General features: G+C 41.3%; 3 protein-coding genes across 9 annotated transcripts; all 3 read left to right on the top strand.

Moving 5' to 3' along the window:
- The first annotated feature begins 12,105 nt into the window (after positions 1-12,105).
- On the top strand, positions 12,106-60,982 carry LOC111855436 (signal peptide peptidase-like 3). 3 transcript variants are annotated; one of them, XM_023834437.2, is made up of 11 exons: positions 12,106-12,579; positions 44,581-44,658; positions 49,454-49,554; positions 51,149-51,268; positions 51,939-52,017; positions 52,120-52,232; positions 52,317-52,423; positions 53,370-53,527; positions 56,471-56,661; positions 56,872-56,981; positions 58,009-60,982. In XM_023834437.2, the coding sequence occupies exons 1-11, from the start codon at positions 12,557-12,559 to the stop codon at positions 58,078-58,080; spliced, it is 1,152 nt and encodes a 383-aa protein (XP_023690205.1). In that variant the 5' UTR covers positions 12,106-12,556; the 3' UTR covers positions 58,081-60,982. The 3 variants fall into 3 exon arrangements, with proteins under 3 accessions (XP_023690205.1, XP_072559050.1, XP_072559054.1); XM_072702949.1 differs by lacking the exon at positions 12,106-12,579 and adding an exon at positions 40,498-40,606; XM_072702953.1 differs by lacking the exon at positions 12,106-12,579 and adding an exon at positions 40,502-40,606 and having other exon boundaries at positions 49,454-49,545.
- Positions 60,983-61,123: 141 nt separating this feature from the next.
- Positions 61,124-80,586, top strand: LOC111855437 (bifunctional methylenetetrahydrofolate dehydrogenase/cyclohydrolase 2, mitochondrial-like). Of its 4 annotated transcripts, none has more exons than XM_072702961.1 (8): positions 61,124-61,778; positions 62,393-62,577; positions 62,828-62,950; positions 64,915-65,067; positions 67,759-67,866; positions 73,159-73,251; positions 76,586-76,711; positions 80,498-80,586. In XM_072702961.1, the coding sequence occupies exons 1-8, from the start codon at positions 61,642-61,644 to the stop codon at positions 80,560-80,562; spliced, it is 990 nt and encodes a 329-aa protein (XP_072559062.1). In that variant the 5' UTR covers positions 61,124-61,641; the 3' UTR covers positions 80,563-80,586. The 4 variants fall into 4 exon arrangements, with proteins under 4 accessions (XP_072559062.1, XP_023690208.1, XP_072559065.1 ...); XM_023834440.2 differs by lacking the exon at positions 80,498-80,586 and adding an exon at positions 78,205-80,191; XM_072702964.1 differs by lacking the exon at positions 80,498-80,586 and adding an exon at positions 77,139-80,191.
- Positions 80,587-81,869: 1,283 nt separating this feature from the next.
- Positions 81,870-86,698, top strand: LOC111855438 (epigen). Of its 2 annotated transcripts, none has more exons than XM_023834443.2 (5): positions 81,870-82,001; positions 83,132-83,245; positions 84,394-84,511; positions 84,935-85,087; positions 85,986-86,698. In XM_023834443.2, exons 1-5 carry the CDS (start codon positions 81,968-81,970, stop codon positions 86,038-86,040), a joined length of 474 nt encoding a protein of 157 aa, XP_023690211.1. In that variant the 5' UTR covers positions 81,870-81,967; the 3' UTR covers positions 86,041-86,698. The 2 variants fall into 2 exon arrangements, with proteins under 2 accessions (XP_023690211.1, XP_023690210.1); XM_023834442.2 differs by having other exon boundaries at positions 81,883-82,001; positions 83,129-83,245.
- Positions 86,699-119,084: the final 32,386 nt, after the last annotated feature.

Raw genomic sequence — 119,084 nt, 5'->3', positions numbered from 1 at the left:
GGATGCTGTTCAGCCAAATGTCTATTTCAATTAGTTTGAATACTAGAACTTGTGGTCATAAGTGGAAATTAACAGGAGAACATTTTAAAATGAATTTGAGAAAGCATTTCTTTACACAGCATGTAGTTAGAGTATGGAATAGGCTTCCTGCTAGTGTAGCGGAAGCTAAAACCCTGGGTTCCTTTAAATCAGAGCTAGATAGGATTTTAACAACTCTGAGCTATTAGTTAAGTTCTCCCCAAATGAGCTTGATGGGCCGAATGGCCTCTCATTTGTAAATTTCTTATGTTCTTATGATCTGTCATTGGTAGGAGGGCCAGTAGTAATAAAGACTTGTGTAGTTTAGGTCATGGTGAGGCAAAGCTGTTCCTGGGAAGCATAAGACAATCATCAGCAGGTTGTCATGGAGAAAGCATTCAAAGAGCCATAACATTAAAATAATATGCACTGGAACCCTTTGTATTAAACTGCAAACAATCAGAACTATACGGATCTGAAAGAACATAGAAGAAACAGTAGGGGAATCATGGTTGTAATGGGACAGTATCTTTAGTGCTACATATCAATCAGTGTAGACCTGCATGAAAATTGCTTTATTAGTTGCTATAAGACAATTGTCTATTTATTGTGTTAAAAGCACTTATTCTCTTAATGTGATAAGATGTGTCGATACAGTGATAGTGTCTTACACCTACATAGAGAGCTGCGGGTGTCGCGTGAGCGGCGTTTTTCTGTCCGCGTTTAAACTCCGTAACAAACACCCGTGGGGCGATAATAACTAATAATATCTAACGTCGGAATCGCTACCCAGCGCCGGAAAAGGACAGTTGCTCCTGAGCTTTGCTCGGTCGCCAGTCGGGGCCGGGAGGACATTTTCCACTTTTTTCCCGCTCCGGCAGTAGCCTGCTGTGAGGGGGTTTTTGTGGTTTTTCGACCTCCCAAGAGCAACTTCGATTTCGCCTTGTTTTTAGTTCATACTTGGTTCAGGCAGAAGTTCTTCTGGTAAGTAGTAGTAAATTTATCAGGTTTAAAATTTTAAATAAAATAATAATTAAGTTCCGTTTTAACACAAGTAATAACTTATTTTAGTGTACTCCGCACGTTACTGCATTTATTGTTACGCAAATTAATCTTTATAGTTAAATACACTATATAAATTTACTGGGCTGGGAGTACGGGGTCATAGTGAGTTAGTTAATTATGGGGCCGGCTCAGTGTTGCGTTTGCAAGATGTTTGCCCTTCTGGACGTTAGTGTCCAGTCGGACTTCATCTGCGAGCGATGTAAGCTAGTGGACTCACTCATGGTCAAGGTTCGCGACCTTGAGGAGCAACTGGCTCTCATCCAATGCAACAGTGAGTTAGATGAGCTAGTTGATACGCCGTTTAGGGAGATGGTGTGTACGCCACTAGCGGGGGGGAGGGAGAATGAAGAGCAGAGGTCGAGAGAGCTGGTTGACCGTAGGTCGTAGACGCAGGAAAAGGCGTACACACATTACAGAGGCGGCATCACCTGAGGTGTCTGTGTCTAACAGGTTTCAGGTGCTTCCAGCTTTAGAGCCGGAAGGGACTGGGGAAGCAGGTGGGCCCTTGGGCACTGAGGAGCCCCCTCCCCCCAGAAAGAGGGAGGTTGTGGTAGTGGGGGATTCAATTATTAGGGGAGTAGACAGTTATATGTGCTCGCGTGATAGAGGGTCCCGTACGGTGTCTTGCGTGCCTGGTGCCCAGGTAGGAGACCTTCCAGATCGTGTGGACAAGCTTTTGGCCCCAGCTGGGGTTGATCCAGTTGTCGTGGTGCATGTTGGCACCAACGACATAGGCAAGGGTAGAAGGGCTGTTCTGCAGGATAAATTTATAGAAGTCGCCATTAAGCTTAGAAGCAGAACGTCCATGGTGGTATTTCCTGAAATACTCCCCGTGCCACACGCAAGTCAGGCTAAGTTAGCTGAGATAAGGAGATTAAATGCGTGGCTAAAAGGATGGTGTAGGAAAGAGGGGTTTAGGTTTATGGGGCACTGGAGGACCTTCTGGAACAGGTGGGACCTGTTCAAGCCGGATGGGTTGCATCTGAACCGGAGGGGAACCAGTGTACTGGGAAGGCGTATTTGTAGAGTAGTTGAGGAATGTTTAAACTAGGGACTGGGGGGGCAGGGAGGTTAGTTAAGTATGTAACTGGGGGGAAACGGAAAGCCCCAAAAAATCATATTATAAGTAGGCACTGTAATAGGCCTACCCTTTGTTGTCTGTATTTAAATGCCAGGAGTATTAGGAATAAAATTCATGATTTAGAGGCTCTTATCTCATCGGACTCTTATGATATTATAGCAATAACTGAAACGTGGTTGAGTGATAAGGATGGACAAGAATATAATATGGATGGTTACACATTGTTCCGTAAAGACCGTATAGGTAAGAAGGGAGGTGGTGTTGCAGTATATTGGTATATTGGTGGTGTTGCAGTAAAAGAAAACTTGCAGGCAAGGGAGCTTACTGATATAAGTGAAAGTACAGAAGCTATATGGGTAAAATTAGATGCTACAAACTCAAATAGCCTAATTGTCGGTGTTTGTTACAGAGCACCCAATGTAGCTGCTGAGGAAAGCAGATTGTTATACAGTGATATTAGGATTATGAGCAATAAAAATGATGTGGTAGTTATGGGTGATTTTAATCTACCGGGGATGCAGTGGGACATTGTTGCTGGCTCTTCTGAAAATGAACTTGAGATGGTGGAATTAGTACAGGATTGTTTTTTTACTCAGTTTGTTAACACCCCTACCAGGGGAGATGCCATTCTTGATCTTGTTTTGTCTAATAACCAGGACAGGATTGGTAAATTAGACGTTTTAGAACCACTTGACAGTAGCGATCATAACATGGTTAAATTTGAAGTTTAGTGCCGGAAGAGCAAAGTCCAAATCAAAAATATATAATGTTAGGAAGGCTAACTTCAATTGTATGAGATTAAAACTAGAAACTGTGAACTGGATGGAGTTAAATAACAAAACTGTTGAAGGGGCATGGGAATTTTTTAAAAGCACATTATTGCAAGTGCAAGAGGACTTCAAACCTGTTTCCAGCAAGAATAAATCTAGGAAATTGCAACCTAGGTGGTTTAATAGGGAAATAAAGTATAAAGTAAGGAGGAAAAGGGCTTTGTTCCAGAGATGGAAAATAACTGATGATGACATAATAAAGCAAGAGTATCTAAATCTACAGGCTGAATTAAAAAATGACATTAGACGAGCTAAAAGGAATGTCGAAAGGAACATCGCATTGAAGGCTAAGGATGACGTTAAAAGTTTCTTCCAGTATTTTAACTCTAAAAGAGCTCTAAAAGCTGAAATTACTAATCTGCAGGATAGTAAGGGTTTTATAATTGAAAACGACATTGACATAGTAAATGAGTTCAATGATAGTTTTGCACGGGTATTCACTGTTGAGGACACTAGTAACTTACCAGTTCTTATTACCAATCCAACATCGTCTATAACTAATATATATATAACTGAAGCTGATGTTTTGCAAAGCCTAGCTAAGCTCAAAATAAATAAATCACAGGGCCCTGATGGCATCTTACCTATAGTGTTAAAAGAGATGAGGGATATTATTTGCCGACCCTTAACATTACTGTTTCAAAAATCCTTATCTGAAGGTGTGGTACCTTCTGATTGGAAGCATGCCAACATAACGCCCATTTTCAAAAAAGGGGATAGAAGTAATTTGTCAAACTATAGGCCAATCAGTCTAACTTGTATAACTGGTAAAGTTATGGAGGCTATAATCAAAGAGAAAATGGTAGATTACCTGGACTCAAATAACATTTTGAGGGATAGCCAGCATGGATTTAGGAGAGGTAGATCCTGTTTAACAAATCTGTTGGAGTTTTTTGAGGAAGCTACTCAGGAAGTTGATGATAAGAAGGCCTATGATGTCATCTACTTAGATTTCCAAAAGGCTTTTGATGTTGTTCCCCACAAGAGGCTCTCACTTAAACTCAAAGCTACAGGTATTTTAGGAACTGTAGCGACCTGGATTGATAACTGGTTAACGGATAGGAAGCAGCGAGTAGTTATAAGAGGCTCAATGTCACAGTGGGCCTGCGTTCATAGTGGGGTACCGCAGGGTTCAATTTTAGGACCACTTTTGTTCCTAATTTACATAAATGATATAGACACCAATATATACAGTAAACTGGTGAAATTTGCAGATGACACCAAGGTGGGTGGTGTAGCAGATACTGAACTAGCGGCTCAGCAGCTACAGCGGGATCTTAATTTAATTAGTGACTGGGCTGACACCTGGCAGATGAAATTTAACATAGACAAATGTAAGGTACTCCATGTAGGGAGCAGAAATATAAAGTACAGGTATTTTATGGGACCTACTGAAATAAAGGTAGCTTAAGGTAGAAAGGTAGAAAGACCTTGGTGTGTATGTTGATGCTTCCATGTCTCATTCTCGCCAGTGTGGGGAAGCAATAAAAAAGGCCAATAGGATTTTGGGGTATATCTCCAGGTGTGTGGAGTTTAAGTCAAGGGAGGTAATGCTAAGATTATACAATTCCTTGGTGAGACCTCACCTAGAATATTGTGTACAGGTTTGGTCACCATATCTTAAAAAGGACATAGCGGCCTTAGAAAAGGTGCAGCGTAGGGCCACAAGAATGATTCCTGGTCTTAGAGGAATGTCATACGAGGAAAGGTTATTTGAGCTAAATCTGTTCAGCCTCAAGCAAAGGAGACTGAGGGGGGACATGATCCAGGTCTATAAGATTCTAACAGGTTTGGATGCTGTTCAACCGAATAGTTACTTCAGCATTAGTTCAAATACAAGAACTCGTGGCCATAGGTGGAAATTAGCGGGAGAACATTTCAAACTGGATTTAAGGAAGCACTTCTTTACACAGCGTGTAGTCAGAGTATGGAATAGTCTTCCTGATAACGTAGTGCAAGCTGAATCCTTGGGTTCCTTTAAATCAGAGCTACAGTAGATAAGATTTTAACAACTCTGAGCTATTAGTTAAGTTCTCCCCAAGCGAGCTCGATGGGCCGAATGGCCTCCTCTCGTTTGTATAGTTCTTATGTTCTTATGTTCTTTACTCTGTTAGCATTTTTCTCTAGGTTTTTATTGGCTCCTGTTGTCTAATTGGCTGTTGTCTTTCTTCTTATCACCCATTTCTTCCCCATGATGCTGTGTGGGAATGTGCAGATTAACATTTTGTCTTCACCAAGCCATGATTGCCCTGTTTCACAAGGAAAGCTGAAATTGAACCCAACTATGTTATTGCACTACTGAAGTCCATATCTCTTATCTCTGGTCCTAGATGGCTGCACTGTGCTGGTTCAGTCTGTCTGAACACTTCCGTTCAAGTTATTGCACTCAAAAATTGAACTGGAAATATAATTATTGAATCAAATTCAAATCAACTCCATTGTTCTAGTTTTGTTCAAATTAGGCTTGTGCCTTAGCAGCTTTCATACCCCAGGTCAAATAAGGGTTTAATTATATATAGTCAACATGGTTACATAATAAGTTCATCTGGATTCATCCCACAGTTTTTTAACTGGCAACAAGTCAAGTTCTCTTTATGAAATATGATGCTAGCAATATAGTATATTATGGAACTTCACCTCAAATTCTCAAAGCCATTTTCACTTCACTTTGTCTAGTATAGTGAAATACAGTTTAGCTCTGCTTTAAAGGGAACAGCAGTGAGCAAAAAGTGAATATTAAAAGAAGGTAATATCTTTTACAGTTTGCTCATTTTATAATATACCAAAGGATCTGCTAATTCCCTTTCAAAGCCCTGTCTGTAAAAAAGATACAGCCCTGTACAATTTTGTTCCCCAAGGTACAAAAAACATTAATGTACCCCCAATGATACAAAAACATTCCATTTCTGTACCTTAATATACACTAAAAGGTATATTTACTTGCATCTAGGGTACAATTGGCAGACCCTTGAGGGTACAGTCCCAGTGACAAGAAATCGTACTGTCAATGGTACAAATGGGTCATTTTTTTCTGACAGAATGCAGATGAAAATCAAACTCAAATGGGCTGTGGTTATTTGAGAGCAGAATACACCTAGCTGGCTGACAGTAAAATCAAGTGAAGAAACTGTTTTTCATATAACGATGATAGATGATAGATTTTGAGGACAAAAAAGCCCTGATTAGTTCCAGCTAAAATCTGGTTATGGACTTTTGATTTGGTATGGTTTTTTGGTTTTTATGGTTGTTTGTTTATAGAGTAGGGTCCAAAATCTGAGTCCACTTTGAAAAACTGTGATTTCTTCCATTTAATCCTGGAAATACAGAATGCTTTTTTCAGGAGCTAAGACATACCAGCATTTCACAGTGGATCATGGTAAAAAAAAGTCCTATTTACTGACGAGACCAAGTTTGAGATTTAAGGCATTAATGACCTCAACCTGATTGATTGATTGATTGATTTTTATTGATTAGCATTCACATTCAAATATCTGAATGAATACAAAATAAAAATTACCACAAAGCAAAAACACAGGACAAAGCTAATCAAAAGGTATTGGCTGAAGCATATGCTTATTTCGCCAACCTTTTTAACAAAAACAAAATAATTACAAAACAAGTAATTACATCAAAGCAAAACAACCAAGGGTTTCAGTATTGTTCTCACTCTTTTCATTCTTGATTTATATATGTTTCTAATACTCCATTTTTAAACCTTTTTTTAAACAAGGTAAATGAACTACACCTTTTTAAATTACTATCATAACTATTCCACAAGTTAACTCCTCTAACAGACACACATCTCTGCTTTATGTTTGACCTTATCTTATTTTTTTCAAACACATCTGTTCCTCTTAGGTCATATTGACTCTCTCTGACTTTAAACAGCCTCTGAATACTGCGGGAAAGCAAGTTATTTTGTGCTTTATACATTATCTGTGCCATTTTATATTCAACTAAATCATAAAATTTCAGGGTATTCAAATTAATAAACAAAATATTAGTTGGTTCTATATAATTTGATTGATTTATTATTCTTATAGCCCTTTTTTGTAACTTAAAAATAGGAAGAGTATTTGTTTTATATGCATTACCCCATATCTCTAGACAATAAGTCATATAAGGAAGCAGCAGAGTACAATAAAGTGTATATAATGATTTTTTATTCAGAACATACTTTGTTTTATAGAGAATAGCAATGATCTTTGACATTTTTTTTAACATGATTTATATGAAATTTCCAGCTTAACTTATCATCAATTATCACTCCAAGAAATTTATTTTCATACACTCTTTTGATTTCAATTCCATCAACCCTGATTTCAGGTACGTTTTTCATTTGTCTAGTGCCAAAAATAATACATTGTGTTTTGTTTAAATTTAGCGTTAACTTATTTATATCAAACCAGTTTTTTAATATATTTAACTCCTTTTCCACCGTAGTCAGAAGCTGTTTTAGGTTTTTACCTGAACAATACAGAGTAGTATCATCAGCAAACAATACACATTTTAACAAATTGGAAACACTACATATATCATTTATATATAATATGAATAACTTAGGGCCCAACACAGAGCCCTGAGGAACACCACAATTTCCCTTCATCTTATTAGATTTTACATTATTAATTTCGACATATTGATATCTATCATCCAGGTAACTTTGCATCCACTTGTAAACTATCCCTCTTATACCATATCTCTGTAGTTTATTCATTAATATAGAATGATCAATTGTATCAAACGCCTTTTTTAAGTCTATAAAAACACCAACAGTATATTCCTTATTATCTATTGCATTCGATATCCCTTCTACAAGTTCCATAACTGCCATTGAAGACAGTTATTCCTCATCAAACATTTATGGGGATACTTACACACTGAGAAAATTAAGCATTTAGTAACATCACAAGATGCTCTTTGGAACAGTCTCAAATCATACTGGGGTAACAGGAATCATCAGGATACTCCAGGCTTGGGGTTTAGTTACAAAAACACTCTAGAATCAACTATCTACATTTTCTTTACCCAGAATGAACTAGTGAATTTTCAGTCTTTGATCAGACCTCAACACCAAACAGTACACAACACCAAATCTGTCTTGCAGTTTCCAAGGCTCTCCACACCGCTAAAGTATGTGGGGGGTGTTCCACAAAGCTGGATTTCTAAATCAGCTGGGTTATGCTAGAAGTGATGATTGCCCAATCAGAGTTTATGTAAGGAGCATTCTTATTGGACAATCATGACATCTAGCTTAAGTTAACCCAGGTAACTGAGAAATCCTTCTTTGTGGGACACCCCTATGCATTCTACTACATTTTCATCCTACTGAATATACCTGCAATGTTTTGTGCCACTGATCATCAGGGTGGTATTCCATTAAAGTAGCTTAAAAAAAAGGCAGACTTTCCCGAAAAAGTCAGACTCAACCTACCTCCATCTCTAAACTTAGCCTCACGTCGTTCCACGAACGCAGTTCAGTTTTAATTAATCAAGGTTCATTCAAGACAGACTTGCACACCTGCGATATTTAAGAAGCCCAAATAAATGGATGAACGATAGATCGACCAAATGATTCGGAAAGCCTGTAAAACGAGAGCGGTTTTTCTTTCCGCCGCAGAATAAATGCTGCTGATGGAGCTGTATGAAAAATACAAAGATGTAATCCTTAAAAAAAAGGCAAAACGGTGGCCATAAACACAGCCAGGGAGTTGGCTTGGCAATGAATTGCAGACAAACTAAATGCATAAGTTACGTAAATGTTAGAAGAGCTTAGTACAGTGGCATGGTGGTAAAGTGGTTTATGCTGTCGCCTTATAATGCGAAAGTTGCTAGTTCGATCCCCATAGCCAATGAGGGACCTTCTGGGTTAATTTCGCCTATCATTCTTACTTTGTAATATTATTTGATCTCCGCAAAATACTTTAAATCACATCCATGTGAAATGTTCTGCACAAATAACCGTATGTTGTCTTTGCTATTTTAGTAGTAAACTTTCAAAGTAGACAGTGACTAAAAATATAAAGATATCTTCCTGTTCGTATTATTTTAACGGATTTTTTTTCCCAATTACAGTCATTGCATTTCATGTTTCACCTTTGTAATATGCGTAAGGTTTTTATTTTACAGTAAAATACCGTTATAACGGACTTCAAGGGGCCTGGCAAAACAGTACTTTACATCCAGAGTTGCTGTATGCCCAGAACACAACTACAGGACACCATTTAGTAATGCCACACCTCAGCATACACACTTGTGGTATAGATTATTATATTGTACATGTAGTAATCCAACTTTACCTGACCAGATGCGTGACTATTAATAATCCCGACTACGTACGTATCTGCACTGGGTATCACCGGCACGCCACACGCCTTGTAGGCAGAACTGCATGTCCGTTATAGCCGAACAGAACTACAGCTAAAAGCGGCCCTGGGGACCAAATTGTTTGTCCATTATAAGCGAAATTCCGTTATATACGAGTCCGCTATATCCGATGCTTTTTCTGCATGTTCTTAAAAGGCTCACGGCCGGGACCAGTGGACCTCGTCCGTTATAGACGATATTCCGTTATAATTAGCGAGTCCACTATAACGGGATTTTACTGTAATTATTTTGGAATTAATTGGAATGCTAAGACGTGATTTTATAGGCTTTATTATATTGATCATGTAGCAATCTCAGCTCTGTTCTCCATATTATGGAAGTATCACGCAGAGCAATTACTTCAGAAAAGATGGTTTTTATTCTCTGCTTATTCTCTACAGGGTTCCATTTTTTTTATATACGTATATACAAGACTCATTCTCCCGCTAACTCAAACAAAATCATGTCATTCTGGTATACCTTGCAGATTAACAAAAAAATTCAATCGGATAATGTAAAATATAATGTCAGATGAGGACATATATATAATTCAACAGATTACATGACATGAATAGTAAGATCGCGGAATTTCGTCCGACGGAACGATCTTTTGGGAATCTGTTCCCACACGTCGGACGGTCTTTGAGACAACGCTAAACTAAGCGAGAGTTAGCCTGGTCCATAACAGGCTTGTTCGCAGGCCTAAATTACCGTGGTAATTCAATGGGGATTTATTTAAGACACGTTGATGGAACGGAACTCTCACTTAAGTAAGACTGACTGTCGAAATAAGTCAGACTTTCCCTTAAGCCTGCTTCATGGAATACCCCCCAGATCTTTCTATGAAACCTATCTAAAATGGAAAGGCACTGTAATAATCCCAGTTGGATGTATACCTTCTGCTCCTATAGCAGGTTATTTGACATGGCTCTCTATCCACATTTTCAGCTATTATATTATCCCACTGTTAACTTATGATCCACCCAACTATTCTCACCTAGCATACTGCTCCATTTGCTATATGAGATCTTTTTTCCATTCACAAATGCTTGCACTACATTCCTCCAAGTCTACAGCCATTGTCTACCAGCTGGAGCCCATAGGTCTGACAGTTAGCAACCTGACATACAGGGATGCCAAAGAAACATCATCATCATCATCTCACCTTTAAGGCTTCATCAAACCCCACAGCCAATCAACATCATGGGCCTCATGTAAGAATGTCGAATTGTTCCATGTCAAAAAAGCTGGGTATCAGTATCTTTTTTATGTGTACTGGTATGAGTTTCTGCTTCTTCATCTGAGAAGTATAGAATCCTTTCCAATGTTAAAGAGAGGACTGAGACTCCAGCTCAAGAAGAATTTAAGTCATAATACATAAAATGTATGATTATTCTGTAAAATGATTATTCTTACAATTTGAATTAAAATTTTTCATATGTGATACATTTTCCGTAGTTATTTTTGACTGCTCATTAAACATTTACTAATAACTGCCTTTCCTAAAGCACTCAGTTTTTATAAAATAAATGGCACTCCCATGTTGAAATTATTGCCGCATTAAGAAAGAAATCCCAAACAAAATTTGCCCCAATTACTGATTACTGTATGTGCTTATGTTAATGGTCATTGTTTATTTTTAAAGTCATTTTTGCATATGTGATATGTCTTGCGGTTGCATTCTGTAAAACTGCAAATAAAAAGAGCTATTTACTTAATTATCAAATGCCTTTGTCTGAAGTCCCTGGAATGATTGGGGTGAAGGTTCTTGCTCAAGGGCCCAACAGCTAACATGGCAGCATGGGTTAGCCTGGGTGGTCCTGGGGCCCCCCAAGGTGGAACTCAGGCCCAGCCATTCAGCACTCAAAGCTAGCGATACAGTATGCTAAAACAGCTGTGTCAGACAGGTATGTGCGAAATCAGAGGAAATCAGAGGCAGACAGATTATTCGTTCTCTTTGTTCATTTGGTCCTACAAAAGTAAAGCTTCACAAAAAACTATGTCAGTATGTCTAAAACTAGGACTACAAATAAAAATACAGAAAATTTACAGAAGACAATTATACAGAAAATTACCAGAGTGCAAGAACCATAAATTAGAGCAGGAAGAGCTTTTTCATTGTAGTGCAAGTTGAGATGATATTGTACACTATAATTATGGCATCCATTTCCACCTCATCTTCCACTGTGACATACAATGCATACATGGTACATCCATTCTCTGATCTATTTAATAGTTTGAATAGGTCTGAATTTGTCTCTGCCGTGGTTAATGTATTTGTGATTTTGTAGAATTGGAAAAAGGCTTTAAAAATGCTGAAATGTCCAACATTAGGAAAAAGGACACAGCACGTGTGTTACAGCACATATATATGGAATACATTTTCACTTCAATAAAAACCTGGACTGATGGGTATACAAACTGTGATCGTGGAAATAGATGGCTTCATTTTTTTTTTTACTTAATAATTGTTTATACACCACATTAACACAAATAAAATAGAGTTTAATTAAAACTATTTAAATAAACGTTTCCCAGCACATTCGCTGATGCTTATAAATTTATTAATTTGATAATTTCATGAAATTATAAATAAGTGGATTATAATAAGAGCAATAAATGAATCTGCTATCGAATCCCTCCAAACTAATCCATATGCACTTCCCATTCCTCACAGCATCCTCATCTGCAGGCAGCAAAATGGCAACGCGAACGTGCGCGTAAGCGGCCGTCGCAGCGTTACGGGCGCGTTCCTTTACACCGTTACAAGCAAGGGCACTAGCCCGCGCGCACCCGCGCCTGCGACTCGGAGGCTGGAAACAAAGCAATCGGCGCGGTTCGCGTTCGAGAGCTGGATCCGGGGACCGTGTTCCGACGCGCCGAGAGACAGCGATGGGAACTGATCTGCACGGTGACTAGGAGGCGAAAAAGAGAGAATAGCGTTCCGGCTTCGCAGGGCAGACACCCCACGGGGCTCGCCTAGGCGAAGGCTGGGTGTATTTTCGGAAGGGCGCTTTATTTGTTGTTATCGCCGCCTTTTCTGAAAACGAAAGAAACACCGTCATGTTTTTGTCAAGCGGAGAGTGCTAAGAAAGCGCCTCTGAAATTAAAAACAATACATTCGCCCGGTCCTGTGTCCGGGAGAAAGGGACCCTGATTATTTGCTGCAGCAGCGAAACCCTCTGTTTTCGGCGACATGGCGGAACAGAGCTACTCCTGGTGAGTGCTGTCAGCTCGCTATTTCCATTAGCACGGCCGTCTGCTCTAGTTAGCTGGTTAGCTAGCAACCTGTTAAAATGATTCTACCAAAAGACTGGTTAAAGTCGGCCGTGAATCCGTACGGTAAGCGGTGCGCTGTTCTAAATTAGCCACAGGCTGGCTAGCTGCTGCGTTAGCTAGTGTCATTACTGCCATATTAACCGTGGCGTTTACTTCAGTGAGTTTACTAGCGTTACCTGTTTACAACATTTGCGATGCTCGACAAAAACTGCAACGTTTGACCGACCGCGCTGTTGTTATCGTCGTGTTCTGGTCTGGTTACGTTAACCGTGAAAGATTCGCTTTTGGTGTGCTAATAACCTCGTATGCTTGCGACGTAACCAGCCATCTCTAGCTGGCTGTCAGTAATGTGTAGGTGACTGTTTACGACACCGACGTGGAAAATTATATCTTATGTTTACGATGTGTATCCCATTTGTTACGATTAATTGGACTCATCTAACAGTAACGTTAGTGGGTTGCTTCCGGCTATTAGGTTATTTATTCGATTTTCTGAAATTGTGAAAGTCGAGCTGTTTTTATCCATTTCACTCAGTGTTTAGGTTGCATGTTTTGGTTTATGGTAGCCCGCTTGCTACGCCGTGTCGGCGTGCTTGTGTCATACACTATGTATGAATACGTAACGCATTATCGTGTGTGTGTTGGTGTATTTAGTGTGCAAGTCTGTTTTTCTCCGTGTGTCTGTGTGCTAATGTGTCTCTGTGTCAGTGTATTCTGTTTGTGTGTTTAGTGTGTGTTGTAAGGGTAACCATACTTTCCAGAAATGTTGGTGTGTTACCACAGATATCTGTGGAGGTAGCAGGTGCCGTCGAGGTGCATATCGCAGAGCATTTTCTGTTATTGTATTAGGGGAAAATGGGAGTTCTTGGATACCACCTGGAAAAGTGGGAATGAGGCCAGAAGAGCGTTGTAGAAATTCACATGGCTCATTTTCAAATATCGCTGTCAGTCATAACCCCTAAGTACGAAGCTGTAGTTGATTTTGTAGTTAATTGTTATAGAGCTTTGGAAATTTTAATTTAATGTTTAGAGAGGCGCTGATGTGGCTGCAGCACTCACCTTGGTTCAGGTACATGTTTATGGTTTAGGATGATTATGCTTTTTGTTTGTATGTTTGTTTGACCATCACAGGGACTTGGGCATTTAGGAAATGGACAGTGTCATGTACTATGCATTGGGAGAGACAAGAACACCATTCAGGCTGGAGAATATATCAGAATATTTCTAATTTTCTGTGTATATAGGAGTTAATATCTTTAATGTTAGAATATTTTTGTGGCAAAATTCTTGTTTTATTCTTCATTGTGGGGTTAAATGGCTTTAGATAATGTTTAATGTGTAAGGCATTTGTTTTACTTTGGTGGCGGTTAATTTTTGATAAATTAAAATGATGCATTCCGAAAGTTCATGATTGCAGACTGCTGAAATTCTGTGAAATTGCACATTAATGGCAGGGATGCACCGAGAGAGCCATATTACTGAATAGTGTATCTAGGACACGTTTAAAATCTAAAACCAATCCAAATAACCCATCTGTTTCAGATAATTTTGCTTTTTGTCAACTTTCTGATGATTTGTATGTATTTTTAAATCATCAAATGCCATTTAGTTTTCTCACCAAATTCGTGGTACTGGTGACTAACATTGATAGCATTGAACATTTTTTTAACTATCCTTAGAAATTATGCTGTAGTTTCCAAATAGTGTCCCTTTTTGTGATGTGACCTTGCTTATGTCATGAATGAGTATTGTATCTTAAGAGCTGTTAAAACAGATGTCTAAATTGTTTTGAAGATCAGTTGTGTATTTGCTGTGTCATCACCTAACACCAATTTATCCTTGAGCAATGGTTCTCACATATTTCTCTAAAACCCTGCCTTTTATATGAGGAAATTTTCTCTAGACTGTAAAAGTCTCCTTTTCTCAATTCTCAAGATAGCCTTTTCAATTTTATGTCTGAAGAATCAATCTAAAGTAACATTAATTACTGCCTCATTATACCATTGGAATGCTGAGTCTGAAATTTATAACAAACTACCTGTTAAATGTATCCAGATTTTAGCATTGGCTGGTTACTGATTTTATCAGTGGCAGTCTATTGATTTTATCATCCCCCTTAATTCTGTATAAGTTGGTAATTAAGCTGAATTGATGGAACTAACTATTAATAGAATAAATGAATGGAAATAACCCATTTCACTGTTTGAGATAGAAGAATGCTTCTTTCAGAATAGTCCTTTTTGAATACAAAGTTTGTCATTCTCATCATCATTCAGATTTGCTATATGTAAGGGAAATGTGTCACTGCTAATAACTGCTTGAAAGTGTTTCAATAAAAGCAAGTAAGAATACTTGCAACTTCTGCCTGGGTTGAGACAGCTTCTTATGATGAAAAATATAGCATCAAGGGCTGCCACTAACTATTTTTTTGTGTGGATTAATCTATCTACTATTTCACAGATTGGTCAGTTAATCTAAACGATTAATTTTCCCCCAGAAAATGAAAGAGACCGTTTAAGTTAATTTTATTTTGACAGCAACAAACTTTGTTATTGCAGGGCTTTAGATAAGGGACGCTGGCTTTTTGGCACTATATGGACATTATTTTCGCCCACAATTCGATAAGCAAATTAGTAGTATGCCTAAAATGTTAATGAGATATGTATTGTGACAGCCAAAAGTGAGTAATCTGTATACATTCGGCATATCCTTATGCTTATTAAATTTGGTTAGCGGAGCACTTCACATATGATTGTTTTGGTAAATCATGGAAGCAATAAGCACTGCAGTCAAGAATGGGAGAGCTCAGCAGTCAAACATCTTTAAAAGAGGAGATATTGTGGATAAACAAGGTATAAATGTTGGTTGTGTGGTGCTGCTTTTTGCTGATTATAGTTTGACACATTTTTTTTTGTAAATATAGTTTTCATTTTTATTTCAGTTCACAAATTTTCTTTTTAGTGTCCGTTTTTGTTTCAGCTTCAGTTTACGATAATGACATTGGCCCCGACTAGGCCTGATTGCGATTATTTGAACTGACCGTGATTGTGTTTGCAAAATCATTAGAATAGTCTTCATTCATCTTTATAAAAGTAGCTGGATGAGACAGAACCATCATTTCTATTTCCACATTGTTTTGTGCCGTGTAATGATTGACTGGCGCTTGTTTAATGACATCATCTCGTTGTGCTTCTGATCAGATGCATACCACCAGCCCTATTTGAACCTCACACGTCTGCGCATGCTCAGCATTGCACTTCATGGCAAATTTCACAGCATTTTCATGACCCAGCCTGATCCCGTTAGTATTTCTTTTGTATATTTCTTTTTTCTTTAGTATTGATATGACAAAGAACTAGTGAAATGTGTGTTATTTTATCCATTTATTTCTGATCCCACTTTGGAGTGATATAAACCGGATGCACATAACTGGTACGCGAGTATGGATTCAGTGTAAAGCGATACATCTGGCAATTTCTTGTTGTAGCAGTGTAAATGCGTATGTATTTTATATGCATTTGTGCTGTTATGAGAAGATATTACCATGCCTTTTAACCTTTATATGGCTAGTTTGTACTTCTTTCATTTTATAAAGACTAAAACGTAGTAATTTCTTGTCATATGCACATAGAATAAATATGCTTTTTCATATAGGACGAAAGCATAATTGCATACCAGTTATGCACATCTCTATACAAATATGACTGTATACAAAAAAGCAATTTTTATTTAAATGTTTCAATATTCAACATTAAGTTCTTAAGCTGTATATGTAATATAAAACTGATTAGGCTAACTCTAGGCTGACAGTGTCATAAAATGAACAGAAAAAGACAAATTGTTAATTGCAATTATTTGACAATTAATAATCAACTAAAATTGTGGCAGCTCTAGTCCCAAGTCCAATGCGCACAAACGCACACTAAACACTAAAAGACAGCACTTATGGTGGTTTTGATTATTCTGGGGGTCCAGAATAGCACCTGTGTGTTTTCTCTTCAGGTGCTCGTGCATAGTGCTGGTGCTCATGCAGTATGCCATCGAACTTTGCACAGTGTAAAACCAACTTTTTGTTGTTATAATTTGAACTACTCCCATAATTACATAGTAATAGTAAAGAAAAATGTGTTATAATGAATTGAAGCCTCTTAGAAATGATAATGGTCTCAATCTCTAAGCGTAGTTATATCCATGCGTCAATTTAAAATATTGACGTCGACACATTTTCAGCATCGACATTGACTACATTTACTAGTCGCTGCAGCCTTAATAGCATCAATTCACAATTGACACTCATTGTGATCCTGTAGACCTGTTAACAATGCTGAGAGTTTGTATGTTTAGACTGGACCTGTGGCAGAAAAATCGTAGTTTCAAATCAACAGATGTGTTCATAAGACTAATGCCTTTTTCTGATCTAAGGATTCAGCTATACATGTGCGATTTAAATGTTGTTATACTGTGAAAATTAGCCATTCTGAAACAAATGTATGTTTATTTTATCTGGTTTAAAGGTCTATTGTTTGACACTTTTAAAAAATTCGAATTTGATTCCAAAAATTGGTGTGATTCTCAGCAGGTTAGGATTCTATACCTGTGTTCAGAAGGTTGGCACTTCAAATCCCAGGGTTTGCAAAGCGATTGCGATTTCACCCTAACCCTAAGCAAGACTCTTAATTTGTTGGATGATTTCACTATACCTCCAATGGGCTCACCACCTATAGGAGGGGCCATAGGGGTTGGGTGTGATGTGAGCTGGGCAATGGCCAAAGGCAGGGACCTTGGCGGTCCGATCCTCGGCTGCAGAATCTAGCTCTAGGGACATGGAATGTCACCTCTCTGACTGGGAAGGAGCCTGAGCTGGTACGCGAGGTTGTGAAGTTCTGACTAGATATAGTCGGGCTCACCTCGACACACGGCTTGGGCTCTGGAACCAGTCTCCTTGAGGGGGGTTGGACCCTCTTCCACTCTGGAGTTGCCCACAGGGAGAGGCGCCGAGCGGGCATACTTATTGCCCCCTGGCTGGGCGCCTGTACATTGGGGTTTACCGCAGTGCACGAGAGGGTAGCCTCCCTTCGCCTTCGAGTGGGGGGACGGGTTCTGACTGTTGTTTGCGCTTATGCGCCAAGCAGCAGTTCAGAGTACCCACCCTTTTTGGAGTCCTTGGAAGGGGTGTTGGAGAGCACTCCTCCTGGGGACTCTCTTGTTCTGCTGGGGGACTTCAATGCTCACGTGGGCAATGACAGTGAGACCCGGAGTGGCGTGATTGGGAGGATCTGAACCTGAGCAGTGCGTTGTTGTTGGACTTCTGTGCTCATCACGGATTGTCCATAATGAACACCATGTTCAGGCATAAGGGTGTCCATATGTGCACTTGGCACCAGGACACCCTAGGCCGCAGTTCGATGATCGACTTTGTAGTCATGTCATCGGACTTGCGGCCGCATGTCTTAGACACTCGAGTGAAGGGAGGGGCGGAGCTGTCAACTGATCACTACCTGGTGGTGGGTTGGCTCTGCTGGTGGGGGAGGAAGCCGGCCAGGCCTGGCAGGCCCAAGCGTATAGTGAGGGTCTGCTGGGAACATCTGGCGGAATCCCCTGTCAGGAGGAGTTTCAACTCCTACCTCCGGCAGAACTTTGCCCATGTCCCGGGGGAGGCGGGGGACATTGAGTCCGAATGGGCCATGTTCCACGCCTCCAGTGTGGAGGCGGCTGACCGGAGCTGTGGATGTAAGGTGGTCGGTGCTTGTCGCGGCGGCAATCCCCGAACCCGCTGGCAGACACCAGTGGTGAGGTATGCCGTCAAGCTGAAGGAGTCCTATCAGGCCTTTTTAGCCTGTGGGACTCCAGAGGCAGCTGACAGCTACCGGCAGGCCAAGTGGAATGCAGTTTCAGCGGTCGCTGAGGCAAAAACTCAGGTGTGGGCGGAGTTTGGCGAGGCCATTGAAAACGACTTCCGGACGGCTTCGAGGCGCTTCTGGTCCACCATCCGGCGGCTCCGGGCAGGAAAGTGGTGCAACATGAACACTGTTTATGGTGGGGACGGGGCGCTGCTGACCGCAACTCAGGACATTTTGGGTCGGTGGAGGGAGTACTTCGAAGACCTCCTCAATCCCACCAACAAGCCTTCCAATGTGGAGGCAGGGTATATGGGGACTTGGGTGTGGACTCCCCTATCTCTAGGGCGGAGGTCGCTGAGGTGGTTATAAAGCTCCTCAGTGGCCAGGCCCTGGGGGTGGATGAGATCCACCTGGAGTTCCTTAAGGCTCTGGATGCTGTGGGGCTGTCCTGGTTGACACGTATCTGCAGCATCGCGTGGACATCGGGGGCAGTGCCTCTGGACTGGCAGACCGGGGTGGTGGTCCCCCTGTTTAAGAAGGGGGACTGGAGGGTGTGCTCCAACTATAGGGGGATCACACTCCTCAGCCTCCCTGGTAAGGTCTATTGGGGCGTTCTGGAGAGGAGGGTCCGCTGGATTGTCGAACCTCGGATTCAGGTTTTTGCCCTGGCCGTGAAACAGTGGACCAGCTCTATACTCTCCGCAGGGTTTTTGAGGGTTCATGGGAGTTTGCCCAACCTGTCTACATGTGTTTTGTGGACTTGGAGAAGGCATTTGACCGTGTCCCTCGGGGACTCCTGTGGGGGGTGGATTAGGTCTCTGCTTTTTGCAGATGATGTGGTTCTGTTGGCCTCATCAGACCGTGACCTTCAGCTCTCACTTGGACAGTTCGCAGCCGAGTGTGAAGCGGCTGGGATGAGAATCAGCACCTCCAAATCCGAGACCATGGTTCTCAGCCGGAAAAGGGTAGAATGCTCTCTCCGGGTCGGGGATTGGGTCCTCCCCCAAGTGGAGGAGTTTTAGTATCTCGGGGTCTTGTTCACGAGTGAGGGGACGATGGAGCGGGAGATCGACAGGCGGTCTGTCACGGTGAAGAAAGAGCTGAGCCAAAAGGCAACGCTCTCGATTTACCAGTCGATCTACGTTCCTACCCTCACCTATGGTCACAAGCTGTGGGTAGTAACCAAAAGAACGAGATCGTGAGTGCAAGTGGCCGAAATAAGTTTCCTCTGCAGGGTGGCTGGGCTCTCCCTTAGAGATAGGATGAGGAGCTTGGTCATTCGAGAGGGACTCATAGTAGAGCCGCTGCTCCTCCGCATTGAGAGCAGCCAGATGAGGTGGCTCGGACATCTGATTAGGATGCCTCCCTGGTGAGGTGTTCCAGGCATGTCCCACTGGGAGGAGGCCCCGGGGAAGACCCAGGACACGCTGGAGGTACTATGTCTCTCGGCTGGCCTGGGAATGCCTCGGGATTCGCCCAGAGGAGCTGGATGAAGTGGCCGGGGAGAGGGAAGTCTGGGTTTCCCTGCTGAGACAGCTGCCCCTGCGACCCGACCTCGGATTAAGTGGGAGATGATGGATGGATGGATTTCACTATAACAGAATCACTGCTATCTGTTGGTTCACTGGAATCTTTGTTTTTGTGCGACTTTAACAAGGAACCTACCCAGTAACAGCCACTTTTGTCTCCTTTTCCATTTCACGGAAATGTGGACATTGCATTGTCGTTAAAGAGATTCATCGCTCGCACTGCTATGCCCTTATTCGGGGGGGCTTTTCTACTAAATTTTGACTATACGGGTGAGGCCCGCCGACAGATTGGGAAACGATTACCCACAATCTCACAGCGAGAGAGAAGAACCATCGGCTCAGTTGTGATCACGTGACGCTCGGCAGACAGTGTATACGTAATAATTGTACTGCAAGACCTCGCTCGTTTATCAAGTTAAAATTTATTTAAAATTTTTGCTTGTCTTGCAAAACACTCGCAAACCAAGTTACTCGCAATCCGAGGTTTGACTGTATACTAATTTTTTTTTTGTGGAACATATGAGTATAGTTCCTTAAAAACAAAACCAATCTGTCATTTTTAGCTTAAAGGTACGTGTCAAAACATAAATTACAATATTTTTATTTGAGGAACACGTGTATTGTTTAGGGCTGAGAATAGGCCCTGACTTCACAATTCGAATCACAAATTGGATTTCATTTAGACTCAATCTATGCTTAAGATACATTCACTAATGTGTGATCAAATATTGTAAAAAAAAAAACAAAAAAAAAAAAAAAACAGACACAGCACTATAGCGTTAACATTGGAAAGCAACACAGTTTACTGTTACATTATGAAAAAAAGATTAAAAAAACAGTATCATAATAAGCATGAAATTTGTCTTATACCCATGAATTCACCAAAACATGTCATCCACACTGTTCCCTCTGCAGTTCTTGTGTCCAGCCAGAAATAACTAAATTATACCTCCAGACTTGTTTTTGCTCCCATTTGCTTCAGTGCTACCCACGGCATTTGAAAACCAGATAATGACGGACAGGAGGTCACATCCAATAATATCAGTTTTCTCTTTATATTGTTTTATTGTTCTCTTTATATATTTTGTTTTATTAATTTTGCTTTTATATAATGTTATTTTTCGTAGCAGTGTACTGAAAGACTGGGATGGCAATAAAACCTTACTTGATTTGACTTGCTTGCATTCACATACTCGGAGTACTCCATTACCATTTACTGACAAAGTTTCCACCATTGAATGAATGAATTATTTATTTGATAAACCTGCGTTTTCACTGGTTAGTTCAAGCCAATTTCCTGAAGAAGAGCATGTTCAGAAGCACGAAGAGAATTTCTTGGAAATGAGGAACTTTTGGAAGGAGTTAGCATGAGTTGATACAGATGCTTTATAACCCTGGGAATATCTTTCCCTGCTTTTTTGGTAAGCAGGGTGTAGGCTTTACTTCACATTGTACTTTTCACAGCCACTTCCCCCAAACCCTTTCCTTGTCATTTTTCCCTTGGTGGAAATACCGATTATGATTTGTGAGTTACTGCTGTGCTGAGAAGGGAAACAAGAAATGTATTATGCTCTGTTTGGCCACTAGACTGGCTAGAAAAGGTCCAGTGTGTGTCTGTTGGGGAATGGATGGTTAAAATGGCCAGTCTATCACAATTTTTTTCTTCTCTCACCCTACTAACTATTTAGTTTCTCAAAATGTGAAAGGGTTACTGACTGAGCTTTTATTACCAGTAAAATCTGTTAGTATCTTTTTGAGAAATGTCAGTGTTTTTGGAAAATGTGTCACAGCAGTTAAGGGTGTTTCATAAAAAAGAATGCATAGCATCAGTGCGAGAAATAGGGCTCAAGCTAAAGTAGGACTTTCTGACTTGATGGTTAATCGGCTCTTACTAGAAATTACGGGTGGAAATCGGCAGTGACCGGCCAAATTAAGACATATCTAATCGATATATGTTTGCTGATTTGATATGTATCGCAATTTTTAAGCAAATTTTCAGGTCTACATTTAAAGTAGAGACAAATGCTGTAACAGTACAATACTACTCGTGTTTATTGTGTGCCTTTCGATTACAGCATTTCCATTTTGGAATGCGCAATGAAACAATACATTTCTTGACACGGGTGAAACCTAAATTCGCAAGTAGATTTTCAGCATAGGAAACCTTATGCTAATTGTGGCTTTGACTTGGTTACAGCTGGTGCTGGAGACCTCTGAGACCCTCCCACATCACTAAAATCAGTAGTTTAGGAACATTTTGGCTTCCCAATAAATTATGCCAACATCCGAGAGAGAGTGGTTGATCAGACTAAATGTCTGACTGTGTTATACTGAACTTTTCTCAACATATCCAGCATGCTAACCCATATCTGATGACATCATCCTAGTGTGTGCTTTTGCCAGGAAATTCAGACTGTGCTAAAAAATTAAGTAATGCTATGCATGATTTTTATTTTTTTAATTTTTTTTATTTATTATTTTTTTTTGCTTTCCGGAAGTTTTTCACAATCGGCAACAAAAAACCCAGACTGGAGGCAAATAGCTGTTTGCTTCGCGCTGGCAAATTGGCGCTCAAACACTTTGTTCAAAGATGTGACCAGATAGAGTCATTAATGCGTTGCAGACACCCGTCAGATATCTTGTGGGATAAACATCTGGACCTGTTGGTAACCCCAAATCCCATAGTTTGAAAAGTGTTGTGACTGGCAATGAGTCGGGCAAGGAGCAACAGCAAATGACAGCGCAAAACACTGGGTGAGGCGCAACTTGAAGGAGCAGTTTAAAAACGGTGTAAATAGTCTGTAAATAGTAATATTTTTCTGCACACTTAATTCAATCACTTTAAATATTAACACTTATTTCAAGTAACCAGGATGTATAGATACTTCATCCCAAACGATTTATCTGATACTAATCAATTGCAAAACTAACTGACAACTCATCAGGATATGATTGATTGTAACAAAACAAGATATAATTGTTCTGATCTTCAGTATGTACTTACTGTACAAGTCACTGTGTTCACTCTGATCGAAATGAATGCCCTTTATTGTCACTATGCACATGTATAATGAGATTAAGAGCAGCACCTTCAGTGCAAACAGGTACACACGACAAACAAACAAATAGTGCAAAAGTTCTGCAGGGTTATATACATTTGCAATAAATTACTAAATAGGGTTTTAAATATATGAATATACAATGTAATATGCAGAGTATTACACGGTAATAATAATCATGTGATATTGCACAGTATACGGTATTGCAGGGAGTTATATCAATACCATTTAGGTAATGCATATTGCACAGTCCAGGGGTTGGGGGTTAGACTGTGTAGTCTACTGTCCAGTCAGTGCATGTGTACGTTTAGGGTGGTTATGGCTTTTGGGAAAGTTCTTGAGTTTGTCCTAGCTGTGATGCACCTGTAGCGCCTCTCTGAGGGCAGCAGGTCAAACAGATCAGAGCCAGGGTGGGAGCTGTCCTTGACGATGTTTTTTGCTCTGCTGAGGCAGCTGGAGGTGTAAATATCCATCAGAGAGGGGAGAGGGCAGCCGATGATCTTCTGTGCTGCCTTTACTACTCTCTGAAGCCTCTCCCTGTCTGCTGTGGTGCAGCTGCCGTACCATACTGTGATACAGTACGTCAGCAGGCTCTCGATGGACGAGCAGTAGAAGGTCAGTAGCAGGTTGGAGTCCAGGTTGTGCTTCCTGAGGATCCTCAGGAAGTGTAGCCGCTGCTGAGCCTACTTGGTAATTGCTGTGATGTTGTCTGTCCAGGAGATGTCAGCGGAGATAAGGATGCCGAGAAACCGGAAGGTGTGAACCCTCTCCACACACTCGCCGTTGATGTAGAGGGGGGCTAAGTCGGTGCTGTGCCTCCTGAAGTCGACTATGATCTCCTTGGTTTTCCTGGTGTTCAGAGCCAGATTGTTTTTGAACACCAGGCAGCCAACTTCAGGACCTCCTCTCTGTAAGCTGCCACGTCTCCCTTTGAGATGAGTCCGATCACTGTGGTGTCGTCAGCAAACTTGACTATGAGGTTGTTGCTGTGGGCCGGACTACAGTCATGGGTATAGAGACAGTATAGGAGGGGGCTCAGCACACAGCCTTGTGGAGATCCAGTGTTCAGTGTGCGAATGGAGGAGAGGTGGGGGCCGAGTCTCACAGTCTGGAGTTGGTTGGTAAGAATGTCCTTTATCCAGACACATGTGAGAGGGGGGAGGCCTAGAGTGACCAGTTTGGTGATGAGGATTTCAGGGATGATTGTATTAAACGCCGAGCTATAATCCACAAAGAGCATCCGGACATAACTCTGCTGCCGCTCCAGATGGCTCAGCACAGAGTGAAGAGCTATGGTGATGGCATCTTCTGTGGATCTGTTAGCATGATATGCGAACTGGTAGGGATCGAAGTCTTGTGGGAGATAGTCCTTGATGTGCTGGAGAACCAGTCTCTCGTAGCACTTCATGGTTACCAGAGTGAGGGCCACCGGGCGATAGTCATTTAGGCTAGTGATGGGAGTCTTCTTCGGCACCGGTATGATAGTGGCTGATTTTAGGCAGGACGGAATGACTGCCTGGGCTAGGGAGAGGTTGAAGATTTTGGTGAAGATGAGGGTGAGCTGGTAGGCACACACTCTGAGCACCCTACCAGGGATTCCATCTGGGCCAGCAGCCTTCTTGGAGTTCACTGCCAGGAGCACCCGTCTGACATCGTGCTCCTTTACAGTGAGTGGAGTGGTGCAGGAACCCGGTGGGAGCAGGGCTGGAGCAGGTGAGTGCTGCTGTTGTGATGATTCAAAGCGAGCAAACAAGCAGTTTAGCTCCTCTGCTAGTGGCGCACTCAGATCTCCTGTTGTTGCATCACAGCCTCTCTAATTTGTGATGTTTTGTATTCCCTGCCACACCTCCCGTGTATTATGGCTGGACAGGTGGGACTCTATGATCCTCTTATCCCAAAAGTCTTGGCTTTTTTAATTCCACTTTTCAGAGCGGCTCGGGCAGCCCTGTACAGAGCTCTGTCACCTGACCTGAAAGCTGCGTCGCGGGCTCTGAGGAGTGTACAGACCTGGCTGGTCATCCAGGATTTTTGGTTTGGGAAGACCTGTATGTTTTTGTCTACAGTCACATTTCCGATGCAGAACTTGATATAGCCCAGTACCGTTCCTGTGAATGTTTCCAGCTCTTGATGTTCAAATATTTCCCAGTCTGTCTGTTCGAAGCAGTCCTGTAGTGTGGAGAGTGCATTTTCAGGCCAGGTTGTAACAGTCTTTGTGGTGGGCCTGGCCCTGCATCTGAGGGGGGTGTAGGCTGGGGAGAGCACGAGAGAAAGGTGGTCGGACTGACCAAGTTCGGGGAGGGGTTTGGCTCTGTACGCATGCTTGATGTTGGAGTAAGGCCCAATCCCAATTCTATTTTCTACCCCTTTGCCTACCCCTCACCCCTTCCCCTTGCCCCTTGAAATGAAGTGGAAAGGGGTAGGGTTAAAAAATTTCCCCTAAGAAATGGGACACCACTACTACACTGTTATACGTCATCATCCATTGTCACTACCTCCTAACGTTACGTCAGAGGACATGCTCCGATGTTTATCACAAATTCCAAGATGTCGCCGTCAGCATCGTAGCATGTAAAGATTACTCACTCCCAAAGTTTTTTTGCGCCGTATTTGGACTTTAAAAACAGATGTTCGTTTTCACCTTGAAAACGTATGAGCCTTCGGGTTTCCTCAGCTGTCCCTATACAGAATATAATTTACAAAAATGTTGTCATGTTGCAATAAGTACGAATAGTGTAAGCACCGTTCATTTACATGTACACATATGGCCGTAAGCAAAACAAAACAACGCGTTACAACATGTAGTCAGTCACCGGGTAACGTTATATGACATAACAATATATTTCCTAATATTGTGCAATCAGTGCTATCCGCAAGCAAACTTTAGCGATTTTTTTTTCAAACGTTTCTTTACGTAAACACAAACACAAGATTGATGGTAATATACATGTAATGAAAAAATGTCATAAAAATCCTTATTAATGGCAAAAATTACTTAACATTTATTGGTCTGCTTGCTCGAGTGGGCAGCCATGTTGTAAATTTCTCTTAGCCCTTCGTTTGAAGTGAGGTCCCGAAAAATCTTCGTTTCGAGGGCTATCTAGCCCTTCCCCTTACCCCTACCCCTCCAATCAAAAGAGAATTGAGACACCCCTACCCCTACACGTGAACGCGCCAAATGGAGGGGTAGGGGTAAGTGTAGGGGTAAGGGGTAGAATTGGGATTGGGCCTAAATGTGGTCCAGAGTGTTCTCCCTTCTAGTAGAACACTTAACATGTTGATAGAATTTCGGGAGTACAGTCTTCAAGTTGGCCTTATTAAAGTCTCCTGCAATTATGTGAACACCGTCAGGGTGGGCCCGCTGCTGTTCGTTAATGGCGTTCAGCAGGAGAGGGAGCGCCGTGTTTGCATTAGTGTCGGGTGGAATGTACACAGCCGTGACAATCACTACTGTTAGCTCTCTTGGTAGAAAAAAAGGCCGGCATATTACAGACATGTACTAGAGATCAGGGGAACAGTATTTATCTAGAATTGTTCCGTTGTAGCACCAGTTCTCATGTACGTAAATACAGAGCCCCCCTCCTCTGCTCTTACCGGATTCCTTTGTCCTGTCCCAGCAGAGCAGAGTGCGACCTGCTAGCTGCATGCTAGCATCGGGAATCCCCGCCTGAAGCCAGGTTTCAGTGATAATCAAAACACAGCAGTCCCGAACATAGCGATTTCCAGCGAGTTGTAATTCCAAGTCATCCGTTTTATGTACGAGGGATCTGGCATTGATGAGATACAGGCTCGGTAGAGGTGGCTTGTGTGGTTGTTTCTTTAGCCTTAGCATAACGCCGGATCTGCGTCCCCGCTTCTGCTTCCTTTCCCTCCTCCGTCTGCGCCTTCTCCTGGATCCGACAACAATCCACGAAGAGCCCACTGGTCTCACTATGTTGTCTGGGATGTTGTGTGTCCGATGAAAAACACTCGAAACAGATGTCTGGTACTGAACACTGATGTCTATAAGATTCTGACGGCTGTAGCAGATGTTCGCGGAACCGATAGTGCCCAAACAAACAAGAAAAAAGTACAAAAGCAACAAAAAAGATCACTGAAAAGGAGAGCCGTGTGCCGCTGCAGCCATGCGTGCCGCCATCTTGATTTACAAACCTCTAAGCCCTTGTGTGAAATCTCTCTGAGACACTTCCTTCGATATTTGAAAGTATGGGAGGTTAAATCAGTGGCCATCCAGTTACGCACATCATATGAGCCACAGCCTTCCACTGAGTACTAATAATGTGGCAGGGGCTTGGTGTGCATTTGTATATTTTGAGCAGGTCACCCTCATCCTAATGATAGATGATGCATCTCATTTAAGGACGGCACAGTAATTCCGAGGGTGGTTAAAGATACCTTAGGTGTTTCTTCCACATGCTGCTTTGAGGAAATAAGGTGTGATCGTGAGGGTCTGTTCCTGCATCTGAAAAATGGCTGGTCAACATCATGCTTTAATTATTGCTTCTGACTGCTTGCAATGTAGGAAATCCTGTACTTATTTTATATGAAATGACTCTGATGCTGTTTTTTGGAGTATATGATTTTGTCTCATTTAAAAGCAAACTTTCTTGGATTGTTAATTTCCTTTAATTTTCACGTGAATATTTAAATGAGTCTTGGTGAACAGGTCAGGGTTGCTAGTAGGGCTGCACGGTTATGATATTCTTTTGCTTAGAATTGAGATCGCGATTCTCTGTAAGAATTTTTTTCTTAAATGGTTTTTTGCACTCATTAAACTACAAAAGGAAACACAACAAAACATGACTGTTCCAAACATATGGTTAATCCTGGACTGGCAACAGAAAAGAAACTCTCAACTGACCGTCCAATTAGGGTAACCAAAACAGCCATACCAAATATTCCAATGCCAAAAGTGCCAGTAGGGTACTTTTTGGTATTTGGGGTGGGACTATGTTGAGCGGTTATGCAAATAACCTGCCTGTGAAACGCAATACAACTGATGTCTTAAGAACAGTTGCAAACTCGGAAAACAACGATAAACGAGGTAAAAAAAATAAAAATAAAAATGGCTGCGTGGATAAATTTAGTAAACCCAAGCTTGAGTTGCAATCTGGTAGGATGAACCAGAGATCAGGATACCATGAAAAGAAATAAAGCATTTTGTATAATATACTACAACAGCGTGGTATTGTAAGATTTCTAAATATTGCGATGTGATTTTGTTGTAATAAATATTGGGGTATTTATAAAACAAAAAAGGACTACAACATAAATTTCTCCAAAACCCATCTAAGAGTGATTTAAACAGCAAGGATGAAAATGATTATGACTTTCTGAGAACGCATGCAGCGCTCATGCAAAAGCAGTGGAGGTAAACTTTTAAACTGATTTTTAAACAAATACTAGATAATCTTGAAAAGGAATAATCATTAAAATTGCAAAATTTGATAATTTTTGATATTTTTCCTATGACAGAGTAAAAATGTTTATGTAACTCCTTGTGCTATAATGTCCATTTACAGAACTGAAAGTAAGAAAAAGCCTGATCTGAATCTAGCTGACTGGTGAAGTGAGAATTGCATGTGCACAACATGCAATATTGGTTTTAATATCGCACATCGACCAGCCCTATAATATACTACAGCCATTTTTCAAATTCAGTACAAAATACCCCACCTCACACTGTAATGTCATTCAGTGCCGGTACCAGTTTTTATGCCAGTGGAAAACAAACACCTTGAAATACCATACTTCGGTACCTTCTTGGACTACCAAAAGTAAGAGATACCTGGTGTGGTGGAAAAGCACCCTGTAAAGAGAATGCATAATCAAGGGGAAAAGTTTTTGTTTGATCCAGCTGATGTAATACAACACAGAAGAACCGTTGTAATTTAGGAAAGAGATCTCATAGAGGTATGAAGCAAGATCTCGTTTTTTTTTTAACGATTCATTGTCCAGCCATAGTTGCTAGTAGGAATGTTCCACACCACGTTTTTGGTGATCCAATCTATTCAGTAATTATATCTTCTGGTTCCAAATCCCAGTCTAATCTTTTAATAAATAATTAAATACAGTAGGCGTTGCTGCATTCTTCATTTGTGTTAGCCTCACGATTTTGCTGTAGTCTTATGATATTTGTACAATTGCCTAATTAGATTCTTTGTATTGCACGATACTCTGCTACCACCTCTTGAAAGGATGGCATTGCAAAAATTACAGGTAGCTGTTGGGCAACTTTGTTTCCAGTTTAAAAAAAATCCACATGGCTCGATAGTTTGTAGTTTCAAGCCAGGTGGCTCACGCTAAATAGAATCTTGATAGAATCTTATCTGAGCAATAGACGTAAATTAGACGGATGTGGGAAATCAAATAAATTGGGCCATGGTAGCTGACTCCTATCAATTAATGCTCAGATCGCTTCTGATTCTAATATCAGCTCGGGACATCACTGGTTGCTAGTTCATCACAGGGTACACACACAGTATTGCTATTTTGTCAAACATAATGTCTATGAACTACAGGAGGAAACTGGAGTATGGCGTTAAATTAGTGCCAAAACTCGCGCGCGTATGCTCTCGCGAGCAGAAGATCCATGCCCTCTACACGCTCGCGTTTGCACAGCACTAGCTCTCTCGGCGTTAAATTAGTGGCAAAAGTCGAACCACGCTCGCGAGCTGAAAACCCCTTCACTCTACGCACTCGCTGGACCCTATCTACATGCACAGCACTCGCTCACTCGACAAGATGAATTTTGACACTTTGGAGGTGGGAACAGTGGTTAATATCTCTGCACCTTTGATTGGTTTTTTAAAATATTGACTAAGATTGGCTGTTTGCTTTGTCACTGTTAGCCTCATATTCCATATTCAGTTTTATGGCTTTAATAACTTTTAACAGAAGTAAGGTGGGGCGTTTTTTATGACAGAATCATCACGTGATGTCCAGTACATAGACAACGATGCACACCGATTATTTTTGCATTTCAAACCATTTCGTGATTTGTGCAAAATCTTGGTAATAGCTAATATTATATGTTCTTTCAGCTGTAATGACATGGTGGTTTAGCATTTTGGGCTCATGGCGACTGTTGCACACCCCTTTGTTCCCCGTATTACTTTACGTATGAATTTTAATTAATTTCTTTATTCGAATGTATCCGTACAATGTGCAATGGGACAATACACGAATGGGTTAGTAACTTTAAAAGTAGACAAGACAGGCACATCTAGTGTAGTGTGCTTTGATCAGTGGACTACAGGGAACAGTGCACCCTTGGATTTTCAGAATAACTTTCTCTCTAACAGTTAACACATTGTATGCAGATTACATGCCATTGCTCCATTTCATAAATATTAACAGTTAGTTGATAACACAAATTATTCCATAAATAAGTTTGGAGGGACTATGTCTCTCGGCTGGCCTGGGAACGCCTCAGGATTCCCCCAGAGGAGCTGGATGAAGTGGCCGGGGAGAGGGAAGTCTGGGTTTCCCTGCTGAGACTGCTGCCCCCACGACCCGACCTCGGATAAGCGGGAGATAACGGCTGGATGGATAAATTGTAAAGTGTGATTTAGGCAGTGCACCATGGGACAAAGCAAATGTACCGCAGTTGAATTGTTTGATTATGTGTTTTGTCACATTTAAAGTGATCTTGAAAATCCAAGGGGTGTGCGCATGTCCACTGATGAAAGCACACTCCATAGGACATGGCTGTCCCAACTAACCCCTTAGTTGTTGCCCCATTGCATTTTAAGTGGATGCAATATAATAATTTATAACTATTACAGACAAAAATAATCTGAATATCGAATATGAGTCTAACTTAACCGCGGTCATCTTCTACCAAAGCAAATAGCCAATCATAGTCAATATTTTAAAAAACCAATGAAAGGAGCGGAGATATTAGCCACTGTTCCCGCCTCCAAAGTGTCAAAATTCATCCTGCCAAGTGAGCGAGTGCTGTGCAGATTCAAGCGCGTAGATAGGGTCCAGCGAACGTGAGCACGTAGAGAGGATGGGTTTTCAGCTCGCGAGCGCACACGCGCGCGGTTCGACTTTTAGCACTAATTTAACGCCGAGCGAGCAAGTGCTGTGCAAACGCTAGCACGTAGAGAGCATGGATTTTCTGCTTGCGAGCGCATACCATGCGCGTGAGTTTTGGCACTTATTTATCGCCATACTGGAGGACGAACACAAATTCCTCACACACAGAAGTTCAGCCAAGATTCAAACCCTGGTCCTGAAGTGCTGCCCTTCGAGTTGCCATGCTACCCTGCAATCTGGTTTAATCTTTGCGTATTGTATTTACTTTGAACACACAAAGAGTGTATGAATCAAAGCATCAGTGAAAAATGAAGACAATTACGCTGTTACACTTGACTCATAGAATAGATAGAATGCTTTTATTGTCATTGCACTGGTAAAAAGTTAAATTAAATTCAATCCTTGTATATTCCATCTTTGTCCCCTATTGAGGCAAACAGAGGTGAGCAAATGGTGTAACACTTTTGAAACAGAGACCAAAACCGGGATTGAAGTATTCACGATCTTGTGCCGCAGTTCCAGAAGAGAGAGCTGTGACATCCCTCTCCCAAAATTGCTGCCAGCACAGCAGGAATAGCCTTGTGAGCTCTCGTTATATTACTGTTACAAAACTTTTTTTCATTTCACAATTAAAACTGTAGCACATGTAAACCACTAAATTATTGTTCTGTTTAAAGTTAGGGTAAGCTGTATATTTTGTAAATATTACACATTACATCTTTGTCTTCCAACTGCGTGAGTCACGTGGCTATTTTGGTGTAATCCATGATCAAGTGATCACACCTGTGTTAAAAGCTAAGATAGTTTCATTAGCTCGACATGGATAATAATCCTGAGATCGCAGACCCCCTGACACATTAAAGTCAGCGGTGGGAACATTTTGATTATCTAGTTTATTTCTGACTGGTCTTGAAGTTTTTTAAATTCATTTTTGTTTACGTAGTTATTGCATGTGAAGTTAATCTACCATGTTCTTTAGTGTTCTTCTCTGTAGGGTTCCAAATTTTCCACCATTCTCTCTTATTCCTCCACCCTCCGAAAAAAAGAAAGAAAGAATAAGGTATGAACTGAACTGTGGCTAAAAAATTGAGGTCTGAATCGATAAATCTCTGGACTTGGAGAATCAGTACACCCCTAGTGTAAACAGAGTGCTGGGTTAAAAAACACATTATCCTAACATAGCTTATAATATTTGGAGTCTAGGCTCTTCAGCCATGACCTCTTCCGGGCTTTTCTTAAAGAAACGTGACTGTAGCTCCAGCCTGCTCTCTCTGGGTCTTCCTCTGTCAGCACCTCTTGGCAAGCTGCCCTAATGGTCTACTGCTCCATTTAATAGTGCATTGGGTGTGCAGATGGTCACATTCGTTTTCTTCATCCAGGAGAACGAATCGCATCCACGGGTGGTGGAGACTTAATTGCTTTACAAGTACAGTTAAAACCAGTTATAACAGACTTCAAGGGACCTGGCAAAACGGTCTGTTATATCCAAAGTCTTATATCCAGAGTTGCTGTATGCCCAGAACATAACTACAGGACACCATTTACTCATGCCACACCCCAGCAGACACACTTGTGATATAGATTACACAGGTCTGCAACCAAAAAACTGCATAGGATTTTTTGACTCTTATAGATTTTTACTCACTGAAACCAGGAAAAATATTTTTTTTAAATTCCATCTCGTCAGGTTTTCTTGCAAAACATGTTTTTCGTTTAATTAAGCGTAAAATTTCCCTTTTTAAACTGAAACCTGGTATCCTATTCTTGAGTCAAAAAACCATATCCAATAATGATTTCTTACATTAATTTAATATTTCTAAGAGCGAGACTCAAGAGAAATACAAATAGAAAATGCAAGGAATTGAGGGGGGTCAGTAGGAGGGGAGGGTACAGTGGGACTTTTTTTAAGGATGTAGTGCACAGGTTTTTGGGGAATACTAAAGACCCTCTCTACGAAACCATTGTACAACACATGTTGGCTGCGTATGAAGCTCAAGGATGCAAGATGAGCTTAAAAGTTAATTTCCTACCCTCCCATATTGACTGTTTTCCCGAAAACTTAGGAGCCTATAGTGAAGAGCAAGGTGAAAGATTTCATCAGGATGTCCATGAAATCGAGAGACGATACCAAGGAAGATGGGACGTCAACACTACTGTTTCCCGCCTGAGCATCCAACAGAAGATGGAAAGCGAAAGTGTGTTCAGAGGAGCATCAAAGAGAAGAAGAAAGGGATTCACAGACAAAAAAGAGTAAACGTAGTGTTAAATATGTCATGAAGGAATAGTTTTTTGTTTTTTTCAATTATAAGAAAAATTATGCGTAGTTAATTGTAATAATATAGATTTTTTTCATCGCCGTTGTGCTTTTTTAATGTAAACTCCTCATGTTTTGCAAAAAAAACTGTACGTGATGGAGGGAAATGGGAGTCATTTTTGGATTCAGCACCCTAAAAAAACCAAAAATTTACCAAAAATATCCCATGCAGCTGGAAAAAAATATTTTTTGCAGACCTGTATTATTATATTGTACATGTAGTAATCCAACTTTACCTGACCAGATGCGTGACTATTAATAATCCCGACTACTTGTCTGAGATGGATATCACCAGCACGCCACGCGCCTTGTAGGCGGAACTGCATGTCCATTATAACCAAACAAAACTACAGCTAAAAGCGGCCTGGGGACCAAATTGTTTGTTCGTTATAAGCAAAATACCGTTATATGCAAGTCTGCTATATCCGATGCTTTTTCTGCATGTTCTTAAAGGTGTATGTCCAGGACCAACAAACCTCGTCCGTTATAGAGGATATTCCATTATAAGCGAGTCCATTATAACGTGATTTTAAGTGTTCTTTTTTTCTCACTTCTTGTTTGCCCTTGCTGCAGTTACCCTTCAGTTGACGCTCCTTTAGTCCAAAATGCTCAAATTACAATTTAACTGTAACTTCAGAAAATTGAGGAATGTGTTCAGCGAAGCATAACGGTGTTGGAGGATCTGTGATTATTTAAGTGTGAAGCTGCTGGACAGCTGACATTTATTCCTTTCACGCAGAAAATGCAGCTCATATACTCATTGAATAACAAATTGAACAATGGACTTGAGATCAAATGCTGTTTCTCAAGTAAACTGTCATTTGCCAGATAAGTAATCTACAATGTCTGCATGGTACCAGTGAGTTAGCTATAAGTACCAAACTAGCTGTTTAGTGTAATTTATTAGTTAGTCAAAAAAACATGCGTTTAAGGCTGGGTGGTATATCGACTTTTTACGGTATATCGATATATTTCCAAATGAGATTAGGGCTGTCACTATCGATTATCAATAATCAAGTAATCTACCAATTTAATCTAACAATTCATCAAGTAATCGTTTATAATATACATTATAATTGGTGCACACTCAGTCACAAATGCAGTCCATTTAGGCACTCTGGTTCACTTGGACAGTGGAAAGAGACCAGAGAATCCACCAAAAAGCCATGCACACACAGGATGAACATACAAACTCCACACACAAAACGGCAGTGTGCTGCCAGCGCTACCCACTGCGCCACTGTGCTGCCCTAATAGACGTGATGTGCAATGTTTATATTGACATGGGACTTCTTGCACATACAATTGTCACATTGCAAGGACTGCGATAGTCTGCTAGGTTCAAACCATCAATAAGTTGCACTAAAACATTTTTACTCTGATTTATAAAATTGATAATTTTTTCACAAACCCTGCTAGGAGTACTTTAAAATGGCAAGGATGAAAATGATTTTGATTCTCAGAGAATGCACTCATGCAAAAGCAGTGGAGATAAACTTTTTAAACTGATTTTTAAACATTTATCGGATAATCTATAAAAGGAATAATAATTAAAATGGCAAAGCTAGCTAAGGTTTTTTTTCTTTCTTTCTATGACTCCCTGCGCTATAATGTCCGCATACACAATTGAAAGTAAGAAAATGCCTGATCTTAATCTGACTAGCAAGAATTGTATGTGCATAACATATACAGTAATATACTACAGCAATTTTTGTAATTCAGTACAAAATACCCCGCCTCACGTTGCGATATCATTTAACAGTACCAGTTTTTACGGCAGCCTACACCTTTCTTGAAGTACCAAAAGTATGGAAACTGATGCTTTGGAAAAGTGCCCTAAATGGCATACAGTGGGTACGGAAAGTGTATTCAGACCCCCTTCAATTTTTCACTCTTTGTTATATTGCAGCCATTTGCTAAAATCATTTTAAATATTTTTTTTTCCTCATTAATGTACACACAGCACCCCATATTTACAGACAAAAAAAAGAATTTTTGAAATTGTTGCAGATTTATTAAAAAAGAAAAACTGAAATATCATATGGTCCTAAGTATTCAGACCCTTTGCGGTGACACTCATATATTTAACTCAGGTGCTTTCCATTTCTTCTGATCATCCTTCATTCATTCGAGTCCAGCTGTGTTTGATTATACAGATTGGACTTGATTAGGAAAGCCACACACCCATCTACACTCACCTAAAGGATTATTAGGAACACCATACTAATACGGTGTTTGACCCCCTTTCGCCTTCAGAACTGCCTTAATTCTACGTGGCATTGATTCAACAAGGTGCTGAAAGCATTCTTTAGAAATGTTGGCCCATATTGATAGGATAGCATCTTGCAGTTGCAGGGGTAGAATTACTTTGTTCGGGGGGCACAGCAATGTTTGCCTTTTGTCCCCTCAAATATAGGAGGGCACTAAGGCATTTTCCCGTAGGTTCGGAGGGCACCAAGGCAATCAAGAATTACTGGCCAGGGCACTGAGGCAAAAAGGTATATAGCCGGACGCATGAAATATTTAGCATTCTGACATTTTCAAGGGCAATAAATGCATTAGCACCCTGTGAAATAGTGTTAGACTAGCTATTGAAAAAAGATGCTGTTGCCTTCATTCACCTACTCAGTAATGACGAAATGTTTTATGAAAAAAAACAGAACCAGCTATTGTCAGTAATAAAAACTTTAATTTAATGAACATTTTTTTTACTGAGACATTGAACACTAACATGACTAACAGAACTTCAAAATAATGCATGAGTGACCATATTCAAGCCAACTAACTTTTTAAAACTAACTTGACCGACTGTCCCGAGCCACTCGAACACTGTCCCGAGCCACTTGCTAACTGTCCCGCCCAGTGCCGCGAGCCACTACGAACTGTCCCGCAACACTTCCGTGAGCCACTATGAACTGTCCCGCAACACTTCCGTGAGCCACTACGAACTGTCCCGCAACACTTCCGTGAGCCACTGCAGACTGTCCCGCAACACTTCCGTGAGACACTACGAACTGTCCCGCAACACTTCCGCGAGCCACTACGAACTGTCCCGCAACACTTCCGCAAGCCACTACGAACTGTCTCGCAACACTTCCGCAAGCCACTACGAACTGTCTCGCCCAGTGCCGCGAGCCACTACGAACTATCCCGTGACAGCAGCTGCAGGACAGTACAGTTTATGCTCTAACTTCTTCTCCGTTTTCACTTCAATTCAATGCACATCTGGTATCAATTATTTCAATCTTCTATGAATTATTACAGTCTATTATAAATTATTACAACGTCAAGTAATGACAGATCATTTCCATAACAATAGATGCGGTATGATTGGGAAAGGGTCTTTCAGGGTCTTAGAAGCAGCGGCCGTCATTTCAGCCTGCTTTCTTTTTTCACCCGATCTTTGGTAGGCATTTTAATTGAAACTTTGTGGCCTTATAACAGGTCCTTAACATGTATTTGTCGATGTAAATCGATGATTGTTCACGTGCCAAAAATACCACCAATACAGCCTCAATTTCAAAAGAACTTCTAAACCTTCTCACCCTCCCTATTCTATGAACATGTTGCTATTAGTTTCGGAGGGAGGTAAGCATCTTCTAGAATAGCCGCTCTGAATAATTTAACCATGGAGGCGTGGCTAACGTAAAATTATGGGATGCGCTTATCAACCCAGATATCATGGACATGGCGACAGAGAAGTAAAAAACAGAAGAACTTGTTCTTGATTTCATAAGTTTATTGACTTTATTATGATCTAAACATCCAGGGCATGAAGCTCCCGTTCCACCACATCCCAAAGATGCTCTATTGGGTTGAGATCTGGTGACTGTGGGGGCCATTTTAGTACAGTGAACTCATTGTCATGTTCAAGAAACCAATTTGAAATGATTCGAGCTTTGTGACATGGTGCATTATCCTGTTGGAAGTAGCCATCAGAGGATGGACATGGTCAGAAACAGTGCTCAGGTAGGCCGTGGCATTTAAACGATGCCCACTTGGCACTAAGGGGCCTAAAGTGTGCCAAGAAAACATCCCCCACACCATTACACCACCACCACCAGCCTGCACAGTGGTAACAAGGCATGGTGGATCCATGTTCTCCTTCTGTTTACGCCAAATTCTGACTCTACCATTTGAATGTCTCAACAGAAATCGAGACTCATCAGACTAGGCAACATTTTTCCAGTCTTCAACTGTCCAATTTTGGTGAGCTCGTGCAAATTGTAGCCTCTTTTTCCTATTTGTATTGGAGATGAGTGGTACCCGGTGGGGTCTTCTGCTGTTGTAGCCCATCCGCCTCAAGGTTGTGCGTGTTGTGGCTTCACAAATGCTTTGCTGCATACCTCGGTTGTAACGAGTGGTTATTTCAGTCAAAGTTGCTCTTCTATCAGCTTGAATCAGTCGGCCCATTCTCCTCTGACCTCTAGCATCAACAAGGCATTTTCGCCCACAGGACTGCCGCATACTGGATGTTTTTCCCTTTGCACACCATTCTTTGTAAGCCCTAGAAATGGTTGTGCGTGAAAATCCCAGTAACTGAGCAGATTGTGAAATACTCAGACCGGCCCGTCTGGCACCAATAACCATGCCACGCTCAAAATTGCTTAAATCACCTTTCTTTCCCATTCTGACATTCAGTTTGGAGTTCAGGAGATTGTCTTGACCAGGACCACACCCCTAAATGCATTGAAGCAACTGCCATGTGATTGGTTGATTAGATAATTGCATTAATGAGAAATTGAACAGGTGTTCCTAATAATCCTTTAGGTGAGTGTAGTTTTGTCTAATATCGCCAGTGCCCGCAGTGCCACACTATTTTGTAAGGCATGCACTGGCCAATCATGTAGCACTTCTCTCTTAAATATTGAGACATCACCTTACCACCCTGCAAAAAGTTAATTTGCCACCCCACGAGGCTACATGGCTGCATTTATCAGCAGAGCTCCTGGAGAAATACGGGGCAAGAAAGGTTCGCACGCCGTTTTCCAAAGTTTGGGAATACTTCAGTCATGACACCTTACTATAGCTGACGTTAATGACACTGTTTCAGCCATTTTATATTTTTTGTTGCGTATTCTGTCATGCAAGAGTGAGACAAATTATCGTTTACGACAACTCTTACACACTGTAGCCTAAATCATTCCTTACTCACTGAAGTAAACTTAACTATAAGCTACCTTTGCTAGTGTTTGTTAAAAACATGTTTCTCTAGTTATGAAATCATTCCATGTTTAAGCATTTATTTCTACATTAAAGTCAAATTTGTGTACTGAAATAAAGTAAAAACTATTGCAGTGACTTAACTTCAGTCTAACAGAAATCCTATTGATTCTCTTAAAATTTGCCTTTTTTGTTCATAATGCTCTAATGTTTAAGAAATGTTTTAATAAATTGAAATGTTAATGAGAATTTCAGATTTGTGTGTGGGGGAGGGGGTGAATTGTATTAAATGACTAACTTGAAAATAGTTGCTTATTAATAAATTTATCAGATCAATTGTTAGATTGGTCAAATAATCGAAAAAAATAATCGCTAGATTAATCGATCATAAAACAATCATTTGGGACAGCACTAATGTGAAGTGCCTCCACACAAATGATGCTTTTGCTCTTTATTTGGACCCTTATCCTACATGTGCCGTCTTCCTTCCACGATGTTACCAAAGGAAAGGAAAGTATAAGGAAATTTTTTTAATAGTTTAATCGAGTAATCGTGACAGCTCTAAAATGGGATAGGATGAGAGTACATCTTGCATTAATATCTGTGTTAAAAATAGGATTATAAAAGTTTAACGCATTATTTTTTCTTTGTGTTACCACATGTATTAATTGTGCTTCCCCAATGGTGGAATATCATGAGCAAAGACATTTCATAGAGACCTATATTAGATTAATCCTTGAGGAGATCGCTTGTGTAGTGAGCAGTCTGTAATTAGTCATACACAAAAAGACCAAAATAGACAATAAGTTTAACATAATAAACGGGTGATTATGAAAAGTACAGTACTGTGGTGAAAAATATATTTTGCTGGTAAAATATTGCATGAAAAAAAGATAGATATTGATATAGGTAGGTAGTATTGTACATGAGTCATTTACCGATTGTACAGTCTGATGGCTATCAGAAGGAATGATTTCCTAAGGTGCTTAGAGGACCATTTCATTCTGAGGAATCTGTGACCAACTGTGGCGTTCACTCCAACCACAAGTCTGTGGCGTGGTGAGTGGCATTGTCCATAACTGATTGAAGTCTGGACAGCATCCTCTTCTCCCTCCCCCCCAGTGTAAATAGTGTCCAGTTCCTCCCCAAGAACCAATTTAGCCCTCCAGATTAACTGGTTGAGTCTGTTGGGACCTGCCACCTTCACACTGCTGCCCCAGCATAGGACAATGTATAAGAAGCCACTTGCTACCACAAATTCATGGAATATCTGCAACATGGTGTTGCAGACTCTGAAGGAACTGAGGCTCCACAGGAAATGCAACTTGCTCTGGCTTGTTTTGTGGAGGCGAGTACAGTTCTTTGACCAGTCCAGCTTACTTTCTGGGTTGACACCCAGATATTTGTAATCCTGGACAATCCCATAGTCCTCATCTTCAAAATGTTAATCAATAGTGTTAAGAAATAGTATTCTTCCTGGTTGTATACAGAGTGTGAACTCTGATGTTACGCAGGATCTCAGAATTCAAAACTAAAATCAAAACGTTCAGCGTGTGTGTAAAGTCAAGAAAACATTGTTACTTGTTGCATTCCATTTAACATAAATTGACAGATGGCTGAAAGAATAAAAATAAAATTTTAGATAGTTTTTTTTTTTTTTTTGCATTTCATTTGACTGCACTCTATTTTAAGTGTTTGTGACATCTCACATGTCGTTTTGACTTGCATTTAGCCCATAGACATATCATGTATCACTTTTCTGCCTAAAAATACCATTTTGGTCCATATCACCTGGCCCTGATTCCATTTATAAACAAGTTGTGTCCTTCAGAAAGACTTTCATCTGCTGTATTTGTGGAGCTGGATTGCTCCGTGATACAGTTTCTTTGAGGTGGTCTGTTCTGAAAGCAAGCTTGGAGGAGTGGGGCGTGAATTTGGAAGGTAACCCAAGATGACGACATGGGTAATATTGCATATGGGAAACATACAGGATTTTCCCTGGCATCAGAGAAGTCTTTGCTGGCAAGTACTTGCCTGTGTGGTGTGAATGGTTTGGACAATATATCAATTATATTAGATTCAGTAATGATTAGAGGAATCTTTTAATTTCTTTGTCCTCCTTTTTCTTTGTTTTCGTATTATTCTGTCTTAATTATGTTGTAATGGACCACCCATGTAAAGTGCCTTGGGGTGACTCTGTTGTGAAAGGCACTATATAAAAATAAATTGAATTGAATCATTTATTGCACTTCACGATACATATTTGTGTGTTTTGGGTCATATCCTTATATAGCTTAAATAAACAAAGCATGTGGCTCATAATCAAGTATTTAGAGTCATAAACAAAAGGTAGTATGTAGAAAAACCAGGAGTGTTTGGGAAAGCAGAATCTGTTTTACATTGTAATGTTGCATGTTCTTCCAGCTGCCCTTAATTACACATTCTCTCTTTAGACTAATGCCACTCATTAAGTTATCACTGTTCCTCTCATGTGCTTCGTCAAGCCATCTCTTGTCAAGTATTTCACATTATCTGTACTATGATTTTGTTGTCGCAATACAAGGAAACCTCATTACAGAATTTCAGAATCTAAATGTATAGGTTACCCAAGTGTTAAAATAATGTGAAAACTGAAGGTATCTTGCTTTTGTCTTACCTCTAACCACTTGAACAAGTTCATGTAGGTTTATACATCTTCCAACCACTTCTCTGATAGAGGGCTGCGAGTTTCAACTGAGTGTCTCTTGGTCATTAGGGCTGCACAATATCACATCGTGATATAATCACGATTATATGGCACATCCACAATAATCACCTTGGCTTTAGAGGACACCGTCTTTTTGGTACTATACAAATGTTTACGCCCACAATTTGGTAAGCAGATTAGTAGTACTCCTAAAATATTGCTTGTGGAGGTGGGATTAACCAATCAGATGTCTCCCCCCCCCCTCCCCCTTGTCTAGTTGCTTAGACGCACCTTCTCTGCAATCTGCTTGGTTCTCTCTCTGAACCACTTATTTTTCATTCTACCCTCAGAACATTTTTGTGTAAGTAAAACTCCTTAAAATACTAATGAGATGCATATTGTGACACCTAAAAGTTAGTATTTGGCATATCCATATGCTTATTAAATTTGGGTAGCAGAGCACGCCACATGCTACTGTTCTGCAATATCATGGAAGCAATAAACACTGAAGTAGCGGTGAAGAAAAGGACAGCTCAACAGCCACAGCATCTGTTAAACAAAGGTTAAAAGATGACGTGGTTTGGCGGTATTTTTTGCAGTGTAAAGTCCAGTATGTTTATTACACATAGTTTATACAAATCACTAACTTTTGGGTGTCACAAAATGCCTCTCGTTGATATTTTAGATGTATTGCAAATTTTCTTGCTGAATTGTGGGAATAAGTAAATATCCATATAGTATTGAAAAGCCATCATCCTGAAAAATGCTTATACCCATCGCCTGGTGATTATTGCACATGCACCATATAATCATGACATGATGTTGTGCAGCCCTGTTTGTCACCATGGAGCACAAGGCAGGGAGCACCCTGGACAAGAGGCCGTTCCATCACTGGGCACACTCACACACCCCTTATCCCTGGAGGAGGTGTGCTATCCACTGAGCCGCCATGCCGCTCACTTTTAATTGCTGAATTTATTTATTTATTACGAGGTCAGAACGATCACCATGAAATTCATGCAAAGTGCTCTTACTTATCCAGCCGTATAATTACCTGCATTATATTGCTGACCACATGGTGTTCAGTTTCTGAATGCATCTTCCAGTGAGAGAGAGTGCGATTGGCTACAGGTCTGTCGCTAGTGAATTCCACACGAAGGTCACTGTGGCGTCATACAGGTAGCAGCCTATGCCTCTTTGTCATTCTGTAGGAATCCTTTAGTGGGACAGGTGGCACCTGTGTCCTACTGCCGCCACATTCCTTCATTGTATTCTGCCAGCCACTGTGCCAGAGGGCTTGAGTTACCAGCGGAAACAGCAGGCCACTTGTAGGCGGCTGCTTTTCTGACTTTGATTCGTGCTTTTATTAAGCCGTCTTGCGCCCAGACCTTCAGAGCGGTATGTCTCTGTCAGCATGCTGGAACGCTGCTGTAGTGCATTCCCAATGGCCCAAGGTGTGGCAAGCAGCCAGGGAAGTGATTTCCCCACCCGCTGCTTCCTCTGAACTCACACCTATAAATAGGCACTCTCTCAGGGCTTGTCTGCATACTCAGGTGTGTCCGGGGGGGCGTCAGCTCTCGACTTTGCATTTGAAGGGCTCTGTGCAGACCAGTCCTTGGTGTTTCCTGATCTCTCATGCATCACACTCAGGAATTGAGCTGTTTTTAAGTGGTGTGCTACTGTACATGGAAGTCACCAAATAAGCAGTTGCTTAGTCAACAGAGCCTGCACCCTGTGACGGATGTCAGAGATACGTTGAGGGTGGTGAGAGCTGGTTCTCTCTTAGGGTGCTACGCTAATGTTCGGCTCTTCTCATAACTGCTGCTGTGAACCACAGGTGAGCTGCATGTCACTATATAGGGCTTAAGAAAAAAATGAGAAGGAAAACCATGCAAATGAGCAGCGGCCTTTACACACTCACTTGCTTGGTGATTGTTTAGTGAAGTGGCCGTAGATTGACTCCAGATGTGATTATTTTAGAATAGAAGAGATGTCCTACAAGATCTCAAAGTTGGGTGTGTGTCCTTCACTTTCTTACAGAGTTATTTTAGCAAGGCCTACAGTGTTTCCTCCCTTACAGTAGACTGGTTCAGCCGCTTGGGTTTAAATGTCAGTCTTGTGCAAAGCTGTGAAAACCCTTGTGGAACAAGTTTCTGACCCTTCCTCCACTTGCTCCCTTTGTTATGTTTCTGAATTATATTAATGTTATTTTTTCATGAAAAATGTAATATGAAAATTGACTGATTTACAAATATCAGACTTGTTGATTACTGAAAACATTGTTTTGGGAATATTGATGAATATTTTGAATATTTCAGCTGTTCCTTATGGGAAAATAGAATATTAGTCACATTGAATTTAATAGGTTTTTTTTTTCTTCCAAGCTTAGTAATTTGAGTGTCACGACTTTAACATGTCATCCATGTATGTCATAAATATGTAATTTTGGGAAAGCATATGTGAAATTTTTTATATAGTTAATGGATAGTTTTGTTTTTACTTTAGTAATGTCAACAGCCCATTTTCTTCACACATGAGCTCAAAAATGTATGCTTTTTATTGCACTTGTAGTTCCTCAACATCCAACGATGGCTTATGGAGTTCATTGTTTTGACAGTAATCTGTCAGTGTGCTCAATTCAGATGCTTCTCTTCTGGGACTTTTCATTAGTCTTTAGGTGCTTTCACACCGAACCTGGTCTCGGTTTACAGGTCTCTGATATGTCTCGACCAGGGACTTTTGTAGCTCCTGGCCACTTTTATCTGTCACTTTCACACCGCACAACAGAACTGAAACCTTTATGCTAAATAAGCTTGGGAGACGCAAAAAGCTTGTAGGTTAAACTTCAAACATAATTCAAAACTACACCACCGCATAACTTCCAAGTTAGCAGTGCTGCTTGTGGTCAACCAGTCAGTAAAACATCATTGTAAGTGCCTCCCTAGTTGTTTGTATTTGAATGAGAAGTACCTAGTCTGGAGTAGGTACTAAAGTGTCCCAGAACTGCCTCCATGGAACTACAATCAGACCTACTTCCTGTGAACACACCTGTTCTTAATTCAGGGTTGATGGCTACGTGAGTTAGAAAATGTCAGTCTTGTCCCGTTTTGACATCTAAGAACTAAATGCTGACTTAAATCTGGTAAACTTTACACCCACAGAAACAAGCACTGTATGTCCCAGTGTCATATTTTTTTTTTACCTTGTAAATTCCTCACTGAAAGATTATTCTGTAAAAATGAGCAGTTGGAGTTGCTTTGAAAAACACTGTTGAAGTGTGAAACTAATTGTCTTGTCTCCCCTCCCACAGGGCATATTCCCTTGTTGACTCTAGCCAGGTGTCGACTTTCCTCATCTCCATACTTCTTATAGTCTACGGCAGCTTCAGGTCAGTATGCTGAACCCACATTAAGGATATTACTGTATAAGGACTAAATGGCAGGACATTTTAGACAGAATGTAAGAAAAACTGCACACAGAAAATCAACTCAAAACAAACTAGTGGCTAGTGGTGCTTTTCCACTGGCATACAGGAACCAGGCCATACCCAACCCGTACTGTGAAGAGACACTAGTTACAGCGTGGTTACAGCTTGCTTCGATTTTCCACTACAGAAGGGTCAGCTCGGTAAAGGCGCTGCCGAGTTTGGAGAGCGGCTGTGACATAAAACCCAAAAGACCCTTGTTTACTGTTCACATGATTTGCTATGTACTAATTTCCACTATCAGAATTGCCGTGTTCTGTTAGCATCAAATGCTAGCAGATTAATATTAGCTTACACAAATTTGCATTCTGAATCCATTCTTTTAAGCTGTTCTGCAGTACTTTTTCAAATCTGAGTTTGGAAGTTCCGAGTTACCAGGAATGCACTAATATATCTTGATGTGCATTGCTTCTAATAATGAATAATGTATAGAATATGTCCTTTTTTCCTTCAGATAATCATTGCATATCGATGCAGATCAGATCTTTCTTGTCTCCGTGCATTTCGACTAATCAGTTGGTGGTGACATAACCAGCTCAGTCGAGTCGCGCTTTCAGCCCTGCTAGTATGCAGGACCATGTCAGCGCAGGTAGGTGTCAGATACAGCTCTCACAATTTCCAATGGAAACCATGTCTTCGCAGTTCAGCTTGGGTATGGCTCGATTCTTTGTGACAGTAGAAAAACACCATAGGTTAATCTGCTGCTGAGTCTATTTTAATGTGGAGTTCCTCACAACCATTTGTGAAGTTTTTACCTTTTTGGTTCTTCACTCTGTTTTAATACCCATTTACTCTCTCCCTGAATATGAGCTCAAGTTGCTGGCATGGCATTAGGAATCAGCATTATCAATAAATCTGTCCACACTGCTCTGGATCGATCCACCATTCAATCGGGTGATAATGTAGCAGGAAAGGCAGATGCAGGTTAAGAGTGCACATAATTAAAAGTTGCCACTTTTCTTGCCTTATTTATTTTTCTTGGACTGTGGAGAGGCAGTCACCATTGCCGATGAATGAAAAAACTAAATTAAAAGTCTAGTCACATTGACGACCATTTTAGTCACCATCTCAAGCACTGTTTTGTAGTTTAAATTACACTGGTATACAGTGATTTTGGTGCCAATGATGTCTGAATGGTTTTATATTAAGTTTATGGTGCTGATTAAGAATATGACTTTGGTTTTGCCAGATTGGCTCTAGTTTCTGAGATATTTAATAGTTAATTAACGCAACACGTTTGAAAAGCATTCAGAATTGCAAGAATATTTTTATTTTAGTTACAACTAGTAAGTAGACAGTCTAACATCATACAAAAAAGAAATTTTAAATATCTAACAGTGACAGGAAAAAGTTATGTATGATTTGATTGATTAATACAATATTAGTTATTAATTGTTATTAATGTCAATGCTTCAAAAAACGCTGTTTATGCAATTTCCTTTTATGTGTGTCATCAGGACAATCACATTGGAGACTCCAACAATAGTCTGCCATCATGTGTATGTCCCATCTGCCTTGATATCTCTCCTCCATCACCTTTATATCCTGGTGGAACCTCTTGCCTTGTTCCTCGCTGAAGTCTCCAAGGTTTTCTGGAAATCTGTTTAAATGGATATGGAGATATGGTGCATTTTTATGCTCATATTAACTCCCAAATTTCTCAAGTTAGCAAGCATATTTTGCACCAATTCTTCATAATTGTCTGCTCTGATTACCCAAGAAGTTCTTCACAACTGAGACAAAACTCTTCCAGGCTGAAGCCTCAGTGTCATTCATGCATTTGGTAAATGCAGGCTCTTCTTGATGAAGTCATAATTTTTACATGTATTTATATATTTATTAAGACCGAACTTTTTGGGTATAAACCAAGACTGGGTTGACAAACTTATACTGTAGCTGACTTCTTTCCCCTGTAAATTGACAGTTGAATTCTAGCTTCAAAAAGTCGCTTTTATAGTATTGTAGGCCTATAAATTGAAATACAAAATAATTATAAGGGATATTTCATTACCTAAGACACTGTTAAAGAGTCAAAAGACAGACCAAAAGCTATTGCATTTTGTTAAGTCGCATTGGGGGAATGCATTATTTTCATGGATGTCCATTATCTCAAAAACTAGAACCAATTCAGCAAAAATAATGGGATTTTTTAAATTCAGCACCCTCAAAATATCCTAAATCCATTCGAAAAACCTTTGCACCTGAAATTTTTCTTTTTTTTTTACCAGAGTACCAAAAGTACAGTACTAGGTGCAATGGAAAGTGTCCTTACTGTTCTCGCCAAATATTTTAATCTGAACACCAGCTTTAATCATCTAACACTCACCATTACTTGCGTCTGTCTCGGGAACCTCTCTTTGGCTCTCCCTCTCCACCAACCTCCTCCTCTTTTTTTGATTTTTTTTTCTTATTAATAACCAGCTATAAACAGCTTCCTTTTTTAACACCACAGCTTCGCTTTTATACCATGGTTTTGCACGTTTTATCATCAATGCGCATATATGTACGTACTCCTGAATGTAGGCAAGTAGAGATCAATTTAGCAAAAAAAAAAGACACTGAACCAGGGAAGAAGGAAAAAAAATCAGTCGCAATTTCTTAACACAGTTCCCATACAGGAGCAAAATATCCTAATGATTATGATGCACTGGCACAGAATCGACCAAATGAAATTAAAATTGCACACACTCAATAAAAGGTTGCATACATAACCATTTTGGTCGCAGTCTGGAGCCCTGGCATGATCTTGTGACCTAAAATTAGAATGATGTGCTTTTTTATATTTGTAATAAAAACTGTGTTCCATGTTGACTCCTGGTTCATGCACTGTGCTTCCTGGTGAGCCACAAATGGATGGATGATTAGATAGATGGAATTCTGTTTTTAAGGTTACATTGGGACTTTAAGGCATCATGAAATACCTTGGTGTGTTATAGGCTTAAAACTGAGTAGAAGGCTAGGCTACTAGAGTATTGACTTAGGCTCGTCATTTGTGTTATTGCTTTGGTTAGACTTTTAATTCCTCCTACTAAGCATGTCAAGATTTCAGTGGCTGTATGTTAGTCATGTTTCATGGCACTCAGTTTGTGCCTGGGGCATATATGTTTGGTGCCAGTAGATGACTTTTATTCAAAAGATACAGAATTCTCATTTCATTCATTGACTTGTGTAATATAACCTTATCTTGTGATGGTTGAAATAATTTGTTTCTGACTGGACATAGAAAATTTAAATCTAAGGTCCTTTTTTCCATCTTATGCATGCATCTGAGCTTCATGCTGTCATGCATGTGATTTAGGAACTAATTTGAGAAGATTTTGGTAGATTACATTAATCTTGTCTAATATCCATTTTCTTAATCGGGGGTTAAATACCACTTTAGTAACTATGGCACCAAGTTACATTTTGAGACGCATCTGCATTGACAGTTGCTAACGTCCTGTACTGAATCACAAGTTTTCCTTGCAAAATCCTGCTATTAATGAGCATTAACAGTTCAGAATAATCCATCCAAGTGCCTGTTGCCACAAATTGGTGAAAGTACTGGCAGGCACAAGAAGCTCAGCCTGGCCTCAGGCCCAGGTCTCCTGGCAGTAGCCAGTAGCCTGTCCGTGTTCCCTCTTCCTGCCTGTCAATTAAGATTAAAACAGACCTCTGCTGGCGTCATTGACCTGCCTTCATAATGCACATTGGTGGAAGAGGGTGTAACCGACCTACTTCCTGAACTGGGAATCTCATAGTCGCAGTGACGTGATGCAACATGCCGTGGAGTCATTTATAAGAGATGGAAGTCGTTAGTCTGCATCCAGCCTGGGCGTCACTTGGCTGCCACCCAGGTTTCTTTGTTGTATGTATATGTTATCTGGGTAAACTGGGAGCAAGCAATGATATCTGCAGTCTTCAGGTGCTAATAATCGTTGTTAGGATCCCCATTATTTTATTTTGCACTTAATGAGTATGAGGAATATAATTGTTTTAATCCCTGCCTCGAACAAAGGGAAACTGTCCATATACCATAAAGGTTAAGCACTGTCCTGACGTGTCTCAGTGCCCAAAGCCAGAAATAGCACCTTTTATACTAATGTACATGGGCTGCAAACAGCGTGTATCAGATATCTGTTTTAGCAGCAGTAATACCCAGGCTAATGGTCAGAACATCAGTGCTGAGTTTCATGACTACACAAGGGACTGGCACAGTATGTCACTCAATGCTTAGAACTGCATGCTAAATCCTGGCATAGGAACATGAGTGTGGTTATACCAGCTAGCCCCAGGGGAAGTGCTATTCAAATTCAGGAGGAATTGAGGGCACAGGATGGCCTGCATGCTAAATCCTGGCATAGGAACATGAGTGTGGTTATACCAGCTAGCCCCAGGGGAAGTGCTATTCAAATTCAGGAGGAATTGAGGGCACAGGATGGCCTGCATGCTAAATCCTGGCATAGGCACATGAGTGTGGTTATACCAGCTAGCCCCAGGGGAAGTGCTATTCAAATTCAGGAGGAATTGAGGGCACAGGATGGCCTGCATGAAATTTAAACACCATTGAAAGTTAATTAGTTTTATTTATAATAATGTTCTGTTTTCAAAAATCACAAATAGTTTTTTAAATAGTTTATATACCTTCCTTTTGCTTATTTAATACAACTGTTAAGCATAAAAGTGTTCAGCTCAGTCTTATCCTCCCTCATTCGTGCAGGTCACTAAACATGGACTTTGAGAATCAAGAGAAAGACAAAGATGGAAATCCTGCGACACCCAGCAGCTTCAACAACAACAATCCCAGCAACAGTGAGTCCGGTGGGAAGCTCTTACAGATGGGATGGGGAGCTTAGCATGAGCAAAGTGGAGAGGATTATGCAGACCAAAGCTAACTACCTCAGTCTGTTAAATAGGGGTGTAACGAGATCTTGTGTCACGAGATTTCATGATATTACAACATGACGAGATTACAACGTCGGAGTGAAAATGCGCTGCAAATCAGCTGCTGTAAGCCTGTCGGCATCTGACTAAGTTACCATAGTAGATGCCCCAGACACTTTTAAATGTTTTGTGTGGCAGCATTTTGGGTACCCGGCGGAAAATATAAACGGCAAAAGGGTGGCAGACACAATACGAACCATCTGTAAGCATTGTAGGAAAATAATGCCATACACAGCGGCTAATGCGACTACTATGCAAAGCCATTCATCTATTATGCAAAACGTCACCACGCGTCACCATGTCACATGGCTCTTTGAAGTTTTCCTTAAAATATTGTTAAAATATCTTCTCGTTCTCTTGAACCCAATATTGTGTCTCATCTCGTGGCCTGAGTATATCGTTACACCCCTACTGTTAAATTGTTGCGTGTACAGAAGTAACAAATGCCTCTTAATCATAGCTGTTGAGAAATATAAATTAGTCTGTTCCACTTTTCTAATAATTTTTATTGTAAATTTTTGTGCAAGAAGTAGAGCTGGGCGATAAAACTATAGCTACTGTATAATTACTGCAATATAATTTTCACAATATCGATGTGCCAAATGCTCCATATGAGTTTGATATGATTTAACACAAAACCTGTTGCTGGCGACAGGCTTTGCATCACAGGATGAGGTCATTTTCTCTGTGACTACTTGACTGGACCAGAAGTGGAGCACAAGCACAAACACAGCTATGAAAATGGGGGATTTATTGAACAAATAACAATGCAATAGGGCAGGTAGGCAGACAATAAAACCGTCAAAACTACAGAGCAACTTACCGAGAGAGCAGGGAAGTCCAAAACAACCTGTTCAATAAGAGTACTTCAGAAAAATCCAAAAGGAAAGTCCACAGTAAAATTCAGTCCATGAGAAATCCTGAGAGCAATACTCCACAGAGAATTAAAAAACGATAGGATGAATGCCAGCGGCGGTGTTTTTCAGTCACTAAAATAATCTGTTCGTCACGGATTTGTGAAATGCGAAATGTTGTTTGGCACATTTGGCGCTTTTGGTTTCCTTTCCAGCACGCTTTTAGCCTTTTTTTTTCAAACTGAGTGCCACATCTTCTGGGGTCAGAAAATAGAACAAATTGTTCCAAAAGCATCATTTTGGCCATCAGTACTGTTTGGCAAGTGTTTGTTTTGTTCTGATGATAAAGTTTATAACTACGATTAATCATCTGGTTTCTTTGATTATAACTCAGGAGTTAAAATCAGCCTTTAAACTGGAGAGAAATAATAAGTTTACATTTATCGCAGTAATCATCATTATTGACTGATATGAATTTTTTATTGTGATATTTTTGGCTATATCGCCCAGCTCTAGGAAGATGTAGGTTTGACACCACAGATTAGACTAGACTATTAGGGCATGGGTAAAGTGGGTAGAGCGTTTCGTTAGACAGCTGTCCATCTTTCCATCCACAGGTATTCAGACCATCGACTCCACACAAGCTCTCTTTCTACCCATCGGGGCCTCTGTGTCTCTCCTTGTCATGTTTTTCTTCTTCGACTCGGTCCAGGTCGTCTTCACCGTATGCACAGCAGGTAATTGGGCTTACTGCCATTTAGAGGATCCATAACTTTCTCTTACTTTCTGACAAAACCCATTTTGGAGGATTCCAAGGACAAACCAGTCCATTGGATGCCCCAAATACTGGGTTCCGTGGCTTAATTTGACAGCTCACTTCACTTTGGTCCCTCAGATGGCTCAGCTTTTAGAGTGCAGTTCTGGCACTGGAGCTGCAGGCAGACTAGGACGGCAGAAGCACAGGTTCTCACATGTCCCTGTGTTCTTGACAATCAGATGTACTCATAGGTGCTCTATGTGCCTCTTGGGGACCTGGGAAGCTATTTTACCAGGGATGCTTAGAGCCAACAACAGTCTGGTATGAATGCATTCAGTGACCATTCCCTCACCTTGTGACATGTCATAAACATTTGACCTCATCCTGGCAACTGCCTGGCTGTTGAATTTCTACTGACGGCGATAATCTCTATAGTAAAATGTAAGAACACCACTACTATGGAGTTTCTGTTAGAAATAAGTGACATATTTCATGCAGTACTCACCAGGACTCTGACACTGACTGATGTCTCTTAAAATGGCGCTAGAGCTATTTGACAGCACTTGCTTGATCTTTTCACTATTTATTAGCTTTTTCCATAAAGGCTGCATTGTGGCCCATTCACTTCATCTGTCCTCTTGCTTCTCCAGTTCTTGCAACCATAGCGTTTGCTTTTCTTCTGCTGCCCATGTGCCAGTACCTGACCAGGCCCTGCTCCCCACAGAACAAGTAAGTGTCACCATGGTGCCTGTGGCATTTGCTGTGCTGGAGTCATGGAATGGATGAAACGCCCGTGTAAACGGAAGGGTATGCACTGCTGTCTTCTGGCAGGATCTCATTTGGCTGCTGTGGGCGATTCACCCTGGCTGAGTTGCTGTCCTTCTCCCTCTCGGTCATGCTGGTGCTGATCTGGGTACTGACAGGACACTGGCTGCTCATGGACGGTATGGTCAGCCCTTGCCCCCAGACCCAATCGCTCCCCCTGTCTCACACCCTCTGTCTCACTACTTGTAGCCTTGTCCCAACAGCTCTGGCTATGGGACTGTGTGTGGCCATGATCGCCTTTGTGCGCCTACCCAGCCTGAAGGTGTCCTGCCTACTCTTGTCTGGACTGCTCATCTACGACGTCTTCTGGGTAAGGTCATGTCTGTCTCACAGAGTTTAGCTTTTGGGTGGGATGTCGGCAACAGGCACTCCTGCCGTTTGTTAGGGCATGACACAGTACTCGTATTGCTGCAAGCAGATTACCACAGGGCACCCCCATTGTGGACTGGGAAAAAATATAACCATCCTTTCAGTCCAGGTGAGTAGTACTGGTGAACAGTGTGGATGAAAAGTGCAATCACAAACAATATATATAATTTATAATGTATATAAATAAAACCTGATAATGTACAGCAGATCATCTTCCTCACTGGAAGCAGGGGGAGCCCTGGTGTAGACGGCCATTGACCCAGTTAATCTTGCAGAGGCAGGATTTCTTCACTGTCATTAGCCGGGTTATCTGTGTCCACTTGATGTTCTGTGGGCTCAGGGCTGGACAGCCTTGAGTGGGGGGAGCAGAAGGGATGTTGAAAGAAATTTCCTGTTATTTCATATGGCAGTAGATGTAGTTTGAAAGAGCCTATGTGTACTAGGCTTTGACAGTGCAACGGGTAGTCTGAGGATTTATGTAAGCAGTAGCAAGGCACTCGCCTGCAGATTATGGAGCATGCAGGGTGTGTAATAAACAGTATTAAGGTGATAGTGATGTAGGCCTGGCTCACAAACAGCTTAGTGTTCAGAATCCATCCTCTACTCAACAGGTACTAAACAGGCAGATCTTTACTCTCAGCCAAATTATAGAGAGGGTTTTAATTCATATGCATTATTTCTTAGCTTAAAATAACTGCCATATTGTTGACATAGGATTCAGTCGCATGGTTTATTTCTCATAACCTTGTTATGGTACATCTTTATGAGTGTAGAACATGACTGCTGTCTATACAAGCATAGAGTTTGATCATGCCTGAGGTGGAAATGAGTGGGAATCTTAGCAGCTGTGCCCCACACCCACTGGGCCACTCCTCTTCTTCCCACAGGTCTTCTTTTCAGCCTACATCTTCAACAGCAATGTGATGGTGAAGGTGGCCACGCAGCCGGCAGACAACCCCCTGGACGTGCTGTCCCGGAAGCTGCACCTGGGGCCCAGCCGTGACGTGCCTCGCCTTTCCCTGCCTGGCAAACTGGTCTTTCCCAGGTAGGACATCCAGCAAGCCGGGATCCTGTGTGATGTACATGCGCACAAAAGAAAATGGACAACATATGCTGTTGGTGTCAAATTGAAAAATTACGTGGTTCTTAGTGGTTTATGAACCCCTGATGTAATTCTCGAGACATCTGGAAATGTGGTATTTTTACCATCAAATTATTGTTTAATTAAGACCAGTCCATGCTTTAAAAAATGTAGGGACGGGCTGGGGGGGCTGGGGCTCCCCCGGTGTGTGGGGGGCCGTCCGCCGGGGGGTGGGGGGGGTGGTCCCGGTGGGTGGGGCCCTTCGGCCCTGGACCCGCCTGCCCCGGTGGGTTGGTTGCGGGTGGGGCTGGGGGGCTCGCCGCCCGTCCTCCCTCTGCGGGCCTCCCTGTGCAGGGGTTGGCGCCCCCTTAGTCCCTCGCGGGCTCCCTCTCGGGTTGGGCGGGTGGTTGTCTCTGGGATGCGTGGCTGTGGGCCCTTGTGCCGGGGGGGCAGTAGGGTGGCTTCGGTTGCCTGGTTCTCCTGCCTTCGCCTTGGGCCTGGGGGGGGGGGGGGGGGTGCTGCCGCCTCCCCTGACGGCATTAAATGCCAGCACATCCAATGACAAATCAGGTCACACCTACACTTGCACATGCATACAAGACTGGTTGAGCGATCAATATCATTATTATTATTACTTTTTAGGGTATGTTATAGATTTAGGAATTGAAATATACATATATAACGGTACGATTACGTGTGTGTATGCTACATATATATAATACCGATTTGTATTAATTATTATTAGTATCACTGATGTTGTTATAATTCTTGTTGTTTGATGAGTGTTATGTTTCTTATGGTTGTTTGTATTCTGTATTCCCCTATACTTCATCTTTTTTCCATCCCGCCTACATTATTAGTGTTATTATTTCTGTATACCTTTTTTTTTTTCTTTTCTCTCTCCCCCTCTCCCCATGGTGATTGATGTCTGTTATTGTTACGCTGTTGTTTTTGTACCCCCCCTGTTTTTCTCCTTTTCCACGGTAAAATAAAGTTGTCCTCCGAAGAGGGGGGGTGGTGGTGGGCAATAAAAAAAAAAAAAAAAAAAAAAAAAAAAGATTTTCCCTAAATCAAACAAGTCGATGTAATACTCCATGGCAAATCTCGTCAGACCTCAGAAAACATGTTGCAATGCTCATTGGTTTTTGCCAGTGTTATAAAAATCATTGCAAAATATTTGTCTGTTCACTGTAACGCAAGTCATCTATAAATTTAGAAGGCACACAGCTGCCTAAAACTGTGGTAGGCTGCCTAGATGTGGGTGTCCTTCAAATTAATCTGAAAAAAATCTAATGTAGGTTATCCCAGACAACCCCCAACTATCAGTGGTATTCATGGGTTAACCTTGGGGGAATACCTTTGCTATGAAAAAGATCATTACGGTCCCCCCACTACGGGAACTTGGCCCAATTTGAATTTCTCAGAGTTCCTGAACCTTTTTTTTTTTTTTTTTTTTGTGTGTAGGTATTTTTTGCTCAACAAAGGACTACGGGGTGGGGCTTATAAACTTTGCTGACTGATTTGCCATAACCATCGGAACTAACTTGGAAGTTACATTGAAGTATAGGGAGACGAGATAGAAGTAGTGGAGGACAAATTGTGCAGATGCAATTTTATATCTCTTGTGTCTCCATATAGAAGCTTGTTTCTCCATATTTCTGAATAAGAAAATCTGATCAATAACCAACATGCTTCTAGTATCGCCAGTGACAACAATGAAACTCGCCAGCACTTATTAGTGGAATAAAACTACACTGTTTTTCATTCTGTTGAAAACAAAAGCTCGATCTGCTGGTCAGATTTAATAATGAATTGCAAACATGTCATGGGCTATATAAACTAAAATGCTGTGTCCTGTTTAACCAGTATGGGGTGTGATAACTAACTTTTAACTAACACGGGTGTGATAACTTTTTTTTACACGGGTGTGATAACTAACTTTTTTGCCACAATCAAAAATACTATAGCTAGCAAAAACCTTACAGACAAACAGATAACTTGCCCATCTGTTAAACATAATGGTTCATGCTTTATGCTTCGGGGCTGCTTTTCCACTTTTGAACCTGGACAATTTGCGGTCATTCAAGAAATTTTAATTCTGTCAAACAGATCTTGGCAGATCTGGCCAGACATGCGTTCAAACTTAAGTCAAATGGGTATTTGCAGTTTGACAGTGATGCTGAGAAGTAAAATAATGTGCTTTGTAATAGTCGAAGTAAAAGTCCAGTGAGAATCCAGACCTAATCTAAATGTTGTGGCAAATGCTGAAGCAGGCTGTTTGTACAAAATGACCGGTAAATCAGGAGCTGATGAAGTGGTACTATCAGGTGGGAATGAGAAGATATGGAAGAGTGATTGATTGGTACTCGTTGGAGGTTATCCATATGGCAGTGTTGAAATGAAAAGGCTCACCTACTCGTAAACGCTGTGAATTTCAGGTCATGTGTGTTAAGTACTAATGTGAAAAAACTAATAGGATGGTCAAGAAACTGTGCGTGCGTGCGTGCATGCATGCGTGTGCGGATATGCACGTGTGTGTTCTGTCTCATTCAGGTTATCTGCATCAAACACTGGATCACAGATTATAAGATTAGCCTAAAATACTGTATTTGAAAGGGGTCACAGGCTTTCAAGCAGTGCTTGGTATGGGTGAGGTCAGAGTTGAATATTTAGGGATTCAGATTATAATTGTCCACTTTAAAGATGTTAGAGCCATGGGCTTAAAATTCTTCATGGAGAAGTACATTGTGAAGCCAACACTGTGCCTTACAATGCACTGGTACAGACTGCCGACAACACATTGATGCACATGCTTGCCAAAATGCAGAGTAAAGCATAGTGCTCCTGTAGGGCAGTGTCCTCTCTGAGATGGAGATTGACATATGTGCTGCTTTTCTCCTCTGGCAGTTCCACGGGAAGCCACTTCTCCATGCTTGGCATCGGGGATATCGTGATGCCGGGCCTCCTGCTCTGCTTCGTTCTGCGCTACGACAACTACAAGAAGCAGGCCACTGGCGAGACGCTGGGGCCCGGCAACGTGTCGGGCCGCATGCAGCGTGTCTCCTATTTCCACTGCACCCTCATCGGATACTTTGTTGGTGAGAGCAGAGGGGGAGACAGTCAGTGTGGGAGTTTGAGGGGTATGGTTACTGGGCATGGGGGGGGACAGTCCCAGACTGCGAGGAGGCATTACAGGAAAGAGTAAGGTGGGATTTAAGTGGGTGGAGTTACAGAATGAATCACAGGGTTCCCATAAGCTGCCTATGTGATCAGAGCATGTGTCAAGTGAATGATACCCCTGCTTCCAGGTCTCCTAACAGCCACCGTGGCCTCCAGGATCCACCGAGCCGCCCAGCCCGCCTTGCTGTATCTCGTGCCCTTCACCCTTTTGCCGCTGCTCACCATGGCTTATCTGAAGGTCAGTGTGTTCTGATCCAGATCAGAGTGTAGAGATGGTGGGTTCTTAGTATGGGCCCTGTGGTGAACCTGTGACCATTTTGGGCTGTAAAATGTGGCAGCAAAGCTGGTGTTGGGTTAACATCTCAGTCTAAGGTTTTCTCAAAGGATATGATGACCAGTCTGTATTCACCCTGTGGGAGGCACTTTTAAAGCCAGGAGGGGGTTCGACTGTACTCTCTGAAGATATTCTAAAGAGGATGACCAAGCATTGAAGGGGGCTGTTTAGATAAAGAGTACAGGACTTTGGTATATCTCAGTTATAATTGTATTCCCTAAATATTTATATGGTAGAATTGTGGATTTTCACTTGTTAACCATTTTAATTTGGCTTAATTTTCAGTGCTTTTAAAATGTTAATCTCTGAAACATGTAAATGTTTAGTCAGAATTCAGACCTGATTTTGAAACTAACAACTAAAATCCCTGGATTATATTATTACACCAGTTTAAACCTGTCTGATTGAGTTCGCCCTCTAGTGGCATTTCAGTGTAATGTTATTAAGATTATCCTTTGAAAGCCATTCCTTACTGATACAGACCTCAGCCTTGGTGTTGAACCAAACCAGTAAATTCTTTGTAACAATCTGTAACTTTTTGTAATAAATTGATTAAATGACAGGTTTTGGAAAGTGCTCTGTAAAATGTCAGATATTCAGTCCATACATATCCAAGGTGCTTTGTGGGTGTGGTTGTGTAGAAATTGATGAATTGGCCACTGCGTGTAGTCTCTCGAATGAATTTTAATGCAGAGAGAGCAAACTTATTTGCACTGTTACTGTAAACTGTACTGCAAAATAATACTGCAAAATTTGCTAAAACATGGTGTTAATTTTGAGATAGCAGTGGAGAGTAATTATAGTTTTCAAAGTTGTAAATGAGTGATTAACCCGTTTGCTGTGGATAAGCTTCTCACACCTGCGGCTGCTTTTATGCCCCCCCCCCCTCTCTCTCTCAAATGCATGTACCCTGATTGCGCTGCCTGCACAGGGGGACCTGCGACGCATGTGGTCAGAGCCCTTTCATGCCAAATCCAGCAGCTCGCGCTTCCTGGAGGTATGATGGACTGCCAGCAGCAGACCGCCGCCCTCGGGGGAGAGGATGGGACGGACACCCCCTGTTCCCGACCCCAACAGGATGCCGAGAGAGACAGTATTGGGAGAGGGGGGGCTTTCACAGTGACCCACCCCCTTCCTCCTGCCTTTACACCCTCCCTCTGCCTCTGGTCATGGCTGCAAGAGATAGAGGTGCAATTCAAGGACATAGATGCCAGAGAGTGTGTGTGCGATCCCCACCCCACACTGCCCCCGATCATCTGCATGCCTATCCTCACACAGGGGTCGTCATCTGTTAACCTCCCCCCCCCCCCCCCATGCTGTCTTTGTCAGTCTGAGCCTCCCTAGGGGACGGCTTTGGGGATGTGACCACAGCCCCCCACGTTCGCCTTTGTTCGTTTTTTCCAGACGCAGCTGATTATTATTATTGTTGTATTTTTTTTTAAAACATCGCCATGAAATGTAGTGGCGAGGACCTCCAGCAGCCTCCTACGGACAGCCAAGGCAGCAGTATGGCTGCTAGGGCCGGTATGCAGCCTGGACCTGGGACTCATTCACCCCAGCATCCAACCCCAGTGCTCTGCTGACTTCCTTTCCCTTTGTCCCCTTCTGTCCATTGTCCTTTTTCTGTTTTTGCTTTTATTCAAGTTTTTTTCCTCTCGTTCAGGAATTTTTTTCCCCACTAACAGTTTATGCTAATTTTTTTTTAAGAATATGTATTGGTGTATATTTGTGTGTTGTCTGTGTGTGTAAGGAAGCGTGAGAGCATTTCTGTGTGCAACCAGGTATGCCAGTATACGTGTGTGTAAAGACGCACATAAGTTTGCCGTGCGTGTGTGTGTGTGTGTGTGCGTGCGTGGGTAACTTAACATATTGTGCTGATTTTAGCCTGAAATGTAAAATTTATAGGAGGATTGGGAAAACGCTGTTGTTCTGTTGCAATGATGGTAGTGACTAGGTACGGACCTGTAGACCTAGAAGGGTACGTGTCAATGTGGCAGGTAAAAGCAATTGTCTTTGGTTGCATACTGTAGTAAATCAATAGGAAACCAGGCAAGTGAGCATGAGAGGTGAGGAAATTTCATCCTGAGGGACTGTACTCACATGACACGTCCTGTTATTGTTTGGAAAAAATGGAAGTTATTGGAAGTGACAACTTTCTAAAATGTTGGTTTAAAATTTTGTGCCATATTTTCGATGGAAAGAAATTGATGAACAATTTAAGTAGCACTGATTATGCACATTATTAACCATTTGTAAATTATTTTCTCAAATTAGTTTTTTTAATAGAAATATAAATGGCACTGCCCCCCTTATCACTCCTAGAGAAAAAATGTTCTCTATATTAGGAAAGTTGAATAAAATTGGGGAAAAGGACTGTAATTACCAACTTATATTGTTCGTGGTGCTACCAGTTAAATATTCTGTATGGATTTGTACACTCAAGCTTATATGGGTGGATCACATAAAGCTTACTGGTGTATATTCACTCCACTGAGAGTTGTGCAGCCCCCTTATTATTAGATTGAGGAAGGTGGCTTATGTTAGGCAGACAGATAATGCTTTTCTAGGCCAGTATTTCCCAACCCGGTCCTGAGGGACCACCAGAGAGTCCACGTTTTTGCTTCCTTCCAACTCCTTGCCAGACAGGACACAGCAAAAACGTGGACTCTCTGATGGTCCCTCAGGACCGGGTTGGGAAACACTGTTCTAGAGCATTGGTGGCAAATTTCTTTTCATTGCCATTGAGTTCAACATGTGTTCATCAGCTTGTTCAAATGCTGTTTAGTAGCAGTAGGACCAGTAGGTTCGTATCGGGCTCCGCTGTTCTGCCCCAGGGGGCGGAAGGTGATGGTGCTTTCAGATGTTTGTTTCCCTGTGGATAATGCTACCCCCCATGACATTCTGTGAGTGAATAGCACTGGGCAACAACACTAACGACCGTCTCTCGCTGTTGGTGTGTTTGAGGCCTGATGTAAATGTATTGCTAGGCCTTTATGAAGTGTGTGGACTTGAGGATAAAAATTCTGAACTGTAACTCTGGACCCAAATCCTGGACCTTAAGAACTGTGATTTAAATCATTTATCCCCCACCCCCAGACCTTTTTTAATTTGGATGGTCATTCCACTCTTTGTTCTTTGTTTATAGTTATAAAAACAACTGGACCAGTTGGTGGGAGTGTGTGTGTGTATGCGCGTGTGTGTGTGCCCTCGTGCGTCCATGCCTGCACACAGAAACTCCAAAGCGTGAGGTGAGTTCAGTTGAGACCTTGTGGTTGGTGGCCCCATTATGTATAAAATCTTTGGCCCTGCATGCCAAATGTACAGCTTTTGCAGTTCCTCACATTGCAACCACAGCTCTGCTAGCCGTGCCGTGACACGAAGTGGACAAAAAGGGTGAATTGGACACGTCTTAGGGGTCAGAGCCTTCGGGACAATGACCTTTCTGAGTGCTGGCCTTCACATCATTTTTCCTGACCTGGCTGTGCAGAAGGACAGAACAACTGGGCAAATGAATGACTACAATCTGGGACAACCCGCACATTAAAGACTATTAAGCAGCAGTGTCACCTTCACCTCATAACACTGCTGATGATAATAGTTAATATAACGGAGGATAATTTCAAAAGTGTTTCTTTTTTATGGAGTGATTTCTTTTATTCCCATATTTGTATAGTATTTCTTTTTGTGCTGTAGCTTAGGTTTTTCATTTATTATTTTGTTTCCCTCTCCTTTCCCCATTTTGCCTTCATGCTGAGGGCTTTAGTTCTGTTCAGATAAATCTGAATGGAGTCTGTACAAAAACAGAGAAATGTAGTCTAATGAATCCTGATAAACTGATCTTAATGTTCTCTTTTAACCCTTTTGAGTCAGGACTTCATTGTAAATAAAGATGAATCTAACTGTAATTCTCTCCTTTTTTAAAAGATGTTACATGCGGTTAGTGGTTCAGTACATGTGTCTTAAGTGGAATTCATTACTGGGCAATGTAAAATACAATATTGTCAAGAACTGTTATCCTAATGATATCATAGTGCGTCTTTTGTTACAAATGTGCCGTTACGTATTTTATTTCCGGGTTGGTTAATTTCTGGAATTTTTGGTACGGGCTTTCAGCAACTTTCTGTGCTATTTTGTATATAGTTATTTCTAATTCAACAAAAAATACCATATGTGAAACAAAGACACCGCGTCTAAAACACCGACGTTACTATACAATGCCAGCCTAATTTGTAATGTATTAATGTAATGGCAAGCGGATTGCGGATTTCGCCAAAAATGTGACAACAGAGCAGAGGCGCTCCTTTGGGAAAAAAAAACAAAGGCATCGGATTCTGAACTGATAGGATTCGTCGGATAACAGCGCGAGCTTTAAGACTATAACAAAAAGCTTGCGCTTAAAATAAAATTGTCACTCGTGATTTCGGGGGACCGACCCCTTTGGCAGCACGTGCGGCGCCGCGTTGCTCTCACGTAGCTGGAGGCCAGCGCCGGACGCCTATTTGTCCGGCTCCTCCTTTCCTGTCAAATCCACAGCAAACGCTGGCGCACACAGCGCTCGGCAAACATGGCCGCTTCTGTCTCACCACTATGCTCCTCCTTCAAGCTATCCAGCAGCGTTCTCCAGCCTAGCTGTCATTACAAATTTAGGATTTTCAGGAAGTGCAGTGGGCTGCAGAGATGCTTCCATCAATCGGCGTTCAGGTGAGAAAAATGTCCTCAGTTTACACGCACTGCACGATATGGATGCTCAGGATTCATTGGTTTCACGGGCGCTGGTGACACTGACAGGACATTCGTACCGTGTTCCTCGCAGTGGTTTTCATTGCAGAAACACGCGAGTGGGAGCAGGTTCAGACCGCGTTATGTTACTTTTAACGTTAGCGATGCATTATTATGTGCCGCCATGCATGGAGGTATGTATGGGATGTCGCACAATGACGGCGGCTGCTCAGATGGCTATGAAAAACAATGCCACATTCAACTAACCGCAAAAGGGCTTTGGTCACCGAGTAGAGTGACGTAGGATTTTGACGTCTTTGTACATCACGCTTAGCAATATTACCTTAATGCTGCAACTGAATTCGAAAGTAGCCTACAAATCACGTGGAAGCAGCAACGGAGATTTACCGGTCCTTAAAACTAAAAGCATTCTTAATACTTACCTTGTGCAACTAGTAGACTTGCATGATAAATAATAATCCCTGATTCTTGGTTAGTCACCCTATTAGTGTAACTGTTTAGATTATGCCACCTCCCAAGCATTTTTTCATTTACGTGAAATATAATATTGAGATACAAAGCTGGTTCCTGTGCAGCCAAACTGCTATGGTGATCTCAGGAAAAGAGCTGGCAAGGCAGATCCACAAGGAAGTACAGTGTGATGTGGAGGAGTGGGTTTCCTTTGGCAATAAGCAGCCTCATCTCAGCGTCATCGTGGTGGGGGATAACCCAGCCAGTCACACCTATGTCAGGAACAAGACAAGAGCTGCAGCGGCACTCGGTGAGTCAGTGTCCAACGTCAGCAGCCCTTGTTTTCATTTATGGTTTAGTGACAGGCCTTCTGCCTTAGTCATAAGTTGGCATTTCATCCATTCACGTTGTAATAGTAGTGATGTTTGCATTATAGAGAGAAATGTAGAGGATAACCAGACAGTAACTTGTCAGAATGTTCAAAGTTGCTGAACAAATGCATGTACATCATTCATTTACCTGTAGTCAAGCTTTTTTGTTATGATGGCCCACTTCTCCAGGTATCTCTAGTGAGACTCTGCTGAGGCCTAGCTCTGTGTCACAAGAGGAGCTTCTGGAAATGATTTATAGACTGAATAGAGACTGGAGGGTCAGTGGCCTGCTGGTTCAGCTTCCTCTTCCTGGTAACTACATGGCTGTCAAGACAATACAGTCACTTGACAAATGCTGCGATGCATGAAGCCGCCTTTGTCAAGTGATGTGGTCTTATATAGCAGGAGTTTTCTGTACTTCTGGCTTATGTGATGTGCATGAGTCAGGGTTCCCACAGGGTCTTAAAAAGTCTAAAATTCAGAAAGTTAAATTTAAGGCCTTAAAATGTCTTAAAAATTCCCAGATTTTCATCCTAGGTCTTAAATTTAATTCACCCAAGTCTTAAAATTCTTACCTCAGTTCATTCCCAAGAAGCATTGTCCGCAGAAAATAGTAAAAACGCTGTAGAACTAATCCGTTGGTTGTGTTTTCTGGTCTGCACCGGTGTCTGCGTGGTAATAAAGCTACAAATCCCATTGCGTGATCACTGCAGCTAGGCAACCATCCAGTTTGAGAAGGGTGTGGCTGCAGAACGTCCACTCTCAGCCATCTGCACGCTCAGCCACTGACATCAGGTGCACGCTTAGCCACAACAGGAAGTGCAGGGGAATCAAGTGCTAACTTAGTTCTTGAGGCCAATGTGAATGGTATGTTGTTTTATTATTTGTATTACTGAATGATATAGTTACAAGTTTATTTATTTCATGCCATACTACATGGCTGTCATGTACTGTAGTATGTTTTGATGTAGTGCATTAGTAACTTTTTTCTCTGACTGGAGTGAATTTTTTCAGTTAAGGCAACTACTAGCCAGTTGGCTCACGTTATCTTACCGTAAAATACACATTTCTACTTTTACAGAGTTTTTCATGCCAAGACAAGAAAGCAAAATAGAAATGAAAAAAACTTATTTGAATAAAAATTGCTTAGAAAATCTAAAAAAGATCTGATTAAAAGTGCAGCATGCAGTATGTCATGCCCCACTCGACCACTCCTCCCATGTGCCACGCCCCCTCGGTAACATCCTGTGGAATCCCCATGTCCTCAGCTGTTTCCAGTTGTTTTCATTAGTCCAATGTATTTAAGTCTGCGTTAGGTATGTTTTTCCCAGTCCGGTCATTGACATCCGACTTGCGTTTCTTCGATGTTCCTGTTTTGTCTCCCTTTTAATAAACCCTTCACCCGATCTCACGGCATCTGTGCTGCTTCTCCGCCGAAAGACGTGACACAGTAAATGTACAGCTAAAAATCAGACACAGGTAGAGGTTTTATATTATATCACAATGTTTTTATTGGTTTGTTTTTAGTTTTTTTAGGCTGCTATCTCATATCTGAAAAAAATAAGCATTTGATTCCTGATGTCGTGTCCAATGTTCTTTGTTTTTTTTTTTCCCCATCCAGCTTTTATTAAACACAGTTTGGTACCTCATGGCATATGTAAAGTGTATGAAGTATTACAGTTCTGATATATGATTATTAATAACCCAGAATTGTACTATTTTTTTTATTCCATTTTACTCTTTATTCGCACACACACATAAATACGGGGTATATATAGTGATCCCCCGCCTATTGTGGAATATGCATTCCAGACTCATCAGCGATAGGTGAAAATCCGCGATATAGAAAGACCATATAAATAAACTTTTGTACTTTGAGCCTTAAAATACCCCTCCCACATGCTTTAAACACATGTAAACGTATTAAAACGCACTTTTTAAACACATGATATGTGGATGTTTGACTAAGGATATGAGTGACATAAAATATGAGAATTTCTGGTATCATTCAATTGTTTCTAGTAATGCATCGTGTTGGTCTTAAATTTTACTCATAATGGTCTTAAAAGGTCTTAAAAAGGTCTTAAATTTAACTTACTTAAACCTGCAAGAACCCTGATGAGTGGAAATATAAGATGAATTGTGAATCTTTGCTCTGCTGTTCACATTGAGTTAGCATTCCTGTACTGTCCATAGCTGACTGTTTCACTGTTCTGCCCACCATCAGGGGACTTTGACGGTTTCAGTCCTTCTGCTGCTTTTCTTGTCCCGCACAGAGCACATAAACGAGCGAGCAGTCTGCAACGCTGTCGCCCCAGAGAAGGACGTGGACGGCTTCCACATCGTCAACATCGGAAAGCTCTGCCTTGACCAGAAGTCAATGGTGCCAGCCACGCCTGCAGCTGTGTGGGAGATCATCAAGAGGACAGGTAAGCAATCTTAAGCCCCCATGTGTCAACCCCCAGTTATACACTATGGGATCTGAATCCCCAACCATGGATGTGTGAAGCACCAGTACCTTTTCACCTGCCGCACAACTCAATATGTTTTGTGTATAAATCAAAGGGTGAATATACTTTTTTAAAATATCATCAGATTCTGTATTACATATGCTACATTTAATTTGGCTTTTAATGGAAAAGACATGGGCAAAAAATTGTTCGCTGGCATTTGTATATCTTTTTTCCCACAATTTTCCCATAATTTGCTTTTCCTGTACTGTGCTCACTAGGGGGCAGTAATCAATAAGAAAAAAAATACACAAAGTAACAAAAAAAGGTAAGCACCCAGAAGTAATGGTCTGATTTGGATGTTATTTGGTACATGTGCAGACCAGTGATAGATAGGGCCATGAAACCCTCAACGTGCGCTCTTGACCACTTCCCAACAGTCCTGGTCAAGGCAAATATGGCCTCCCTCAGCCCCCTTATTACTACCATCATCAACCAATCTCTCCAGTCTGGTTATGTTCCCTGCACTCTGTAATCAGCCATAATCAAACCCCCTCCTTAAAAAGCCTAACCTGAACCCTCAAGACCTGGCAAATTACAGACCCATTTCCAACCTCCCCTTCCTTTCGAAAGTGGGATGAGATAAAGGCATGGATGGAACAAAATTTCGTTCATCTTAACAGCTCAAAAACTGAAGTGATTCAAATTGGTACTCCACACCAAATTCAACAACAAAAAATCTTCAGTATCTCTTTCTCCGGTCAGAACATTTCCCTTTCTAAAACAGTCCCCAACCTTGGTGTTATTTTTGACCCTCAACTCACTTTTGAAAGCCATATCAAGCACATTTGCAAAATTTCCTTTTTCCGTCTCAGAAATATTGCTAAACTCCGGCCTACACTTTCCCTTTCTGATGCATGCCTTTGTCTCCTCCAGACTGGATTACTGTAACGTGCTTCTCATCGGGATTCCTGGCAAAAACATACAAAAACATCAGTATGTTCAGAACTGTGCTGCCAGGGTCCTGATGAGAGTGAGGAAACACGAGCACATCACCCCCGTGCTCCGTTCCCTTTACTGGCTTCCCGTTTCTGCCCGGATCACCTACAAAATCTCCCTGCTTACCTTCCTATGTCTGCATGGTAATGTGCCTGTATACTTAAAAGAACTTCTCACTCCCCACTGTCACCCATTCACTCTCCGCTCCACCAATGCACACCTTCTCCTCCCTCCCAGGACTCACTCCCGTACCACTGGAGATAGGGCCTTTTCCTGCGCTGCCCCACAGCTGTGGAATGCCCTACCTCCACATTTGAGGGCTCCACAGACTGTGACATGTTTTAAAAAAAACCTGAAAACGTTTCTTTTTAGCCAATGTTCTTAATGATTGTTTTAATGTTTAAATATTTTATTCCTATTTTTAATGCTGTTTTTTTAATGTAATGTTTTTCCACTGTCTGTATGCACTTTGAGATTTTCTTTGTAAAATGTAAAGTGCACTATAAATAAAATTTATTATTATTATTTCATTTCCATCACTCTTCCTGGGTGCTTAACTTTTTTGTCACTGAGTGTATCTTTATTATTACTATGAAACTAGTATTGAACATAATATTAATCATATCCCCAGGTATCGGATGTTTTAGTGCAACTCGAGCTGACACAATATACAGATTTCTTTATTTTTCTGAAAGTATGTGTTTTGTGCTTGTTATGACAATGGACCTGCTCATTAAATGCCTTTCGGTGACTGGGTAGAGCCACACAGCTGTGGTAATCATCTACAGGAAAGTTCTCATAGGCTGTTTTTGCAGCTCTGTCCTTTGTTCATTAGCCCTGCCTTATAATTTTGTAGTATGTGCTCTTCTTGTTGCTCTTTGATGATGACTGCTTTACTTTTTTTTTTTTTTTAAACCTTTATTTTACCAGGCAAAGCATTAAGAACAAATTCTTATTTACAGTGCCAGCCTGGGAAGTGCCCGAGCCCTAGCCTTTTTGTTACTGATGTCTTGACCAGATGAGTGATAACAACAGTGCCCCTTTGCAGTACCTCTAAGTTCTTCCACGTCAAAGTTTTCCCTGTTTGTAGTGGGATGGTTGCTAAGATAACTATTTCATTGGATGTTTGAAACAGTGCTACAAGAGAGACATGCTACACAGTGCTGTCCGATGAAAACCACGTATGTCCACTTTTTTTGACCATTACTATAGATGGAATACGCCCATTCTCCTGTCTACTGATAGCATGTGACATCTGATTTACCAATGAAAAGATGGTCCATGAAGTCATCTATTTAACTGATATCTCCATTGGATGTCAGAAATGTCTATCAAAACTGCATATTCCCCCCCCATTTGGTAAAGCGTCAGCTAGGGCTGCACAATTCTGGGTGAAATAGGAATCCTGTTTTTTTTCCCCATTCAAAATCAAGATCGTGATATTCTTTTATGATGCTTGAGCAAAGATATTTCTCTTTATGATAATTGTTGTTTTTGTTATTATGCTTATTGTATCATGAGGATGGATCCCAATTGCTCTCTGCCGCTATTACCCCTCAGACAGTCGCATTCACTGTCGCATTCCCTCTTGTGTGATTAGGTGCGAGTCACATCAGCAGAGTTAGAGGTGTGCATGAGACTGCGAGTAATTGACAGCTGGGTCTTTCTCAGAGATTCAGACGGTTGGGAGGAATGTGGTGGTGGCTGGCCGGTCCAAGAATGTGGGGATGCCCATCGCTATGCTTCTGCACACAGACGGACGACACGAGCGTCCTGGAGGTAAGATCGGCAGGATGGGCTCTGTCAAAGGATGGGCTCTGTTTGTGGTCTATTACTCATCCGGGTGGTTGTATTTTTTTACCTCCATTAGTGTGGCTGGAACCATTTTTTAATAATTATCGATAATGCCTGAAAAACAGTAGTATTTTGATAAGTCTGGGAACTATAAAGAAAAGATATTTGTGAGCAAGTGGGAGAGTTTATTTCTTTTAAGGCAACATAAACGTGGGGATTATTTGAAAGGACAGCAAAGGACAAAGCAAAGAACCAGCACAACAACACCTGCTTATTTTGGAGAGTTCATCCCACATCAAGCTAAAGACTTCACAAACAAGACTGAACTGTGAATGGCTTGCCTATTGATATAGTACTGGGGTGGCCAGTCTTACCCGCAAAGGTTTTTGGGGTAACCTTTAGGTCAGCTGTTCAAACCCAGGGGTGAGGACTCTTCAGCCAATCAGTCCTCTAATTAGTGACCTAATTAGGGAGTTGCAGTGAAAATCTGCATACACACTGGCCCTTTGCGGATAAGATTGGCCACCCTTGATATAGTAGATTCATTAAATAAATGATTCACAGCATTAGACTCAGGCTATCAGCTGCTATCTAGAAAGATGTCAAAAGTGAAAGATATGTAACTGGTAAGTGAGATCTAAATGTGTTCGAATCTTTTACTGTACAATGCATGTCCGGTTTTAGATAGATGGATAAAGTTGATAACTATTGATAAATATTGATAATTTCCCTGACTCATCTTTTTCTTCTTTCAAAATTGGTTATCACTCTAGCCTTTATTTATTTATTTGTTTGTTTTGATATCTGTACCTTGAGAATGTGAATCCTTCGGTTAACTGAGGACACAGTCCCTCACAAAGCTGAACTTACAAGCAAAATGAAACCCAAAGGGATTCCCTCCTTTAGCATGCTAGAAAATGTGGTATGAATCACAGTGAAATAGTGTAATGGCTGTGACCTTAAATCTGGTTGGACAATAATGTAGCAAATACTTTTTTTATCAAGGTTTAAATCTTGCAGCTGGCGTTAACTGAGTCAATAAATATGATACATAACAAAAAGTACATGACGGAACGTGCTTTGGCAGGGATTATGTTGAAAAGGTTGTGTTAACTTTTCAGAGAAAAGGGATTGTCAGAGGTTTTTAGTACAGAGAGTCGGATATTGACATGGTTCTTCCTGCATTTCTCAAATGCTCGGCAATATATATCATATTACGTGCTCTTCCTGTGATTAGTTGGATGCCAGTGAACCTGAAGCAGTGTGAAAGAATGAAAGCATCCTGAAAGAATTTATGAAAATCGTTTTCTGTTTGCCTTGACACGTCTGGATGTCATCACGGTGAGGTCTTGAAATTGTGCGAACGAAGGTGTGATTTCGCAGAATAGCCACATACACGTGACCTTTTTAACTTTTGTGAGTGAGTTGGAGCAAATTCTGTAATCACTCTGTATTAAAATGTTGAATTCACCTTAAGTATAAACTGCTAAATTGATTTATTTTTTTTAATTTTTTTTAAATGACTATAATAAATAAATACAATGGGGAGGAAACGCAACATACCTTCATGTTTTGACTAGCACTCAGATATTGTGCTGTGCATCACCATGCACATTCAGCGTTGGGTTTGGAAGACTGTCATGCTTTTCTTTCAATAGGAAATGCATCCTATTATTATTATCCTATTATCCTAGTATTATTAGCAGACATTTTTCTTCTGTAACAGTTTAATCAGCAATCATTAATGACATGTTAAATGTTATACATGTAAAGTATTCTTTATACGGTACCAGTCAAAAGTTTGAATACACCTGCCTGAAACTACAATTAGATATGATTTGAACATTATTGAAGTGCTTTGAGCGGTTGGTCCTGACACACCTAAAGGATTTTCTCCAATCCTCACTGGACCCACACCAGTTTGCTTACCGTGGCAACAGGAGCACAGATGATGCAGTCTCCATAGCGCTGCACTCTGTGCTCACACACCTGGACAGTACAAACACCTATGCACGAATGCTGTTTGTTGACTTTAGCTCAGCATTCAATACTGTCTTACCCTCTAAGTTAATCACCAAACTTAGAGACCTGGACATTAATACCTCAATCTGCAACTGGATTATGGATTTTTCTGACCAACAGACCTCAGTATGTTAGGTCAGGCCACATCTGCTCAACACTGGTGTACCACAGGGCTGTGTGCTGAGCCCCTTCCTTTACTCCTTCTTCACCCATGACTGCAGGCCTGTACAGGGATCCAACACCATCATCAAATTTACAGACGATACTACGGTGATGGGTCTCATCAGCAACAACGACGAGACTGCCTACAGGGAGGAGATCAAGCACATGGCCACTTGGTGCACGGACAATAATCTGCTCCTTAAGACCAAGGAGCTCATTGTGGACTTCAGGAAGGGAAGAAGAGGTTCACATGAACCCATTTACATCAACAGGATGGCTGTTGAGCCTGTCTCATCCTTCAAGTTCCTGGGGACCCACATTTTGGAGGACCTATCCTGGACCACCAACACCTCTAGCCTGGTCAAGAAGGCTCACCAGCGCCTCTTCTTCATCAGAACACTTAAGAAGAACCAGCTGTCCTCAGCCACCCTGATGAACTTCTATCGCTGAATAGAAAGTATCCTAACCAACTGTGTAACAGTTTGGTACGGAAACTGCCCTGTTGCTGAGCGTAAGGCACTGCAGCGGGTGGTGAAAACTGCCCTGCGCATTATAGGGACTCCACTTCCAGCCATTGAGGAAATCCAGAAGAAACACCGTATGCGTCGAGCACGCAGTATTCTTAAGGATTACTCTCATCCCGCCCACAAACTGTTTTCTCTCCTGCCTTCCGGTCGGCGCTTCAGGTGTCCCAGGTCAAGAACCAGCAGACTAAGGAACAGCTTCTTTCCCAGAACGGTCTCCTTATTGAACTCTCCCCCCCACTGACACCTGCCCCCCCTCACACACTCCTATACTCTCTCCATTATCATTGCACTATTTAATTTTTAATGCACTACACCAGGGGTCGGCAACCCTAGGCACGCGTGCCACAACTGGCACGTGGAGGAATTTCGGGTGGCACGCTGACGATGATCACAATAGAGACCTGCACTCCCACGGGATCCGCGGGACCCAACGCAACGAGTGCGGCGCGGGACAAGATTTGATGGGTGAATGCGGGTGTGGGCAGTAAGGTCCTCATGTATGTGCGGGTTGCGGGAGAAGAGAATTAATCGTGGGACTCCCGCAAAATGGAATTATCTTAAAATTAATTTATTAAAAACAAGTACTCTATTATTTATCTACTGCACAAAAGCAACAAGAATGACTAAATTAAAGGCTAACACTCTGAAGCAGTATTAGGCCAAATGCTTTTCTGTTTGACTACTTGAGAAATCAACATTTATTATTATTTTGTTTCATTGCAATATTATTAGTCTATTTCTAACTGTTCTGAGTGTATTTCTATGTTCTGAAAAGCTCCTCGTTCGTGTCGATGTTCATCATTCCATTTAATTAAACTCAAATAAAACGAAATATATTTATTTTCCGTTTCTTTTTTATATACACTCAAAAGGGAAGCAAGTGAAACAAATAACAGAGTAGCACAATATCCATTGCACAATACAGTTGTAATTTTCTGATTATATATATCTGTAAATGTCCTATTTGTAAATTCCTGTTTCTAAAAATAGCAATTTGTATCTAGAAATAGCAATCTGTACATTATGTTCATATCTATCGGCAATTCCTGATCACAGTTAATAGCAACCTGTATATATTGTTCATCTATTAGTAAATTTCTGATTATAGTCACTAGCAATCTGTATATTATGCTCACAGCATATCCATCTGTAAATATTACCCTTACTTTCTCCCTGCACATATCCCATTTAAGTGCACTTATAACTTATACCTTTATCCTGCACTTAATGCTTATTGCACTCCTGGTTAGACCTAAACTGCATTTCGTTGTGTAATGACAATAATGTTGAATCTAATCTAATCTAATCTAATCTATTTTATGTATTTGTCTATTACCAGGAGTTGTAGTTGGTCTCCATATGGGAAAACTCTATTTTATAAAAATTGGTGACTACTATGAAAAAACTAAAAATGCAAAAACTCTTGTATTTTGCTTCATTACTTATGGTTATGCTTAGGGCAGGGTGGGGGTTAAGGTTGTCATAGTTAGCGTTAGCATTTTTCCCATAGAAGTGAATGAGCGGGCCCCATAAGGATAGGTATACCCAACATACAGTATGTATGTATGTGTGTGTGTGTGGGGACTGGTGTCTTGTCCAAATTTGCCTGGGATAGGCTCTAGTCCGTATATGAATATTGCAGGATATTTTATGTTTCAAATATACTTTTAAATCTTATTCAGTGTGGCTTTTTGGCTGGGAGGTGGGTTGCAATAACAGGCCTTGCCACGTTTACTTCACATTTTTTCACGTTTATAACACGCTGCCAGTAAAGTGTTTTTACGACTGCACTTGTCTGGGGTGGGTGAGGGTTGGGGGTCTGCCAGCACTGTTGCGTGACAGAGTCAGCCAGAATGTTTGTTATTGTTTGTTTCGAAAGGTGGGGTTTTCGCCGAATGATGGTAGGAACATTAAAGTGAGTGAGGGGCTGCTGGTCTACATGCTCTTAGGAATTAAAGCTGTGTGTGGCCCAGCGGGTCAGGGCACCATACCTGTGATCAGAAGGTCACCCATTTCAAAATACAGAGTGATTTCACAGTTGGGCCCTTCCCCGAGGCCTTTAACCATAGGGCTGGGTATTTTCACTGATGCCCTGATACGATTAGATTTCAATTTACAAGTGAACGGTTCAATTCAATCCGGTTCAATTCCAATTTGATATTTATCCAATAGAAATGAGATGAAATACAATATGGCAGCTTTGTATATTTGGAGTGGGGGTGGCGCAGTGGTTAGCACTGCTGCCTCATAACAAGAAGGTCCTGGGTTTGGTCCCCGGGTCAGGTGTAGCTCTTTTCTGTGTGGGGTTCACATGCTCTCCCCATGTTCACGTGGGTTTCCGCCAATGTTTCCTCCCACAGTCCAAAAGTGTGTACGATAGATTGACCAGCAAAACCTTGGATAGGATACCTGTCATTTGCAGGGCACAAATTGGTACCTATACATTTTATGTCGTAACTTTATCATAAATATATCTTGCCATTATACAAGCATAACGCTTATTGCTGACATTCCCAGATCTCAGGTTTATATCTGAAAACTATTCTCCTGCCTTCCTTCCCCACAGGTGATGCCACTGTCACCATCGCTCACAGGTGCACCCCCAGGGAGAAGCTGAAGGAGCTCACCAGGCTTGCAGACATCGTAATTGCTGCTGCAGGTAAGTGCATTTGCTCACTTGGTGTGGCTCATGTTATAAACAATGGTACACTGTAAAAAAAATCCCGTAGTTTTTACGGAAAAAAACTGGCAGCTGGGGTTACCAGAATAATTCCGTAAAATATACAACAAAACAGTAATTGCTTTTACCGAATAACATGTCAATTTTACAGTATAAACCAGTAAATATAGCAGAAGTCCAGTGTGTTATATGCTGGTTTAAACTGTAAAATGTGCATGTTATTCAGTAAAAGCAATTACTGTTTTGTTGTATATTTTACGGAATTATTCTGGTAACCACAGCTGCCAGTTTTTTTCCGTAGAAAATACATGTTATTCGGTGAAAGCAATTATTGTTTTGCTGTATATTTTACGGAATTATTCTGGTAACCCCAGCTGCCAACACTCTCTTGCCGAGGTAACACGCTCTTTATTAGTAGTCCAGAAAAGAACTACACCAAGCACCCAAAGAGCACCGAACCACTTATATACAGGAAACACGAGGTTGTCAGACGCTCAACTGTAAGACGCATACACGGTGGGAGATTTACGGACGCCAATTACACACGAGGATCGGACAGGGTACACATAAGACACAGGTAAACACACGCGACAATAAGGAAATATAACCATTAGCAATAACAACAACAATACAAGGGCTATTTACAAATGCGCGCGGGGCATGCTGGGACATGAGCCCCGCCGGTGCTGCAGTATTTTTTATCACCTCAGTGGAAAAATACCTTCTTATCAACGGACCAGAGGTGTTGCCATGAGGCGAAGTTCTGACGGTAGCCCCAAATGTACCGTCAAAAGCTGTCTGACAAACCAGAAATCCTGAGTTGTGTGGACTATTTCTTGTTGGTTCGTAACGCACGTAGCAAAAAGCAAGTGTTGATATATCATTTAAAGTTTTACTGTTTCTCATCTGTAAAGCACAGAATATTAATTTGTAAAATGTAACACGGTTTCTTTCAGTATAAACAAAGTTGACCTGATTAAAAAAATATTATTTTCACACCGTTATGGTGTAATTTTAACTGTATTGTACTGGTTTTTATATTACAGTTTGTTTGCGTTTAAACTACAGTAATTTGTTAACTCTAGCAAATTTAAAAAAAAACAAAAAACATATTTTTACTGAAAAATTAACAGTTGTTTTTTGTTAAGTATTTTACAATTGCTCTATTGTTTTTCCTTTTACAGTTTTTTTATGTCGCTATTTTACAGAATTTCTCAGTTAATTTCACGGACATTTTTTACAGTGTATTCTATAAGTACTTTCTGGGACTTTGTTTCTCTATAAGTATTATCTGTGACTGTACATTACTCTATAAGCACTTTTTGTAATTGTGCATTACTGTATAATGTATAAACACTCTGTGATTGTACAATACTCTGTAAGCATAACTTTACAGTTACATTTATGTGTCAGATGCTTTTACAGCAAGTGACATACAAGCAAGACCTATAATTATTTGATACATTTTTGGTTCTGTCGAATTGTACAACACTTTGTTCGGCTGGGGCTCTTTTTAAATGTGCTATATAAAGAAAGTGTTAACTTGATAATACAGTATAAGCATACAGCTGTCAAGGAGCCAACTAGGAATAAGTGCAGAAAGGCTGAGCTTCCAATGAATGTCCATTAGCACTCTCTGTGATTGTACATTATTCGGTATCACTCTGTGATTGTACGTTACTCGGTAACACTCTCTGTGATTGTACTTTACTCGGTAACACTCTCTGTGATTGTACATTATTCGGTATCACTGTGATTGTACATTATTCGGTAACACTCTCTGTGATTGTATATCACTCTGCACTATGGACAAAAGTATTGGGACACCTGGTATTACACCCACAAGAACTTTTATGATGTCCCATTCTAAATCCATAAGTATCCATATGGAGTTGGTCCCCCCTTTGCACTTATAATAGCTGCCGCTTGACAGCTATTGTACAGGGGTGTAGTTCCTTACCAACAAAAAAACATCTCTTTCAAAGCACAAAAAAATTACTAAACTGAATAGTTGAAAATAAAAATGGGCATGTCTACAATTCTTTAGCCATGTTTCAAAAGGACTTAAAGTTATGTGCCAAAACATGAATCTAACTTGGCATGAAGAGAAGGTCCACATGCATGCTCTGGCAGAAGGGTTGGCACCAACACATCTGGGTGATGTCTTGTTAAAAGTTTCTGTAGGTTTGTCATGTTAAGTATTTAACTTAGTCACACAAGGGTTGAAGTGCTTTCAGGATACACTGTTTCATACCTATATGAAATTCAAGCTAGTTGCTAAAGTTGGTCATCTGCTTACATCAGGGCAAGTGAGGCGCAGTGATGCTTCTGTTGCCTGAGACTACAGGGCAAATATTTCAATCGACAGCTCAGGCATTTAAGTGGCATTAAATCTGCGTTGCAATGCCATCCAGTACAACTGATGCAGAAATTGACCAAGAAAACTGGAACAAATTAGCCTAAAAGATTGATCCATAAATTCCACAGATCAATAAGGAATTGGACAAAATTTTAAAAATGACTAATCAAAAAGAAAAAAAAAAAACAATATTTTTGCACACCCCTACAGTTTGGTGAATCTTATTGTGGTACTCCTCTGCCACTTAGTGAATTTCATTGCCAAGATTTCAAAATCCTGGAATTATGACAAAACAGAGTTGCTTTTCAAAATGCCATGAAAAAGCCATATACCCTGGTACAACAATATGAAAAATTAGATACCACCCAAGCCACATCTCAGCCCGCCTGAATATCACAGCCCTTACGATGTGACACAATTTGCAATTATTTTAGTGTATATTAGATAATCTTGAATAATCATTACAATTGTAAAGCTTGTACAAAGCTTGCTAAATTTTGTTTTCTATGACAGAGTAAAAATGTTTTAGCAAACTGTGACCCCCAAGCTTGCTGGGGTTATATAATAATGATGTTGCTGGTTCACTCTATCGTCTAGGACAGGGGTCACCAACATGGTGCCCGTGGGCACCAGGATGCCCCCAAGGACCACATGAGTCGCCCGCAGACCTGTTCTAAAAATAGCACAACTCACCAGTGAGCAGCGTCTAAAATGTAATTTTATCCCGTTGCTATTCTTCTTTAATCACATTTGCATTTATATAGATTTGAAAATGACAATATCTAAAAAAAAAAGCATTTAAAACACGTTTATTATACATGAAGTTTAGATAAGTTTAGGAGGGCGTTTCAAACTGGTAGCCCTTCGTATGGCTCAGTACCCATGAAGTAGCTCTCAGTTTCAAAATGGTTGGTGACCCCTGGTCTAGGGTGATCATCCTTTCTCCTTTCCTAGGAATTCCTCATCTGATAACGGCTGACATGGTGAAGGAAGGCGCCACAGTGATCGATGTTGGTATAAATCACATCCAGGACTCGGAAACTGGAAAAATCAGGCTGGTTGGGGATGTCGACTTTGAAGGTAAAAGCAGATATACAGCTTTGCGTCAACTTATGTCCATATTTGGGACCGAGACCACCAGTTGCAAGTAATTTTGGGCATATTTCAATATTGCAGCTGTCCATTACATATACATTACTGTATGCATATATTACAATTTAGATATGGACAGTGGGTCATTATGTAGCTGGCAGTGCTGCTCATTCTCCTGCACCTGTTACTGTAAGCGATACACCCACTAACGTCCAACTGCATCCACTTTCAGGTGTCTCTCAATCAGTGTATATTATTTACTATGGACCCCGAAGGTAAATAGGTGTGGTAAGGGGCTCAGCGGGCTAAGCCTCTGTGCTTCTGATCAGAAGGTTGCTGGTATGAGCCCCAGTCTAGGCAGAATAGTTACATGTCCATGGGTCTTTGAACAAGGCCCTTAACACCCCCCCCTCAGTTCCAGGGACACCATGCACACTGGCTGATCCTGCACTGTGACCCTCAAGCTTGCTCTCACCCGCATAAGTGTCTGTGTGTCTCATGGAGAACAAGATGATGTAGGCAAAGAGAAGCATACCAATGTAATTGTGCCAATTGCAAATAAAAGATTTCATTTCAAATGCAATTGGACGTGAAACAATCAGGCATAACTCAACATATAACTGTGTGTGTGTATATATATAGAATGTCTTCACTGCCCTATCTTCAACATTAACTTGCTTTAGTTTTTTTGTACCTGATATTGTGATGCATTGAAATAATTTACTTTTTTTTTTTTTTTGCACAATTCACACAATGTATTTGTACAATTTGAGCATGAAGGAAAAAAACCTTATTTTTCTAATATTTTTCTAAATTCGTAGTATGTTATCTGACAATGTAATAATTTCTCATCTAATAGATGTTAAGATGTTTACCAACCAAAGTGTGTAAAAATGTGGATGGTGAAACTTCGTGACAAAAACAGAAGTGGCCAGCACGCACACACAGCAGCCTGTTTCGGCCCCATTGATTCACGACCATGTGGGCGGTCATTCCTGTTTCATTAGCCAGCAGAACTTCCCTGGAGAGTATTGTTACACATACAGTGTTGTAATCTGCTCGGTCTCCCGTACCAGCCCCGATCTGCTTTAATGTCTCTGGGCTTTATATGTCATCCGTAAAAACATTCCAGAGCCGCTTAGTAAGGAGGGTGCCGGCAGTCATTGCGCCGGGTTTCTGGGCTCCCCAGGCCCACGCAGAGTGCTGGCACGCTACGTCGGCACGAGGCGGGCTTAGAAGCAGTGTACGGCAGTAAACATGGCAGCCAGAAGTGCTGCAATGTGCTGTGCCCTTGGGCTTGTAGTTTTATAGTGCAGCACATTCGCAGTGCCTGCTGTATGAATGATGAAGTTTTACATAGGGTAAACTTGCACCAGGCCAGAAATGCCCAGGACTCTGCTTTGTAGGGGACACATTTGTATTGATGACTTATAACCTTACACAACAGACTGACCTTTTACTGTTTCTCCATCTCCCCCAAGAGGTGAGGAAGAGAGCAGGGTTTATCACACCGGTGCCTGGAGGGGTTGGCCCTGTCACCGTGGCAATGTTAATGAAGAACACAGTCACTGCAGCAAGAAACACAATCACACACTGACACACAGGCTGACCCTGGGACCCATTTAGCCACAGCGCACGTGTGACAGGAGGCTGCGTGCAACAACAATGATTTGTTTCATTAAGTACTGTTTATCATAAGCCTTTTATTTTAAATGGGGAGGGTGCCTACTGTAACTAAAAAGTGCTTACAGTCTGAGATGATTTGCAGAAGTACTCCTGTGTGTGAACTTTCTGGAGCACAAAATATTATTTACGCAGCACTGTGCAAAAGTCTTAGGCAGTCAAAGAAAATATTTAAAGCAATTTATTTTGGCAGTAAATATACACTCACCTAAAGGATTATTAGGAACACCATACTAATATGGTGTTTGACCCCCTTTCGCCTTCAGAACTGCCTTAATTCTACGTGGCATTGATTCAACAAGGTGCTGAAAGCATTCTTTTGAAATGTTGGCCCATATTGATAGGATAGCATCTTGCAGTTGATGGAGCTTCGGGGGCACGAAGCTCCCGTTCCACCACATCCCAAAGATGCTCTATTGGGTTGAGATCTGGTGACTGTGGGGGCCATTGTAGTACAGTGAACTCATTGTCATGTTCAAGAAACCAATTTGAAATGATTCGAGCTTTGTGACATGGTGCATTATCCTGCTGGAAGTAGCTATCAGAGGATGGGTACATGGTGGTCATAAAGGGATGGACATGGTCAGAAACAATGCTCAGGTAGGCCGTGGCATTTAAACGATGCCCAATTGGCACTAAGGGGCCTAAAGTGTGCCAAGAAAACATCCCCCACACCATTACACCACCACAAGCAGCCTGCACAGTGGTAACAAGGCATGATGGATCCATGTTCTCATTCTGTTTACGCCAAATTCTGACTCTACCATTAGAATGTCTCAACAGAAATCGAGACTCATCAGACCAGGCAACATTTTTCCAGTCTTCAACTGTCCAATTTTGGTGAGCTCGTGCAAATTGTAGCCTCTTTTTCCTATTTGTAGTGGAGATGAGTGGTACCCGGTGGGGTCTTCTGCTGTTGTAGCCCATCCGCCTCAAGGTTGTGCGTGTTATGGCTTCACAAATGCTTTGCTGCATACCTCGGTTGTAACGAGTGGTTATTTCAGTCAAAGTTGCTCTTCTATCAGCTTGAATCAGTCGGCCCATTCTCCTCTGACCTCTAGCATCAACAAGGCATTTTCGCCCACAGGACTGCCGCATACTGGATGTTTTTCCCTTTGCACACCATTCTTTGTAAACCCTAGAAATGGTTATGCGTGAAAATCCCAGTAACTGAGCAGATTGTGAAATACTCAGACCGGTCTGTCTGGCACCAACAACCATGCCACGCTCAAAATTGCTTAAATCACCTTTCTTTCCCATTCTGACATTCAGTTTGGAGTTCAGGAGATTGTCTTGACCAGGACCACACCCCTAAATGCATTGAAGCAACTGCCATGTGATTGGTTGATTAGATAATTGCATTAATGAGAAATTGAACAGGTGTTCCTAATAATCCTTTAGGTGAGTGTATATTTGCTCAGGAAAAAAAACAATTTACTTTTATAATATATGCAATTTAATAATAACACAATAAAAAACTAAAGAATTTCTTTGATATCAAGCTGGATGGTCAGATAAACACCTGCTCACAAACCTCTCCTTAGCGGCTCCCCAACCATTTTATGTATTAATTACATTTCACAACCAGCCATTTTAATTAATTACTTAAATTCATTAATATATTAATTAGCAAATGATGTGGTCAACTCAAAAAATACATGGGTGTATTGGATGGTTGTTACCAATATTGGGGTTGATGAGACATGACATTGTGGTTTCAGACTGACATGACCTTTTAACCAGTTTTTTGACTAAGACTTTTGCACATTACTATATATATATATATATATATATATATATATATATATATATATATATATATATATATATATATATATATATATTTATTCCTTTTTAATATTTCTAGGATACAAGTCAATTTTTCCCCCCAACAAATCACAGTTTATCCAGGACTCTCAGACTTCATGTATGTGACATATGAAATTCTAGGGGGAATGGGACAGCATGTGCACACACAAAACGTTTGACATTTTATTTTGATTGATGAATTTATTTATTGCTTATTTATGTATTTATTTTTTTAGGTTATGATTTTGTATTTATTTCTACTGTCATATTTTCTATGGATAGTTCTGAAGGGGCTTGTTCTGGTGACGAGCGGATATGTTCTTCACACACCTGCAGGGCTGTCATGAAGAGGAAATAAAGCACTGCTTTGTAAGCTTGCTGGCTCACGCTGTTTCTCTCTTCTGCCTATATGTAAGGAAACGAGACAGGTGGTGACCCCTGAGGAAAACCACAGGCCGCTACACACTGCCGCCGCATGCTCGCTAATCCCTCGCGTGTCACCCATCAGCCTGAGTGTCAACATGCACCACCCCACACCACTGCAATCTATGCAGTCACAGGCACCAGAGCACCAACACTGTGTGTTGAAATGTCTGCAGGATACTTCATGTTTTACATGGATGTTGTTCTGTAAATAAAAACTTCCTGTGTACATATAAATATTTTAATCATATGGCCTTGAATGAAAACAGCATTGTCGGCAGACAGAAATTGGGTCAAAAGTTCATAAGTAATATAAATAAGATCATGTTGTCATGGCAACAAGTCATGACACAATGAATTTTTTGAGGGAGACAACTGGACAATGCAAGGAGACTTGCATTCAGGGAGAATGTATATTGAAATTATATAAGTATCGTTCTTTATTTCCCTACTCCCGAAATTAATATTTCTGTAAAAACAACTATGACTGGTTATCAGTACAATGTATGACATGTTTGGACTGTACTGCTGAAATGCCAGGTAAAGTAACTTTAAACATTTCTTCACATAAGAACATACATTGAAAATGAGAATTGATTGATTTCAGCCAAAACGTTTGTAATGTCTGAAGAAAAAACAATCATTCTGAGTAGCTTCCATATTTCCCACATAAAACAAACATGAAACTGGAATGGCAGTTAGCGGAGAGCTGCGGATGAAGGGCGTAGGACATTTTCTCTGTTGTGCTTATTGGGTTTGTGTTTTCAGTGCTGGAGAGACACCCATTTTCATCTCATCTACACTTTCAGTGTTATTCTGACTTTTTAGCTATGAAGTGTTAGTAGAAGAAGCATCATACCTTTAGGAAAAAAATCTCAATTTGTGATTGGATGTTTTAAAAACCAAGGTCCATGCTTTATAGATAAATGCTATTCTTGCCTTAAGGTCAATACTTGTTCTCACCACACAAGTCTGTCAGTTGCCTGTGCTTGTACAGAGAATGTACAGAGGTAGGAAGTGATGTCATGAAACAGGCAAATGATGCATGCAAGGAGATAAGGAGGGGTTGGATTATTTGAAGTGAGAACAAAATATGTAAAATAAATAAATTTGCAACGAGTTGTGTGAGGTGCCAGCTTTGAAATTCTGTATTTCCATTGGCTGGTCTGCCGCATTTGACGCACTTCTTGACTGGCTGGTGAACCATGACTCATGGCTACTGGTGCAGCCTGGATGTTATAAAACCTTAGCGGCAGTTCGCCGTCAGCCCAGCAGACGATCCGATCCCACGGGGAAGGAGACAAGCAGAGCCAGCGAACAGCAGCAGCTATGCCGCAGGACACAAGGACTCATACAGACAGAGGTGAGTGGGCCCCTGCCCTTTGAGAAGAGGAGCTCTTTGACAGATTCCAGGACTCAGTCCGTAGACTGTTAAATATTACTGTAACATTAAATATCACTGTATTTTTTTTTTATTGAATCCATTATTGATTTTAGTGGGCTACACTTTTTTGTAGGAGTTATTGTATTAATCACAAAGAGCTCATAATGCACTGATAGATATATGCACAGTAATGTACACATAATATATCCAATGTAGTCATCAGCAACTAGAAGCGACACGGGAAAGCACTTAAGACAATTCCCTTTGATTATTATTTCAGCTGCAAGCCAACTATAACTATTTTTATAAGTTGTTAATCCAAGAGATTTAAAATGTATCTAAAGTTCTATTTTAAACCTCTGGGTCATCTTACCACCCAGTGAAATGCAATCATTTTTACGTTCTTAAAAAGTTTCAAAAACATAAACACATGCTATACTGCCACGTGTTCTGGTTTATTAACCTACATTCAGCATTTCACCTCCCAAGTAAGAAATGTACCATTATCTTACATCAGAAGATAATCTGCAGTGTTCACTAGATGGATATTCAGGAGTCCTTCTAAATACCTCTTAAAAATACATCTGCAAACAGTAATGCATGCATAACGAAGAATACCAACACCTTAAGTAAACAAGTCGAACAAGGCCAGGAAAAGCTACCGCAACCTCAGGTAGCAACAGGTAGAAGTAAAACAACTGAAATGTTTTCAGGAGGTACTGCGAACAGGTAAATTCTCCATAAGATGATGAAATTTAACTTAAATAATGACATTACGTTAATTGTGATTGAACAATTCGGACTAACAAGCAACATTCAGGTTTCATAATTGCAAAGAATTTATTTATTCAGTCAGAGTAATTCATACTGGCACACCTTAGCCTGGGGCCATTCTCATTTCCGCCGAGACCAAGGGAAAGAGTTCAGTACCTTTGATTATAGATAATGAATACTTTCCTACTGACTGCAAATGTATCCTAGTTTTTCTCTTGACAACGTGAAAAAATATGTTCAGGCTATTCGTTACTGAGTTCATAGCATAGTTTGCTAATTGCAGCGATGTTGGCACGTGTTCATGCTTGTTTTTGCACTTTTTATGCGCACAGCAGTATTGGCGCTGACAACCTTGGTGCTTGTCGCCTTTGTGGGAGCGGATGTAGAGCCTACTGGAACCACAACGCCCGGCGTGCTGCCTGACGGGTCCCATACACCTAATGGAACAGGTCCGTTTTACTGTGCATTCCAGTGTGTGTGCGACTGTCAATAAACTCTGTCAATGGCTCTCCTGAAAAGACAAAGGCTCAATCAGAATGTTTTCATTATGGATGGTTTGACAAAAACTTATTTTTGTCACTCTGACATCATAAAGTAAGATTCTCTCTGCTTTTCACTGTAAATAGTGTGTGGCAGACTTATGACTATCCTGTCAGGTTGTAGTTTGAGCTGAGCTAAAGGAAATCCCTCTTAATTACTAGGACGCATTTTCTACAGTCTTGTGGTCACTTCATAACACTCCTGCAAATTACGCCATGGCAAATGCAGACACACTAGGAGGTCTGGAGGGAGCTGCAAGAGCAGGGATAGGCTGGGCTGGACCTGCTGTGTTTATGACCCCCGCCACCACAAAGTGGGGCACTGCTCTCAGAAGCAGTGGCTGAGCGTGACTGCGCTCAATCTGCCCCTGAGATATTCGCACAGTTAAGAAAGCTCTGTGATTAGCGCAGCATCACTGACACATATCCTGTGGTGGAGAACTACATGCTCACTGTATTTACAGGTATAACCCCATGTTGTGCTCACACATTGCTGTCATTGCACTCGTTCGTGTGTTATGTTGTCAGTCCCACCAGATTTTCGTAAGCTTTCTATTACACACGAGAAGGTAGAGCTTATCACCTCAATAACCTTCACTTATCTGTTTACTTTGCAGTCACTAAAAGTTATTCATACAAAGTTAGGGAAATTACTTTGACTAAGTCACTAAACATTTGGGGGGATATTGTTTAGATGTCTTGGCCTTTTGACAAAATATATTTTATCAAAATATTAGCTTAGACCTTTAAGTGTGGATCTCACCATCTCTTTTTATGCAGATGCTGATCTTTCCAATTAATTTCAATTTCAACTCAAGCGACTTGGGGTGGCATTGCCCCTGCTGCCCCCCCAAACTCCACCCATGCATATTTCACTACCACAAGTTAAACTATCTCTGTATTTCCCTCAAATCAAAGTTTGTAAGAGCCAAACCACCTATTTATATAGTAGAGCCTATGTAACTTTTCTTGTGTTCTTAGCACTGGAAACGACCTGCCTTGAGTTGTCACAGTAGTGTGTTTAACATGTCTGCTGTGTTGTTTGGCTACTTACACAGGAAGTGTGGAACTTCCCCGTGTCCTGAAGGTGATGAGTCCATGCACTGGTGAGAAGGAGAATTTCTGTGTGAATGGTGTCTGCAGCTATGACCCTGAGCTCAACACCCCCAGCTGCAGGTAAGAGCAGGCAGCAGTCCGATCTTAATGTATCCCAACTACATTCAATTACATCAAAGCACCAACCAGCTCGGAACTGTAGATTTACATGTTTGCCTTTGCATGTGCTGGTGGATCTATGAAAACCTATGTATGCAGTCAAATCACTCACTCCATAATGGTGCACATTCAAATTGCAAAATAATTTCCTCCACAAAACATGAAATTTGATTGACTGAGTTTACTATCAGTAAAGCTCAGAAGTGACCTACACTTTAGCCACATGCAAAACAACCTAACTACCATGATTCCATCTCAGAGCAAGATAAAAACTGAACAGTTAAGGTGAAAACCCACTGTAACATATTTCACATCAAGTTGAACAAACAAGTATGTCATGCACTGATTGGCGAAGTGACTAACACTTGTGGGCTTGGTTCCCAGGTGTCCGCCAAATTTCACAGGAGTGAGATGTCAACACATTCTGATGAACTCGCATAGCCAGAAAAACCCAGAGGCACTTATTGCCATCGGGGCTGGTGTTGCAGTGCTGCTCTGCTGCCTCGCTGGCGCCATCTACTGCTGCATGAAGAAAAGGTATGGGGCCAGGTTAATTTTAATCACTGAAGTGTGCTGTATGCATCAGACTACTACTGGGCAGTCCCGCCAGCTGTTTTTGTGTCGGTGAACCCTGTTTATTGAGGCACACTCCTGTGTGGCTATAAGTAAGATTATCCAAAGATATCTCCTTGCTTGTAGCAGCTGCTGAGAGGAAGCAAACCAGAGGGGTGTGTTACAAAGTGGGTTCACAGGATTAGCGAGGTTTCTTGAAGCTTCCAAATTTTGGGTATTACGTATCATTGCTCACTTTTTAAAGGGGTATATTGCCATGGTAACTTATGCTGCAAGCCTAACCTGCTCCAAGACATTTTAAGTGCTGGTTTTTGGCTTAAGTCCTACCCTTTCACCAAAAACCTGTATATATAAAGCTCCCATTCACCAAAATTGTACATGGGAACCACCCTTTCACTAAATAATTGGGATGGGTGATACCGCCGATATCCTTTTCAATCCAATACAAATAGATTAAAATGAAATGTTTTTATCCTGATACCTATATTTGGTACTGGTCCCTTTACGGCCCCTTGCCAGGGGATGGGATACTGACTATAAATTTTACAAAGCTGTATGGGTATTACCTACCTCCTACCTATTAAAGGCCAACTTTTAGTTTGCATCATTATTCTACAAAGCTAACACAGTCCCTTTACTGCAAATGCACACAGACAACCCTGAGGCAACTTACCAAGTTGATAACCACTGTCCTAGTACCATTCAACGCTGATTGCGGCAATTATGGTCTGTTGACCCACTTCTAGCAAATTAACTCTGGATCTGTAAAACTGACAGCGCACCCCACAGATGTGGTCACACATAGCAGGAAACATAAAAATTTGTTGCCACCCCCAATAACCCACTGATGTGATTTTTTCAGGTGCAAAAATACAAATCAGCCATATCAAATTTGTCGACCTGAACGTGCAGTCTGAACTTCAAGACCCAAGGGGCACAGAGGAAGACATTGTGGATTCCTCTCCATCACAGTTTTCATACATTACAAGCAGTTTTAACAACAATCCTTGGATCCATGTTTTTTGGGGGCTAATTTACCTAATGCACATTAGCAAGCCTTATCTCAGTCTATGATAATCCAACCAATTTCAGCGAAGCATATTGTAACAGTACATTTGCTGTAATATTTATGATTTGACTTGTTTCACATGGCCTGATTTCATACCTACATAGCCTGGCATTTCCTATGTTATATCAGTGTGTCATTCTTTCTTTTGTTTACAGAAAAATGTTTTACGGATGAAAAAGGGCTTAGGAACTAGAAAAAATAACAAGCTAAATCAGGAAGCAATATTTAAGCATCTTCCGACAATATGAGACTAAATGGTTGATCCATGCATGAAGTTTACCATCCATAATCTTCATCATTATAGTTCATCATCATTCTGACACCTTCATCATCCTCTTTTCCAAAGGTTGAGCTTAGGTTCAGGCATTTGGTTTATGATCATAAAGAAATAATTACCATGTAAATAAAAGCAAATCTATGTGAGGATATTTATTTTAAATTTATAATTTATTAAGGTATGTGTAAAATATATATTTAGCAATTTTTCTAATAAATTTTCTCAAAATGAAAAACGAATTGTGTTTTCATTTAATGGTGTTGTTCTGTTGTTATCCACAAGAGGCTGCTCAAAACCACTCAGAAAAAATCAAAATGTCTAATGCTGGCAATCAGAACTCAAAAAATGGACCAATGAGTTTCTAAGAGTTTTACCATGTAGTATTTCAAAAATGTTATTCTCATGCTGTGACCCAGACTCTTACATCTTACTTGGCTTTTTAGTAAGAAACCTGCTTTGCCACAGAAATCCAGGGCTTATATTTCAGATACAAAGCCAGACTAGCTTCATTCACCAACCTTTTTTTGGGCTCATGGTGTAAGAAAGTTGCACTTTTTTCCTTTAGGTGTTGCACTGTTTGCCACCTTCCATTTTCTTGTCTCTAATACCAGTTCAGCAATAATGCATCATATTTTAGTAAAAAAATACAACAGCTTTACCTAGAACAAACTACAAATCTATTTTCATAAGTAGTGAATGACAAAATGCAAATGCCAGTACCCCTGTTCAGTATGGATGCTGATCAAGCCAATTTGACAAAATACTGCTGGAAAATGTTCACATAATTCAGTTGTGAAGCACTATGAGACATTTCCAGATATCCAATGCAAATGATTACTGTTATGTGTTGTTACATGAAACTAAACATCACATATATTTTATCAAGAAAAAAATAATTTAGAGAAAACAATATTCATCCCTTCCAAGATGTTAAACACGTCTTACTCTGTACTCCTTGGGACTCCAAGCTTACTACCAAGACACAGGGAGAACATGCAAATTTCATACACACAGAGCTAGGACAGAGACTTGAACCCTGGCCACAGAGCTGTGAGGCAACAGCGCTAACCACTGTGCCAAAATAACTGAATATAAAATACTATTACCATCATTACTAATAATAATGAATGTAAAAATGTTTAAATGTAATGTAAATATGTGCTGTGCCTGAGCAGTATCCTCTCCAGAGCTCACTGAGCCACGCCACTCTCTCTCCCTATCTCTCCTCCCTGTACCACAGCCTCCAGTGAAAGACCTGACACCCCTCTCCCACCTGTCACTTTCACTTATGACCAGGTTCACAGACAAATGAGAAGCCTCCACTTAGGCAAGTCTGCAGGACCAGACGGGGTGAGTCCCCGTGTCCTCAAGGCCTGTGCCCTCTAGCTTTGTGGAGTCTTTCACAAACTCTTCATGATGAGCCTGAGGCTGCAGAGTCCCAGTGCTGTGGAAGACATCATGCCTCGTTCCTGTACCAGTGGCCCCCAAGACCTGTGGCACTGACTTCTCATGTCATAAAGACCCTGGAAAGACGCATCCTCGACCAGCTCCGTCCTATGGTCAGACCACATCTGGATCCCCTTCAATTTGCTTACCAGCCCTGCCTTGGAGCTGAAGACGCCATCATCTACCTGCTCAATCGTGTCTACACCCATCTGGACCAGCCAGCGAAGACTGTAAGGGTCACATTCTTTGACTTTTCCAGTGCATTCAATACCATCATGCCAACTCTCCTTGGTGAGAAGCTGATAGCGATGCAGGTGGATGCTTCTCTAGTGTCCTGGATTGTGGACTACCTGACATAAAGACCACAATATGTGCATCTTAAACGCTGTGTGTCTAACGTGGTGCTCAGCTACACCGGGGCACCACGAGGGACCGTCCTCTCTCCCTTCCTATTCACCCTCTACACCACGGACAGCCACTGCACAGAAACCTGCCATCTTCAGAAGTTTTCTGATGATTATGCGGTAGTTGGTGTAATGAGTGATGAGTATTACAGTTCCCAGGATGCTTTGTAAGGGTCAGAGGGATATACATAAATAAATGTGTAACCTGCATGTGTGAAGTAGAGCGGTCTCTGTGTCTCATTAATACATAACAATACATGGTGTCAGAATGAGGTCTATTGCTGAAGTACAGTGCAAGTGTTCATGAAACTCGCGCTTCATTTGCATAGCAAAAAAAAAAAAAAAACGTGGAGTAGGGTGCGAGTTACAAAGGCTTACGCTTGTCTTTTGTTTTTTTTCCACTGGGAGGGAAATAGAGAAAAATGGCTTTAGCAGCAGTGCAAATGGCTCTTCCAGTGTCTTTCGATTTTTCCAAACCAGCTGAATGCCCACGTTTTTTTTTTTTGTGTGTCCTGTCCGGCAGCTTTAGCAAGCTGAATAATGGTCTGAATGCACTGCTGTGCCAAACATATTTGCTTTACCATGAGGAGCTCTACAAACTCTGTATAGGCCCCTCATGTTGGTCAATTCCTTTTTATTTGTTTATTTATTGTATTTTATTTTTAACACATGTAAAATATTGCAGTTGCCGAGCTGCCCAGAAGGCAGTGATATATTAGGAGGAAAATGAGTGGAGAAAAGGGGTATGGAGAGAGATTAAAAAGAAGGAAAGAAAAGAAGAAAAAAACAAAAACAAAGGGGGAGACAACAGTGGGAGAGAGAGGCTAAGAAAGACAGGAGTAACGTAAAAAGCACAATATCAAGGCAAAAAAAAAGCAGCATTTAAAATACAACCAAAAATGGATAAATATAAAGACACAACCAGAAATTAAGAAAATAAAACAGATATACAGACATACAGAATTATTGCGTGTGCTTGGAAGTGAGCGTGTAATTCTATTTGCATGTGTGTTCATCTGTGTGGGGGAGATGTGTGAATACGTGTGTGTGTGTGAATTTCTCCATGGAATGTACTTGATAGCGAGGGTGGGGGGCCACAACCACACCCCACAAGAGCCAGAGGCCGGCGGAGACCCAAGGCGTCCGCAGCCCCCCAAGTGCACGGAAGAGCCAAGGCCCCACGTTCCCATGACAGCCGCATCCCCACCACAGCAGGAGGAGGAGGGAGGTCCCAGGCGCATCCCCTGCAGCCAAAAGGGCATGAGCCCTAGAGAACCACAGGCAACAGGCAGCCGCTCCCGCGAGGGGATGGCCACTCCCGCACGGGCCCAGGCCTGGGCCCCAGGACCCCAGGCGGCTGGGAGCCGACCGGCCCCGGCAGAGAGCCCTGCCCACGCCGGAGAGGCCCGAGCCCCCCCCAGGTCACCACCCCAAGGAGGGGGGCCAGCAAACATGCCAAGGAAGCAGCCGCGCCCAGGAAGGAGCACCGCCCACACAGACACCTCACAAACACACCTCTCAGCCTACATATAGACCATACACCCACTCACACATACACAGAGACAAAAAGACATAAGCCCATCCACTCCGGACCACCCTCCAACTTGCGGGGGAACGGATGCCACCCCCAGCACCAGCCGCAACCCCAGGGCGCCGTCAGCTGAACGACTATCCGAGTTGCCCCCCCACCATCACGGGCAGGGAGCAGGGGTGTAAGAAGACCCGCCTCCTCTCCTCCCCCACACACCTGTGTGAGAGGTGGAGTGTTGGATGCATTTGTTGGTGCATGTGAGTGTATGTGGTGTAAGGGATGAGTATGACTGTTGAGAAACTTAAGATGGATTTAAAATTGACAGGGGAAGCGTCGAGGAGCGCTGCTTGCGAACAGCTCTCCTCCCCATTACCCCCCCCCCCCCGCCAAGATCCTCAATGTATATGGCATGAGTAAAATTGAGAGGCGGGCAGCAGTGAAGAGGTGAGTGAGACCACCTCAGTAGTGCCCCCACCCCGCAAGGCCGTATGTGTATACTGATATGTGATGACTAAAGTGCAATTAAAACAAGGGGAGGCAGAGGGCCGCGCAGCACAGTGAGTAAGGCCATGTGAATGGCCCCCCTCACCGCAGCGTGCGCAGCACATTCCCACCCCGAGATCCTACATGTGTGCATGGCATGTTGTGTGAGTGAGGGGGGGAGAGGGGCTGGGATTTATAATACCAGGGGGGAGATTACTACCCCCCGGCAGAAGAGAGCCAGCTAACCAGCTGGCTCAGTAGGCACCCCAGCCCCCTACTGTTGCATGGGAAGGAGCAGACCCAGGCCCCCGGCGACAACACCCACTCAGTCACCCACTCATTCGACGACAAAAAAGTGGCAGACCAGCCCGGGCTCGAGACATGCCACCCCCCAAACAGCGCAGGCTGGACTCCTAGACACGGACCGACCCACCCCCCTCCGGCAGTGTCCCGGAGGGAGCACAGGCCACCCCCGCGCAGGAAGGTACCCACCGTGGAAACGTCCAGGCCCCGGTCACCAGAGCCCCAGACCCCCCACCCAAGCCCGCACCGAAGAGGCCAACCACCCATCCCAGGGCCAGCCCCTGCCACCACCAGCACCCCAGACCCCACGCTCCATGACTGCCAGGCAGCACCCGCCCAAGCCCTCCCCCGCACCACCACCAGCCAGGGCAGACACCCAGACATCACAAGACGGCAGCCACAGCCCTCCAGCTCCAAGAAGCCACTAGCCGCCCATAGCCCAGGGGCCGAACCCCACCACCCGCCAGAATCTCGAGGAGACGAGACCACAGCCGACCACCCCCCCTACATAATGGAATTGGTCTTAGTGGACCAGAGAGAATCCAATTCGCCCAATTGATTTTTTTGAAGGGAATCAGACATTCTCTCCAGACTTACAGATCTGGCCATTCAAATTGCGCGCGGGAAGGAAAGTGATCTCACGTGACACCGCAGTATTTCCCGTGAACACAGAAAATGCATTGACACAGGAAAGACATGATCAGTAGGGGGCAGTCATGTAACGCACTGAACTGAAGCGGCAGCGAACATCACCGCGAGCTACTGTACAGTAAAAGGCTCGTTTGAGATGAGCCAAATCTGCGCGGAATCGATGGGAAACGACTGGCTGAGGACACAGTTGTTCAAATAACAGTTGTTCAAACAACTGTGATGTTGCATTCTCTTCTAAAATGTTTTATTTTTTAATCTAATATCATGTCTTGTGTATCGTATGTAGGAATTATTAGCTCAGGTAAATTTTATATATCTCCACCAATATGTTTGAATTAATTAAAGTTTAATTAATTATTATTTAATGCTTATTATTAATCAATTGTTATGCCGAATGGTCGGCTCCTCCAAACTCGATTGCGGTATCCCCGTGAGTCTGTTAATGTGAGACTTAAACGGGATTCACTAACTACCAGTATCGCTTAGTAACCTGGGTTAGAAGGCTCGTCCACCGAGCTGCGTCACCAGGTAATGTAAACAATTGGTAGCGAAGCCCCCCTCACGGCCGATTTGAGAGAGTCTCGCGATGTTTCAGGCGAGTTTGAGGTTCAGCACGTGTAGCAAGATCGCACAAAGGCAGGAACTTATTATGAGACACACAATGACGGAGGCTAAAGTTGTGTAAAAGACATGCATTTATTCCTAGCTAACACTATAACTAACATAAGACAGACATTACACCTAACACAAACAACAAACACGAAATAATGGAATAAAACAAACAATGTAATTATGAAAATGCAATGACCGGATTTAAATGAGTAACCTTAAATGGGAAATACTGTTCTGCAAAGCAAGCACAGCTTGTGGAAACACGACCCTAAAGTCTTATAGCAGGTTAACAGAACAGCTTAAGTTGTTAGAATGAAAGGAAGTTGGTTTACTTGGTTGAAGAGTGGGGGGGGGGGGGGTCTTGGCAGTTGATGGCAGAGCTGCTGAGCCGATGGCACTCAGGAAGGCGCGGCGTTTGAAGCAGTGGAGTGGAGCCCCTTTGGATTCTCTCTCCTGGTGAAGCTTTGTCTTGGGTGCTGTTCTCAGTTCAGCTGGGCCTTCACCGGAGGGTTTTCTGGTGGGCTTCTCGTCTCCCGGGCTGATGGTCTTTTCTGTACGGCTGCTGGGTGTTCTCTACGCTTGATGATCTGTTTGCCCCGGCTGATGTTCTTCTTCGGGCTGGCGGTTATTCTTTGCGCACCTTTGTTCTGAGGTGCTAGATTTTTATGGTCTAAAGTTCATGAATAGGGATGACCAGGAATTCGACTCCTGGCCCAATGGCTGGCCATCCATTTGGCGGGCTTTCGGAAGGGGGTCTGTATCAGTCCTTTTGGGATTTATGGCCCGACTGATTCTCCCTTTACTGATGATTTTCATTAAGCTGTTATAACTTTTGATACATCCACTTTTATGGTAATCACTGACCAGATTTGGAATCAGGAGTGATTTTCCATCAGTTTGACACCAAATATGCCATACCAGCTTCACAGGTACATACCTCATATCATCTGTATTAATTGATTAAACAATTAATTATTTTATCTATGTGACTCATTCACATCAGTATGGGATACAGGTGTTTTGGATTGCACCTCAACAGATGTTACACTTTGTGCGGATATTACATCGAATATTCCTATTACAAACAGCACATCTTATCCATAGATAGGCGTGGCCGTTAGTTTGTGGTAATATCAATATAAGTTGCACATCTGGAAACAACATATTTTGTTTGGTGTGGCTTATGCCAATTCATCTTCTCCAGAATGGATAAGATACACCTAAATTCAGTTATTTTAACATAGCATGGTAGAAACAAAGAAACTTGGTAACCGTCCACCAAGATCAGATATGGACCACAAAGGAATGTTGGAAGAGAAGGGGGGGTTTTTAACAAAGCAAAAAAGTTAACTCTCTAAAAGTTAGGACACATTGGTTACACTCACTTTCCAGATTCTTCTGGTATACCATGAGAACATACATACAATGGTAGCTATACCTATCTATTTATTTAAATTTATATGTGTTCAAGTGCAAAGGGGTGAAATAGGTGATACTCCGTGAACATGGTTATAAGGGTGGCACACAAAACACTAAGATTGTCTAAGGACACATACAAACATAACGTATCTGTATATTGAGACTAGTAGTCATGAGTAAATCAATATACAGGGTATACAAAAGCCAAACTTAAATGAAATTTCCTTTAGGGTGTTCGTCTGTTGGGTGAGTGAGATGTAAGGCAGAGTGTATGTGGAGGGGGTTGTGTGCCAAGTCGAGGGACCCCTGTCCGTGAAGTCCACTCTGCTTGTCTGTAGGTCCCTAAATCTTTGGGCAATAAAAGTTGGAGTGCTAGCCTCCCTGGTTATCTGTGTGTGTGTGTGTTTGTGTGTGTAACCCCCCTTTGGTGCCTCTCGTACCAGGCTCGGCCTTGTCTCAGGCCACCTGGGGGGTATTCCAGAAAGCAGGTTATGTGACATACCCGGGTAAGTTTAAGGGTAAGTTAGTGGATAACCTCAACTTTCGGTTCCAAAAACGGAGGTTAACTTTCTGGGTATGTACGTAACCATAGCAGCTTACTCTCTGAAGATAACCTGCTCCGTAGCAGGTTATGTTCCAGGGTCAGTTTGTTGCAGAAGGTTACTGAGCATGGCGTGCCCTTTTGATGACGATCCTGTGAACGTGGAGGCATAAATTATACAAGGTTTTTTTCGCCGGGAGAGAGTTATAAGACCGCGTATTGATGTCTTGTCATTTCCTAATGATTATTTGAAAAAACGTTATCAGTTTTCAAAAGAATCGTTAATTTACTTAACATCTCTTGAAACCGCATATTGCAAATGTCACAAACCCAAACCGCGGGTCTGCGCTTAGCACAGAAAACATTCTGTGCATAGCACTTCGGTTTTTTGCGTCAGGGCATTTTTTGTACAATATGGGCGACGCAGAGCATATAGGAAAGGCAACTGTGCGTAGAGCCGTTCGCACAGTATGTCTGGTACTTAACGCTTCTTACACACGTTTATACAGTTCCCTGTCCATAAAGCTCTGCGTGTTATTAAAGAGGAATTCCACAGAGTGGTAGGTTTGTCCTTTGTAGTAAAATCTATGATGCATATTTAATATATAGTCATACTATTTATATCTATAGCCTACATGTATTCATCCTGCACACGCACACACTTGATACTTCCCTATATGACTTTCTATTTCAGGGTTTCCAAATGTAATTTGGAATACATGTAATACATGTAAAGTGACAATAAAAGGCATTCATTCATTCATTCATAATTGGGTGCATTGATGGCACCTACATTCCTATTAAAGCTCCTTCAATAAATGAGGGAGACTATGTTAATAGGAAATCTATTCATAGTATCAATGTGCAGGTAACTTGATTTTGTATCCTTAATTTTTTGCCTTGTTAAAATCATCAAACTCATTACTTTTTTCCACTAACTATAGGTAATCATTACAGGACAGTACAATGCTGGTTACCACTGGTTGCCCTCAGATGTGGTGGTGGGCCCCCGCCAGTTAGACGGGCTTCAGCCTTTTTTCTATTAGCTAAATGACAGAAAGAATATACTAAATCGTGTTTAATAAATAGTTCAGTGATCGTGTAATCAAATATTACCTTTTTGCGGAATGTTTTTGTGTTTCATTTTGACTTGGCTCAAAGTTCTTCTGGCTCCAGAAGGATTACACCTTATTAAATAAGAAACCATATATTCCTAGTCGATACACATTGTTATTTTAACCTAAAGAAATGAATGGCCGGAAAAGTAAATGCTTTCATAGTGATTTAACAGTCAAAAGGATGCGGAGGGGTACGTGTTTAATTATTTTGCATTATAATAAAAGGGGAGGCGATGTCAAATTTGCAATTTAATACACACGCATTTACTCTGTCCGTTATTTTTTGCCAAGCCAACTCTTTCTTTAGCCGATGCAGTCGTATTGCTTTTTTTCATTATTATTGGCTTGAATTCCTGATATGCGTGCATTAAAACGTCCAACTCCGCCTCTGTGAAGTATGCCGCTCTCTTTTTTTCACTTTGATTTTCCATTTTGACTCGTGAAATCGGCGATCAATTGAAAACGTCTTTATGTATGCACGGTGCACGCGCATTAACTCTGGGTAACCAATAGGAGGTTGATTGAACTTACTCTTCTCAGGTGTTTTGGAACCGACATACTCATGGTATGCGGGTTTGGGGTATATCAACCCAGAGGTTAAGATTTACCAAATGGTAAGTTAACCAAGCTTTCTGGAATACCCCCCTGGAATTTAGGCCCTGTGATATGTGCATGTGTGATCCTACACGTATTTATTTCCATATAAAAGCAACAGAACTGAAACTATATCTTGTTTATCAGCAACACAGCACGTGAGCGTGAATAACGCGATATCCGCATTTGATCTTGTAGGTATCTGTTCCGCTTCCAGAGCTCTGTTCCACTTTTTTAACTTGACATAGCAACCTGTTCATTATCAAAAATCGAATATAGTTAACTCTATGGAGTGCACCAGGGGCCCCTTGCATGGGGGGGCATTTCTTCCCTCTTTGGAATAATTACCTTATAACTTCAGATATAAAAGTCACAGACACATGCCTGATACCTAAAATCAAAGTTGACCCCTTTACAATTGATTGTAGGAAGATCAATAACGAAATGAATAACCTGTGTATAATTTATGGACATGCGAATATAACAAAAACAGCTGGAAAAATACAAAACCTGTCTTTGTGTCTTGGATTTTTGTAAATATTTCAAAAACTACAGGATGGAATAGGTCCAATTTTAAAAATCTGATTCCCAAACTTGTTTTCTACATGTGTGCCCAATTTCATATCATTTGATGCAGCCCAACAGGTTTTACGGAGGAAAGAGCAAATGGTGCAACTGGGAGCCTTTCCTATCCAAAACCTAACCTAAACTAATCTGAAACCTATCCAAAATGGCAATAGTGTAACTAGCAGTGTTTTTTGGGGTAGCAACTTTCTTTCTAAATGCATTACCACTTATAGGTCATAAGTAACAATTTGTCACACATCATCACCACACATTTGTAGGAAAATCTATATTTTATTCACACGACTTGTGCCAAACCTATCCAAAACTTATCCAAAACCTATCCAAACTGGCCACAGTGTAACTAGCAGTGTTTTTTGGGGTAGCGTCTTTCTTTCGAAATGCATTACCACTTATGGGTCATAAGTAACATTTTGTCACACAACATCACCACACATTTGTAGGAAAATCTATATTTTATTCACACGACTTGTGCCAAACCTATCCAAAACCTATCCAAAATGGCCACAGTGTAACTAGCAGTGTTTTGGGATAGCGTCTTTCTTTCTAAATGCATTACCACTTATGGGTCATAAGAAACATTTTGTTTCTAACCCTAACCCTGCATAACTGTGCCCAAACAAAGCCCGACAAGTGCCCCGCATAACTGTGCCCAAACAAAGCCCGACAAGTGCCCCGCATAACTGTGCCCAAACAAAGCCCGACAAGTGCCCCGCATAACTTTGCCCAAACAAAGCCGACAAGTGCCCCGCATAACTTTGCCCAAACAAAGCCGATAAGTACTGTACATAATGTTGCCCAAACAAAGCCGACAAGTACTGTACATAACTTTGCTCAAACAAGGCCGACAAGTGCCCCGCATAACTTTGCCCAAACAAAGCCCCGCGTAACTTTGCCCAAGCGAAAGCCAAAAGCGCTGCATTACTTTGCACACTTCAAAGCTTGACAAAGGCGATGCGGAACTTTTCCCAATGTACCACAATACAAGTGTTACCAAAGCAAATGTTAATTGTAATTTGCTGAATCACGGAATTATAAAAATCTATAGAATAAAAGAGTAAAATGTAAACTGTAAATAAATGTACTTATGTCGAGCGTTGCATCCTCTCCGCGCAAAAAAGCGTCCTCCTCCATCGAATCAATGGATAAAAGCGACACTTTCTTCCCCCGAACCACTCTTCAAAATCATCTTCTGTGCTTTCTCAACAGTGAAAGTCATCCGAGCCATTTTTCTTCAGTCAAAAAAGTTGTTGTCCGAAAATAACTGGGTAAACTCACGGAGACTACGTGCGCAATGCGTAATCGAGACACTCCCACAAATACTGCACCTGCAGAGAATAAGTTGCGCATTCATGTCCCCAGCGCGAAAAACAATGCCCAATCAGCACATCCCATACCATTTTGCAAACCTTAGACACACCTCTATTGGATGAAGCAAATGACACTGTAATTTGATGTTCATGTAAAAAGTTTATTATGGTGAAACATAACCATGGGCAAAGGTTCAGTGCGTAAAAAATAATGTGCTAGCAGGGAAGCAGAGCATATATCTGAAAAAATACTTGACAATGAAGGATTACAGTGATTGATTTATGTACATAAGAGATCAAGCTTTCAAACGAGGGTAACTTTGTCATTTTATTCATTGGTTTTCTTCTAAAACTCCGAAGATGAAAAACATTGCACGAATGTACAGAATGCCGACTGACATTTTTCCGCGATGAGTGAGCAAGCTATTTGAGAGCATTACAGTCATATTTATGGAAAAATGCGTGTTTTGTCTTAATACTGTGACGGTTTATGAAGTATTGGCCTTGAAAGAAATAGTTTGAAGTGCTTAGTTTTCATTTTATTAACACTTATATTTTACTTCCTGACACTCGACCCGTTTAAAGATGGCTACCATGGTCATTTTATTTTTACTTGTTACAAAAAAACCATGGCACAAAAATTGCGCAACTTTCTACAGATATTATCTGAAAGGTTTTTTGTAGTGTAACAAGCCGTTTTTGGTTGATTTGATACATTTGTTTCTTTTACTGAACGTCATTTTTTTTGTTATTGAAAATTTGGACGTATGCGTCCGAACCACTAGGCGGCGACAGTGAAAGAGTTAAAAACCAACTGTCCACATATGTGGACTTTGCGCAACAAAGGAGTTAAATGACCAAAAATCTGATTTTGTAATTAGGGAGGTTTTTTTTATTTATATTGTTCAAAGATTAATTTAACTACTTTATATTACAAGAAAACAAACATTTATTAAACATATAAACATAAATAATGATCTCACTACATATAAATTATGTGTACTGCCTTTCAGTGACAACATTACAGAAATATATAGAGGTGTGCATGTTCTCCATAGAGAAATATACTATGACATTAGATAGTGACTTTATACATACACACAAACAAACAAACACACACACACACAGACAGAGAGCGAGACCAATGAGACCAATCACATTTTCCCTTTCAACCAGGAACTACCCAAATCATCTCAGTACAGAGTAGTTGAGGAAATCCCAGAGGGCAGTGGAAGTGATAGTGAGGGCAGTGGAAGTGATAGTGATGGCAGTGATGACAGTGATGAGGATTACCTACCACAAGCATCTGGCACAGATTCAGAAAGTGACACAGAAGGACCACCAGAGAATGAGGCAAAGGGTGATGAGGGAGCATCAGAGAATGATACAGAGAGTGACACAGGCAGACAAGAGGTTGAGATGGTGGACGGCAGAGGAAGAGGACGAGGCAGAGGTAGAGATAATGGTAATGGAAGCGGTCCTTACAGGAGAAGAGGTAGTCAGAACAACAGATTATGGGCACATAGGGACAATCTGTATCAGGGAAATCTCCCTGCCTTTACTGGGATGGTCAATGTAATTGCACAGGGTGAGAAGCCTTTAGACCTATTCTCCAGTCTTTTTCCTGACTCCTTAACCCCCTGGGGCCTGAGGCCTTTTTTCCACTTTCGAGGTAGTCTGACATGCCTTGACATTTTAAAATATTTCACCTATCTAAAAAACATTTATCCCAAAGTGATACATTTGCTTTTATTCAGCACAAACTCAGCACCAATAACCTGAGACCTCTTAGAATGTTATTATTCTATTTTTTGTTAAAATCAACTTTAAACATATACTTTTCAAAAACCTATTTTCAGACATGCTGAGAAATTGTAAAAAATCACATTATAGACATTTCTAGGTAAGACTTTTGAGCTCTGAAGCTTATAGACACAGGGGTTGGCTACACATAGGTGAAAGTGACATTCTGAAATTTTATGTAGTTTGATTACTAAAGTGTTAGAACTTTGGAGTGACACTCTTTTTCTCAAAGTCAGTGGTCTTCACAATGAATATTGATGAGATAGGTGTCCTCACACCTGTAGTAGTTTGCATACTGTCAATGGCCCATCAGTCTGGAATGTCACTGCACCCCACACCCATCACTTTGGAAAGGCAGTTTGAAACGCAAGAAAAGTAGCAAAAATAAAATCCCTTTCACAGTTTATTGATAGATGGAATGAAAAATGAAAAACTGTGACTATATAAATATAGAAAGCGATAAATATGATGCAGTGACTATTATTGACGCTCTGGGGACGAGGGCATCATCGACCGCGTATCTTTCTCGTGTATTTCAGTTTATATCTCGCTGAAATCATTATGTAGAATCATGAAAAAAACACTGACTAAATCCGTTATCTGTCTTCTTTTCAAAACTTCCATTGTCAGAAGTATTAACGTTTTTAAAATTAGGTTAAATAGGCAAAAAATCAAATCGTGTCATCTTTCTTTGTTTTACTTGCATCGGGAGCGTGTAGGACCGCTCTCAGCGGAAGATCGCTATTCACGTTCTAAATACGCTGCGTTTGAATCGGCGACCACGTGATTGCAGGCACACAGGCTTAGCCCACTGAGCTATGAACACAGGTATGAGCTTCGCTGCTGAAAGTGGCAACACTGGCGCAAAGCTTCAGCGGCAGAGACGTATCCGTGTGCTATATTGTAGCCGATCAGTGTAAACACTACCCAGACATGTGCTCTTGTTTATTTCGGTCACAATGGGCGTATTCACATATTTCTTTACCCAATAATAACTGTCGGATTATCATGTTATTATCATGCGAATAGCGCGATTTGCAAGTGGGTGGGCGATCAGAGCCGCTTCGAGACGCAGACGCTTAAGTCAGTCACTCTTGTTCTTTCAATTCGTATCACGAAGCTGTAAAAATATATTTAGTTTCTACCTATATATATTTGAAAAGTAGACCGTCCAAGGTTTCTGAGAGTATTTTTAAAATGTGTATATGACAAAAACTCGCGGAGTTATTTAAACGGTTTTGCGAAATTTCTGTCAGATCCCGCCGGCGGGATCGCCGGTCCCAAGGGGTTAATAGAGGAAATCACCTTCCAAACCAATTTATATGCTCTGCAACAGGGAAAAGACAACTTCAATCTCAGCTCTGCAGAACTAAGAGTGTTTTTGGGAATCAATTTGACCATGAGCTACATCAAATACCCAAGAACAAGGATGTATTGGTCCTCAAATCCTGGCCTCCGACAACATTTAATAGCTGATTCTATGTCTGTTAGAAAATTTGAGGAGATAAAAAGATACCTCCATTTTGTGGATAACAACTCAGTCTACTGGCGATAAGTTTTTCAAACTGAGGCCAGTTCTGGATGTGTTGCAGGAGCGGTTCCTCTCAGCAATGACTGCTGAACAATTTCACGCGATAGATGAACAAATTATCCCATTCAAAGGCCGGCATTCCAGCAAACAATACACCCCTAAAAAACCGAAGCCATGGGGATTCAAGGTGTGGGTACGAGCTGGTAGCTCAGGCTACATGTACAGGTTTGAACTGTACCAGGGTGCTAGTGGTGGGCGAGGTGATGTGGGAGAGTTGGGAATGGCTCCAGAGGTGGTTATTCGTCTGTGTAATGATTTACACCACAATGGCCACAAGGTTTTTTTCGACAATTTTTTTTGCTCAATTCCCCTCCTGGAGCAATTGAAATTGTACGGCATTGAGGCAACAGGCACTTGCCGTGCCAACCGTTTGAAGGGTGCCGGGAACAAACTGCTTGAAGAAAAAGAAATGGAAAACAAGGGAAGAGGAACTACATCTGTGGTATCCACTGCAGATAACATCACTGTCACACGCTGGCTAGACAGGTCTTTGATTCATATAGCGTCAACATGCGCAGGACAACATCCAGAAGACAAAGCTACCAGGTGGAAAAAGACAGAATCAACCTTAATCGATATCACTCGACCGTTTTCTGTTGCCTTGTACAACACGCACATGGGTGGTATAGATTTGGTCGACCAGTGCCTGGCTACATATGCCAACAGAAGAAAAAATAAGAGGTGGTACATGCGCATATTTTTCCATTTTTTAGATCTTGTATGTGTAAATGCATGGCGCCTTTACCAGAGAAAAATTACAGCAGCAGAATTAGACCTTTTAAGCTTTAAATCAACAATAGCACAAGGTCTGATCAGTGCTGGGTCCTTGGAAAAGCGCAGGGGAAGGCCAAGCCTGACACAGGCTCCAAAGAGAAGGCATCAGGTCAATACTGTCCATGAGGTGCGGTACGGGATTGGGCAGCACTGGCCAAGAAGTGCACCCATCAAGAATGCCATGAGGTGCCGCTTTGAGAGGTGCCAGAAGAAGACCAGATTCATCTGTGTCACATGTCAGGTTGCACTCTGTCCTGACTGTTTTGAAGGCTTTCACACAAGATAGAGGAGTTATTTGGGGGAAAAAAATCAGTTATATATAAATCAGAGATATATTTAACGTTAGTTCTTACATTACATCTTGAAAATCTTTACATGTTTTTCATGTAATAGTATTGTTGTAATCATTTTTCAACTGGAAACATTTTAAAAATGTTTGATATGTTTATTAAACATTATCTTCTAAATTGCATGTTAAAAATACTTTATATGCTGTTTATAACATAACATACATGATTATAAAATCAGCTTTTGAAACTTGAAACATTTTAAAAAACTGTTTGAGATGTTTGTAAAACATTATCTTCTAAATTATATGTTAAAATCATAATATGCTGTTACATATTATAAATAACAGGATATGATTGTAAAAATCAAAATTTTAAACTTGAAACACATATTTTTAAATAATTTTGATACGGTTTAACTCTTTCACTGTCGCCGCCTAGTGGTTCGGACGCATACATCCGGATTTTCAATAACAAAAAAAAATGACGTTCAATAAAAGAAACAAATGTATCAAATCAACCAAAAACGGCTTGTTACACTACAAAAAACCTTTCAGATAATATCTGTAGAAAGTTGCGCAATTTTTGTGCCATGGTTTTTTTGTAACAAGTAAAAATAAAATGACCATGGTAGCCATCTTTAAACGGGTCGAGTGTCAGGAAGTAAAATATAAGTGTTAATAAAATGAAAACTAAGCACTTCAAACTATTTCTTTCAAGGCCAATACTTCATAAACCGTCACAGTATTAAGACAAAACACGCATTTTTCCATAAATATGACTGTAATGCTCTCAAATAGCTTGCTCACTCATCGCGGAAAAATGTCAGTCGGCATTCTGTACATTCGTGCAATGTTTTTCATCTTCGGAGTTTTAGAAGAAAACCAATGAATAAAATGACAAAGTTACCCTCGTTTGAAAGCTTGATCTCTTATGTACATAAATCAATCACTGTAATCCTTCATTGTCAAGTATTTTTTCAGATATATGCTCTGCTTCCCTGCTAGCACATTATTTTTTACGCACTGAACCTTTGCCCATGGTTATGTTTCACCATAATAAACTTTTTACATGAACATCAAATTACAGTGTCATTTGCTTCATCCAATAGAGGTGTGTCTAAGGTTTGCAAAATGGTATGGGATGTGCTGATTGGGCATTGTTTTTCGCGCTGGGGACATGAATGCGCAACTTATTCTCTGCAGGTGCAGTATTTGTGGGAGTGTCTCGATTACGCATTGCGCACGTAGTCTCCGTGAGTTTACCCAGTTATTTTCGGACAACAACTTTTTTGACTGAAGAAAAATGGCTCGGATGACTTTCACTGTTGAGAAAGCACAGAAGATGATTTTGAAGAGTGGTTCGGGGGAAGAAAGTGTCGCTTTTATCCATTGATTCGATGGAGGAGGACGCTTTTTTGCGCGGAGAGGATGCAACGCTCGACATAAGTACATTTATTTACAGTTTACATTTTACTCTTTTATTCTATAGATTTTTATAATTCCGTGATTCAGCAAATTACAATTAACATTTGCTTTGGTAACACTTGTATTGTGGTACATTGGGAAAAGTTCCGCATCGCCTTTGTCAAGCTTTGAAGTGTGCAAAGTAATGCAGCGCTTTTGGCTTTCGCTTGGGCAAAGTTACGCGGGGCTTTGTTTGGGCAAAGTTATGCGGGGCACTTGTCGGCCTTGTTTGAGCAAAGTTATGTACAGTACTTGTCGGCTTTGTTTGGGCAACATTATGTACAGTACTTATCGGCTTTGTTTGGGCAAAGTTATGCGGGGCACTTGTCGGCTTTGTTTGGGCAAAGTTATGCGGGGCACTTGTCGGGCTTTGTTTGGGCACAGTTATGCGGGGCACTTGTCGGGCTTTGTTTGGGCACAGTTATGCGGGGCACTTGTCGGGCTTTGTTTGGGCACAGTTATGCAGGGTTAGGGTTAGAAACAAAATGTTTCTTATGACCCATAAGTGGTAATGCATTTAGAAAGAAAGACGCTATCCCAAAACACTGCTAGTTACACTGTGGCCATTTTGGATAGGTTTTGGATAGGTTTGGCACAAGTCGTGTGAATAAAATATAGATTTTCCTACAAATGTGTGGTGATGTTGTGTGACAAAATGTTACTTATGACCCATAAGTGGTAATGCATTTCGAAAGAAAGACGCTACCCCAAAAAACACTGCTAGTTACACTGTGGCCAGTTTGGATAGGTTTTGGATAAGTTTTGGATAGGTTTGGCACAAGTCGTGTGAATAAAATATAGATTTTCCTACAAATGTGTGGTGATGATGTGTGACAAATTGTTACTTATGACCTATAAGTGGTAATGCATTTAGAAAGAAAGTTGCTACCCCAAAAAACACTGCTAGTTACACTATTGCCATTTTGGATAGGTTTCAGATTAGTTTAGGTTAGGTTTTGGATAGGAAAGGCTCCCAGTTGCACCATTTGCTCTTTCCTCCGTAAAACCTGTTGGGCTGCATCAAATGATATGAAATTGGGCACACATGTAGAAAACAAGTTTGGGAATCAGATTTTTAAAATTGGACCTATTCCATCCTGTAGTTTTTGAAATATTTACAAAAATCCAAGACACAAAGACAGGTTTTGTATTTTTCCAGCTGTTTTTGTTATATTCGCATGTCCATAAATTATACACAGGTTATTCATTTCGTTATTGATCTTCCTACAATCAATTGTAAAGGGGTCAACTTTGATTTTAGGTATCAGGCATGTGTCTGTGACTTTTATATCTGAAGTTATAAGGTAATTATTCCAAAGAGGGAAGAAATGCCCCCCCATGCAAGGGGCCCCTGGTGCACTCCATAGGGTTAAAGTTTTTTTAACTAGGTTAAATCAGCAAAAAAGTAAACCATGTCATCTTACTTTGTTTTACCTGCATCGGGGGCGTGTAGTACCGCTCTCACCCGAAGATCGCTATTCACATTATAAATAGCCGCATTAGCGCGTATTCAAATCGCATTCGCATGGTAATTTGATTAACAGCGCAACGGTGAAACGTGATCCAGATACATCCCCTTCAGCGCCATAAAAGGGGGTTGGGGACGTGCCCAGGTGACAATGGCTCATTCATACACATGAAAGTTGCTACATATTCAATGAAAGGAGCCAGAAATAATGACATGAGTTAGGTTTTTCTTATTTATTTATCCAAATGAATGTTGCATCTACACCATTTAGTCATCTTCATGTAGCTAAGACTTTGGTGATCAGATATCTGGGATCAAAACAAACTGCCAGCATTGCTTACTATGTACTTTTATAATGTTTCTGCAAGTGTTCCAAACTGCATTTTCCAATGTCTATACTTTGATGTCAAATTTCAAACTTAACAAAAATCTGACATATTTACAATATATATTAAAATAAAGATGAGTGTAATGGCAAAACAAATATATAAGAAATAATTTATTTTCCATGAATTAAGTTTATGATATTTGAAGAAATGTGTGATCATGCCCCAGTCAGTGAAAGTGTGTTTCCTACCCCTAGACCCCAAAGGGTTAACTAAATATGGCCAGCAGGCATTCTCCATTGGCCACCTTATCACCATATTTTGGGAAAACAGCTTATCTTGGATTTGTGGTCTCTGGAGTGGCTGGGGGCATCTAGCATTGCCCCCGGAAGGCCCATGCACAACGCTGGTCCTGGCCTCGGCTTTGGGTGGCGGATAATCTAACCATTACTAGCCAGTGCCTCCGGGGGTATATCTTGATGTTCCCTGGATGCTTTGTGGGGCCCTGAAATTTATTAAGCCCTATTTTGGGAGATGAGCCACATTTGTGGGCGGAGCCAAGCAGTACTATATAAGAGGGTAATTTCTATACATAATCAGTCTGCTTGAGAACTTGGTTGAATAATGATGGAGGGTGCTCAACGTCTAATATGATTTACTGTAGAGATTTATATAGTAAATCAAAGTGTTGTCATAACATTTGTATATGGGGAAATGAAAGTCCCAGCCTGACGAAGGACAATTAGATTATGAAATGTAGCTACATGGGCTTGCATATTGGATAGAGAAATGTATGCGCACAATGTATATAGTTTGTTTGCACTTTACAATATAGATGCCAGCAGGCATTATCCACTGGCTTTGGGATATGACCTAAATAGGAAAAGAAAAAGATTATCAAGGACTGGACAACTTATACTTACCTTGTGGATGATGTCTCTGTGGTTGATTAAAAACCTATAAAGGAAAGAAATAAACACATAATTAGAGAGACACAATACTTACCTGAGCAGAAAGTGTACAGTGGAGACTGTTATTATTTCTAGAGGTAGTGATGGCTGTGGATTGTATTTGGGGCCTGGTGTCTAGATGGGGGAAACGGAGGCTTATTAGACCAGCAGGCATTCTCCATTGGCTACTTTGCCCTGTTCCCTAAATTGTAGATCCTCCCCAAGCCCTAACCACCCCCCTCCCCTAATTATAAACCTAACGAACCCCCTGAATTTAACCCTATTGTAACTTTACCGTGATCCCTAATTCACCACTTGATATTAACCAAATAGGGCCAGCAGGCATTCTCCACTGGCCACTTTATCACCGTATTTTGGAAATCAACCTATTTTAGATTGTAGTCTCTGTAGTGGCTGGGGATATCTAGTATTGCCCCCAGAAGGACCGTGCACAACGTTGGTCCTGGCTTCGGGCAGTGGATCTCTAACCCTTACTAGCTAGTGGCTCTGGGGGTATATCTGGATGTTCCCGGGCTGTTTTGGGGGCCCCCTGGAAGTTATTAAGCTCTATTTTGAGATGTAAGCCACATTTGTGGGCGGAGCTAAACATGACTATATAAGAGGGGAATTGATGTATTAAGTCAGTCTGCTTGTGACACTGGATGAGGAAGGATGTACGGTGCTCAATATCCAAACTGATCTACTGGAGGGATTCATATGGTAGATCAAGGGGGTGCCATAATATATTGTATGGGGAAATTTAAGTCACAGCCTGATGAAGGACAATCTGTATCCAAAACGTAGCTACATGGGCTTGCATATTTTGTGGACAGGGAAATATGTGCACAATGTATATAGTTTGTTTGCACTTCACAATATAGATGCCAGCAGGCATTCTCCACTGGCTTTGTGAATTAACCTAAAGAGGAAAAACAAAAAAATTATACTTTGACTGGACATGTAATACCTTATGGATGTCTCCATGGTTAATCAAACCTGCAAAGGAAACAAATATGCAAATGATTAGAGAGACAAGATACTTACCTGAGCAGGGAGGGTACAGTGGGGACTGGTATTATTTTCAAAGGGAGTGATGGCTGTGGATTGTATTTGGGGCCTACTTGTGGTCTGATGTCTAGAAAGGGGGTTAACGGAGGCTTATTAGGCCAGCAGGCATTATCAACTGGCTGTTTGCCCTGTTCCCTAACCCTAAACCCTAGATCACTCCAAGCCATAACCCTAAGGATAATCTACCATAGGGCCCTAAACCTAAAAACACCGCTGATTATAACCATAAGGGTAATTTACTTTAGGGCCTTAACTCCCTGTGGTCTGAGGATTCTTTTCCACTTTCGGGGTAGTCCAACATGCCTTGACATTTCAAAATATTTCACCTATCTAAAAAACATTTATCTCAAAGTGTTATATTTGCTTTTATTCAGCACAAACTCAGCACCAATAATCTGAGACCTCTTAGAATGTTATTGTATTTTTTGTTAAAATCAACTTTAAACATATACTTTTTAAAAACCTATTTTCAGACATGCTGAGAAATTGTAAAAAAATCACATTATAGACATTTCTAGGTAAGACTTTTGAGCTCTGAAGCTTATAGACACGGGTTGGCTACACATAGGTGAAAGTGACATTCTGAAATTTTATGTAGTTTGATTACTAAAGTGTTAGCACTTTAGAGTGACACTCTTTGTAAAAAGCCAGTGGTCTTCACAATGAATATTGATGATAGGTGTCCTCACACCTGTAGTAGTTTGCATACTGTCAATGGCCCATCAGTCTGGAATGTCACTGCACCCCACACCCATCACTAATGGAAAGGCAGTTTGAAATGCAAGAAAAGTAGCAAGATAAAATCCCTTTCACAGTTTATTGGTAGATGGAATGAAAAATGAAAAACTGTGACTATAAATATAGAAAGCGATAAATATGATGCAGTGACTATTATTGACATTCTGGGGATGAGGGCATCGTTGACCTCATCTTTCTCGTGTATTTCAGTTTATATCTCGTTGAAATCATTATGTAGAATCATGAAAAAAACACTGACTAAATCCGTTATCTGTCTTCTTTTCAAAACTTACATTGTCGGAAGTATCAAAGTTTTTAAAATTAGGTTAAATAGGCAAAAAAGCAAATCGTGTCACCTTTCTTTGTTTTACTTGTATCGGGAGCGTGTAGGACCACTCTTAGCTGAAGATCGCTATTCACGTTCTAAATACGCTGCATTTGAATCGGCGACCACGTGATTGCAGGCACACAGGCTTAGCCCACTGAGCCATAAACACAGGTATGAGCTTCGCTGCTGAAAATGGCAACACTGGCGCAAAGCTTTAGCGGCAGAGACGTATCCGTGTGCTATATTGTAGCTGATCAGTGTAAACACTACCCAGATATGTGCTCTTGTTTATTTCGGTCACAATGGGTGTATTCACATATTTCTTCACCCAATACTAACTGTCAGATTATCATGTTATTATCATGCGAATAGCGTGATTTGCAAGTGGGTGGGCGATCAGAGCCGTTTCGAGACGCAGACGCTTAAGTCAGTCACTCTTGTTCTTTATATTTGTATCACGAAGCTGTAAAAATATATTTAGTGTCTACCTATATATATTTCAAAAGTAGACCATCCAAGGTTTCTGAGGGTATTTTTAAAATGTGTATATGACAAAAACTCATGGAGTTATTTAAACAGTTTGGCGAAATTTCTGTCAGATTCCGCCGGTGGGATCGCCGGCACCTGGGAGTTGAACCTAAAGCTGATTATAACCATAGGTGTAGATTAATTTAGATTGAATTAATAGTCTGTATGGTTAAGATAACCATAAGGTAAAATATTAGGTATAGTTATATTAACTACCCTAATATAAAATTGTGGAGGGTTAACCCTCTGGGGTCCAGTATGTCGTCAGCGACATCGCATACTTTTTGCATCTATTTCAGTTTATATCTTCCTGAAATCTTAATGTAGAATCATAAAAAAAAACGCTGACTAAATCCATAATCTGTCTTCTTTTCAAAACATCTATTGTCTGAAGTATTATAGTTTATAAAATTAGGTTAAATCGGCAAAAAAGTAAACCATGTCACCTTACTTTGTTTTACCTGCGTTGGGGGCGTGTAATAACACTCTCACCTGAAGATCGCTATTCACATTATAAATAGCCGCATAAGTGTATTCAAATCACATTCGCATGGTAATTTGATGAACAACGCAATGATGAAACGCGATCCAGATACTTCACCGTCAGAGCCATAAAAGGGTAGTAGGGACGTGGCCAGGTGACAATGGCTCATTGATACACATGAAAGTTGCTACATATTCAATGAAAGGAGCCAGAAATAGTGACATGAGTTAGGTTTTTCTTATTTATTTATCCAAATGAATGTTGCATCTACACCATTTAGTCATCTTCATGTAGCTAAGACTTTGGTGATCAGATATCTGGGATCAAAACAAACTTACAGCATTGCTTACTATGTACTTTTATAATGTTTCTGCAAGTGTTTCAAATTGCATTTTGCAATGTCTATGCTTTGATGTCAAATTACAAACTTAACATAAATCTGACATTCACTATATACATTAAAATAAAGATGAGTGTAATGGCAAAATAAATATATAAGAAATAATTTATTTGCCATAAATTAAGTTTATGATATTTTGAAGAAATGTGTGACCATGCCCCAGTCAGTGAAAGTGTGTTTTCTACCCCTAGACCGCAGAGGGTTAAAATAACTTCCACATATAAATCTATAAAAGATTAAAATTATTTTTAAAATTGTGTATGATTAAATAACCATATTTAAAAACTGCTTTTTACTGTGTCACCCTCATTTTCCTTAAGCCTCTACAGAGGAAGGATGTGGGACATAGTGCTTAATTTATTTTATAGGGAGGATGCTTGGTACTTGATTGACTAAAATTAAACTAGGGGATGATTAACATATCACCAAATATTTGATTGTGGAGGATTAAAATAGCTTCCAAATACAAATTTATGCAGGGTCTAAATAGCCACCATATTTAAAACTTTTCCTCACTGTGCTACTCTCATTTTCCTTAAACCTCTACAAAGGAAGGACGTGGGACACAGTGCTAGTTAATTAACTTTATTGTGGTTGTGCCTGGCATAGGATGGCTATGGATTGACTCTGGAGGAGATTTGCGAGCTGGCAGGTGCCCCCGGGAGGCCCTGGGAGCTATTGTCGATGCCACAGGAAGTTGCCAGCCTATAGCAGGCAGATTGCCTGATCTGTTGTGAGGTATTAGGTCCAGCGTAGGTTATGGGGGGCCATGCTGTTGAACCACAGTCCAGAAAGTCAGATCTGAGGGGGTGCCATTTTAGCTGAAACCATGGAAAAGGGTACTTTAGCTGCATGGAAGGGCATATACCTGTTGGTGTCGTCGCTGCTCCTTGTATGTTTCTATCCTGCATTGGCTGCCTGGTGCTCGAGCTTTCCTGGATCTTACATGTTGTCATCGCTGCTATCGCCTGGAGATATCAAGGTAAAGACTGATATGGTTGGTAGACGGTAAATCAGCAGTACCATAACAAAACAGGGTAATCTAAACACAAGATATTAAAATGATGTAACCATGATAAGATTAACGTGTGATTTTGAAATTTGTTATAAATTACAGCAAGACCTCCACCACGTCCCGTAGGACAAGGTTTGCAGATGTAGCTAAAATTAGGGGTAGTAGATTGATTGATTGAGTACATAGAAATCGCCTGGTGGCTGCCAGATCTCAGCGATAAAGAAGAAAAGATAACAATGTTATCAGTTCATGCAGTAAAGATGATTTGGTGTAAACAGAGTGCACATTTAAAAGTGCACAGTTTACAAGTTGTGGTTTGAATGAAGTCTGGGGTACAGTATGGAGATGGTTAAAATTAACAGCACGCTGGGTATGGGTAGTTCGCCGACGCCGAGTAGTCCAAAATGTGCAGATGTTGGTGCTATCACATCGGAGAAAAGTTTTATAGCACCTTCAGCCACGATGAATATAGCGACACTGGCGTAAAATGCCTGCTCGGCAAGCAGCGGAGGCAGCTTCTCTATGGAGTCGGTGGTTGCTATTAAGACATTTCAGGTCAGCGGCGTATTATTTGTAAAAATGTGGAGCAACTTGGAGAAGTGCAGTTGGTAGGAAGATTAAGTAACTGATGCAGGCTGCAAATATTCCTGACAGGAGCAGTCCAGGCTGTAGCAACATTTCAAGTGGTACTGAATAGTAGGAGAACCTAAGGCCAGTACACTAAGTACAATTAGTGCTGGTCTGCCCCTGATGTCAGAGCCAACCACCTGAAAAAGCCGACAGCGATGATCACAATTTACACACATTAATTCATACTCTGACCTAGTTTGTGCATGCCAAATTTCAGACTCTTAGCTCATATGGCTCGGGCATGATGACCCCTCGGCTTAGTTTGAGGCCTATTTTTTATGTCCCCATTCGCATGCATTGCCTAACTTAATTTCTAAAGCCCAGTGCTGTGCTCATGAAACTTGGCACAGTAATTCAATCATGAACCTAGTTTATGCAGGCCAAATTTCAGACCACTAGCTTGTATGGTTTGCATACTTACTATGACCAATGTACAATAGCTCATACAGGAGATAATATGAAAAGCTTTCAGACACTGATTAAACAGGAAAAACTTTATTCTTAAAATTTTTAAGAACTATATATTTGTAACTTTAACATATAAATCATATAGCATTAAATTTAAAAAGCAATTTAAAAATATATATATATATATTTAAAAAAAGGACACCGTCCCACTGCAGCCTGATATGTAATAAGACAAAAAACAAAACAGAATGATCAGAGAGGACAACCAAAAGAGTGCAAGATTTGTGGTGGTGCAAGCAAATTAAGGTTTTCAATGTTTACTGTTATGGCTTACTTTTCAAATTATTTGATGTTGCTGTCATCAGCTACATCGTAATATACACACACACATATATACACCATCTTGTGTGATGCTATGAAATAATTTTAATTATGTAAATTTTAGTTTTACCTATGTATATATCCAACAAAATATATTGTTGTGACTTACTATTCATTAAATGGAGGCGTTGCATCTTTGACTGAAATATGAAGACATACACCAATAATTTTGACAATCACCATCACCACTTAATTCTATTAGCTATACTTTGTCACTTACATGTCTGACATTCACTAGGGGGATGATTCTCTTAAAATACAGTTTTACATGTGTATATATCTAAGACAATACATTGGTGTGACTTACATTCAGCCTCGCCAAGCTGAGCATGGACCATTTCATCGTCGGCTGAAATATGAAGACATACACCGCTAATTTTGACAATCACCATCACCATTTAATTTTATCAGCTATACTTTGTCACTTACATGTCTGACATTCACTAGGGGGATGATTCTCTTAAAATACAGTTTTACATGTGTATATATCTAAGACAATACATTGGTGTGACTTACTTTCAGCCTCGTCAGGTGAGGCAGGCTCCAACGATGGAACCGTTCCATCATCGGCTGAAATATGAAGACATACACCCATAATTTTGACAATCACCATAACCATTTAATTTTATTAGCTATACTTTGTCACTTACATGTCTGACATTCACTAGGGGGATGATTCTCTTAAAATACAGTTTTACATGTGTATATATCTAAGACAACACATTGGTGTGACTTACTTTCAGCCTCGTCGTTAGTTTCAGGGACCGTTTTATCGTCGGCTGAAATATGAAGACATACACCCATAATTTTGACAATCACCATCACCATTTAATTACATCAGCTATACTTTGTCACTTACATGTCTCCACTCACAAAATCCGTAGTCACTGAAAATGGCCAAATAAATTTGGACAGCTGCTTGCAGCTCAGGATCTTCAGCTGAAATATGAAGACATACACCGATAATTTTGACAATCACCATCACCATTAAATTTTATCAGCTATACTTTGTCACTTACATGTCTGACATTCACTAGGGGGATGATTCTCTTAAAATACAGTTTTACATGTGTATATATCTAAGACTTTACATTAGTGTGACTTACTTTCAGCCTCCTCAGGTGAGGCAGGCTCCAATGATGGGACCGTTGCATCGCCGGCTGAAATATGAAGACATACACCAATAATTTTGCCAATCACCATCACCATTAAATTCTATCAGCAATACTTTGTCACTTGCATGTCTCCATCTCCTGCCACACACAGTACGTCCGGGCCATTTTTTATGTGTACCACAGAAAACAAAGCATTAAATTATTATTAATCGATTTCAAAACGTCTAAAAAAAAGTCTACAATCAGTATAAGTGAATGAATGCTATGTTTGCACTTGCCTATACAGTCAAAATAAACTCGATTGTATATAACATGCATACACATGTAATATACGCTGGCATTTTTGTTTTTATTAAGATTGCAGTCTATGTCTTTAAACTTTGTTACCACCGTTATCTCGTGATGGGCGCCTGCAGCCAGCTCCACTTCGCTCTGAACGCGCGAAGTACCCGCTGCTACGCTGTATTTTTACTTCTGTCCGATTTATAAAAAGGTCGTCGCTAGGCAGATTTGTAGTGCCTTGCCCTTGGCTGATTAACCCTCTGCGGTCGAGTGCATCGTCGGCGACGCAGCGCACTTTTCACGTCTATTTCAGTTTATATCTTGCTGAAATCTTAATGTATAATAATGGAAAAAACGCTGGCTAAATCTGTATTCTGTATTTTCAAAACGTCTATTGTCAGAAGTATTAAAGTTTTTTAAATTATGTTAAATCGGCAAAATAGTAAACCATGTCACCTTACTTTGCTGTCACCCGAAGATTGCTATTCACATTATAAATAGCCGCATTAGCTCGTATTCAGGTTGCATTTGCATGGTAATTTGATGAACAGCGCAACGGTGAAACGCGATCCAGATACATCCCCTTCAGCGCCATAAAAGGGGGTTGGGGATGTGGCCAGGTGACAATGGCTCATTGATACACATGAAAGTTGCTACATATTCAATGAAAGGAGCCAGAAATAGTGACATGAGTTAGGTTTTTCTTATTTATTTATCCAAATGAATGTTGCATCTACATCATTTAATCATCTTCATGTAGCCAAGACTTTGGTGATCAGATATCTGGGATCAAAACAAACTGCCAGCATTGCTTACTATGTACTTTTATAATGTTTCTGCAAGTGTTCCAAACTGCATTTTGCAATGTCTATACTTTGATGTCAAATTTCAAACTTAACAAAAATCTGACATATTTACAATATATATTAAAATAAAGATGAGTGTAATGGCAAAATAAATATATAAGAAATAATTTATTTGCCATAAATTAAGTTTATGATATTTGAAGAAATGTGTGATCATGCCCCAGTCAGTGAAAGTGTGTTTCCTACCCCTAGACCCCAGAGGGTTAAATTTCAGGGAGTAGGGTGTGTGCCACCAGAGAGGGAGAAGTGTCTGGGTCTTTTTGTGTTGCACATGGTCCCATTTGCCTCCTACGAAAGCCACAGTTTTGCTTGCATGCAAATAAAGTGTTTTTGATGATCATATCAAAGTTTTGAAAGCTTTCTTTTTCACGGCCTTTGAAATGGCACTGTGCATGGTTCATGCTAGAAATGTCTAGTGACGCTGCATCCTCTCAACCTATCAGAAGTATATACGGCACACATTTGTATTGTACTTGGCTATACTTTGTCATTTGCATCTCTTACCTATGGCAGGAGCTTCGTTCCCCTTGGGGGTACTGCTGAGGTACTCTTCTTCAATCTCAGCCATGATGTGTGAGACTACCAAAGACAACAAAATTAATTTAACCTTATACCTTCCGTAAATCATATCCTCTACTTTCAAGCATTGTAGGGATTACGTAATCATGTCAAGAACCTTCTAGAAGTCTCTAAGCATGATGTTGAAGAATAAACTCGGTTTTACCGTTACACACGACCTACACCCGGCACATTTTCGTGTTCGCTAGCCGACCAAACATTTCCCAATGGCTGTTTTAATCAAGTGCGGCATGTCGCTCACATTTAGAGATTTAAAGTCTAAGCATCTTGCTCTGAGATAAACAGTGAGATAGCTTAAAACTGTCAAAGTGTCGAATATTAAATGTGACAGACAGAAAAGTTTCATGTTACTTACTAATGGCCGATTCGAGACGTGCAATCTCCAGCCAGTCAGACATGCACATGGCTGTTTCGCAGAGGGTTCTGAGCGCACCACAAAGCACATTCTGTACTGTCCCCCTGCCTCTCCATACTGAGCCTTTCACCCAATAAATGCCTAAAGCTAATGAATAAATTAGCATGTCATGAATATTTTATGAAGATGCAGCTTTTCTATGAAAGCCTAGGCGATCTGTAATACATATGTAGGGTATGTGGCCTTCGCAGCAACACGTAGGGCTTATGTTCCCCATATCTATGGGATGCGGCCTCGGCAACAAACAGTGGGGCATCCGTCACCCATATGTAGGAGATGTGGCCTCAGCACCGAGCAGCAGAGAATCCGTCATCCGTAGATAGGAGATGTGGCCTCAGCAATGAAACCCAGGTAACACGTTACCCATATGTAGCAGATGCAGCTTCAGCGAGGAACCATAGGGACCCCGTTACCCATATGTATGAAATGCGGCTTATGTATATGTGATCAGTAATCCCTCAGTCATTTTTGCTGAAGGTGCCTTTTAGAAATGAGATTTAGAGAATGCGTAATACATACATGTGTGACGTATACACTTCTCATAGGCTGACTACATGCAGTGTCAGTAGACATTTCTACCATGAGCCATGCGCAGTGATGACAAAAAGGACTGATGGACACTCATTGCAATGAACAACAGGCATTTATTAGCCTAACAGATGAAACTTGAAAATGTGATGAAAACTGCTGACTGCATCCACATTCAGAAGTACTGGTCAGTGGATCTGTTAAAAGACAAAGAACAAATATGGGTGATCAGAAAAAACAGCCGCGACATTGAAATGACGGTGACTGCAAAGCAATTTTACCAATGTTCAATTGATGTAACTTACCTTTGCATTTGTTTCAGGAGCGCCCTGATATTGTTGATCGTGAGGTCCATCTCTTTGCACTTCGCCAGGAGCTCAGGACGGGCATATAGCACTTCATTGATCTGAAAAGTAAATATACCATTGTGCTTGTGTTTCTAATTTTGCAACAACCTATGACATTGACTGAAAGGATACTTACAGTCCTAGTGCTTATGGGTAAGTCAAGATGGTCCGAGAAACAGCTCTTGACCTTCTCCCTAAAACTAGGGTACAGCAGCTTCCTGCGATATGTCGGTCTCTGAAATATTTCAGGGGCAAACAAGAACCAGCATGTCTTTAACACCACCACAGACATGTATATACCCTCACAAAAACAGACACACCCGTCTTTAAAAATGAGACAAAACCTCACCTCTGTACCAGCCGGCCGGACAAATGTCTTCGGTAGGGGACTGGGGAGCTGTGATGAGGAAAAAAAAATGTGGGTTTTCGGTTTTGTATTTGCGCAAACGTTTCAGGTAAGACAAGCCATTCCAATGCCTCAAATTGCCAAGACAGCATACTGGCATGACTTACCTCTGCTTTTTCGGCCCCAGAACTGGATTGGTCATTTATGTCTGAGGACAAAGTGATGACTGAAGAGTGTGGATGGACATGTAGAGAACACAGATACATTTTTTCAGTATCCAGACCACTATTTCATTTTTCCAGCTATTGCATATTTGCTTGACTATACTTTGTGACTTACACATCTCTTTGTAACACCTCAGAGGTACTGGGATGAGGGGGCTAAAGATGAAGGGCGGAGCATCAACCTTGCTGAGCTCCCCCTGCAATCCCGCACTATCCGAAGGTACCGGGTCGAGTGAGCTTGAAGTGCACAGCGGGACCAGGCCCCCGCTGAGCTCCTCCATGAAGCCCGCACTCTCCGAGGGGACCGGGTCGAGGGGGCTTGAGCTGCACAACGGAACCAGGTCCTTCCTGACCTGCATTTGCAAGCCCGCACTGTTCTTAGCAGAATGCACAGTCTCAGCTTGCTTCATCTTTGACTTCTGCAGCCCGGGCTCATCCTCTCCTGATGTGGAAGAGATAGTTAACCTAAACCGCTTCCTCGGTGAGTGGAACACTTCCTCCTCTGACTGAGACTGCTGATCAATTTTATGGCGCGGAGCCTTGCTCATGCCCAAGGCTGTCTGCAGGAGGCCCCGACCACTGCAGGCGTCGGCACCGTCAGGCTCCGCGACATAAAACCGGTCAGCAGTCCGAGTGCTGTGGCACATCAGTTGGGCCACCAGCTGACACTGCTTTTCCGGGAGGTTGCGCTGGATCTGTAAATGGGGACAGAGAAATTGATTAGCGTACCAGCGACAAATCATCAGGCGCTACGGACTTTGGCATTGTCCTGAATCACAACTTACGCAGGTCAACACACCCGTGGCAGGCCGCATGCGAGGCAGGTCTGTGTCACCACATTATTAAGTTTACGGAAGGGCTGCCCGGACGCCGCAAAGAAGAATGTTGCTGGCTGGTGGCAGAAGCCGGGCAGACGTGGCCTGAGCTGAGCGAACCTTCGCAGCCACGAATGCTCCCTTTGAGTGAGGGCAATTTTTGCCCTTCCAAAGGTGCCAGATGTTTTGTGATTGGCGACCTGTGAAGATGAGTACACGGGTTACCAGAGACGGTGTAGAACATCAGACAATGTGTGACAAAAATATTAGTTCCATCACACGTTTTACTGGATTCAAAGATATCATGTCAACACGGTTTCTGGATGCTCACACTGATCACCATGTAGTCCCCTTCTGGGTGGGCCACGTTGAATTCTTCAATTGTCATATTTATTAAGACACTGCTGCGGTGCCCGCTGATGGCAAAGAGCAACGTCACCAGGCATCCCACGCAGCTGTTTCTAACTGTGATGTCCAGTGGAGATTCGGCCAGGTCATCTTCAAGAAAAAAGCGAAATGTGATCATGGCCCTCGGAAACATGACCGGTGCACTTTCCCCATTCTGTATTACTCTCTCTAATGATGTTGCAATGTATCACAACAAATCCATGTAAAGCTCCTCGGGATAACTATGTTGTGAAAGGCTCTATGCAAAAACAAATCAAACTGAATTGTGTAGATTTGACAGCTATCAACTTACCTAGGCAGTCGGGAATCTTGCCACGCAGCTCCGTGAGCAGAGCTGCTCGTTGGGGCATCCTCTTGGTCTTTTTGTCTTTAACAGTCTGCCTGTGTCTGACTATTTTTTGGTGACCAGTTGCATCTGGCATTTCATGTGCCGGGTGATGCCGGTCAGCCTTTTCTGGCTTAGTCGGACACAGGGTAGACTGTTATTGACCAGGAACTGGATAAATTTAGTAATGGCCAATAGGTGGTTTTTAATGGTGGTTACTTTAAATTTTGAACTGAGATGCTCCATCCAGTTGTTAATTTGGGAGGGGTCAGCGATGTACTTTAGATGGGCCGGTGGTGGCTCATCCTGATTGCCCCACATGAATCGCACAAAATTTTCTACATTTTTTACCTCATGTTTATAGTTTTCAATGACTTTGGAGGATGCCACAACTTGGAATAAGGTGGCCTTATACTGAGGCAGGACTTCCTCTACAAAAGACAAGACAATCAGGCATTGTGCTCCGTTTAATAATATTAAAACTACCATTTCACTTACTCGTAAAGAAGAGCTGTATGGCTCGGCCCTGGTTAGCTGCCGGTAATGCAGCGGTGTTCTCGTCGGCCTGAGCCGTTGGCCGCTGTATGAGCTTCTCCAGCTCATCCAGTCGTCTCGTCATGGTCTCAAGCTCCTCGTTCTTCTCCTGGGAAGCCTGTTTATAATCTTCCAAAGCTGCCTTGGCCGCAGCCTGCTTTGCTGAGCTCACCTGGGTTACGTGGACAG

This window comes from Paramormyrops kingsleyae, chromosome 2 (genome assembly GCF_048594095.1).
Source record: "Paramormyrops kingsleyae isolate MSU_618 chromosome 2, PKINGS_0.4, whole genome shotgun sequence".
Taxonomy (NCBI): domain Eukaryota; kingdom Metazoa; phylum Chordata; class Actinopteri; order Osteoglossiformes; family Mormyridae; genus Paramormyrops; species Paramormyrops kingsleyae.
This window is presented reverse-complemented; position numbering and strand designations above follow the sequence as displayed.

What these genes read in the sequence shown, in the direction of transcription:
- LOC111855438 (XM_023834442.2), top strand. Translation starts at nt 81,968, where the DNA reads ATGCCGCAGGACACAAGGACTCATACAGACAGAG. An exon ending in AAGGACTCATACAGACAGAG is followed by an intron (nt 82,002 to 83,128) that starts GTGAGTGGGCCC and finishes TTATGCGCACAG; the next exon opens with CAGTATTGGCGCTGACAACC. An exon ending in TACTGCTGCATGAAGAAAAG is followed by an intron (nt 85,088 to 85,985) that starts GTATGGGGCCAG and finishes TGATTTTTTCAG; the next exon opens with GTGCAAAAATACAAATCAGC.
- LOC111855437 (XM_023834440.2), top strand. Translation starts at nt 61,642, where the DNA reads ATGGCCGCTTCTGTCTCACCACTATGCTCCTCCTTCAAGCTATCCAGC. An exon ending in CATCGTAATTGCTGCTGCAG is followed by an intron (nt 73,252 to 76,585) that starts GTAAGTGCATTT and finishes CTCCTTTCCTAG; the next exon opens with GAATTCCTCATCTGATAACG. An exon ending in TGGGGATGTCGACTTTGAAG is followed by an intron (nt 76,712 to 78,204) that starts GTAAAAGCAGAT and finishes ATCTCCCCCAAG; the next exon opens with AGGTGAGGAAGAGAGCAGGG.
- LOC111855436 (XM_072702949.1), top strand. Translation starts at nt 40,536, where the DNA reads ATGACGACATGGGTAATATTGCATATGGGAAACATACAGGATTTTCCC. An exon ending in CATCAGAGAAGTCTTTGCTG is followed by an intron (nt 40,607 to 44,580) that starts GCAAGTACTTGC and finishes CCCCTCCCACAG; the next exon opens with GGCATATTCCCTTGTTGACT. An exon ending in TCCCAGCAACAGTGAGTCCG is followed by an intron (nt 49,555 to 51,148) that starts GTGGGAAGCTCT and finishes TTCCATCCACAG; the next exon opens with GTATTCAGACCATCGACTCC.